At 40.4% G+C, this 144,179-nt stretch overlaps 2 protein-coding genes and 1 long non-coding RNA gene across 24 annotated transcripts; 1 reads left to right on the forward strand and 2 right to left on the reverse strand.

Moving 5' to 3' along the window:
- Positions 1 to 1,332: 1,332 nt before the first annotated feature.
- LOC125961575 (uncharacterized) lies at positions 1,333 to 37,158 on the reverse strand. Its single transcript, XM_049700189.1, has 3 exons — positions 36,643 to 37,158; positions 28,878 to 28,936; positions 1,333 to 12,657 (listed from the first exon to the last, which is right to left on the reverse strand). Exons 1-3 carry the CDS (start codon positions 36,922 to 36,924, stop codon positions 12,357 to 12,359), a joined length of 642 nt encoding a protein of 213 aa, XP_049556146.1. The 5' UTR covers positions 36,925 to 37,158; the 3' UTR covers positions 1,333 to 12,356.
- On the reverse strand, positions 16,169 to 24,543 carry LOC125961576 (uncharacterized). The gene is made up of 2 exons (XR_007472441.1): positions 24,059 to 24,543; positions 16,169 to 22,959 (listed from the first exon to the last, which is right to left on the reverse strand). It is a non-coding gene; the product is annotated as an uncharacterized LOC125961576 (long non-coding RNA).
- On the forward strand, positions 36,899 to 81,152 carry YTHDF3 (YTH N6-methyladenosine RNA binding protein F3). 22 transcript variants are annotated; one of them, XM_049700170.1, is made up of 8 exons: positions 36,912 to 37,083; positions 37,683 to 37,707; positions 39,076 to 39,143; positions 41,003 to 41,148; positions 43,443 to 43,528; positions 45,132 to 45,176; positions 52,017 to 53,606; positions 80,588 to 81,152. In XM_049700170.1, the coding sequence occupies exons 4-8, from the start codon at positions 41,091 to 41,093 to the stop codon at positions 80,708 to 80,710; spliced, it is 1,902 nt and encodes a 633-aa protein (XP_049556127.1). In that variant the 5' UTR covers positions 36,912 to 37,083; positions 37,683 to 37,707; positions 39,076 to 39,143; positions 41,003 to 41,090; the 3' UTR covers positions 80,711 to 81,152. The 22 variants fall into 22 exon arrangements, with proteins under 22 accessions (XP_049556143.1, XP_049556144.1, XP_049556127.1 ...); XM_049700167.1 differs by lacking the exon at positions 39,076 to 39,143 and having other exon boundaries at positions 36,912 to 37,182; XM_049700169.1 differs by lacking the exon at positions 39,076 to 39,143.
- The last annotated feature ends 63,027 nt before the right edge of the window (positions 81,153 to 144,179 follow it).

Raw genomic sequence — 144,179 nt, forward strand, 5'->3', positions numbered from 1 at the left:
TTTCCAGCATTTGTTGTTTCTAGATTTTTTGATAATGGCCATTCTGACTGGTGTGAGGTGATACCTCATCGTAGTTTTGATTTGCAGTTTTCTAATAATTAGTGATGTTGAGCATCTTTTCATGTGCCTCTTGACCATCTGTATGTCTTCTTTGGTGAAATGTCTATTGCAATCTTGAGAAAGAAAAACGGAGCTGGAGGAATCAGGCTCCCTGACTTCAAACTATACCACAAAGCTACAGTAATCAAGACAGTATGGTACTGACACAAAAACAGAAATATAGATCAATGGTACAGGATAGAAAGCCCAGAGATAGACCCACACACATATGGTCACCTAATTTACGACAAAAGAGGCAAGAACATACAATGGAGAAAAGACAGCCTCTTCAATAAGTGGTGCTGGGAAAACTGGACAGCTACATGTAAAAGAATGAAATTAGAACACTATCTAACACCATACACAAAAATAAACTCCGAATGGATTAAAGACCTAAATGTAAGACCAGACACTATAAAACTCTTAGAGGAAAACATAGGCAGAACACTCTATGACATAAATCACAGCAAGATCTTTTTTGACCCACCTCCTAGAGTAATGAAAATAAAAACAAAAATAAACAAATGGGCCTAATTAAACTTAAAACCTTTTGCACAGCAAAGGAAACCATAAACAAGACGAAAAGACAGCCCTCAGAATGGGAGAAAATATTTACAAATGAAACAACAGACAAAGGATTAATCTCCAAAATATACAAACAGCTCATGGAGCTCAATATCAAAAAAACAAACAATCCAATCCAAAAATGGGCAGAAGACCTAAACAGACAGTTTTGCTAAGTAATGTAGACCATCCTTCTGTCTTTCAACAATGTATCTTAGATCTGAAAAAGCATTTTAGAATTCCTGGCATGAGTTTTCTGGAGATGTTACTCACTCTTTGTTTTGAAGTGTCTTCGCTCATATGTTGCTCTGGCAAGCTCACCTGCTTCCTGAACATACATCCAGGCCTCTGATACAAAGATTCCAGAGGGGTTTCTGGAACTAGTGGCATAAGGAAATGAAAACAAAAAATGGAAGGAAAATTAGTTAATATTTGTACAACTAACTTACAGTTTACTCTGAAATTATTTAGCAACTATTTATTAACATGTAATAATTCATAAGTATACCAATTATTTTACTTTCAGCTTCACAAGACATAAATACTATTTATTATCATTAAGAGATAACTTCCAAAAACGTACAATTATGACTCTCATACAGATATAAAAATGAACGTGTGTTAAGGATTTTTTATTTTTATTTAACTTGTATTTTATTTAACTTTTATTTAACTTGTAAGCAGGGAACCAGGCAGATGTTATGAGGCTCAAAGGAGAAATCAAAATAGCACACATTTACATGGAATAAAGGATGTTGAAATGAATGTGCACATGGAGACAAAACTAACTTCTTCCACCGTGAAGGGAGGAGGCCAATTGAAACTCTACCAGGTAGGGCAGAATTTGCATGCTTTTAGGTAGCTGTCATTGCCATCAGTGAGCTATAATTTATGGTGTTGTGAAATAGAATCAGATAATTCAGAGGGAGTGCTCTGGAGTCCATACAGTGCACAGTTTTCCCCTGAAGCACAATTTTATCCTACATCACTTGGAATGATGTAAATTTATTTTAAAAATTATAAAGTAATGTTTATGGCGGAAAATTTTAAACAGAAAGAGACTACTAGTGAACACTAATGAACAGGCTGCTGCAGCAATCAATGAGATTTTGCCAGTCTTGTTTTATCGGTCTCCTCTGCTTTGATTTATTGATTGATTGATATTTTTGGCTGCGTTGGGTCTTTGTTGCTGCACGCGGGCTTTCTCTAGTTGTGGCGAGCAGGGGCTGAGCAGCCTCAGTAGTTGTGGCGCACAGGATTAGTTGCTTCACGGCATGTGGGATCTTCCCGGACCAGGGCTCGAATCCGTGTCCCTTGCATTGGCAGGTGGGTTCTTAATCATTGCACCACCAGGGAAGCCCTCCTCTGCTTTTTTAATAAACTGTAACATTTTAAATATTACCTACATTTTAAAGGATCATTTTCCTGGTAAATACTTAAATGTGCATTTTTTTTCTTTCTATTACATTATCAAAATACCATTTTTCACACCTAAAAAAATTAGCAACAATTCCCCAATATCATCTAATACCTGGTCTATATTCAAATTCCCCTGCTTGTCTCAAAAATATCCCTTTTAATCTATTCAAATTAGGATACACCTAAATGCACACACTTCATTTGGTTGGTTGGCCTAAGTGTAAAAAGTAGCTCTCCTCTTTTTTTTAAAAAAAATTAAATACTTTGTTGGAGTAACCAGGTCAATATTCCTTAGGATTTACCACATTCTAGATGTGGTGGATTGCTTTTTTGTGGTATCATTGAATTGTTCCTCTTTGCCCTGCATTTCTTATGATAAGTGTTAGGTGAGTCCATGCGGGTTGTGAAAGAATTCACAGAAGTATTAACAAGGGAAGAAAAGAAAGTTTTTATTCACTTTCCAAGGGAGGAAAGGGGCCAGACGCACGGAGTGGCGTTGACCCCAAATGGTGGGGCTTTGAGTCTTTTATTGGGTTTCAAAGAGCAAGGTGCAGCAAGGAGGGGTGGTTCACATCTGTTCTGGTCCACAGCTGTATCTGCGCTGGCTGTGCTTCTACAGGATGTGCTGAGAATCTGTAACTTTTTGTCTTCAGTAATTTTCCAGTCCTTAGATGTCTGAAAGAGACTTGATAGTGGCCCTTGACAGGCGCTACTCTATTCTGAACAGTGTTAGATGGGTTTACAATAAGTAGATCTAGATGTTTGATTAGATTTAGGTAGTCTTACTCTGGGAAGTCTATTTCATGAGGTGACTCTTCCTTGGATCTTTGCATCTTCTTTGCATAATATCTGTGTGGTCCATTTGGTTTACGGTACTGATTGATTAGCTGGTTTAGATGCTGTCACCCCAATCCATCCATTTTAAAGTTTTCCGTTTCCCTTTTACCCAGTGGTTTTGCATTTGCTGATGACAATCTGTGCTTAGGTCCATTACTTTATTAGGGATTGCAAAATGGTCATTTTCTATCTTACCATTCTCTCCTAATTTATTAGAAAGAATCTTTCTGTGAATAGGAGCTTGCCGTTATCAACTATTTCGTTAACTTGAAATTTAGTTTTTATGGGAAAGGTAAGATAAATGCTTGACTGTTCTCATTAACTGGTTGGCAATATTTACTAAAGCTGAAAATATTCATGCCTTATGACCAGCACTTTCACTCTATGTATATGCACATATATTCATATGTATAACATGGGTGTAACAAAATGTGTCTATATATGTAGAATACATATATTCAACAAAGAGTACCATATGTTCAACAAAAAAAAATGTGAAAAAATGTTTGTAGGAGCTCTATTTGTTGTATCCCAAGTTGGAAGCAATGAAACTGTGGACTTAAAAAATTATTCACAACCTAAAATTTGAGAGTTATATTTCATTTGGAGGGAATTTTTAGGACATCAAGCCCAGGAGGCAGCATCTCAAGTAACCCGGAGAAAACTCTCCGAGGAGACAAGGCGACTGGGGAGTCAGGTTATACAGAAGTTTTGCAACAAAGGGCAGGTCGTTGGGAACATCAAAAGATTGTTGTAAATTAAAGAAAACCAGATATCCCAAGTTTAGGAATTTAGCGCTTTTCTATGTGTGGGAAGACGCAAGATTCTGGTCTCACTGAAATCCTTCCTTTGATATGCACCTCAGCTATCTGGGGTCAGTATCCTGTATTTTCACATCCTAGGTTTCCTCAGGGCTCACCGTAGGGAGTGGCTGCAGTCTGATGGCTGCTAGATGGCAGGTATTCTTTCCTTCCGGAGTTTCCTCAGAGCTCACAGACTCACGTTGGAGGGCTGCAATTGCTGATGACTGTGAAATCCTTTGCTTATTGATATGGCAGGAAATATTCCATTTCTCGAAACTGTCCATCAACAATAGGGGGGATGAATAAATTTTGGTATATTCAGACACTCAAGCACTCTATATAATGAGAATGAACAAACCAACCACACACAGCGTGGATGCATCTCACAAACATAGGTACAGTTAGAGAAGGCAGGCACTAAAGAGTTCATGCTGGATTGTTCCATCGATAACAAGCATAAAACCTGGCAGAACTACTGTGTATTAGAAACGTGGGTCCCCATGGGGGGCAGATGGTGATTGGACAGGCACAAAGGCGCTCGCATTCTTGCTCATTTCTACTGGAGTGTCTTGGTTTCTAGGTGTCTTTAGTGAACAGAAGCAGAAAGTGCATTGTTTTAAAGCAGAAGATGCTTCATGAGTCCAGACCTATTTTTCCCAAACTGAAACTTGCCATGGTGTTACTGACCTTTGATTTTATATTTGTAACCCTGTTCCCTTTACACTGGATATCTTACCCCTTACTGATATTGACATACTTAGATGTTTTAATCATATAATTTACATGTAAAAGTTTAAAATTAGCAGTATCAATAATACTGTTAAGAAATAAGATCACTGAATGCTGTTAAAGATTTCCTTGTGGTCCTTTTTGTCCTTAGGATATGTCTGTGGGGAAATTAAACTTGCCTGGATTGCTTAGTGTTTCTATGAAAAGACCTAGGCTCACAGAAACATCTTTACATACCATGAGGATTAGATTATGTAGCAGTGTGTCTAGTTAATTGCTCTGACCTGAAAGGATAGGAAGACTTCTCTAATCTCCTGGAGAAAGCCAGATGACCACATCTCAGTCCCTAGGTTAAGTCCCCACAGTGCCAGGAAGACTGGAATGGCTATCCCAGAATGAGGAGACAGCTCTAAATAGTAGAAGCTGAGAATCAAAGGGAGTAGATCTCTTTGGCTCCTGGGGAGATTTTATATACATACCAAAGGTCTGGAGGTCTAAGGAGGAGACCCTTTTAGGAGGGGTGGAGGACAGCCTCCTTTTATGCAAAGATAAATCATTTTTCCTCAACACTCCTTAGTAGGGGTGTTTGGCCAGTCATGTAGGAAAATTATCCTTTAGTATTCATCAAGTTGCCCTGGGGTCAAGGAATGGGACAAGGGGAACCAACCCACTTAATTTACTGTAAATATTTAGTAAGAACTCTGTTTCTGACCCAAAACACCTTGTGTGTACAGGATAAAATGAATAAAGATGAATAATAAAAACCTTTTTTTATTTTTCCAACTATATCTTATTAGGGATATACAGTCAAAATACTTGCGCCTTAAATTCACTTAAGAAATGCTGTTTTCTGTGGGGTTACGCGACCAATTTAATACAGGAGTTTATTTGTCCGCTCCTCCTATTTCCAGATAAGGTCACGGTCTGAGTTCTGGGAAGGACGTGAATTTTGGGTGGACCAGTACCAAACCTGAGGGTGGTAATGACTTTGTTTTCCACCTCTTCACTGTTGTACATAGTCCCTTTGTTAAACTATATCCTAAATTATCCAATTTGAGTGTGCCATCTGTTTCTGGTCAGAACCCTGTCTGACCAACCAGTGTGGCATATTAAGACAATCAAGTTGTCTGGATGGAGTAAGAAAGCAAGAGAGTTTGCACAGCCCCGGGTAAGAGCTGGATCCCAGCTGCCTAAAGGCAACTTGCTTCTGATTATCTTCACTGATAGGGGCCTGGAGAGCCCTTTTTCTTAGGTCAATAGCACAATGTTTATTTGCTCCTGTCAAGAAACCACATCTTGGAACCTCAGCTATAACTGGCATCACCACCTGCTCACGTTTGTAATAATTCACAGTCACCTTCTAAGAACCATTTGGCTTTTGCTAACTGAAGGAGCAAGTTAAATAGCCCCAATTTCTGCAGTTACCTAGGGATGTGGTCCTGCTTCTGGGTTACTACCTTGGAGATAATACGGGAGATTGGCGTTGGGGGTGGGTGGAGAGAGAGAGCAAGGTGGTCCGTTTTGAGGGATTCTTTTTGGCTCTTTCTACTAAAATAGCACGTACTGCATGGGTCATGACCGATATGACCAGATACCAAATATGCTTATTCCCATTATCTATTCTGCGAGTGAGGAAATGACCATAGGATCAGTCTTCTATCCCATCAGATTCACTAAGATAAACTCAGGTCAAGACTTCATCTATCACTTATCTCCATAAGCCTCATTCTGATGGAAACCATAGAGGTATTTTGGGGCTCTGGGGATTAGCTTCATAATATCTGGGAGCGCTTAGAAGCTCACCGTGGTCCTTTTTCTCCACTGCTCTGTTACTCTGATAGATAGCTTCAGGTCCCTCTGGGCTTGATCTGGGGGAAAGATTTGTATTATACACCTGTTGCAGAACAGGGAATGTCCCAGAAGGACCTAGCTTCCCCCTCAATCAAGTATCCCCACGTCTGTGGACTGTGGACTGAGGGTGTAAACTGGGTACTTACTGGTCCATTCCTGTGGTGAGGGAAAAGGACCTGGGCTTTGGAGTCAGAAAGCCAGAGTTGGACCCTGATTCTGTTTGGCAGCAGACGTGACTCTGAGGAAGCGCCTGGCTCCTCTCTGAAAGGGGTTCCTTTGATTACCTCATTGGGATGTTGCAACGGTCAAGTCAAATGAAATAATATAGGTGAAAGTGTGTTGTAGTAACTACAGATGCAGGGTATCAAAAGAGCATCCTTATGTTTGTTCAAGATCTGTTCATTGTCAGGTTCATTACGTGTATCACATATATTTAATATATACTTATGTAGATTATATGTCATTATTATTAAGTTTTTTGCTTCAACGTGCCAAAATGCTCACACACATTCTTTGCTTTGTGACTCTGGCACTGAGTTCTAATTGAACTGATTACTAATTTAAATCAGCTAATTTTGTGTCTGCTACTTTGCTACCCACGTCGCCAAGTGAATTTATCTCAGGATCACATGTAGTCTCTTCTGATTACTGTCCTAGTGACCTTAAATACCGACACCTAATTCTAGCCCAAGTCCCTGACCCTCATTTCATTCCTTCTGAGGCACACATTTTTCCACATTTTTCATCTCTGAATTTGGGATACATGTAAATGGCTTCTTACAATTGCTATTGTCCAGACCACAGTTGTGACACAGTAGATGTTGCCTGCACACCGCAAAAAGGCAAGCATGAAGACTTACAGAGGGAGTGTGCATGACGTGGAAGCAATCTGAAGATAAAATAGTGGTGCAAACTTTTTTGTGTGTGGAAAAATATACATAAGAAAATATGTATCAGTTCAATCATTCATAAGTGTACGATTAGGTGGCATTAAATACACTCACAAGGTATTCACCACTACCTCTTCTTCAAACTTTTTCATTACCCTCAACCAAAACTCTGTACTCAGTAAACAATAACTCTTCTCCCTGCCAGCCCATGTAACATAATGTTTTCAAGGTCCATTCATGTTGTAGCAAATATCAAAATTGCATTTCTTTTTATGGCTGAATAGTGTTTCATTGTATGTATCTACTACATTTTCTTTATCCATTCTTCACTTGATGGGCACTTGGGTTGCTTCTGTCTTTTGGCTATTGTGAATGATGTTGCTATGAGCTTTGCTGTACAAGTATTTGTTTGAGTCTCTACTTTCAAGTCTTCTGGATATATACCTAGGAGTGGACCTTCTGCACTGTATTGTAGTCCTATGATTAATCTTTTGAGAAACCACCAAAATGTTTTCCACAAAGGCTGCAGTTGGTGCAATCTTTTATCCTCTGTCAACCAAAAGATCAGGGGTACAAACGAAAAGGTCATGGTTAGGAGATGGGGGCATTGGTGAATCACATGTAATTATCAACATAATAAAGTAGTTCTACTAAATTGTACACCTGGCTTAGAGTCCGGAACAAACGAGGCTTAGTTCTTTCGAGGACTCTTTTTTTTTTTTTTTTTTTTGCGGTACGCGGGCCTACCACTGCCGTGGCCTCTCCCGTGGTGGAGCACAGGCTCCGGCCGCGCAGGCTCAGCGGCCACGGCTCACGGGCCCAGCCGCTCCGCGGCATGTGGGATCCTCCCGGACCGGGGCACGAACCCGCGTCCCCCGCATCGGCAGGCGGACCCCCAGTCACTGCGCCACCAGGGAAGCCCTCGAGGACTCTTTTAACAAATGTTGCATTTTAATGCCAGAGGGGAATAATAATTGTATAGAAAACCATGGACATGGATGACTGTCAGTTAAAGAGTGATACAAAAGAGATCGTCCCTGGGTGTGAAGATGTTTTAGGAATGCATTAATCGAAGTATTTTGTTCACATCATCTTTCATTGAAGCTACGGTGCCATGTATTGTAAGACTACATTTCTTATATATGTTATAAAAGTAAAGAGACATTGAACTACGATGCTTTGCTGTGGCAACACTGATTACAATATACTCACTGATTTCTGCAATGTAAAAATATTTTTAAAACGTCTTAGACTCACTGAAATGCAGTATTTTGCTTTTTTAAAATTATTTTATTTTATTTTTAGCTGCGTTGAGCGTTTGCGGCTGCACGCAGGCTTTCTCTAGTTGAGGCGAGCGGGGGCTACTCTTCCTTGTGGTGCGCGGGCCTCTCATTGCCGTGGCTTCTCTTGTTGTGGAGCAACGGGCTCTAGGTGTGCGGGCTTCAGTAGTTGTGGCTCACGGGCTTAGCTGCTCTGCGGCATGTGGGATCTTCCCAGACCAGGGATCGAACCCGTGTCCCCCGCGTTGGCAGGCGGATTCTTAACCACTGTGCCACCAGGGAAGTCCCAGTATTCTACTTTTTAATGTATTTACAAGAGTTATTGAGTGGTATATGATAATAATATTTATCTAAGTCTAAAATAGTTCTTTCTATAAATATAAAATATTTGGGTGATAAGAAAGCAGTGTATCATAATGTTTTTCTAAGTAATACACAAAATAATGCTGCCATTTACAATCAATGGCATCTTAGGTTTCATAAATAAAATATCAGCTTTATCTGTGCTTTTGATTCTGTTCACTCCCTTCTTCTAGACTTGAATTATGACTCCTGCTTACCAGGAATATCCATCCCTGTTTTGACCTTTCATTTAAGAGGTACAGGGCTTCCCTGGTGGCGCAGTGGTTGAGAGTCCGCCTGTCCTACAGTTATTATTTAACATCAGATTAAGAATAGGAAAAGAAAAAAAAGCTAATTTGTCTTTTTTCATAGATAAATGTTAATACATAATATTCCTGTTACATGAAAATTATTTATATAGGTGGCCTCATTCTGGAAACAGGAATAAATGTCTGTATGTGAAGTTTTTAGAAGGAACGAGGCAATCAGGCACCCACAGTCAGTTTACTTAATGGTGGCCTTTAGTCCACTACCCAGCATTGTAAATAACCAAAAACCAACTCCAGAGAGTGTTTACCTAGCCTTGCCCTGTGAGTTAGTTCTGGAAATCAGTTATGCAAATTAACCAAGTTCAAATAGTGCTTCAAATAGTATTTACTTCAGTTTGTACTACATGAAATTGGAATTTTCATAATTCAAATGTTTCCAAAATGTATTTCTATAAAACTTGATATTCATGCATCTCTAAGAAGCTTGCGTAAACTGTAATTAAAAAAAAAGATGAAGGGAATTGATTAAAAAGGAAGATGTAATGATTGCTGATAAAAGCATTAGGAAATCAACCTAAGTTTCTGGTGGGAGGGTAAACTGGCACAACCTCTCCAGATCGTTTGGCAATCCACATTCCTGAAAAAAAAATGTCCCAAAAAATGCCCTGGGGAAAAAAAGAAAAAAAAAAAAAGAGGACATGTAGTTCAACCCAGAGACTTATTCTGAGGAAATAATTGCTTAAGAGTACAAAGATCTACATAAAAGAATGTTCATTTGGGGGGTGGTGAACTCCAAGATTTCTCACTAAATATTTAAAAGTTAAAGCCCCAAGGCTCTGCTGTGGGGTCCCTCTAACTGGACGTAACAAATGGGAGAGGAGGCATCCTCCTGGCTCCGGCCCCAGGCGGGCGGGCCGTGCTGTGCTATCCATGAGAGGCTGGGTCCATGGCAACGAGAATGTGCCCAGAGCACACCTGGTGGGGTGGGTACCAGACGCTCAGGCAGAGTGCTTGAAGCAGCGATTGTCTGGTTGAGCCAGTAGAGAGACAGTGAGGGCAGCCGCCCCTGATCTGTGAGTGTGTGCATACCTGCCTGGGCCTCTCTGAAATACCTAGTTGGAGGGAGGACTTTTTGCGGGAAGGGAAGATTCAGGTATTAATACGATATGACCTAATTTTTATCTAAAAACAGGGCAGAGCTGGAGACATGGGAGTTGCATGCTTTAGAGTTTTAAGTATACAACTAGCAATCACAGATTTAACATTTTTGGATTCGACTGTCTCTCATTCAGTAAACAGTTGAGCACATACTATGTGCCGGAAATTCTTCTAGACTCTAGGGCCACAAATGTTGGGGATCTGTCATTCTCCTTTTAGAAACTGACTCTAAATTAATAGTATATTAAACTGCTTTTTGTTGTAGATAGATCACATTACCCAGACATGGAAGTTGAAAAAAACTTTTAAGCTAAAAGAAATAGTAACAGTTTGAAAATTCCAAATCCTGCTATTGACCAATATTATTCTTGAAAAAATATATGTAAATATAATATCATTTATTCAAGTTTTGAATATTTTATTTTTCCTATGGACACAGGTAGTACATGCCTTGAACATTAGAAAATAATCTAAGAATTCAAATTTATTGCCCCCAAAATTGATATTTTTAAAATGAAAATACTTATGATCAGAACTGAGCAGAAGATTTATGAACATATTATCACAGCTTCAAATTATGATTCTTGTATATTCTAATATTTACTATATGATGATCAATGTGATAAATGACGCTTGTGTTTCATTTCAGGACAAACCTTATCTAGGCTGTTGAATATACTTTAAAAACTGCAATTCGGGCTTCCCTGGTGGCGCAGTGGTTGAGAGTCCGCCTGCCAATGCAGGGGACACGGGTTCGTGCCCCGGTCCGGGAAGATCCCACGTGCCGCGGAGCGGCTGGGCCCGTGAGCCATGGCCGCTGAGCCTGCGCGTCCAGAGCTTGTGCTCCGCAATGGGAGAGCCCACAACAGTGAGAGGCCCGCGTACCGCAAAAACAAAACAAAACAAAACAAAACTGCAATCCCATACGTTTCTTTATAGGCCTTAAATTTTTTTCAGTATATTTTTTTTTTGGCCACGCTGCATGGCTTGTGGGATCTCAGTTTCCTGACGAAGGATTGAACTCGGGCCACGGCAGTGAAAGCCCAGAATCCTAACCACTAGGCCACCAGGGAGCTCCCTTTATAGGCCTTCATTTTGAGGAAATTTAGAGCTACACTCAATGTCCAATTCAAAAATAAGCTCATTTCAGGTCTTTTGTTATATATACCTAGATTTTCTTTAGACAATTATACCTCTTTTGGTTTTTTTAAAATGTCCTGTCTAGTTTTTGCATCATAGTTAACTTACTCTGTGCCTCACTAGGCAATGTGGGAAAGACCACTGGTACCAGCTGGTAGCAGGACCACCTTGATCCGTGTTCTCTTTGGACATGGGAGCAGTTAGACCACATCTCCCAGGACACCTCCTCTTGAGTTGGGTGAAACATGACTGAATTCTGGCCAGTGGAATTTAAGCAGGTGTGATGGGTGATGTCAGGGACCAGTTAGGAAAACGGACATTACTCTAGGCATTTCAAATATAGGCAACTTAATGCAGATTATTCCTTGCACGACTGTTGGAAAAACTGAGAAAGTAAGAACAAGAATGAAGTAACATAACGTACAGTATGATGACTATGGTTAACACTGCTGTGTGGTGTATTTGAAAGTTGCCAAGAGAATAGATCCTAAGAGTTCTCATCACAAGGGAAAAAATATTTCCTTTTTTCATTTGTGTCTATATGAGATGTTTAAACCTATTGTGGTAATTGTTACATAACATATGTAAGTCAAGTCATTATGCTGTACACCTTAAACTTATACAGTGCTGTATGTCAATCATATCTCAATAAATCTAGGAAAAAAATTTACGTAGAAAAGAAATCCAGAAATTAGTAACTGAAGGAAGCACCTACCACCCCTAAAACTGGAGGAATAAAGGGACTAGGTGGTGTCACCACAGACACCACAGAACTATGGGGACATGCCACCTCGGCTGTTCTCAGAGGAGGGGTCCTCTCCCTGGTGCTGTATCCACTGAGGAGCTGAGGTGTTGCCACGTCACTGCTGGAATCATAGGGAAGGGGCCCTTCGCAGGTGTTAGGGCCGTGGACTGGGGTTTCAGGGCTGAGGCTAAGACTGAAGAGGAGGCTTTGCCCAGTGGGTGATGGTGCCACTAAAGACACTCTTCCACAGCCGACTGCTGCTGCTGCAGGGATACTGATACGATGGAGAACAAGGGAGTCTCTCTTCCTCTACCCCCATCTGCCTGTTTTTCAGTAGTATCTCTTTGGTAGAAGCCACTAGAAGCCAGCTGCCGAGGGAGTCTAGGAAGTAAAGGTTGCAAGGTCTCCACTGCACAAGTACCTGTCAGAACACGGAAGGAGCAGACGGACTCAGGGCTAAGAGGCTGGTGACAGGCCTGGAATGTCCCACGAAGGAATTTGGACTTTGTTTCTGAGGCAATGAGAAGCTCTCTGAAAAAGAAGAAATAGATTAAAATTTCTGGAAGTCTGTGCAGTGCATTGTAAAAATATTTAAATTAAAAGAGGAAGAGAATGTGAATATGAATCAACTTTGCACATTTTGTTTTCATAGGACATTTTTTTCTATTAAAAACCAATACACGCTTATAGTAGAAAATTTGAGGAAAACAAAAAATTATAAAAAAGAATTCTGCCATCTAGAGATTGTCACAAATAATATTCAATTATAATTCCTTCTACTCTTTTGTCTAGAAATATATATTTTCAATATTAATGTTAATATTATAGGGTAAAAACAGACTTTACAGCCTCTTCTTCAATCACCATTATGTTGTGAGCATTTCTTCAAAGGGCAATATTCTTAATGGTTACTTAATACTGTACTTGATGAAATACACTATAAATTGTTACACTACAAATGGTTACACTATAAATGGTTACTTAATACTGTACCTGATGAAATACACTATAAATTACCATTTGCAACATTGTTAAATGTGGAACAGAGGGATAAAGTGGAAGTTTACTAGATCCTAAGGTACTCAGATGTCAGATACCAAAATGAATTGTAAGACAAACTGCTCTGTCAGAATACGAAAGTCATTGTCTGAAAACTGGCTCCTAACTCCTGAATGCTTTATCCTCATCTAGGGTATAAAAGGGTCAAAAGTGGAGATGACTTTATCCTTAAGCAAGTTCAGTGAGGTCCTCTGAGAGCTAGTATGATTGGCGCCCCTGTGGTTAGGGCAACCTAGTAGACGCGTATCTGATTCTTGACTGGAAAACACAGGGCAGAGACCTGTGGGCAGCTGCCCTCAGGGTAAGAAGAGAGGAGAGTGGCTGGGCATTCCCATTCTGAGTTTGTAGGGTAAAAGATGCCAGCTGCGTCCCAAGGACAAGATCTGGGCTGCACCTGTGAGAAAGAGCTGGCCTGGGACTGCTTTACATTCTGTCCAAGAGGGGCTACCTGGGGACACTGGTCACCAAAGAAGTATGTGTGAAGTAGACCATGTCATGTGCTGAACTGTGTCTAAACAGCCCATTAAGAACAAAAACAGGAGCTGGGAGGCAGAGTTCAGCTGGAGGAGGATGCATCATCTGTATCAGTAGTTTCTCAACCGGGGATGTTTTTGTACCCTGGGGACATTCGGCAATGTCTGAAGATTTTTTGGCGGTAACAGCTGGGAGTGAGTGGTGTGTTACAGGTATTGTGCACAGAGGCCAGGTGTGCTGCTAAGCATCCTATGATGCATGGGACAACAGGTGATGATTTGGCCCAAAGGTTAAATGCTACGTTTGGAAGCCCCTGGTGTACATGATGCAGAAAAAAGGAAAGAGTCAGTATGAAACATCTGCCAAAAAATTGCTAGTGGGGCAGTCGCACAACTCTGTGAATATACTTAACATACTGAAAACTTTCAATAGATGAATTATCTTATATGTAAATTATCTCTCTGTAAAGCTGTTATAAAACATTTTATGTAAATCATCTCTCTATAAAGCTGTTATAAAACAATGGGTGGGAGTTCCCTGTTGGCCTAGTGGTTAGGATTCCAGGCTTTCACTGCTGTGGCCTGGGTTCAGTCCTTGGTGGGGAAACTGAGATCCTGCAAGACAACATTATAGAAATAAATTTATAATAGAAAAAAATTAATATATGTAAACAATGCCTTGAATAAGCAGGGCTCAAGGAAGTTAATCGGAAGGAAACTTTATATCTGTGTCCCACAGTGACTTTACAATATGCCCATTCGAAATTTTTCCTCTGCTCCTGGAAGATTTTTTTGATCATTTCCAGTTAATAAAATTTCTGTGATCACTTAATGTCACCAAAGTAGTCTCGATTTAGAAATTAGAATGTTTAGTCTACACAATCAAAACTTTGAATGGTATTTTACATTAATTGATTTTCTAATGTTAAACCAAGCCTGCGTTCCTTGGATAAGGTCCACTTAGTCACGTGGTATAATCCTTTTTATATTTTGCTACATTTGGTGTGTTAGTATTTTTGTACGATTTTTGCATCTCTATTCATAATGGGATATTGGTCATTAGTTTTCTTGTGATGTCTGTGTGGTTTTCATGTCAGGGTAATATGGGCCTCAAAGAATGAATTGGGGAGTGTTCCCTCCAATTGTATTTTTTAGTAGAGTTTGTGAAGAGTTGGTATTCATTCTTTAAATTTTGGATAGAATTTAACAATGAAACCATTAAGGCCTGAGCTTTTTCTTTGTTGGATGTTTTCTGACTACTAATTCAATCTTTTTACTTGATCTAGACCTATTCAGATTTTCTATGTCTTCTTGATTCAGTTTTGATTCAGTTTGTGTCTTTCTAGGAATTTATCCATTCATCTAGATTATCTAATTTGTTAGCGTACAGTTGTTCACAGTATTCACTTATAATCCTTTTATTTCTGTAAGCTATGTATTAATGTTCCTTCTTTCATTCCTGGTTTTAGTAATGTGAGTCTTCTCTCTTTTATTTCTTAGCCTAGGTAAACTTTTATCAATTTCGCTGATCCTTGCAAAGAAACAACTTTTAGTTTCGTTGATTGTTTCTACTGTATTTCTTTTTTTTTTTTTTAAATAAATTTATTTATTTATTTATGGCTGTTTTGGGTCTTCGTTTCTGTGCGAGGGCTTTCTCTAGTTGCGGCGAGCGGGGGCCACTCTTCATCGCGGTGCGCGGGCCTCTCACTATCACGGCGTCTCTTGTTGCGGAGCACAGGCTCCAGACGCGCAGGCTCAGTAGTTGTGGTTCACGGGCCCAGTTGCTCCGCGGCATGTGGGATATTCCCAGACCAGGCTCGAACCCGTGTCCCCCACATTGGCAGGCAGACTCTCAACCACTGTGCCAACAGGGAAGCCCTACTGTTTTTCTATTTTATTTATCTTCACTCTAATCTTTATAATTTCCTTCCTTCTGCTACCTTTGAGTTTAGTTTGCTGGGTTTTTTTTTCCTAGAACAGCAGTTCCTTAGAATGACAGTTCCTTATGGTGGAAAGTTATTGATTTTAGATCTTTGTGCTTTTCTTAATGTAAGCATTTATAGCTCTAAATTTCCCTCTGAACACTGCTTTCAAGGCATTCCATACATTTTGGAATATTGTGTTTTAGTTTTCATTCATCTCGAAGTATTTTCTAATTCCTTTCATGGTTTCTCCCTTGACCCATTGGTTGTTTAGGAGTGTGTTGTTTAATTGCTACAGATATGTAAAATTTTCAGTTTTCTCTTTGTTATTGATTTCTATTTTGGTTCCATTATGGTTAGAGAAGTTACTTGCTATGATTTCAATATTCTTAATTTATTGATACCTGTTTTGTGGACTAACATGTGGTCTATCCAGGAGAATATTCCATGTGTACTTGAGAAGAATGTATATTCTGCTGTTGTTGGGTGGAGTGTTTTATTGATGTCTATTTGAGCTATAATATATTCAAGTCTTCTACTTCTTGTCAACCTTCTGCCACACTATTTTATTCATTACTGAAAGCAGGGTATTTATTTTGTTTGTTTTTTCTCTTTTATTAATATCTCCTCTAATATTGGTTATATTCTTACAATGCCCACTATTGTATAAAATCTATGTAATTATGGTTATTTTCTCAGATATCTAGCATTATTGGGTCAAAGGGTATGAACATTTAAAAATATCTTGATCCATGTTGCTAAACCTTCTTCCAGAAAAATTGAACTAGTTAATAAATCCATGAGAAGTAGCACGTATTTTTGCAATGTATTACAATGTTTATATTACAATAAAATAGGCAGGTTAGGATTTCAAAATAGATGCAACAATGCTATATTAATAGGGGTAGGTAACTGAGCAAGAATCAGATATACAAGTATCAGTATTTTAATTTCCTATCGCCGTTATAACAAACTGCCACAAACTTAATGGCCTAAAACAATGCAAATTTATTTTCTTACATTTCTGGAGGCCAGAAGTCCAAAATCAGTTTTACTGAGCTAAAGTCAGGGTGTTTGCAGAGCTGCATTATTTTGGAGGTTCTTAAAAGAGAATTCACTTCCTTGCATTTTTCGGCTTCTAGCCTGTATTCTTTGGCTTGTGGCCCCTTCCTTCATCTTCAAAGCACATCACTCCAATCTCTGCTTCCATAGTCACATGGCCTTCTCCCCTGCCATTGACTCCTCCTGTGTCCCTCTTATAAGGACTTGTAATTACATCAAGCCCACCCAGAAAATCCAGGATATTCTCTGCATCTCAAGATCCTTAATTTAATCACAACTGCAAAGTCCCTTTTGCCATATAAAATAACATTCACAGATTCCAGGGATTAGGATGTGGACGTTTGGAGGTCATTATTTAGTTTTACCACATCAACCTTTTACAGACACTATGTGTTAGATTATAGAAAAAAATATATGTATGTCTCTGTCCCGGGTTCCTGGCACAGAGCTCCCCAAACCCTTGTAATTTCTTAAGTGATAAGAATACTAGGAGCACCTATTGTTCTAATATTTGTCTTTGACCCCATCACTGGCGCAAAACTCCTAAAATGTTTGAAACTTCCTAACTGATAAGGGCACTAGAAACACCTTTTGCTCTGTGGAGGTGAGTCCGAGTGGGCTCCCGGTGAGAAGTTCGGAATTTCAGCCTCATCCATCATCCTCCAGAGAGGGGAGAGGGCTGGAAATGGAGTTAATAATTGACCACGCCTATGTGAGGAAGCCTCCATAAAATCCCAATGGGAGGGGCTTCGGAGAGCTTCCAGGTGGAGGAACACATCCACACCGGGAGGGTGATGCACCCCAACTCCATGAAGATAGAAGCTCCTGGGCTTGGGACCCTCCCAGACCTCACCCTGTCTATCTCTTCGTCTGTATCATTTATCATATCCTCTAATAAAATGGTAAATGTAATTAAGTGTTTCCCTGAGTTCTGTGAGCTGCTCTAGCAAATTAATGGAAGCTGATGAGGGGGCTGAACGGATGTCTGATTTATATCCAGTTTGGTCAGGAGCACGGGTGATAACCTGGGCTTGTGACTGCCATCTGAAGTGTGTGACTGTGAGTGTGTGTTGAGGGGAGTCTTATGGGATTGAGCCCTTAACCTGTGGGATCTGACCTACCTCCAGGTCGATAGGATCAGAATTTAGTTAAATCGTAGGACACCCAGCTGGCATCCCAAAGACTTGCTCTTTGTTATTGGGGAAAAGACCCACATTTCGTGACCAAAAGTGTCAGGTGTGAAGTGTTTGATGAGAGTGGGAAAGGAGACACACAGGAGAGGAACACACAGTAGGGAAGAACTGGGTTTTTCCCTACACAGGAAAAAAAAAATTGGAGTTTTTCTTTTTACTACATAAATTTATTTGTAAGTAACGAATTGTGACATATTTTTGCTAAATCTTTCTAATGGCACAGTATTACAACTCATGACATTTATTGACAAAATTACCAGGAAAAAAAGCTAAAGAGCATATATTATTAGAATGAGGAAATTTTGTGATGTCTGAAGCCATGAGCCAGAAAGATCGCTGGGGGACAAATGTGCAGCAAAAGGAGAAATTTACTGAGCCTTATCAATAAAGGCCCTCTGGGCCAGAACACTTCTGGCCTCTGCACGGACTGCTCTAAATGCCATACACAATAGCATGCATTTAATCGTCAGTGTGCCATTATTTTGGATTCCTGTAGCTCAAGATCCGAAACTTGAGAATGACTGGTAATTGCAAAATTAACAATCCAAATTTCTTAACGTACTGTATTGTAAATTAGTGGTTCACAAAACATGGTACAGATACCTCCAGTTATCTCCAAGGACTCATGGTTATCAAGGTTGGATATATGTCTGTTTAATGTTTACAACAGACCATTGCTTATATTATCATTCAGCATAAATCAATGGATTTTCTATCATATTTAATAGATGTCACCTCCTTAATATCACATTAAATCAGCACTAGAGGTGCAGTGAGGTGATCTGTTTTTGTTAATTGGTAATGGCACCATGAAGAGATTGACTGGGGGAAATGAATAGTGCCTGGAATTCCAAAGCAGGATCTAAAGTTTGAGAACTAGTGGATTAAAGAAAAGAAAAGGGGAAAAAAAAAAAAAAAAAGCCATGATTAATTCCACCGTAGCACCACCTAGTGGAACTTTAGAAGAAATCAATTGGTTTTTCTACTTGGAAACAAGGAAAAATGTAAAGTGACGCAGGATTCATTAAAAGTAAGCTCAACACAAATTGCACATCCTCAAGTTATCTGGGAGACTGATATGCTCTCTTTAAAAATAAGAAGCAGCTTTATATTTATAACTAAAAATCCAATTTTTCTAGTTATAAATTCGACATACTCATTTTATGCATATTACAAAACTAAGAAAAAGTATACTAGGATAAGGGTCATTCATAATTCCACCATTCAAGAATGTATATCATTTTAACATTTTTTTCTATGTCTGTATATATATTTATATTTTAAAATAGAGTTTATATATTTGTACTGGTTTCATTTAACGCTTCTTTGGTTACATCAAGCTATTAAATATTTATCTATATAATAATTCTGGTCACCAATTCTATGTGTGGGTTTTTTTCCCTCCACCAAAAAGCAATCTTGGGGCTTCCCTGGTGGCCCAGTGGTTGGGAGTCCGCCTGCCAATGCAGGGCACACGGGTTCGTGCCCCTGTCTGGGAAGATCCCACATGCCGCGGAGCGGTTGGGCCCGTGAGCCATGGCCGCCGAGCCTGCGCGTCCGGAGCCTGTGCTCCGCAACGGGAGAGGCCACAACAGTGAGAGGGCCACGTACCGAAAAAAAAAAAAGAAAAAAAAGCAATGTTGGACACCACGGGCCTAGCCGCTCCGCGGCATGTGGGATCTTCCCAGACCGGGGCACGAACCCATGTCGCCTGAATCGGCAGGCAGACTCTCAACCACTGCGCCACCAGGGAAGCTCGAAAAGTCTTTCTTTAAAACTCATGGCCGCTCCCAAAGAATTGATACAAGGGAAAGCAGAAAAGAATTATTATATGCTATTTAACAAATATTTATTAAATAACTATGTCAGGCAATTGAGACAAAAGTTTGAATAAAATATAATCTCTGCCCTAAAGAAGTTTATAATCTAGTTCTAAGAATGAGATAACATATATTTGTACAATGCTTTTTAGTTTAAAATGTACTGTCACACAGTACAAATTCTCTGCTCTGTTCCCTTTCCATAACCAGAATATAGAGGCCATCAACCAAAAAAGGGCTCTACAGAGATTCAAAGGGAAGCGATTCCTTGCAGTTGCGTGGTAAGGGTGGGCTGGGAAGAGAAGACTTCACGGAGGAGGAAGCAGCTCAGGTGAGCTCTGAAAGGTGGACATACTTCAATAGACAATGATTGGCGGCTTTCATTATAATAATAACTTGTGCCTAGCATAACTTGTGCATAGCATAACTTGCAAAGTCAAGAGGACATTAGCGACAAGTTTAGGGGAAGCACGAGGACCATAATTTGGCTGCAACACAGGAGAAGAGAATAAATCTGGAAATAAACATGTACTTAATTTGTCCAGATTTGGGGCTAGCAAAATTAAATGAATAAACTGTACTTTAATCTGAGGTAGGAAGATAGGTTTAGCTACTTCAAAAGAATTCCTCATTTATTTCAAGCGATCCTTTGTATTCCCACCAAATTAATTTGATTTTCTGTGCTTCCCTCCAAAAGTCCAATCAAGACGACCCTTTTCCTAATCTGTCCCTAATCGACTCATATACGTCTCCCCTCCCCCCATCCTCTCCCACCTAACAGCTGTCTCTAGGACAGTGACATTTTGACTGTTTCTTAATTTATTTCTTTATTTGTGGTTTCCGATTTTCTGTAAAGAGCTGGAAGTGTTTTAATAATACAAACCTATTTTTGTAATAAAATGTTTATTAATACCTTAGAATATATCCTCCAAGATTCTTTTACATAGAGCCTATGTATTTTTTCTACAATCTAATATCATGCGTACTCTTTGCAATTTACCTATTTTTAAACATCTAGGTTGTACCAAATTTTTGAAATGGCTAATAGTGGAGAGCAGTTAAAATTAGATGAAAATAAATTAGTATAAAAAAGTACAATCATGTTCCTGGGGGGGGAAAGCAAAATGGGCAACAATTCTTAAAGATGCATAAAACATTACAAGCCCCCCACCATGACCAAAACGACATGTCGTCCAGCTTGCTTTCCACCAAACTACCGTTGACAAACTATTTTCAGCTGAATAGTAACGTTGCTCTATGTACTGAGTCCTGTGCTAGGCAATGATAACATGAAGATGAAATCCCCGATCCTTATCCTCAAGGAGCTTAATGACTAGTAAGGGACACAGCCTACATAAAGGATGCTCAGGTTGCTATGGGAACACAGAGAAAGGTATCTGATCCTGTCTGAGAGGATCCAGGAAGGTATCCTTGAAGATAGTCAAGCAAATGAGTCCTGAACCATGGGTATGAATTAGGCAAAGAACGGCTGGGGGGAGTGGGAGTGTGAAAGAATTTCCAAGCAGAAGCAACAACCTGTGCAAAGATACAGTCAAGAGTGACTATGGGAATTCCCTGGCGGTTCAGTGGTTAGGACTCCCCGTTTCCATTGCAGGGGCACGGGTTCAATCCCTGGTGGGGGAACTAAAATGCTGATGCTGCACCACCAAAAAAAAAAAAAAAAAGAGTGACTGTGGTAGGTGAGAGAATTCTAAGCGATACACTGTAGCTCAAAGGTACAGTATATGTGAGTCTGTGGGAGTTCAAGGGAGTATAGGAAAAACTGTAACTTTTATGTATTTGCAGTTCAGTTTATATTTAAAATTGTTCTTCTTGTGATGCAATTTATATTAGACCTAATATTAATATAATAAACACGTTATAAAAAATAAATTTGGCCGTATTGGGTTTGCATGCTCCTCATTGTTTTTCCAGTTAAGGGTATGAGTTCACTGAGATTTGGAGACAGCTGCTTTGGGTGAAGGGAAACAGTGATGGGTTTTAAGGAGGAAAGATTGGCAACAAGATGGAAAACTTTGGCAGCAGGATGGAGGGTTGTTGATGGGAGAGAGCATGCAGGCAATTTGGAGGCATTAGTCAAAGTGAGAAAGGCTAAGAGCCTGAACCAGGAAGCAGCACGGGAATTGTGGGAAAGGGACATTCAGAAGGTAATGTTGACAGGGCTTGGTAGACTGACATTGTGTGCACTGCAGAGGAAAAAAGGATAGAAATAACAGAAACAAAAAGAAGGGGATGGATGCTTTGTAAGGTAACCACAAGTGGGCCAAATCAAAAGTCAAATGCAGAATAAATTAATTCAGCAATACTACAGGATGCATATCCTCGTTGAAGCCACCGTTCATGATAGTAGTTTAATGCAAGAATGCATTTTAAGTTGTAAATTTCCAGCCCACACAGATGTAACACAAGAAATGTGTTGTTGGAGACTGCCAACCCAGAAGTGAAATAAATGATCAGATTCTGATCAAAAGAACATGTGAAATGTACTGAGTTCCAATGGAAGTGGTATAAAGTTCTGAATTCAGTTACGCTTGTAAACACCATAACATGTTGGGAAGATAGTGACATAGTTACAAGAGCATACAGTCTTTACGACCTTAAGAGAACCCCCATCTGGACACAGTTATGAAACTACAGATAATGTCTAGAAATAGGCATAGGGTGTAGGAGTGAAAATATTTTTACTCTAGAACTATCAGTCATTTCAAGTGAATTTGGGGCATTATGATAGAATGCTACTTTAAATAATGGCTAGACTTTCCCCCTGGTTTTAGACCTAAATATGCTGCATTATCTGATTTTCCAGCCAACTTACCTAGCAAAGAAATAATATCCTAAAAATCTAAGAACTTTTTTGAGCCGAAGCACTAATATCCTTCCCTCTGCCCTCTATGCCCCAACCGTGCCGCCTGTCACTCGCAGTTCTGAAACTGCCTCTCCCTTTTTCCCCTCTACCACTCTTCTCCTGATCACATTTCACCTTGGGCATATTCCTTCTAATTTCTCATGTTTCAGCTTAAGCATAATTTTCTCAAGGAGGCATTTACCATACCGCTATATAGTCTAAATTCTTCTGCTATGTGATTCCATGAACTTCCCTTTTGGTAACATTTATTTGACTTGCAATTACTTTTTAGTACCCACCACCCCAACTGGACAGTAAACATCATGTGGGCTAGAACACTGCCTGCCGCATGGCAGGCACTCAATAAACATTGATTGGATTAAAATGAGCTTTACAGTTCAAACTGATAAATCAGGTATATTAGGCCAGGATCTCCATCTACAAACTCATATGTGCATGAAATATACACATAGAAATTGTAGAATTACTACAATTCAACTTCTATTCCAAGGCATCGTTTTACCAGGCTGGCAAAAATTTTGTCTTGGTCAATTCAGTATCTTCCCCTCTTTTCCCCTAATATTTGCATAAAGGCAAGATATTGAGATGAAGCTCATTTCCATGTCATCTGGACCCTCGATCACTTGAGATATCAATTCCCCACCTGGACCTTTTGGATTAGGCCAAGCAGGTTGCCCTGGAGACTGTCTTTTTCCTATCCCACGACTCCTTTGAGTTAGGATTGCTCTTCTCTGCCTCTGTCCTTGGGTCTCATTCCCAAGGATGAGTGGGACTCATTCCGCTGCTTGGTGCTCCAGGCAGCTGCTCCCTCTGGGTCCCGCTAACGCCCAGGGGTCTCCCCCAGAGCTGAAGCTTGGAGCTGCTGGCTCTGGGACCTCCACCCTACCTGGGATGCGCTATCTCTTCACTCGGCAGGGAGCGTGCTCTTCTCTGGGACCCTCCCAGGCTCCTCTCATTTGGACACTCAGGACCCCTCTGAGCCTTGGGGATTCTTGTTTGAGGCTGTCGAGAGACTGTGGAAGAAGGAGGGGAAGCTGTAATCGTTTTGATGCTCCCTCCTCAGCCTTTTGTCTATTAATCCATTAGTTTTTATCCTTAAAACTCAAAGGCCAGCACGCCCCGCCCCACCCCTCACCCCCCCACCCCCCACCCCGCCCCATAGCTACATTCCTTCCCTGAGTACAAACAGAAGTGCCTAGGTGCTGCTTTAAAATGGATAAAGGACCAAGAAGACAAAAGGAAATGTTGAGACTGGACAATTTATAACAAGGGTCTACTTGGGAGTATTAACCTTTCTGAAATCATGACATCTGATTCCAGATGTTAAAGCCTTCTTGAAGTACTTCTTGAATTCTGCTTCTTTACCCCTACAATGGCTTCTCTCAAATGAAGACACAGTTGTTTTTAATTGTTCAAATAAAGGCCTCAATGCTATTTTAGGCTGTATGTGTTCTAGTTGTACCCTAAATATATGTGTATTTGTTACATATATTCATGTGAATGTGTAAATATATACACATATACATATCACAATACCATGTCATATAGTCCCATATTATTGTTCAAATAAGTTGCATATTGTACAATATAAATGACCTGCTTCTATCAGATGTGTAACCTGTTTCCAGTTTTTTAATTACAAATGAAGATGTGATTAAATTCCTTTTACTTGAAAAAGAAAAAAAAGGAAATGTTGAGAAAGAGGAGAGAGGCTTGGATGAATACGGACAGACACTGTAAAATCAGTGTTCTGCTTCATATTCACAAGTAAAAATTTGACTCCTGAATGGAATATTTGTGATGAGTTACTAAAGGGGAATGTAGGGATTATTTACATATTCTTAATCTGAGACTGTGGTAAATTACAATCACCAGGCTGTTGGACGGAACATCCCCTGGCATCCACTCAGAATTACCATGTGCCAGCGTCCCTGCTTGGTCCCAGGTGCTGGAAAAACGCTTCTCAACAACCCTGGGACATAGGCATGATGATTCTTTTTTTTTTTTGCGGTACGCGGGCCTCTCACTGTTGTGGCCTCTCCCGTTGCGGAGCACAGGCTCTGGACGCGCAGGCTCAGCGGCCATGGCTCACGGGCCCAGCCGCTCCGCGGCATGTGGGATCTTCCTGGACCGGGGCACGAACCCGTATCCCCTGCATCGGCAGGCGGACTCTCAACCACTGCGCCACCAGGGAAGCCCGATGATTCCATTTTTTAAATGAGGAAACTGAGCACGTTTTAACTCAAGTTCACACAGCTATTAGGTGGCTTGGCAAGAATTTGAAGCCAGGCACATGTGACTGAAGAACCCATGTGTTCTTAGTATTTTTCGTTGCCTCTCATAGATTTTTGGACTCATGAATAGTATTGGTCTAAGATAGTATTTTATTCTTTTCCACTTTATGGTTCTTTAATTCTCCAAAATAACTCTTATTTTTTTAAAATTAAGATTATCGAACATTCTTGAAAGAGATTCATAAGGTATTATATTGGCTTCCTAGGCCTGCTGTAACAAAGTACCACAATCTGGGCGGCTTAAAACAACAGAATTCTTTTGTCTCACAGTTCTGGAGGCTGGAAGTCCAAAAATGAGGTGTCCGTGGGGCTGTGCTCCTTCTGAAACCCATAAGGGAGAATCCCTCCTGCCTCTCCCTAGTTTCTGGCGGTCTACTGGCAATCCTTACCAGGCCTTGGGTTGAAGCTGCATCACTTCTGCCTCTGCCCCCTGCATCACGCACGGGGCCTTCTCTCCAGGTCTCCTCTTATAAGAGACACCAATTGTATTGGATTGTGGGCCCACTCTACTCCTACCTCATCCTAACTAATTATATCTACAATGGCCCTACTTCCAAGTAAGGTCACATTCTGAGGTACTAGCAGTTAGGACTTATCTTTCAGGGGACATAATTCAACCTACAATAAGAATGTTCTAAGTACTTTAAACAGCAGAGACACTATTTTGTATACAGTGAACTAACAACTGGTCATCAACATCTCATAAAGTGAGAAGAACAAAGATACTAGTAAATATCTCATATTTTTCATCATTAGCCACATACATTTGGATTTAGTAACGTTTTTAAACCTCAGTGTGCAAGCAGTGTATAAAATGCTGCAAAATATTTAAAGATTAGCTCATAATAAATACTATTGATACAACATATTTGTGAAGCACTTGATAGTTTCACCAAGTATTCTTGGGTGTGATTTCTCACTTAGCTCTCAAAAGAACCCTAATATATTTTTCTCATTTTGAAAATTAAGAAATTAGAATGGAGAATGTTAAATACTTGTTTAAGACAGCCTTTCTAAAGAGACAGACTTGGGACATGAATCCAGATGTTCTTAGTAAAATTCTGGAGCTCTTGCCACACATCTTGGTACCTTTTAACATTTAATAATAATGATGATGATGATAATGATAACTGCTAATGTTTATTGAATGTTTACTATCTGCCAGGGACAGTGCCAAGCACTCCACAGAATTATCTCTCATTTAATTTTTCCAAGAACCCTAAGAGGCAAGCACAACACCAAAGCACAGAGCCAGTGAGGAGTTAGCCACAGGCCACAGAGCTAGTAAATGCAAAAGCCGAGATGCACACTCAGGGGGGCCTCCTCCAGAGCCTGCCCTCTTAACTACTTGTATATTCCTAGCTGACCTTAGGAAGCCTTCCTGGGCAGTCTCTATTCCAGAGTCCTCGTCACCCGAGTTCTTGTTGCACCATTATTAACCAGCGTGACGGTGTTTATTGGCATCTTACAAACCAATATATGATTAGCCAATTACTTTAAGCAAGTGACTTAATATTTCCACTGCCAGCTGTCTCATGTGCCACATGGAGATATACTGCAGTGAGGGCTAAGTTATATAACACATGTAAATGACCCAGCACACATCAGCCAGGTAATGGGCACTCAATTAATTGTACTTATGAGTCAGGCTGATAATGATAATTTATTGTTTAAAAAGTACTCTGGGGGTTGGAGGAGGGGACAATTAATCTTGACGGGTGGGACTGGAGATGTTATGGGGAAAAGTAACTGTAGGGCCTTGAAGAATAGAAAAATGTTAACAGGTGAAGGGCATGCTGTGGTCTGAATGTTTGGGTCCCCCCAAAGTTCGTATGTTGAATTCCTAATGCCTGATGTGGTGGTATTAGGAAGTGTGGGCCTTTGAGAGGAGACTAGTGTTCTGATAAAAGAGACCCCACATAGATCCCTGCCCCTATTGCCACGTGGAGACACGGCGAAGCTGCAGGCCATGCACCAGAAAGAGGGCCCTGGCTGGAATGCAACTGTGCCAGCACTTCCAGCCTCCAGAACTGTGAGAAATACATTTCGCTCCTGTACACGTGTATAGGCTACCAGTCTGTGGTACTTTGTTACAGCGGCCCAAACAAACAGGGCATTGTACGCAGAGAATCCTGCACAAATGAAATGACGGTTCCAACAAGTGCGCCCTGCCTGTAAGAACAGTAGGGCTCACAATACTGAGCACCCCCTACGGAATTAGGAACTGAGACCCCCAACTGCCTGTGCTGTGGGTACTTAAGGAAACCATCCCCTCTGCAGCCATCGAGTCTGTAATTCTCTATTCACGTGTGTGGACCACTGCCATCACCCACGTGTCACCGCGCCCTTTACCGACGGAGGGCCACTCTTGCAGTGGCAGGAAGAGCTGGTTTCTGCACTGGCCCTCTGGCCTCCACATCCTGCGTCTGAGGCACCTGATCCTCTTCTTCCCTAAGGACTGTCCCGCCTGCCACCTGAGACAGTGGCCACCACATCTACAATAGAGAAGAGCGCTCCCTCGGGTTTGGAGTTGGTGGGGAGGGCAGTTACTTATTTCCACATCCACCCTGGGCTGAAGCCCGCGGCAACTCATCTCTCACCAGCCATGATCCAGGGACCCCGGGACAGCACTCTCTGGTCTAGTCCCGTTGCACTATTGGGAGTGGGGAAGGGAGAGGGTGAGAGTAAGTGGAGTTTTCCATCAGAGTCCTAAGGTGGCCTGGGAATCAGCCCTTCTTCACAAGTCAGCACATCCAGGATTCTCGCCCCTCCTCCCCCATCACCTGATGCCACCGCCGAGTTCCGGCTTCCACGCTCTGCTCACTGCTTTCCCGCTACCTAGACTTTTCCTCACTGCCCGTGTAAACGCCATCCACTCTGCAACCTCTGTTGATCTCGTAAAACTCCTATGGCACTTGGCACATGAATTTTACTCTTTTGGAAAAAGCAGAGACCTTCCTAAAAAAATTGTCTAAAACTTGATTAGAAGACTGGCCTAACCACCTGAAAGGTCTATGTTCTAATTCCAGCTCTATCATTACGTACTGTTACAACCTAAGTCTAACTTTCTTCTCTTATGAATGGATTACATCCTAACTGTCCTGCCTCAGAGGATTGAGACGTGCTCATTTAACAACAGATGTAAACCATTCCTGAAAATTGTAAACCACTATCCAGCTGAGGTGATAAGGGCAGGTTTTATCTTCAAAACTAGGAAAGTTCTTTAGAGGATAAGGGCAATGTCTGATTTGCATCCCCCCAAAATGCCTCAGAAAGTGCATCAATTACAGAAGGCATTCAGTATTTGTTGATTAATGGGAAACAATATTTTTACCAAAAAAGAGGTCTTTTAGTGTAAAGTTTCAGCTTTATACACTTAGTTTTAGTAAACAAGATCTAATGAACATACTTAGCATTTTAAAGATCCAGTGATTTTTCTGACTTCTGAATGACATTTACAAGCATTGTCTTTTCGTATTCTTTTACAACCTAAATCTAATTTCATTATGCTAGATTTATCAGAAACATCAATATTTTCCATTTGAAGATCCTGATTAAAAAAATCACTTTGGAAAAACCAGAATAAAACTGGAATTCTTCAACATTTTCACGTTAAAGTGAATAGTTTTCCTTTTAAAGTATTTTACTTGATGCATTTGTGAAATTCAGGGAAGCACAAATCTCATTTAATAGCATGTAGTGAGTCTTCCAGCTTGTGGTGGGTTTAGTATTGACAAAAATGTTGTAACTTTATTTATTTTGGCCGCACTTCATGGCTTGTGGGATCTCAGTTCCCTGACAAGGGATTGAACCCAGACCACGGCAGTGAAAGGGCCGAATCCTAACCACTAGACCACCAGGGAACTCCCCAAAATGTTGTAATTTTCAAACGTTTAAGTTAAATCTAATTTTCTCATGGGCTGGGAGGTTATGTCCAACTTTCTATAACCCCACCACCACTTATAACCAACTACAGATGACATTTGTTTCATCTGCACATTACTTTCTAATGTATTTAACTCACTAACGTAACTCACTTACATGAGAACCACAGAACTCATATCAAATTTTATTGAATAATTCAGCATCTTCGTCTGTACCTACAAAAAGAGAAAGGAACACTTAATTATCACTTATATTGCGTCAATCATTATACTTGTCACTTTAACTTGTTGACGCTTATTATTCCTGAATTCTGTATTTGTAGATATGCCTACTTAAAATGTATCTGTGGGGGGAAAGCGGCGGGGGTTGGAGGTGGTGGGATCAATCGGGCAATTGGGATTGACATGTATACACTGATGTGTATAAAATGGATGACTAATAAGAACCTGCTGTATAAATAAATAAATAAAATAAAATTTAAAAAAATTTGTAACCCTCAGATCAATATTCCAGCAGTTTTGAGATGGTGGACATACACATGGGCAGATTGGGGGAATCTGATTTGCTAAGGGAAGCACACGCTCCCCGCTGAGGTCTGACACGGCTACACACTCTCTTCTTGTTTCAGCTCGCATACTGTATACATACATCATTTTTGTAGTCTATTAAGTGCTGATTATCACATTTTTGTGCTTTTTGTTGCTGATCTTGCTGTTTAAAATGGCCCCCACCTGTAGCGCTCAATGCTATCTAGTGTCCCTAAGTGCAAGAAGGCTGTGATGTGCCCTAAGGAGAAAATACGCACATAAGATAACTCTGTTCAGGCATGAGTTCAGTGCTGTTGGCCCTGAGTTCAATGTTAATGAATCAACAGTATATATGAAACATAAATAAAACAAGGTTAGGGACTTCCCTGGTGTCACAGGGGTTAAGAATCCTCCTGCCAATGCAGGGGACACGGGTTCGAGCCCTGGTCCGGGAAGATCCCACATGCCGCAGAGCAACTAAGCCTGTGCACTGCAACTACTGAGCCTGTGCTCTAGAGCCCGCGAGCCACAACTACTGAGCCCACGTGCCACAACTACTGAGCCTGCGCGCCTAGAGCCCGTGCTCCACAGCAAGAGAAGCCTCCTCAATGAGAAGCCCGCGCACCGCAAGGAAGAGTAGCCCCTGCTCGCCGCAACCAGAGAAAGCCCGCGCGCAGCAACGAAGACCCAACGCAGCCAAAAATAAATAAATATATTTTTAATAAATAAATAAAAATAAAACAAGGTTATGTTCTGATTGGCTGACAAAAATGTCATGATTAGAGGCTTGCAGGAACCTAACCCTGTGATTCCCTGGGAGCAACGGCTCATTGTTTGCTAATTCAGTTTCCCCGAGACTTTATAGAACCTAACTACCAAGAATAATGAGAATCGACTGTACATTTGCTTGTTTTTAATGAACAACAACAACAAAAATAAGGTAACTCTTCTTTTAAAATTTTATTACGGAAAACTAAAAGAGGGAGAATAGTAAACAGACCCCCAGGTACCTAGGACCCAGACTCAACAACAGCCAGTGTCGTTTCCTCCTCCTCTCTCTCTAGCTGGATTATCTGGACACAAATCCCAGACATATACCATTTCATCCATAACTATCTTATAGGTAAATTCTTGTTAACTCTTTAAAACTGTAAGAGTAAAAAATCTGGAAAACGAAGTTACAAAGAAGGAACTGACCACATAAATTGACAGAGTTAACATTTTGATTTCTTCTCAGTCTTTTTACACATAAACAGAAAGATTGGAACCATATTGATTAGCTCCTCCCTTTTCATTTAACATTAAGCCAGTTTTCCATATCTTCAGTCTTCAAAAATAAAATGTAATAATCCTTTGTACATCATCTCATTTAATAAGAGGCATGTCATTTTTTCCTGTCTGCTTCATTTTTATCTTGAGATAATTGTACACTCACATACGCTGTAAGAAATCATCCAGAAGACACAGTATACTCTCTACCCCACAATGGGAACATCTTGCAGACCTATAGAGCAATGTCACAACCAGGAGAACGATGTCCATACAGTCAGGATAGAACTTTCCATCACCAGGAGGATCCCTCCCGTTGCCTTTTTACAACCATACCCACTTCTCTTTTGCCCCCAAATCTTCCTTAACCCCCTGGGAACCACTAATCTGTCCTTCTTCTATAATTTTGTCATTTCAAGAATGTTATATAAATGGAATCACATAGTATGTAAAGTTTCAGGACTGGCTTTCTTCACTCAGTGTGAGACTCAAGTTGTTTCGTCTGTCAGCAGTTCCTTCCCTTTTATTACTGACTAGTATTACAGGTGTGGACATAGCACAGAATGTTTAACCATTCACCCACTGAAGGACACCTAGGTTGTTTCCAGTTTTGGGCTATTATGAATAAAGCTGCTATAAAAATGTGCGTACAGGTTTTTGTGCCACAAAAGTGCATTACTTTCCTATTGTGGCTATAATATATTACCACACACCTAATTTAAAAACCTCAAATTTACTATCTTGCTGTTGTGGAGATCAGAAGCCTGAGTTCCAGGCTTCCCTGGTGGTCTAGTGGTTAAGACTTGGAGCTTCCAATGCAGGGGGCAAGTGTTTGATCCCTGGTCAAGGAAGTTCCTCATGCCATGGGGTATGGCCAAAAAAAAAAAAAAAGTCTGAGTTCCTTCTGGAAATTCTAGGGGCGAATCTGATCCCTGCCTTTTCTTTCCAGAGTTGGCTGGCGTTCCTTGGCTCATGGCGGCATACCAAGTGTTGCTTAAAACATCACAAGATCTTCTGACTTTGGCCCTTCTGCCTCCCTCTTATAAAGGCCCTTCTGATTATATTGGGCCCACTTGAACCATCCAAAATAATCTCTCCATGTCAAGATCGTTAACTTAATCACAACTGCAAAGACCCTTTTGCCATATAAGGTACCATACTCACAAATTCTACGGATTAGGATGTGGGCCTCACGGCAAAGCCATTACGTAGCCAACCACAAGTTTTCGTTTCTTTGGGGTAAGTGCTCAAGAATCGAACTATCATTGGTGGTTGCATGCTTACTTTTATAGGAAACAAACTGTTTTCCATAAGTCCCACCAGTGGTGTAAGGGTGATGCAGTTTCTCTACAACCTTGCAAGCATTCTGTCACTTCATTTTAGTCATTCTGATAGGTGTGTAGTGATGCGTCACTGTGATTTTAATTTGCGTTTCTCTAATGGCAAAAGACATCGAACATCTTTTCACATGCTCATTTGCCATCTGTATATCCTCTTTGGTGAAATATCTGTCCATACCTTGTCTGCTTTATTTTTAATGCAAATAACCAGAAGTTTTTCAGAAACTCTTTCACCAAGGCTAGTAACAGAATTTATGGGTTCTTTGAGTAGGTTTTTGACCTGGATCTTTGGGGAAACTTAGGTGCAGTGGTTCTAAAACTTTAGTGTGCCTCAGAATCACCTGTTGAGCTTGATAAAATATAGCTTGCTGGGACCCAAGCCCAGAGTTTCTGATTTTGTAACTATGGGGTGGAGCCCTGGGGAATTTGCATTTCTAACAAACTCCCAGGTAGCAATGATGCTGTTATCCCAGGACCATACTTTGAGATGCTTTAGGGAGACCTTAGGGCTACTTGATGTTTTCTGTTGCCTTTTCCTTGTCATTGTAAATGTCCCTGTAGTAAACATTAGAATGAATCAAATAGTTGTTGTGCTCCAAAGTGAAGTGCTTGGGGGAAAAAAAAAAAGAACAGGGGTATGGCAAAAATCAATCTGATCTCCCAGTGGCCAAAGCTTGGAACAATCTGAGCAACTAAATAAATTACGACAGTACTGGATTATAACCCAAAGAATAAATATCCATGAGTCCATAGTGATAAAAATAAATATGGAAGAAAGGACAAACCTTCCCTGCACAAGAATTCTAAATACTCCAGGAGGTGGAGCTTTAATCCCCTTCTCCTTGCGTGTGGGCTGGATTTCCTGACTCACCTCCCAAGACTATAATATGGAAAGTGGAAAACCTGGCAGACATCCCTTTAACCAAATGACCAAGATTAACATGATCGGTGGTAAGTCATATCGATGTCACATGCCCCCTGTTATGATGTGATAAGAAAGGCATCTCACCTTTGGTATTGTTCCCCTAAATCCACGAGCCCCACCTAGTTGTGAGGAAGGAAACATCAGAAAAACTCAATTTGAGGTTCATTCTATCTGCCCAGTACTCTTCAAAAGTGTCAAGGCCATGAGACAAGAAAAGACGAAGAAACTCAAAAACTGGGGGAGACAAAGAAAAAGAACGTTAGTGAAAAAACTGGAAATCCCGATAGTCTGTATGTAATAGTACTGCCACAATGTCAATTTCTTAGTTTTGCTAAATATACCTGGTTAAGTAATTTGTGAACGTTAGGGAAAGCTGGGTGAAGGATACAAAGGAATTCTCTGTACTATCTTTGCAACATTTCTGTTAATCTACAATGATTTCAAAATAAAGAAGTTCCCCACCCAGTTTCTGATTTGGTAAATACAGTGGGTCCTGAGCATTTGCATTTGTATTAAGTTCCCCAGAGATGCTGTTACTAGGGAAACGCTCTGGAAAACACCGGTTTACGGAAACCTTAGGGCTACTTGATGTTTTCTGTTTCTTCCTGTCATTGTAAATTTCTCTGTAGTATACACAAGAATGAAAAAAAGTTGTTGACTTTTCTCTTTCAAAGCAGGTTTACTTTTCTTTTTGGTGGGAGGAGGGGTTTATTCACTGTTCTGCTCAGCTCTTAGTTTTACCTTAAGCATGATATTTAAGGATTCCTTCCTTCTAAAAATGCATCAATCAACCCTCACATTGAATTTTCCGTGCTTGGTTCAGTTATACTATGTTACTTAATGATAACAAAAAGCCTTAGAAATTGTCTTAAATATTGGCAAAAATTCAAAGAGAAGTTTAAATGCTGCTAGGTAAGGAAGTGAACCTGGGTAATTACTATGTACACAGTTTATTATAATTTGTCTCTCACTATCCACTGTCACCTTCTTCCTTAATAGTAAACTTTGATTTTTAACTGAGCACATGGCCAACCAGAATACATCAAAATATATCCTCCAAGTTTCCTTAAGTTGGTATTTTCGTAAGACTGTGCCCTAGTTAGGAGACAGGCAGAAGTGCAATTTCTACAAAATGTCCTTAAAGGGGAGAAAGGTGCCTTTCTTCACCTTGCTTTCTGCTGGTAGGAATGACCATGATGGCTGGAAGTTGAACAGTCATCTTGGACCCCAGGTGGAAGTGTTATCACGAGGATGGTGGCAAAACAGGCTGTAAGAAGCCCAATACCTGACTCTGACAGCAGCCCAAACCCTGGACTACCTCCAGACCAATTTTTAAAAAAAAATTATTTTATTTATTTTTGGCTGCGTTGGGTCTTCGTTGCTGCACGCTGGGTTTCTCTAGTTGTGGTGAGCGGGGGCTACTCTTTGTTGCGGTGCACAGGCTTCTCATTGCAGTGGCTTCTCTTGTTGTGGAGCATGGGCTCTAGACGTGCGGGCTTCGGTAGTTGCAGCACGCGGGATCAGTAGTTGTGGCTCGTGGGCTCTAGAGCGCAGGCTCAGTAGTTGTGGCACACGAGCTTAGTCGCTCCGTGGCATGTGGGATCTTCCCAGACCAGGGATTGAACCCATGTCCCCTGCATTGGCAGGCGGATTCTTAACCACTGCGCCACCAGGGAAGCCCCTCCAAACCTCTTTTGTATGAAAGAAAAACTGACCTGTCTTAAGTTCCCGTTATCTTGGACTTGCTATCACCTGCAGCTGAACCTAACTGGAATGGATACAAAGAGTCATGCAGAAGTGCAGGGCCCACGATTGCCACTGTGCAGAGTGGAAGCTCACCGGATAAAGGCAGCAAGGTGGCTGAGGAGTGAAAGGGGGCTGAACTCCAGCCTGCCCTCTCCTTTCCAAGCTGTGACCAGGGCGGGTATTCACTAGGAGGCTGAGATGCCTGCGGCCCTGTGCAAGAGTGAAGCACTGTCTAGAATCTAGACTCTACAGCTAGAGTCTGCACACTTCTGGAGGCAGTGGGGAGGATCTGAGATAGTTCCCACAGGTACTTAAAGCATATTTAATATTAAATGGGCCACATCTCACGGTAGGTAGTGCTGCATTCTGCAACTTCAGACCTCCAGGCTAGTTAGGATAATATGGAAGGAAGGAGTTTGTTGGGGGACAGAAAGAGAACAGAAACTCACCAGAACATGTCATTAGGCAGCATTATATGGTGGCTACAGTACAAGCTCTGGAGCCAAACTGCCTGTGTTCCAATCCTGGCTCTCACAGTGATCAGCTGTGTTATTTCAGGCACTTTTCTTAACCTCATTGTGTGTCAGTTTTTGTCAACAGCACTTAATGCCCAACGATGCACTGAGGATTTTAGTGATTATTACAGTGCCTGACACGTAGTGATGAATAAATGTAAGCTATTACCACCATTCTGGGAATTCTTTAGCAAAGGAACCAGAAATTAGCCCTGTATAGCCACTGCTTCTTGAGGGCTTAAGCTCTGCCAGGAATTATCCATATCTGACCTTATTTTACTCATGGGGAAACTAAGGCTTAGAAAGGTTGTGACTTTCCCAAGGTTATACAACTAATGTATCTAGCCCAGCTGTAATTCAAACTCAGATTGGTTTGGATCCCAAAGCCATGCTTTTTAACTAAGATAATTAAGGTTGGAAGGCAAAGCCTGTAAGATTTCACATGCTTCCTCTTGTATACCCTCCGTTTGTTTCCCCACTCATAACAAGTACTGTAGTAGCAAACTCTTTCAGGCTAAGGTCTGTAAGGAGGGAGGATGGACAGACTGGAGAGATTAAGAGCAGCAATTGGAAGGGTGGGGTAGGGTGGAGCAGGGCGGTCTTGGGAAATTGCAAAAGCATTCAGCCTGAGCTGAGAATCAGGCAGAGTCCCACTTGGGACTTGTGGCAAAATGGGAGAGACTGGGGAGCTAAGCAGACCTGCAAAATGCCTCTTGGTGATGTATATGAAACACTGGACTCTCGAGATAAGATTCACTTCTCTTCATTGCTTCTAAAATATTGTTGCATTGTTAAACACAAAGTCAATCCTATAACTTAGCAATTTTATATTTTATAAACTATCACTTATCCGATGGCTTTTAAGTAAAGTAAGGATTTGGCCATTTAAGTAATTTCTTTACATTGAGTCTAAGAAATCTTTGCCTTTATTGCAAAGACGTTGTTTCAACCAACCATTCAAAATGTTGTAAATCAGCTCCTTTGGTTTTGCCAATTTGCAGAAAAGTAACTTTACCAGTTTCTCTTGAACCTTTAAACTTCTGTCCTTTTAGGACTGAAAAAACGTCCTGCAACTGTGCTTACCTTTCCCAAGGTAACTTTATTCATTCATCAAAATCCACGTCAGGGGAGGGTAAAGTCTGACTTCAGAGGTGACGGTTAATGTGAGTTATTCCTACCATGCTCCTGGGGTTTGGAGAGAACAAACACTTGCCGGGGCACCTCCTATGTGCTTCTAAGTGTCGGCGCCCAGAGCCGCAACCCAGCCACTTTCGCTGCACGTGCTGGCTCGCGGTTCGCCCAGCAACTCCGTACCGAGGGCCTCCGACTCATCCCGCCGCCCACGTGGCCTTGGACGGCCTCGGGCGGCCGCGGTGGAGGCCGCCCCGGCTCGTTCACCTAGGGGCGGCCGCGGCGACTGCCGCGGAGTTCCTACCCACCAACGTTCACTCCGCCACCGGGAGGGCGCCGGGAGGGCGCCGCCGGCCGGGCTCTACAATCCCGGGCAGCGCCCGTCTGCCGCCCACGCCCACTTCCCGCCCAGAATGAGACAAGACTCCGGCTCCTGCCCGGCTCCCCGCTGCTGCCGCCGCCGCCTACCGACGCGCGCCCTGCCACCTCCGAGCGCGACAGAAGAAAGGCACCGAGTCGTCTCAGAGAGCCGGCGCTCGCAGCCGCACAACCGCCCTCCGTACGCGGCGCATGCGCCGAGGGGTCGGCCGCGCGGGCCCATCTCAGATCACGTGAGGGTGCGGAGGCGGAGCCAAGGCCTGTGGCGGGAGGGTGGGGGAGGAAGAGCGAGGTGAGCGCGGACGTCAGAGTGGAGAGCGGAAGGTCAGGGAGGCTCAGAGCGGAAGTGAGACTAGGGAGCCTGTCCGCCATTGTGGACCCGAGAAGCGGAGAGAGAGAGGGGAGGAGAGTGTGCAAGCGGAAGAGACGGGCGCCTTCCACCGACTCCCGAGCGCGAGGCCCTCTTTCTGGCTTCTTAGCGAGCGGCGGCGGCTGGAAGAGTCTCTCGGCCGAGGGCGGCAGCCAACTGCTGTGAGTGCACGGGGAGAGGCCCAGGCGGCGGCGGCGGCGGCGGTAGCAGCAGCAGCTCTCGGGTTGCGGTGAAGAATGTCAGCCACTAGCGTGGATCAGGTGAGGGAGCAGAGGCCGCAGGCTCAGCGAAGGCCCGAGCCCCGGAGCTCCACCCTCGCGTGGGGCTCCGGCTCCTCCCCGTCGCCGCCGCCGCCGGGCTCGTAACGGTGCCCCGGGCACGACTGGTTGCGGTCCCGCCGCCCGAGCCGGGGCGTGCGCCCGGGCCGCGGAGCCTGCGGTCCAGGCGGGCGGCCGCGGGGGCCGCGGAGGGTGGAGGCAGGACTGCGCTCCGGGGCCTTCGGACGCGTCCTGAGGGCGGCAGAAGTGGGGCTGACCCCGGGCGAGCGCTGGGAGACGGCTCCCGAGTGGCGGGTCGGAGGGCTAAGCCCCGGCATGGGTGGGCGGTCGGTGGCGATGGAGGATGTGGTGGGTTTCACTCCTACGCGGATTGTTTAAAATAACTTGTCTCGGATAACGTCTCTGATTAACACGCTTTTCCTCTCTTCCTTTTTTTTTTTTTAATTTTTCCTTATTACCACATCTTTCATCTTGCTACACAGAGACCTAAAGGGCAAGGAAATAAAGGTGAGTTCGGATATTTTTTTACCTTTATTTCTCATTGTTGGTTTGATGTTACTTTTAAACTATGTGAAGGCCTTTTTGGTTTTGATATTTTGTTTTTGTTTTGTTTTGTTTTTGTTTTTTTGAAATGTAGGATTAGAGAAACAGTTCGTCTCGGCTAAGGCAGCCAAATGCTGTCCGAAAGTTTGGTAGGTCCTTGGTAGGTCTTTATAGAAACCAAAGTGATACGAGAAACCGTTTTATTAGCTTGTATTTCACTTAAGGAGGTATTGTTATGAATGTAGTGACATTTCTTTAATTTTACAGTCTGTATTATGTGACTTCTGCCACAGATTCTCCCAGTGTATGTAGATAAGTGGACATTTTCTTCCTGTCTGGTTTACGTTGGAACGCGCAGCCCACATAGAATTTTGTGTTCCAGTAGTGGAAATTGTACCGTTAGTCACTGGTTCCGTTGAAGTCGGTCCCATTGAGGCAGTAGCCAGTTAGAGATCAGGACGGAACAGGCATGTCATCTTGCTCTGTAGTCTTGCAAGGTTTGACTCAATATGGTACTTCAGAAAGGATTGGGAAGGAAATAATTTGTGAGGTTCCTTCCAGGATTATATGATTTACTCTTTAGCTAAAAGAAAAAAGTACTGCTGAAAGTCAAGCATTTTTAAAAAATTAGTGTGAATTGTGTTTATTAATATGGAACCATACAGTCAGCTGACTGAAACATGACATTAATCATGTGACATTAGTAAGGGTAGAACAATAACTGCTTTCTTGGGATGGTGCCAATTAAATAACATTACAGTGAACTATGTATTTATTACATTTTGTAATAGGGCTTGAAATTAGACTAAATAGAATTATGCTTCGTGTTTCTTATTTCTGTAGTGAAGTATTAACCTACAAAGTAAGATCTACAGTCGCCTTTTAGATGTAAAGTTTAATGTCTTTTATTGGTGCTCCTTACGTTCTTAGGGTTTTTATTAGCTATTGCACATTTGAAAGGAATGGGTTCTGTATGCACAGCTTAATTTTCTTTTGAGTTGTACAATATTTTTGAGAATTTTTACATACTAGTTATATGGCACTGTATTAGGTAACAAATTCATTGCTTTATTTTGATTAAAGATGTATATAAACGGCAATTTTAAATTTTAGAATTTAATTTTAGAATTATCTTTCGTGGTGTAAGCACAAAGCTCAGAATTTGATATTGTTGATTTATTTAAAGTGAGTTTTAAAAAATTTATTTGTAAATCTAAAAAGAATGATCCATTAATTTCTTTTTTTGTTAGTCTGCCCATTAGGAAGTATATAGACTTGGACATATGTGCAATCTGTGGTCATTATTGCCTAGCATAAATTATTTTATCCTAGATCTGTGGGGAGGTGGCACTTTGCAAGGCTATTTGAAATGCTAAGTGTTTTGTGTTACCTGCTTTAAGGTAAGTGCAAGTTCTATGAAGTACTTAACTTGTTTGACAAAACAAAATAGAGCATCCACAGCATTGTAAGCCATTACTGTATTACTGTAAGTTTGATTTATGACAGTTATTTCACTTAGGTATGTCCTCATGACATCTTTGATATCAGAGATATAAATTTTCTATAAACAAAATTGTGTATCAACTACAAATAAATATTTATTGGTTAGTAAAATTGTTTTAATCCGTTTGTATCACCTCTGTTAGATGTATTTAGACACACATACAAAGTATTTATTTGGATAGTTGTTTATTCCAAGAAATTTTTCTTGCTTTCCCCCATACTCTTCAGTTCATAATTTCATCCATGGATAGAACAATGGACTAGGATTCCTAGGAGACCTGTGTTCTCATACTGCTGACTTGCCAAGTGAGCTTGAACACATTGTACCTTTCCCTCAGAATTTCCCCTCTCTCTGTAAAATAAAAGTAACAATTCTAGCCATAAATCCTATTGTATGTTACGAGGGTTGTAGTTAAAATAGTCCATTGCTCCAGTAGACATGATAATTGCTGCCTCACCTCATCTATTTATTGTTAAGGTGCAGGAAGACTATTGCCTAAGACCTGGCAGGAGGGAAAAATTCTATTGGCCTAAAAGTATTGGTAATCATTTAAGCTGCTTTAAATTGGTAGATACTACAAGTGTACAAATACACATACACATTACTTGTATTTTTATGCCTCTGAGAATTACAAGGAAAAGGCAGCAGTTCCAGTGAACTGATACAAGTAGCTATATGTGTGTTTAAGAAAAACTACTCTGCCTTAGTTGACTTGGTTTTCAAGCTAGTAAAATTGTTTTATAATTTTTCTGTTTACTTTTATGAAGCAGAAAGCAAAGTTATTTTTCTTGAACTACAGTCCCGGTGTTCTAAGAATATGAGTATTAAACTTGAATTCAGAACTTACCAACCTCATGAAAAATGCATGTCCCTGAGGAATTACCAGAATTCTGAAAGCATAATCCTTTTTAGTTGACTTAATATGATTTCAGGGACTGTGTATTTCCTTTCTTAATAGTCTTCAGTTGACAGCATTAGCCCAACACCTGGTTTCAGTGTCTTTGATTTTCTACTAAGTATTTTTCTGTATGTCCTTAAATACACTAAAGGAGCAAAAATTTAAAAGGAATTCTATATCAATCTCTTTGTAAGGCAAAAATGCTTTTGTAGTATAAGTATACTTCTAGGTTTACTTGTTTATAAGTTTGAATTCTTTTTAATAGATTGTCCCTATGTTAAATATTAGAACTCTTTTATCCTTGGCCAGGGTAGTACTGAAGGATAGTAGAAATTTAAGGATAGTTATGTACCTATTGGCCCATAATTTAAAACTGACTTCATATCACTTTTACTTATTTAACAAGTGGAATTTTTGCTTGCTGGAATAAAAGTACCATTCCTTTCCCTGCAGGCACCACAGATAAAAGTGTCAGATCCCATGCTTCTAGTAGCCTCAGGCCTTGCTGCTTGCTTCCTCCTATCCCTTAAGTTTATAAATAGGCAAATATATGGAAAGGAATTATCTTTTTCCTCCTCTCCTCACCTGCCCCTCCCAACAGAGGGACATAGTCATTGTTTGGTACTACAATTTAAAAGAATTAGGCTGAATTTGGCTATCTTTTAGTGTTTCGGAAAAGTAGTGGAAAATGCCTTGTATTTTGGCAATATCTTTTGTATCCTCTCTCCACCCTACCCCTAACCCCTCGGGAAATGACTGCAAAGCACTTTACTGTTATTTTAGGCTTCATTTTATTAATCCTCAAAACATTCCTATAAGGAGATAGAGGGTATATGGTATTGTCGCTGTTTTTGTAGGTGGGAAAACATGATGCACAGATCTGTTGACTTTCCTAACTTGATGTAGTCAGGACCAGAGCAAAGAATCACCTGGCTCCTAAGGCCCATGTTCTATCTTGATTTGACTCTGCTTCATAGAGCAGAGGAAACAGGCGAAGAATCATGTAAGTCATCTGTTCTTTTTTCCCTGAAGAACTTGTACAGACTATGGGACTAGCTTGGATTTCATTACTATTTAATGGCTTTCAGTCTCCAAGACATTAGATTGTCATTAAGTAATGTTCAAAACCTGAAGTCTTTAAGACAATTGAATTTCTTTAAGAAAGGTATGCTTCTGAAACTCTAGGGCTAGCTTCTTATTCAGATTCTAATTTGATGCAAATTGCTTATCAGTATGCGTGAAATACTTAAAACAAAATAAAATACTTTTTCCTTAGATTGCCATAGTCCTTGAATGATCTTTTAGGACTTAGACATTTTAATGCATCATTATAAATGACTATAGACTATTTACTTAGTGTATGAGATTATTTTCTTAGTCTCAGCCTCTTAGAATTAGAAGAAAAGATAGAGCAGATGAGTAAGAAGATCAGTATAATATATATTTGGATAAATTTTAAGTAGGTACTTTTTTACTGTTTTAGCAGTGTGGACTAAACTTATGATAATCTAATGAATACAAGAGATAATAGTTGTAATTTTGAGATGGGTAGCTGTTTCAGATACTGTTAAACACGAACGTAACAGTGACAAATATGTACCAGTCCAGGCACGTAGTGAAGAATTCTTTTTCAGGAGGTAATAGACCAGGCATAACTATCCTTGATAGAGGAGTGGTAAAGGAGAACAGATATGTTAGAATCTCTTGGGCTGAAATGATTAGCCCACCTGAAATAACCTAAGGTACCCTCCGCTTTAATTTTGTTTCTAGTGGCTGTTACATATTTAAATTCTGGGGAGCACATTTAGCTCAACTCTGGCATTGATGCATTCCTTATCAAATGCAGTTAAGCCACCTCAGTGGAGCCAGGATCACGGTGACCTTGAGGTTTCTTTTGTAGTCTCTGAGGGGCAGTGTAGAATCATGAGAGGTCTACTTTGAAGACTTCACAGAGTAGTATTTTTTTGAGTGATCATTGCTACTCAGTGGGTGGCAAAGAACTAAGGGATTTTACCTATTTTTGCTCCCATGACTCTGTCAACTTGTATATTTCATTTATGTCTCTGAACTCATTGGAATGATTAGGGAAAATAAAGATGTTATGATATTATAGAAGAACACACAACGTAAATCCATTGCTCCTAACCTTAATTTATAATATTTTATATTTAAGTATTGTATTTAAAAATACTGTATTTTTAAGCAACAAATCTTCAGGTATTGAGGGGCTTTTTTTTGTTTCCAAGAGATTAGTCGATTAGTCATAAGCTTGTTTATGTGGTCCTAAAGTAATTTTTAGTCCTGTTTGGATCTTGTAATATTTTATGTGATAATAATATCCAAGATTATTAAATACTGTCATTGAATACTCAGATGAGATGAGGTAGGTACTATTAATAACCTCCGTGAATAGAGAAGTAGTCAGAGTTAGACAGGCTAAGTTACTAACTAGAGATTCCCCCAACTTCTCCGTGTTGGACTTGGGATTCAAACCCAGGATCTTTTTACCTTGAGTCTGTGCTCAGAGGCACTGAGACAGTGTCCAGAACAACAGCTTGATATAGAGCATTTATGGAAGTGATCTCTGAACAAATATGGCATTATAAATCACTCTGACTGGTTTTCTCGTATGTTGCAAGAGTAATCATGGTTATCTTTAGTGTCTTAGTTTTATTTATACTTTCTTGTGAAAGTCTTCATGGTTTTTTGTTTAGAGTAAAGGCCCTTTTTATTTAGATTTTTTTATGATAATATTTATTTATTGTGATATTGCTTCAAGTGAATTTTAGCCACTTTCTTTGACTGGAGACACTTAAGGTATTTATTTTAACGTCGGTTACCAAACAAGGTTATTTATTTACCTTTATTGGACTGAGTAGTAAAGTGATTTAACAAAGGTAGAGAACGTTCAGAAATCTATCTTGTCAGTAACACTGCTTAAAGTGGTTATTTTAGATTCAAACATAGCATTAGCAAACCCTTCCAACATTTTAATTTAACTGCTTACTACAGTGTTGAAATTGGGATATTTACGTTATGCTTTTAGTAATGAGAAGTGTATATATACTTTGTATTTATGTAATCTTGGGCCTATATATACAAGATTTGTAAGTTTTTGGTGGCACATAAATATTTATATCCAAAATTAAGTTAATCCTAAAGGGGGTTTTTATATGAAAAGAACAAAGAACGCAGGATAAGTTTCCGATTTGATTTGAAAAATATTGAAAATATTAGGTTATTTTGTGAGTTTCATAAAGATAATTACAGTACATCTAATACAAACATATTTTTTAGTTTCAGTACAAAACGGTTCGATTCATCAAAAAGATGCTGTAAATGATGATGATTTTGAGCCATACTTGAGTAGCCAGACAAATCAGGTAAGTGTGACAGTCACATATTTAGGAAATTAAACTTACGTTAGTATTAATTGATTTTTTAAAGTAGGTATTTTAGTTGAATGAGGCGAACCCTAACATGAATTAACCCAGTGTGCCTACATAATAGTGAATAGCAGCTGCAGGCTTTTGGCACAAGAGGGTTCTTTGGAAATTGGAGATGGCTGAAACTAGATTATGAAATACAGGGATATGAAGATGAACATTTGTATGTATTGTAGTTAGATTTTTTTTTTGACTGTTGAATTTAATCTTCTAATGCTGCCGCCATATCTTCATAGCTAAAGCACATTATAAGGTTTAATTAGCTAGAAGTTTGTGGGAGAAGACTAGTTTGTGCCTGAAATTTTTGGTTAGTATAATTAAAGTTTTAATATAACCTGGTATGTAACCTGGTAGCATAGGAAATAGAATTAAAGATATTATAAACACACTTGCTTATATATTGTAGGCATGGAGAATTTCATCAAATCAAATAACTGGTCGCTTTTGAGGTTCTTCTGTGTTTGAATTTTTCACAAATAATCTTGTGATTTTTGTATATAGGAATAATTTATATTTAAACATTGACCAAAAGAATGGTATTTCTTAGTCTCTGTATACCAATTCTGCATCTCTTTCTGTTTGTTAATAAAAATGTCACTACTAGAAATAAATTTAAAAAAAAAACTTTCATTATTAACCAGTTTCTTCAGAGAGAACATTCTGGAATGAAACTGCTTTGTTGTTTTGCTTATAAAAAGACATATGAAAAATGTACCTTGAAATCTTAACCTAGATTTTTTTAGCTTATAAAAGAATAAGGAACCAAATATTGTTACAGAACTTTGCAGTTGCAGAGAAAATTTGAAAAAAAAGTAGTTTCTAATTTGTGGAATGTACACTTATTTTTAGGACTTTGGAGAGCCATGGTTATGTTCAACCTGATCTACATTTATTTCTCTTTAACCATCCCCTTCTATCTGTTGATCTACATCCCTAGCGTATGTTGGGAGGGAATAAATAAATAAGAAAAAATAAAAATGGATGATAAAAATCTATGAAAGTTTGGCTACTTTAAAAAAAAAGAAAAAGTTCATTGCATTCTTATGTAATCTACCTTTATGATCTCAATAACAAATTTACTTTCCACCTAAAGGTTGTGAAAGAATATATCACTGGAAAATAGGGCAAGATCATTTGTTGTGAAGTGTAGTGCAAGTTTTAAAAGAAATATATTCTGTTCTATTTGGTCCCATACAGTAATCTCAGTTAACATCCTTATGGCAGTGTTTCCAACTTTTTTGAGAAATTCTGATATAATGAGGTGTAGTAGATATTCTCCTAAAAAGATCTCCATGATCAGATAAGTTTGGGAAATTTATTTGGTTTACATAATTGTTTTTTGCTACTTGATTTTATACTTTTTGTATTTTAATGTAAAATGATTTTTTAAGACGAGGGTATGGTATGAATATTCTCTGACTGACTTGTTCAAACTCTATTTTCAAGAAATTTTAATGGATTTAAATGTTTGAGAATTGCTACCTGTGAGAATCTTCTCGTTTTATTTGGTAACAGATGTTTCATAATTTATTTGTCACAGGGGCTTAGAAGATTGGTTTTTTGGCATTCCACAGAGATGCTTCAGGTCTGCCTAGGGGAGACCTGGGGAGGGTAACCTGGATCCTACCCGTGCAGCAGCCAGAGCTGTGCTTTGCTTTTCATGTGTTTTTATATGTTGGAATTCTGCATAAGATTTCACATAAAGTGTTGGAAAGTCATTATTTTTTAAGACTATAAGGGCATTTACCTTAGTGAACCCAGTTTTTAAATTGAATCATAAAAGTTTCCTTATGTTGGGGCAAAAACATCTATAAAAGGTTTGTTTTAATGTGATGTTTAAATGGAAGGTCTTATACTTTATATTAATTAAATCACTTACTGATGTTAGAATCAATGTAATGTGTTCTTTAAAGAGAAGTCTTAAAGTTTAATACCAGTACGGCTATATTTTACCTCCCTCTCCTTGCCAGTGCTGATGAATAGGTTTTCAGCAATTATCTTTCTGTAATAACTAAAAATAATTGTCTAACCAGGATACATATTTACCTTTTAAAGAATACTAACACTATAGAATATTGAAAACTGGGTTTATTGGAGAGCAGAATTGAAAATTATCTGAAATCTTAAAGGTAAGCTGTACAGAATTTAAATTTATCGTAGTTACTTAGCTAAAATAGAAAAGTTTTTACAAATTGACCTTTTAAAGTACACTATTGAAAAGTGGATTTATTGATGAAATATCTAAAGTAATTATTTTCAGATGTAAAGTTACGCAAGTATTTGTTGTACTGACCTAGCTGAAATAATTGGCTAATTAAAAAATTTTTCAACTAAATATACAGGATGTCTTTAAAATTAAATCCCTTCTTCTGATTTTAATATTACAAATAATAAAAATGATATTCTTTAGTCTAGAAAAGTTTTTAATGTTTGTTTTATATGCTTAGATCTAAATCAAATCAAACCCAGGGATGCTTTAAAAACAGGTTGTTGGCCTTTTACTTCTGTGGCAGCTTATTCTATTTTCTCATGCTCAAGTTCTCAGGGAATAATTCTCATAGTAATTTTAAAAGTAAACGTATGTCCTTCAGGATTTAAAATTAGTTCTCTGTAGTTCCTCGGAATAATCTGACGATTAAGTTGATTAAAAATTCAGGTTTAATTGGTACTGTTCAAGATGCTGTGTAGTTTGTGCATATACATTTGAAGAATAAATTGAAAAAAATGAAGTTTGAATTGGTCTGCCTGTATATATGGGGAAATAAATTCCTAGCCATGCTTATCAGAGAAGAGGTATAGAGAACTAAGACAGTAACAGATTTTTTCTGTCCGTGTTATTACTGCCCTTAGGTAAGGTTTTCATTATCTCTGCTGTTGGAATGATTTCTTAACTGGTAATTCCATATTGCCACTCAGCAGTCCTCTTAAAGTCCAAGTCTGTTGCCGTCATCATGTTAAAGACTTACCAAAGCTTCACCACAGTGGATATATTCACTATATGAGAGCCCTTAAAAGGGCTCCACTTCCCTCCCTGCCTCATCTTTGATCAACTTTATCCATGTAACTTATTTAGGGAATAGGACTTCTTATTTTCTGAAAATATAAGTATTTTCTGAATATTTTCTTTCATGATCTCAAGCTTTCCATTTATATATATGATGTACACACACAGACTCTCATGTTTGTCACTTCATGAAGTCTTCTGATTTTCCAGTTACTTGCCCCCTCCTCTTTGTACTAGAGTTTTTGTTTTGCTTTCTTCTTATTTCTGTAACAATACCTATCAAATTGCAGGGTAAATATGTCTTCCCTACTAGACCTGTGAAGCGTTCCAGGTCAGAGACCATGTCCTTTATCTTATTTTCTAGGTTATCCAATGTACTCAAGGATTCTAGGTTGATTCTAGGTAGACTGGCACTGTATCTGGCATGTAGTAGGCATTCATTAAGCATTTATTGAATAAGTAGATTAGGTTAACTGCTAGAATTAGGGAATGAAGAAGTATGCTTGATGAAATATTCAGATTAATTGAGTGTAATGTATGATACATTTTTTCTTATGACGTCTATGTGATTAAATATGCATCTTTTTTACTTTTTGAGAAGTACAATAATATTTTTAAAATAACAGAAGAAAATGTACATAAACATTAAAAGTATATTAAATTTCACTTAACTTTTTGTTAATCTAGTAGTTAGTTCTGGGGTTTGAAGTACCTCAGGTTCTTAATGGAAAACAGTTTCCGTTTTTCTATGCAGATGTGCTGTTTTTGGTGAATAATACCTCAACTGTTTTTTATTGAACTTCTAGGACATTGTACAATGTTCTTTCTTGGAAGTTTGGATATTTATGAAGTAAAAATAGGTATTAAGTTACTATAACTGAAAGACTCAGTTATAATTGAGTTGTATTAAAGTGTCCTCAGGTCAGAACAGTAATCATGAATTTTTTCTTAGTATTGTTCAAGTTTTCTTTGAGATAATAAAAAAACAATTGACCTGACTCACAAGGCTAAGAAATGATAATTATAAATGATTTTGAAATTCAAAGGAAGAGTTTTTCATCTTTTCTATATTTTAGTTTTCAAATTAAAACAAGATTAACTCCTATACTTCAGTATAGCACTTTGCAGTTAACAACTAGATTTTTAAAGATACGTAATTGATTAGAGCATTTTACCGACGAAGAAGCAGGGTTAGAGAAATTAAATGATCTGATGATCACTGACATAGAAACTGCAAAAGTAGGGAATAACTACTGTTGATTGAATATTTAGTGTGTCCTAGGTACATTATCTTTATTTCTTTTTAATATTCGAGAAAACTCAAGTTTTAAGTAACTTGATATTGGCTTCACACAGCTGATAAGTACTGGGTTGGGATTAGAATTTAGTTACCTCGTGGCTTCACATCCACCTTCAGGTTGCGTTTCTAAGTTTATGCTCTAGGTAAAGGGTTTGTGGATCTGTTACTTTACAAGTATGTTTCATTATATCCATTGATTATTATATATCATTTTTTATGTGTACATATTGTTATTTTCCCCTTTTCAGTTAGTCTTTTGAGTAAGAGGGAAGTGCCAAACATTTCATATCACTTTCTTAAAGGTTATATATCTTTAAACAACAAAGTAAAATTTCACTATTACTGACCAATTTCAGAATTATGAATAAACTATTTTAAAGTGATTATTTGGACATAAACTGTTAAATTGATTGTACCTCGTTGTACCAGGTTTGAAGTAAAAGGTGAAAGAAAGTTTTGAGTTTCTGTTTTCCATCATCAGTAGGTGGAAATTTTGTTCCCCTTCATTCCACTTAGCAATTAAAAATCTATCTTACATTTAGCAAAACGTTTAAAAATATTTCCAATTATAATTGAAGCTCTGCTAATACAAAATGTTGACCATATCTTACTTTTAAACGTTAGTAGTTTCCTACAGCTTTGTTCTTACTAGAACCCAAACCAAAACCCTTGCCTTTTGGAAGGAGACTGCTTAAGTTACTTTCGTAAAGCTGAGGAAAAAACATCTCATTCAGCTAAAACTACTGAAAGAATTAGGAAATAAATAGCATTGTTTGATAAACAGGAGAAAGCAGGCCATTTATCCAATGTACTCAAGGATTCTAGGTTATCCACTGTACTCAAGGATTCTAGGTTGGTAGCATAGAAGCACTGTGGATAGCTCTGTAGTCAGGCAGGGACAGCAGTTGCATCTCTGCTCATTAGCTTGAGCTGACTGTTTGACAAGGCCCTTGTGATTAATGGAGCACATTTTAAAGTAATTTAAACTTACCGTTTTGACAAAATTAGTAGTTTAGGGGTGAAGTAGTAAAACCCATGATTTAAAAAATAATTGAAAAGATATTTAATAAAAGGCCCCACAACAAAAGGGTGTGGACCTGCTCCAGCCCCAGAAGTGGCAGAATTGGTGAAAATTTGTTACCCATTTAATCTAATAATATAGCTTGGGGGGGCTTTTTTTTTTAAATAGGAATCAGTATATATTAGATAATGTGTTAAAACCGGGTTGACAGACTGACCCAGGGACCAAAACTTGTTTTCTTTGAGGAAACCCTTGAGCTAGCAGCTTTCTAAAGGGTTGTTAAAAGAAGATGAATATGGGACTGCAACCAGATGCCGTATTGGGCTTTTACAGAGCTTAAAATATTTGCCTTTTGGCTCTTTAGTTTGCTGATTCCTGAGTCATGTGATGGATATAGACAAATTAGGAACCTGATGTGTAACTGTTGCGCAAAATTCAGCATTTGTGAGGGTGAAGTAAGAATATTCAACATAAGTTACGAGTATAATTTTGCAAACACTTTATCATGATGAATGAACTTAAAAATTTTCCACCTTGTCTGTTTTTCCACTCCCACATCCAGGTAAAGACTTACTAAGTCCAGATTTCAACGCCAACATTCTAAATTAAAAGTTTGAAACTGATTACCTCCATATTCAACTCAGCTTCCTTATTCTTCCCTCATGTGGAATATATTCACTTCCCTGTGCAATGTGTCTTTAACTGTAGGTTTTCTTTTAGAATGAATATTTTATATCAGTATTTTTCACAATGTACGCATTCAGTAAGTGTTTGGTTAAAAAAGTAATAAAGGGAAACCTTTAATAACTCCAAAGAAACTTAAAAGTTAAAAAAATCTTGATTGTGTATGTTCATTAATATTGGCTAAATTTTGGGGCTTTCTCAACAGTGACTTCAGTATGAAGTACTATGAATACTTTTACTTTCAATAAATAATTTGGTGATTGAATTATAAACAGGTGTGTGTGTGTATATCCATGGCTACTGAAGCTTACTCATTATTAATTTCTTCAAGAATGTTTTTTTTTTTCTTCGAAAACCACTGTTGGTGACTTTGAGCTTCCCTCAGGCTTCATTTCCTTCATACTAATATTGTGAGCATTCTTTGAATATATTTTCAAATATGGTTAACAATTATCCAATATAGTAAAAGAATATGTTCAACTAAATTAGTAAATGGTTGACACATATATTTCTAGTTTTGAATACAGTGGAATATACTTAATATCAAATGTGTTTAAAGTCTTTTTTTTTCTTTCAATAATGCTGACATAGTTTTTTGTTTTTAAGTTCAGGTTTTACTGAAAACACTCAGTAAATCTGTGTCTTAATTATTAACTTAAATGCAGCCTTTATTTGATTCTCTTGTCATTTTTATTTAATTATATGAGAGTCATTTGAAAAGGCAAAATATGAAATTAGCTTTCTTATGGACAGTGGACAGTTTTAATAGTTGTAAGGTATGTCACAAGTAACTTAATAGTAATAGTAAAGCATTTTAGTTTTCAATAATAGGCCTTTAAAAAATAAAATGAATTCCAGGTAGTATCTATGATGTAATTGTCACATATGTATATTGATATACTTTCTTGAGTGGGAAAGCAGTGGCAGAATAATCCCAAGAGAGTAACAGCCAAAAAAAACCAGAATGGATTTGCTCCATTTTGCACTTTGCTCCATTGCATTCTCCACTTTGCTCCAGGGAACTTAGAATGTCTGTGTAAATAAAGTGAATAATCAGCCTTCAAAATGGTATTGACCCTTGGGAGGGGAATACAAATTGTCTTGACTAGATATTAGCTTAGTTTTTTCATCTTGCTTAATTTTACAAATTCTGAAGCTCTGTCCAAGGCTTTAAAAATCACACCTAAATCATAGAGTGAAAATCTATTACACTTGTCCCTTGGTGTCCCTAGGGGATTGGTTTCAGGACCCCAGCTGATACCAAAATCCACAGATGCTCAAGTCCCGTATATAAAATGGCGTAGTATTTGCATATAACATGCACATCCCCCTGTATACTTCAGATCACCTCTAGATTACTTATAATACCAAGTACAATGTAAGTGCTATGTAAGTAGTTGCCCGTGTGGCATATTCAAGTTTTGCTTTTTGGAACTTTATGGAAATTTTTTTCCTGAATATTTTCGCTCCATGGATGCAGAACCTGTGGATTGGAGGGCTGGCTGTATCAGACATATTTTTGGCATAAGAAACGTACTTTCAAAAGAAATCTGTAGAATATTTTATTTTTTACATTGGCTAGTAACAAATTTGACTGAGTTTTTTCTTTAATAAGCTTTGATTTTTGGCAAATCACTAAATGGATGATTAATTTTATTCAAAATAAAGGTCAATTTAATTACAGTAATTCTGGAAAAAATGATAGGAACTTAACTATTTCTAAATTAAAATTCTGATTAGGAAGGTGATAAATTTGTTACGTAAAATTTAGAAAATAGGCACCTGTAACCAACCATTAAGAAACCATTAGGATTTTGTTTTCTTTTTCAAAATGAGCAAGGCAAAACAAAACAAATATGGATCATGCTCTAAGTATGATCTTGAATCTTTTTTTGTTTTTCCTCTGAGTGTGAACATTTCTCTATTCTAGTTTTTCTTTATGAAAGTACAAAATTTAATTGCTGAACTGGATTCCATCATAGAGATAAACTGTAATTCCTCTATTATTGGGCATAGTTTCCATGTTTGTTTAATCCTTGCACATAAATTTTTTGTTCATCAGTTGCTAAAAATAAAGCTAACAATCAGTGTCTCTGCAAACTTTATAAATCAGTTTTGTAGAAATTAGAGTATTTTTAAATCGTGCACAGAGGATCTGGCTCTTAAACAAAAATAATCCCTACCATATCCCCCCACCCACCTACCCCCGCAAAAAAATACCCTGTAATTTCATTACAGATAAAATAAAAAGTCATCAGTAAAGTTTTTCCTTGATAAAACGATTTGAAATTTTAACTTTATCTGGAACAAGTGCATCTGTTTTCCATTTATTTAAAACTATTTGATTTTACTCTTTCAGATGTTTCTCTGCCCCCTAATCTTATTTCTGTCCTGATTGTGGTCTTTTGTTTTCCAGAATAACAGCTATCCACCAATGTCAGATCCATACATGCCTAGTTACTATGCTCCATCCATTGGATTTCCATATTCTCTTGGGGAAGCAGCATGGTCCACAGCTGGAGACCAACCTATGCCATATCTGACAACCTATGGACAAATGAGTAATGGAGAACATCATTATATACCAGATGGTGTGTTTAGTCAACCTGGGGCATTAGGAAATACCCCTCCATTTCTTGGTCAACATGGATTTAACTTTTTTCCTGGTAATGCTGATTTCTCTACATGGGGGACAAGTGGATCTCAGGGACAATCAACACAAAGTTCTGCTTATAGTAGCAGTTACGGCTATCCACCTAGTTCTCTTGGGAGAGCTATTACTGATGGACAGGCTGGATTTGGCAATGATACTTTGAGTAAGGTGCCTGGCATTAGCAGTATTGAGCAAGGCATGACTGGACTGAAAATTGGTGGTGACCTGACAGCCGCAGTGACAAAAACTGTAGGAACAGCTTTGAGCAGCAGTGGTATGACTAGCATTGCAGCCAATAGTGTGCCGCCCGTTAGCAGTGCAGCGCCTAAGCCAACCTCCTGGGCTGCCATTGCCAGAAAACCTGCCAAACCTCAACCGAAACTCAAACCCAAGGGCAGCGTGGGGATCGGGGGCTCCGCCGTGCCACCACCTCCTATAAAACACAACATGAATATTGGAACTTGGGATGAAAAGGGGTCAGTGGTAAAGGCTCCAGCAGCCCAACCAGTTCTGCCTCCTCAGACTCTAGTCCAGCAGCCTCAGCCGTTAATTCAGCCGCCACCATTGGTGCAAGGCCAGCTGCCCCCGCCGCAGCCGCAGCCACAGCCGGGAGCGCAGCCGCAGGCCCAGCCTCACCAAGCACAGCCGCAGCCGCAGCCGCAGCCGCTGCAGAATCGCTGGCTCGCTCCTCGGAACAGGGGGGCGGGCTTCCACCAGAACAGTGGAGGGGGAGGTGAAAACTTTGGTTTAGGTGTTGTTCCTGCCAGTGCTTCACCTTCAAGTGTAGAAGTGCATCCAGTGCTGGAAAAGCTAAAGGCCATAAACAACTACAATCCCAAAGACTTTGACTGGAACCTGAAGAACGGACGGGTGTTTATAATTAAAAGCTATTCTGAGGATGACATTCACCGTTCCATTAAGTACTCTATCTGGTGTAGTACTGAGCATGGTAATAAGCGTTTGGATGCCGCTTACCGTTCCCTGAATGGGAAGGGCCCACTCTATTTGCTCTTCAGCGTGAATGGCAGTGGACATTTTTGTGGAGTGGCTGAGATGAAGTCTGTTGTGGACTATAACGCGTATGCCGGTGTCTGGTCTCAGGATAAGTGGAAGGGCAAATTTGAAGTTAAATGGATCTTTGTCAAAGATGTTCCCAATAACCAGTTACGGCATATTCGCTTAGAAAATAATGACAACAAACCAGTTACCAATTCAAGGGACACCCAAGAGGTACCCCTAGAAAAAGCTAAGCAAGTGCTTAAAATAATTGCTACTTTCAAGCACACCACCTCAATCTTTGATGACTTTGCACATTATGAAAAGCGTCAAGAAGAGGAGGAAGCCATGCGTAGGGTAAGAGTACAGTGATTTTTGTGTGTAGGGTCTTTTTATTGGGGTGGTGTGTATGGATTGTAATCTTTAATGCCTTTTAATATTACATTCTGAGTTTAAGAACTTTACTCTGAAGGCAACCAACCACTTAGCTTAAGAAACAGAACTCTGCAGACCCCCGTGAAGGCCTCGGATGCCTTTCCAAGGGTAACCCTTACTCTGAATTTGCTTCCTGCGTGTTCATACTCCTCAGGTGATAAAGGTCTTTATTCTTAATCAGAGCCCTGAGTTGTGCATTTGTAATTAAGCAGACTTAAGAACTGGCTAGGGATTCTAGTCGCTAATCTTAAACTTTAATTTTACGGGAAAATGTATTTGGAGTTTGAGACAAACAGCTTTTAAAGTACTATATATTTTGTATTTATGATAAATAGATATTTTCCCCCAAGATTCCTGAGGCTTGTTCATAACTTGTACACTTAAAGCACTTGTACAAAATATAGTAAGGATTTGACTTTATAGGAAGGCAGCTTAGAATTGAGAAGTGGACTTAAACTCTGCAGAATTTGATTTCTGATTCTGTTATTTGCCCACTGTGAGACTCTTAAGGAAGATGTATCCTGAAGTTACACACTGTTTATTACTTGCGTCAGGTTGGCCGGGATTTGATCACAGAGCCCATAGAGCGGGACAGGCTGAGGAATATTTTCTGTTCCAAGCTACAAAAGTAAATTGCAGAGTCCTATTTATAGGAGGGAAAGAGAATGGATGGAATAGGCAACTAGCAGATTTTTCCATAGACAATACATTTAAATTTCAAATGAAGCAGGGCTTAAGTTAGAATCTTCTCCAGTAAATTATGTTGGTTACTATGGAAAGCTTCTATGTAGAAATTAAGATAAAGCACGAACTTCAACTTTATCTGTATGTAAAACATCAGTGATTCGTTTCTGTTGTTTCTGTTTGTGTGCGCCTGAGTATCCTGTGGCTTTTTAGTCTGTACAGAAGAGGGAATTGTTCAAATAACAATCCTCACCGCTGAATAATGTTGAAATAATGATCCTGCCAAACCTTATGGCATATAAATATCAATTAGGGTGCTCCCTGAAAATGCAGCTTCTTGAGACCCACTCAAGGAAAATCTGATATATTTGATAAGGGACCTGGTATTGTTACAGGCACCTCAGGTGATTCTGGTGCTAGTGACTGCTGTACTGAACTGTTAGAAATTTTGCTTTGGAATAATACGTATGACTCTTAAAGGCCCTGCTCAACCTTTCCAGTGAATTGCTGAATATAATTGAGTTTTCTCCAGGTTAAATGTGGGAAGTGAGGGAAAAAGGAGGATCAAGAGTAGCTTCTGAGTTTTTGAGCTCAGCAGTTGAGTAGATTGTCCCACTGTAAGTGCCTTTACAAATAGTGAATCAGGAGAAATGATTCAACTTTTCTTTTCTTCCATCACCCAGGACAGGTCACCTTGTATGTCTTCCCACACTTCTCCTCTACCCAGTCTGAAAATTTATCTTAGTTTTATTTTTTTATTATATAATTGTCTCAGGAATTATTTATGTTTTATAATCATATATACAACAATGATTTAAACTTTATTTTTTTATTTTTTTTTGTGGTACGCGGGCCTCTCGTTGCGGAGCACAGGCTCCGGATGTGCAGGCTCAGCGGCCATGGCTCACGGGCCCAGCTGCTCTGCAGCATGTGGGATCTTCCCGGACCAGGACACGAACCCGTGTCGGCAGGAGGACTCTCAACCACTGCGCCACCAGGGAAGCCCTAAACTTTATATTTTTAAACTTAAAAATTTTACATTTAAATTGTTTCATGGCTTACTGCCAGTCTTTTTATAATGTGTCTGAACCCACCTTTGACATTTTAATTTGGAGCCTAGCTTGTTTTATTACCATCATCTTTTTTTTTTTTTTTTTTAGGAAGAGTAATTTGATGTAATATATTTATTAAGCGCTTCTAAATCCCGAAAATGCCTTTCTTTGGCCATGATATGTGAACAACAGTTTTATTGGATATAGAAATCTTGGGTCACAGTCTTTTCATTCAGGCTTTGTTTTATAGTTTTCTATTTATAGTCTATTATTTATAGTTTTATATTATGGAGAAGTCTGGGGCCAGCCTAAATTTTCTTTCTTTGGAAATAACTATTTCTGTCTGTGTGCACAAAATTTATTCTTGCTATGTGACCATGTATATGGAATGTGCACAGTATGGGTCTCTTACAGTTTTCCTTATTCCTTCATCTGTAGGCCAAATTTGTTTCTTTTTCTTTTTCCTAGTAATGTCAAAAAATATATTGAATCTTTGTCCTTGAATGCCATTGGTTCTTATCTTCATTATTTTTCTTTGCGTTTGGAGAGTTTCTCAAAATTGAATTTCCATGTCATTGATTTGATTTACTTTGTGTTGGTTCAGTGATTTGTGAGGTTTTGTATTTTTCAATGACTGTTAGTTTGCTTACATTACCACATCTAGTTCTCCCTTCACACCTGTTGTTTTCTTACCTGAATCCCTTGTTCCAGAGTCCACTTTGATTTTTTTTTTCCCCCCTTCTTGGCCATTCTTATCTTGATTTTATTGAGCACAAAGATGACTGTTGAAAGCTTATTTCTGCTTCCTGTAATTATCATTTTTAAATTCCTTCGTCTTACATATCTTTAATTTTTTTTAATTAACACACAGTAAAACTGTAAATTACCTTTTGCTGCCTCTTTCTAGTCAAGTGCTCCCCTCCACTAGTAAGTAATTCACTGATCTGTTCTCTCTCTCTATAAGGCGTTTTCCATAATTTCACATGAATGAAATTACAATGTGTAATCTTTTAACACTGGAGTCTTGTACTCAGCACGATGTCCTTGCAGTTTATGTTGCTTTGTGTATCAGTTCTTTGTTCCTTTTAATTCTGTCTTTCCATTGTATGGATTTACCAGTTTGTTAACCATTCATTCTTTGAAGGACATCTGGTTGCTTTCAGATTTGAAGAATGTAAATAAAGCTCCTATATATATTTGTGTATATATCCTTAAAAAATTTTTTTTAAATCATACGGTGAAAGTCACTTTTTTGGGCTGTACAGTTTTATGAATTGTAACACATTTGTAGATTTGTGTAACCACCACTATCAGGGTACAGTATTCCCCCCAAACTATCTTTTCTTTCCCCTTTGTATTTTATCTTTCCCCGGTGTCTATCTGAACTCATTATAGTTTTGTTAGTATCCTTTTTTTCTGAAAAAATATTTTAAGACTCTTTGCTTTTTTTTCTGTCATCATTAAACCAGGCAGAGAATCATCCGGATCAGGTATTTGCCCCCAGATAGGTTTGTTTTTGTGTGTGTGTGCTTTAATGCTTGGTGTTAGTTGCATATTCTCTTTCCATTGCAAACGTGGAGATGGGAGAGCCATGATGTATGTTGACTTTACCAGTTAAGTGATTCATCAACCTGTGAAGAGTAAGAAGGGAGAGCCAGTGCAATGGACATGCTAGTAGTTGAAATTTGACTTTCCTTTGAGTTTGAAACCACCATGTCAGGAAACCTTTTCCCTTGCTTATTAACTGTTTGGCATGTGGGATATCAAGTGTTCTTGCCGTTTTCTTTCTGGAGCTGTTAAAGTCCTTGTCCAGGCAGAAATTGTAGATACTCATTTGTAGATTTCCTCTTAGGTACGCTTGTGTTTGCACTTTGGCTTTCCAGCAAAACTACTTTCAAATACTCTTGGCATCCCAGTGATGAAGGATGTGCCTCCTGTCTATTCTAGGTCCTCCTTGGCTCCATCAAAAAGGACAAATTAGTGGTGTTTTGCTAGGATTTCCTTCACTGGTTATGCCTTTTTTCTTTTTTAAGTAAAAGGAGTTGCAAGTTATTATTTATGTTCTCTTTTAATGTGACCCCATCTGTCTTGTGTTCAGCTGAAATTCCTCAAAGCTTCTGATATGTCGAGGTCACATTTTCCCAGGTGCACATCCTTCAGAGACCTTGGGTAAAGTAGGTGTTCTTAAGCAAGACAGAAAATGGCACTACTTATAAAAGAAAAGATTGATAAAAATTTGCCTAGATTAAAATCTGTTCATCAAAAGATGCTTTAAAGAAAGTAAAAAGACATGTTAGGAACTGGGAGGAATTTGAACATAACTGACTGGAGACAGTTGTCGAGAGCATTTAAAGAACTCCTGTGAATCAGTTTAAGAAAAAAATAATCCACTACAAAGATGGGCAAAAGATATGGATAATCCTTTCATGAGAGAGGAAATAAATGTGGGTAATAAGTGTAAAAAGATATTCAGTCTTAATAATAATTCAGGAAATGCAGATCAAGACTATAATGAGAAAATATTTTATATCCACTCATTTGGCAAAATTAAGAAATTTGATAATAGCAAGTATTGGAGAGACTGTATAACAACAAAAGGTCTTATACAGTTGCAGGTGGGAGCATTGAATTGATATAGCCATGTGGGTGGGTAGTTCTGCATTTTCTTACAAAGCTGAATGTTTCAGTACCTTGTAATTCAGCAGTTGTCCTCCAGGATATATATCTATACTTAAGAGAAACTTCGCGCATACCCCAGAATACATATAAGAATGTTCTTAGGTGTACAGTTGATACTAGTAAATAACAGGGAACAACTCAAATGCAATCAGCAGGAAAAATGCTTGCTTTATGGTTTTTTTGAGCAATTTGAGAGTACGTTTCATACGTCATGGCTCTTTACCCCAAAAAAGTATCGTATATATTTCCTAAGAATAAGGATATTCTCTCATGTAACCGTGATATTCTGTCAGTTGGTCCAGAGTGTCCTTTAAGCCTTTTTTTTTTTAATCTTTTTTTGTAGTATAAGATCCAGGCTAAGATTAGAATAACCAAAACAGTTTTGAATAAGAACTATTTTAGAAGGCTTATACTAACCTGACTTCAAATCTTTGCCTTCCCCAAGTGTGGAAAAATTTTTTTGTATATTTTTTAATAGAAGTTTTGTAGTTTAAAATTTTACATTTAGTTTTGTGGTTACTGTAGCTTTCTTTCATTTCTCTTCTTACTGTTTCATTTTTCTCTTTAAGTTCTTCAGCCTATTTGTGATAGCAGAAAAGAAGTTTAAAAAAAAACGAATTCCATCTTGTCATTGCTGGGTCTTTTTCATTGACCGTTTTCTTGTCCCTTTTCTGGTTATTTTAGCAGAGGAGGAATTCCCCAGCTTGCTTTGCCAGTACAGCAGCCTATGGAGGAGCTGACCAGACATACCCTGTCTGTTCATATAAAACTTGGAAAGTCAGATTCTCTATCTTAGACTGAGGGGTAGTCGTGAAACTTAAAACTGCAGGAAAAATCCATGCCAGTTATTGCAGTGTTTGTATAGTTCTTCATTCTTAGATTTGAACACATAACTTTGATATATTTGATTAAAATCAAGCTTGATGAAAAAACCAAGACAAATCCTCTAAAAGAAATAAGTATTCGGAGAGCAGAAGGTAATTTATACAACAAGATTTGATTTGTTAGGGTTCACATGGAAAAAGAAAAGAAAACCAGAAAATGTTCTTGGAAATGAGAAACAGGATTGTCAGCAGTTTTTAAAAATGTTTCTTTTTAAGCAAGTGGATTAATAAAATGTTAATGTTTTGGATCCAGTTAATCATCTGGAATTTCAAATCAGAAATTTCCAAATGTGGAATAATAGAGATGAAAAATATAAGGTGTGAAAGATGTGGTGGAAAGGAGGTCCAGTATATCTAAAGGAGTCTTTAAAAAGAGTACAGGAAGAAACAGTTGGAGGGAAGAACGACTAAAGAAAAATTTCCAGAGCCAAAAGATACATGTTTTCAGAATGATGGGCTCACTGAGTAACCAGCAGGATTATTTAAAATTGTAAAAGATAAAAAAGATAAAGAGAAAAGCTTTCGGAGCAGAAGGCCTGTAAGAAAGCTACACAGGAAGGAGAGTCAGACTGTTACCAGAATTCTGTCATCTACAACTCTGGACACATATAAAATCATATTTTGTAGTATAGGGGAATGGGGCATAGAATTATGTTCTTAAAGATGAGTGTCGAATAATATCTGTGAGGGAGGAGTACAAAATAAAGATTTCAGGTGTACAAGAGCTTAGCTACATACCCTTCATAAGAAACTTGAAGAGGTATTTCAGCAGAATGAAAAAGGAATTCAAGAAGGATAACACCTGGTAGCTGGTTATACTAGAACCATCAATAGGGACTCCGTATGCATTTTGAGTCAGAAGGTTCTCATTGTATACAGTGGACCTCAGGGCTGTAAGCCTCCGTCTGTTAAATGGCATTGTGGTCTTAGACAAACGACAGGAGCCCTCAGTTGGGAAGCACTGACCTTGGAGATGCTCTTTGAGAGCAGGACTTGCTTTGTTCTTTGCTGAATCCTTAGCACCTAATGCTTGGCGCATAGTGGGTGAAGTCATAAGGACAGTCACCAGAACTAAAGATAGAGTGAGTTCTATTGTAGGGACGGGGAAGAGGAGAATATAACGTTCACTGTGATAAATTGCTCGTCATATACAATGGGAATTGATAGTGTCCGAATTGACAAGTCAAGAAATGTATATATTAGCATGCCACTTAAAGTCAGTAGTGGTAACCTATCAGAGGAAGTTGAAATAGAAAAGACTAGAGGGGGATAGGGGAGCTTTACTTTTTTACTTTAACTTGCAATTGTATGTATTACTTCTAACGATAAAGCTAGTTTGATTGGAAAATAAAGAAAACAAAAAACTGCTAATGTCTTGAGTATATTATGTCCAGTATAAATTCGAGTAGTCTACATAGCCATAGAGTCTACTTTTGACTATTTAGATAACCTTTTACTGAAATTTTACCTTCGTTATACTGAATGTGCATCATTTAGCTTCTACTATATTCTTTCATTCTTATAAATCCTTATTGATCAGTAAACAGTCTGAGGTGAGATTTTTAGTTTAATAGCTTTTAAAATTCCATATAGGAAAAATTAGTGTTTTCAGGTACCTGTAACTTTGAGATGAACTTAAGGCATAACTGTAATAAAATCCTTATTAGTTTTAATTTCCAGAACCGTCTGTGTATTTTAATCATTTATGCTATTTTGTGTCGTTGAGCCTTTCCAAAGAGTAAAGTTTAGTCCCTGATATAATTTTTTTCACAATTGGAATAATTTTGATTCTGAGATGAGATGATGTTTAGGTCTGTCTCAAAGTAATCAAGTTTGTGCTAATATACAAGAAATTACTTCAGTTGTAGTTATTTTAGTAGTAGTTACTGTTGTTAGCAGTAAGTATTTTCCTGACAGTTCTGTACTTCTTTTTTCTCAAGTGGAACATTTAGTTTAATGCTTTCCCATTAATCCGATTGCAGTTCTTAGGATCAAGAATGGTTGAAGTCTCTATCTGATGACCTTTCAGTAAACTCTTCTACAATTGTAGTTGTCTATTTGTGAGTTGATTATGATGAACAGAAACAAATTCAGTGTATAAAATCTTGCTTTTCCTTTCATCTTCACTGTAAAATTTAAAGAATATTTCTCTGGAAAACAGTTTTTGGCCCAGGATGTATCACACGTGACAGAATAAACTTACGTATTTAAGTGAGTAATTCTATGATAAGACATTGAGTGATATTTGAATAATCAAGATGATTCTGTTTTTATTGTAGTAATACTCTGTTCTGAGCTTAGTAATAATTCTTTATAAGCCAGAATTGGGAAAAGAGGTACTTCAATTAGCATTTTATAACACTGATTTTTTTTCCCCCTCAGATTTATCTTGGCACCCCATAGGAGAGTTAATAGTGGCTATGTTAAGTTCCAATGTTGATAAAGAAATTTATGAGTTTTTAGGAGTTGGATTATTGGGTTAATCATAGATCTTTGGGAGAGATTTGTTTCACATGGATTATGGTGTGAACAGTCATCCTTAAATTGAGTGGTATCTCAGTTGTCTATTTTTCTTTAGCAACAAATGCATGATTACAGTCAGCCCTCCATATCCACAGATGTGAACCTGCAGATAACGGAACCCGTGGATACAGGGGGCCAGCTGTAAGGGCCTTGAGCATCCTCGGATTTTGATATCCATGGGGGCCCTGGAACCAGTTCCCTGCAGGATATATAGTATATGTGTGTGTGTGTGTGTGTGTGTGTGTGTATATATATGTAGTATATATATATATATATATACCTAGGATGTAAAAAAGCTACAAGTGGACAGTTCCACTTGTGAACAACAATCTGGAGTATAATAATTTTATTACTTTCATTTTATCATAAAGAGTCCAAAATCTCACTCCAAAATACGGTTGCATATTGATTCCTTCGCTCGGCTTTAAGACCTTGTTACTGGGTTCCAGAGAAGTAGTGTCATCCCGCTCCTCCCACACTCCACGGACAATTCTATCCTATGTCTTGTGTTCTAGTCAACCTTTATCACCATATATTTAGAGCCTGCGTGTTCTTTTTTTAACTGTTCCCTTATTCATTCAACAGATAAATATTAAAGGTTACCAGTAAGCCACTTAAGATAAATAGCTCTTATTCTTTTTAAAATTTATTTATTTAATTTATTTTTGGCTGCGTTGGGTCTTCGTTGCTGCGCGCAGGCTTTCTCTAGTTGTGGCGAATGGGGGCTACTCTTCGTTACGGTGCGTGGGCTTCTTATTGCGGTGGCTTCTCGTGGAGCACGGGCTCTAGGCGCATGGGCTTCAGTAGTTGTGGCGCAAGGCCTCAGTAGTTGTGGCGCACGGGCTTAGTTGCTCCGTGGCACGTGGGAATCTTCCCAGACCAGGGCTCGAACCCATGTCCCCTGCATTGGCAGGCGGATTCTTAACCTCTGTACCACCAGGGAAGCCCCAATAACCCTTTCTTTGTAGAACTCAGAGGTCTTGGAGAGACAGACATAATTTCTCAGTAAAATTTTGTAGTTTTCACTGTTGAAAACCACATGGCTCTTACTGAATTTGTTTCTAAGTATTTTATATAATTTTTACTGCTATTGTGAATGTAATTTGTATTTTCAGTCTTCCCAGTTGTTTGCTACAATTTTATATCAATAGAAATGTCCTATATTGTGTGACCTTGCTAAATTCACTTAATAGTTCTAGTAGTTCTAATAGAATATCCTTAGGATTTTCTGCCTAACAGATCATATCATCTGCAAATAGAGACCGTTTTATTTCTTTTTGATCTTTATGCTTTTTTTCTTGTAATTTTATTACTTGTATTACTTAAACATAAAATTAAGTGAAAACTCTAAAACCAAAATAAAACTGCACATAAACAAAAAATTTAGTGTGATGAGTGATGTTATTTTGCCAAAACTAAATCACAGCTCAAAGCATGAATTAGTCTTAAGTTTTAGAACCCTGTTTTTACTCTCATTTGGACCACCTAAACTAACACATGTTATGACTGTCCTCCACCATTTTCACTATTTGACCTTCTTCCTAACTCTTCCATTTTATAGTACACTTTGAGGTTATTTGATCTTTGGTACAGATGAATAGTTTTTATATTATTAGACTGCATCTGTTCTTTTCTTAAACTTGACACACAATAAGGCATCAAATGCAAATGTGGGCACTGGAATCTTTGTAAAGTAGTTCTTTACTATAGTGTGGTCATGCAGAAGGATCAAGAATGTTAGAGTCTTCCTTCTCCCTCTTTGTAGAGGGCACCACTGTCCGCCCTTCCAGTTCAGGCCAACAATACTGGACTAATTCGCAATATTCCTCTTTCACACTCCATATCTAACCAATCTATCAGTAAGTCTTGTTGGCTCTGCTTTCAGAATAGATCCAGAATCTAAACACTTTCCACTAGCTCTCCATCCTCCATTATTATTATTATTGTACTGGATGATGATTGTGCTAGCCTCCTTACTGGCCTTCCTGCTTCTACTTTTGCTCCTCTATACACTCCGTTACCATCAGAACAGCCCTTAAGAGGTCCTTCTGACAAGTGAGACTGGACTCAGTTTTCTCCTGCTTTTCTGAAGGTAGTATCAAAGTGTTGCCAACCTCAAGATACATCAGGAAATACTCCTTTTTCTAGTCTCTGGAACAGTTGGTATAAGTACAGAATTCTTGTGAAACCACATGAGCCTGGGAGTTTTTCTTTGGGGTAGATTTTTAATTGTTGGTTAAAGTTCTTTAGTTATTATAAGTCTTCAAGTTTTCTTTGTATTCTTGAATTTGTTTTGGTAAATTTTATTTTTAGGAAGTTGTTTTGTTTTAAGCTTGTTTTCGTATTGGCATTAATATTATTTTAATTTTTTTTAGCTGTGTGAGTCTTCACGATATTATTTATGCTTCATTTCTTTTTTTTTAAATCAGTCTTTCCAGAGATTTTTCTATTGTCAGCCTCTTTTACCCGCCAAACACCAGTTTTTATTTTTGTTCTCCTAGGCTCTCTCTCTCTTTGTTTTCTGTTTCATTATTTTCTCCTGCTGTCCTATTTGATTCATTTTACTTTGGGGGACTCAATGCTACTTACTTCCTAACATATTAAGTTGGATGATGAGCTCATTATTTTTCAGTTTTAAAAAAATGTTTTTTTAAATTCTATACATTAAATTTCTAATTTTATTTTTCAGGGCTTATTAGATTTAGTATATTTATATTGTACTGGTGTAAAAAATTTTGAATTTTTGTTATGATTTTTTGGGAGACTTTTAGAAATGTGTTTTAGATTTTCCAAATGTGGTAAGATTTTGTTTGTTGTTACCTGTTTTGCTGTTAAAATTGATGTCAGAAAATATGCTATGTATGATACTGACTCTTTGGTATTTAGATTGGTTTTCTGGTCTGGCATATAGTTCCTTTCTGTGGTTGTTCATTGTGGACCCTGTAATGATTTGGCTCTGTTTTCTGTATTCTGTATATTCAGTCTTTATTTTCATTAACTTGTCTGCTTTATCAATTACTAAGAGAAATGTGTTAAATTCTCCTGCTATAATTAGGAACCTGTCAGGTTTTCTTTGTAATTCTGAAAAGTTTTAATATATGTAAAGTTGTATTTTTAGTTTAATACTGTTACAGCTTTTTATAAAAAATGTTTCTTACTCAGTATGTAGTGGTTTTTGCCTCAGTGGTTTTTGCCTTAGAATCCACTTTATCTGATATTAATATAGTTGACTAAGTCTTCATTTGGCTTGTTTTATGTTTAGGGTAAATTTCTTGTAAATCATGTGTAACTAGATTTCTTTTTTTAATTTTGAGCTCTTTTGTGTTTTCGTTAATGAACCTCCATTTTTTGATTGCTTGATAAAAATGTATAAATAATATAAATGTGTATTTCTGCCATTTTATGTTTTGTGCTTTCTAATTCACCTAGATCTTTCAAGCTCCCCTCTCCCTCCTTTCCTGTCCTAGCACAGGAAAGGAGTTTTTAAAATTTTTCTCTTTTCCTGTCCACTGAGTTAGAAGTTATGCATTATGTACATAGATTTAATTTGTATATTTTATTGATTCAGTTAAAGGTGCCATAATTGATTACAGTTCAAAATGAAACAGCATCTCTAACTTCTATTTAAATAAAACATGGTCCTCATTCATATACCTAATCATCTCCCTCAGGTTAAACCTCTCTTTGTCTAGCTTATCCTTAAGTAGTATTGCCCTTTTTTTCTGTAGTTTTGGGGTTTTTCATGGAGTTGATGAATTTCTCTAGTTTTGATCAGTCATTTCATGGGGAGGAATAAGCAGTGAGCTGTTACCACTTTTTGCTTCATCTGTAATACAGTGTTTTATATCCAGCTAATTAAAGCAGGCTTCAACATTTCTCATACAAATCTGTTTCCTTCAGCTGAGAAATAAATTTCCTTTATGTTTAGGCTGGTTTTTTAAAAGCTTTAGGGCCTTTGTAAAATTAGACTACAGATTCCTGGTTCCAAATTCTTTTTTTGTCTTTTTTTTCCTTTGTTTATGTTGTTGGATTTTTGGTTTTGTTTATCCTTTGGAAACATGATTAATTAGCTGGCTCTGTGTCTGTTTTCATTTTTGTTTTTTTCTTTAGGAATATCTCACTGATGCTTATGGGTGTATGAAATAATTCATTTGTAGTTATCTTATAGTAGGGCATTTATTTGTTAGCTTTCTGTATTAAATACTGTTATTCTAGTCTAGGAATATATAAAGATGAAAAAGAAAGGACTTTAGTAACAAAGAACTTAAAGTTCTCTTTGGAATTTATTTTTATAAATTGATTGATAGATTGATTGCTGTGTTGGGTCTTTGTTGCTGCGCCCGGGCTTTCTGTAGTTGCAGCGAGCGGGGGATACTCTTCATTGTGGTGGCTTCTCTTGTGTGGAGCACGGGCTCTAGGCGCGCAGGCTTCAGTAGTTGTGGCTCGAGAGCTCTACAGCGCAAGCTCAGTAGTTGTGGTGCACGGGCTTAGTTGCTCCACGGCATGTGGGATCTTCCTGGACCAGGGCTTGAACCCATGTCCCCTGCATTAGCAGGCGGGTTCTTAACAACTGTGCCACCAGGGAAGTGCCCTCTTTGGAATTTAAAATACAGTTTTCTGATGGTGTCACAGGGGATGGGACATTAATTTGACCATTGGCAAAGTATATACATATTTATTATGGAGCATGTGTTACTTATAGAAAAGTGGGAGTAGTGAAACCACAAATAGAGAGTCTTATAATGTGTTAGACACAGTGGCTTTCAGTGTGGTCCTTGGACCAGCAGTATTAGGATCACCTTGAACTCGTTAGAACTGCAGGCTCACAAGTTCAGCTTCAGACCTTTGCGGCCCAATAGTGAGTGTTTCCACAGCCATCCAGGTGATTCTGATGCTTGCTAAAGTATGAGAACCAGTGATGACACATTAAAGCAGATGGTGGCACAAACAAACTATGTAATGCATCCACTTGACAGGCATGCAGAGTGCTAGTCATCCTTTTTTTCAAGGATAAGTATTACATGTGGATAATTTGGTTAATAAACATCATGAAAACATCACTCAACTTATGTTCAAGGGGTTTCTCCTTTCTTAAAAGAAATTATAATAATAAGTATTATTAATATTTCTTCATGTGAAAAATTATGCTGAATCTGAGAGTAGGATATGGAGGAAGCTTGTGATTCAGTGTTTTTTTTTGTTGTTTTTTTTTTAAGTTAATACTGAAAGCTTAATTAAATGCAGTTTAATGCAACTCTTTTCCTTTCCTCCTAACCCTACCTCAGCCAGTAGTTTTCAAATTGCTTCAGAGGACTTCTGGTCTATTTTGATACCTCACCATCAAAAACTCACTGAAAGGGCTAGAAAGACATTATTGTAATAGTCTCACCTAAACAAAATTCTGTGGGAAAACAGAGCTGTGGTGAGGACCTATAATCTCCTGAACTAGGTCTTTGTGTTTGGACTTCTTTATTTTAAAATGGTTTGTGGTAACCACACTGAGGTGTGTATAGGTAATAGTAAATCGTTTTTAGCTAATTACTTGAAAATTAGTATTTGAAGAACTTCTTATGGAGATGGTTTACATTATAAATGCATATAGTTTAAATCATTAAATAATGATGGTGTTTTGTTAAAGGTCTTTGTGCTTTTCTTTCAGGAGAGAAATAGAAACAAACAATAACCATATGAAGATGTCCTGTTAGAATTATACAACACTAATGATGTAGACTCTGGAAATGCCTAATAAGTCAAAGAAGACGTTATTAAAGCTTTTTTCTGCTTAAGGTGACATCTTTGAACTCTTAACACAGAACTGACTCTCCTTGTAATGGTTTTCATCAGCGCGTCTGCCCTTATACTCTCACCAAACACACTTGAGAACTGTAACTTCGTCAAGCACTTTCTGTCCTGAAGCTTTTACCAGTATCTGCTGTCTTTTGTAATTATGCATCCTAGCTAAGGCACAGAAGACTGAATGAATGCAAGGATTCATTAACTCTTTGAATTTGTTAAATACTAACAGTTAACCATTAGAAGTGGTTCAATGATGTAAGAGTCACACTGCTTCAACTTTTTCTTTGTTGTAGTTTTTAAATTGTCAATTTTTAGCTATTTGACAGATTAAAAGCAAAATAATCATGCCATATTTAGTCCTGGAGTTCAAGTCTAAATGTTTATGTGAAAATTATTGTAGTAAACTTTTAATATGGCAAAGCAACCTTATGCTCTATTTTAGCCAAATGAAACATAATCTGAGATTATATTAGAACATTTCCCTTGTCTTCAAACTGTTTGGTGTAACAGAATATTGATATGCAGCTTGGTGGATTTCACCAGTTAATGCACATTCTTCTCCCCTCCTTCCCCCAATAATATGTATACTGAAAAATGTGCATTTGTCTGAGGAATTATTTTGTTTGCTACCACTTAATGAATCTCAAAATTTTGAGTAATGTACCTCAGTCTAATCAGACTTTTTATGACCTTTATAACTACATTTAAAACCCTTAATTCCTATTTCTGGGTGTTTGCGAGCCTGATTGCTATCATGAAGTAAAAAATTTATTACTCTAGGTATTCACTAGCTAAATAAACATAGTTCTTGTTTAGCAAGCATATATTGTTCCTCAACTCCTTTCTCCAGCTTTTGCAGTGTCCTGGCATCCTTAAAATATTTGAAAATATGGCCTTGATCCATGGATTAAATCAGTATCTAAGTGAATGTGTTGATGTTTTATTGATCAGATCTATATAAATGGGAATACAGCATATATCTGGGTATTCTTATAGTTATCTTTTTAACATCTTATTTTTTTCGTTAATTACATATCAACATTAATTTTGTATCTTGAAACAAATTGATTTTGTATAATTATGTGTCAGACATCTGTATTAACTGATCTGATGGCACATGGTTATGAAATAATGTACTGCCCCTTATATTACTGTTCCAAAAGGAGAAAGCTATGTAGAAAGATATGTTAAGGATGAAAATAGCAATACAGTAGATTTGAGTACCTTGATGTTTTGCATTTACTCCACTTATGTTTACATCATGTTTAGAAATGTTTTCATTTACTATGGTCTTTGGTCACTTCGATTCAAAATTTAGTGACAGATATTTCTTTGAGGCTTTCATTTGTGTGATTTTTTTTTTTGTACAATGTTTTCTTAAAATGTACAAATACTGTATTCAAGCGAAAACCAATACAGTATTTGTAGCTAAATTGTAGCTACTTCACAGTGCTTTGGTAGTCCCAGGATAGTTACCAGTGTTTACTGAAGGGAACATCAAAATGTTAATAGTATATTACAAAATAAAGACTTTCTTAAAGGAAAATTGCACCTATTTTACCTTTTTTAAGAGTAAGCCATGAAATCTTGTAGTAACATGTCTCGTAACTATTTGTAATGAAAATTGGCATTTGGGTATAGTCACCACAGCAGCGTTCTGCATCCCTAGGATTATACAGGTAGGACATGTCAGAGAGGGGACACTGTCACTCGGGAGGTCCTGTTAGAGAAAACTGTACAGGGGTGACCTTGTGGAAAGGATCTGAGTCTTCTCTCTGAGGTTCTCTTCTTCTTGGTGCTTTATTAGCAACTCTGAATATTTTTATAAAACTAGTTACATTATACACGGATTGAAACTTGTTTAATTTACATTAGGTTTCTGTGTAAGAGATGTCACGGAAACACTCAGCAAGCAGGCTGATTGCAATAGCAGACTCAGAAATGTCAAATGTAACTCAGCAGTCTACTCATGGTGAGGAGCACATCCCAGTGCCTTTAACCTGGATTTCTAATATTAAGTGAAATGGGTGCAGCATTCCTTTGGGGAAAAAACCAAGACAAAACAAAACTTTTCAATTGGTCAGTTTTTTTCCTCATTTAAATTTCCTTCCGAGTGCCTCTTCTCTCTCCCTCCTTGGTCTGTCAGTGTATAGCAAAATGTTTTTCCTCTAAGTGAGATGATCAGAAGTTGTCTCAGTAGCACAACTAATGGAAGGTTTCTTAGCTGTGGGGACCAAGAGGGAGAGAAACTGGGCTCTAGAGCAGGAGACTGATCCAGTGTTCTGAGTAATCACAAATTAAGACATTATTGGCCCAGTAACTTTCTTGCTTAATGTTTTTCCAAGATCTGGTTTGAATGTTTCTTAATTAAAGTTATCTTACGTGGGTGTTTTATTTTGAAAGGTATTATATAGTTTGTATATTTAACAGTAAGGGGGAAAATGTAACCAAAATTAGTATTCTTTCTCTATACATATTGGTACTTGAAGATTCCTTTCAGAAGAAACCCCAGCCTTTTCCTAAGTTCAATCCTCGTTTTAACTTAAGTGATCTTTCTAATTCAAAAGCTGTGTTCTTTTTGAATACCATGCATGGGGGTTAAGCTGATGTTAAAACAGTTTGCAATAAAAGAAGAATCAGCTTAAGTCATTTAATCATTTCAAGTGCATTCTGCATCCTATAAAAATAAGTTTGAGAACTTTAAGAGAATTGTGTTTCATTAAGTTTTGCATATCTTTTGTTATGCCATGTAAATTCCCTTCTTTTTCATATGATTAAAGAAAGGTTATGATAAAATGATTAGTTCATTTACATTCACTTGTAGCAGTTACATGAGAATTTAAATTTTGTCGTGTTTGGGTTTGTTCATTCCTGTGAATGATGGTACAGTTAGGTGAGATTTTCTGTTATGGTACCCAAACTCACCATTTGGTCCTCTTTAATCTTTGAGGGTTTCAATAAAAATTGTTCACTCATATCTGTGTTCTTTCCATTTTATCTTTATAAATACAGATTGCCTTCCAGAAAACGTAACATTCTTGTCAGCTCTGTTACGAATTTCCTGATTGACATACCTTTCAAGTACAAATAGATTATGTCATTCGATTTAGTTGGCCATTTGAAATGAAGTGGGGAAATTAAAGAGAGGAAGGATCACAGTTTATCCTAATCTTTATCCACTCCAGTGAGCTTACTGAATTACATGCTCTTAACGCTAAACTTAGAGCAAAAGAGAAAGAGGCTTACTTAATAGGAGGAAGTCTTGGCACCAGCTGTCTCATAACCCTAATCCCCCATTCTTGGTACCAAGGAATGCTTTTTAATAGTGTGGACGTTGTCCTTTGGGCTGGATAGAGCTTGTGGAGATGGGATCGTGGTGACTCTGAATGGTGCGTTGATAATCATTGCTGGGCTCTCTAAGGCACTCGTTCAGATGGGGGAAACCAGAGTTTTAGTTTTGTGCTGCATACCACACTGTTAGCCTGCGATCAGGGCACAGTTTTACAGGCACCCCAGGTGTCCCACATTGCAGCATCATCTCCTAAAGAGGGTTTGCATCTCTTCAGCGTACTTATATTTGAGGCTACTCATTTTTAGTTGGGACCCTAATTCTTACTGGCTTTGCTTTATCTTGCTTAGTGACATTAGATTTAGTAATTGTAGTCTAGGAACTAAAATATTCTTGCAGTTAGAAGTTAACTGAGCAATTCAAGGTCATTTGCTTTCTAATCACAGAACAGTTGATCCGTGAACAACACAGGTTTGCACTACATGGGTCCACTTGTACACAGACTTTTTCCAGTTGTAAATACAGTACTGCACAATCTGAGGCTGACTGAATCTGTGGATGCAGAGGAACCTCGGATATGGAGGGACCGTGTGTGAGTAGGGCCGACTTTAAGTTGTATGTCGTGGAGGGTCAGCACCCCTAAACCCGTGTGTTTTTCAAGGTCAGTTCTACTTGTCATTGCGTAATCGTGATGTGTATTCTTTCCTCATTTCTCTTGGTGCAGTGATAGTGAGGGGCAGAACTCCCCTGTAGATCACCCACAGGTAGTAGCGGCAGTTTAAATACAGTTTGTTTATAAATTGTGCACTAAGTTCAGAATTTTTCTACTCCATATTTTGAGTTACTTGTATGTATAACATTGGAGCTAAATGTAAATGAAAACTGTCTTTATAAAAGTCAGTGTACAAGGAAGATGTGAGTGCAGAGTTCGAAACACTGGGGGGAGTTCCGCATCCCTTCCTGCCACCCTGGGCCGCTTCAAAGAATACCCCTTACACAGAACACACTTAGAGCTTTAAGTATCTGAACGTCATTTGAAAACATCATTGGCTGTTTCTGACACATCTGTAACCAGAATGGAATTACTGTATAGGGGAAGATCTTAGAATTGGGAGTTGGAAAGACCAGACTTACATAGTTACTTCTAACTGGTAGATTGACACTGAACAAATCACTTCCTTTGTTGTTAGTGCACTTGGTAAATTCAGGAGATTGGCATAGAATGCATCTTAGGTTCTCTGCAGTTCTGAATTTTTATAATTTTATGATTTATATAGCTTTGTAGGATTATTCTAGCAATAATGAACTTTTAAAAATAAGTTTGGAAACCAGTGAAATTTGTGATAGTCATTCTTTGTTTATTTCAGAATATAAGTACTGAATACCTCCAATTGTATTTTATTCATTGACTCTGATAAAATATAACCATTACTTCCCTTTAGTGAGTTTTGAAGTCTAGTGGTTCAAAATCTTAATCTTTTCCACAGTGTTGGTAAAAAGTATCAAGAGAATGTGTGTCCCAAAGAAATCCAGTCCAAGTTTGTTTGTTTTTTAATTCTACTGCCGTTTTACATTATCCTTTTTTTTTTTTTCCAAAGAGACTATATTTTAGAACAGTTGTAGAGAAAAATCGGGAAGACAGTACAGAGAGTCCCCATATAGCTTGCATCCAGCTTCTTCTCTTCTAACATCTCACATTAGTCTGGTACATATGTTGTAATTAATGGACCAATATTGATCCCTTATTTTTTTTTCAGATTTTTTTTTTTTTTTTAACCAAATTGTCCTTATTCTGGTTCAGGACGCCATCAAGGGTAGATTCACGTTACTTTTAGTTGTCGTGTCTCCTGAGGTTCCTCTTGGCTGCGATGGTTTCTCAGACTTGGTTTTGGTGACCTTGACAGTATTGATATTTTGTAGAGTACTCCTCCTTTGGAATTTATCTTATATCTTTCTTATGATTAGATGGGGTTATGAGTTTTTGGGAGGAAGACCACAAAGGTAAAGTTGCCATTTCCATCACATCATGTCAAGGATGCATACCACCAACATATGCCTGTTGATGTTGACTGACCACTTGGCTCTGGTAGTGTCACGTTTCTCCATTATGAAGTTATCCTTTTTCCCTCCTTTCCACACTGTACTTTGGAAGGAAGTCACAGTATACACTTGAGTAGGCAATTATGCTCTCCCTTATCCTTGTATTTGTAAAGAGGGATACAGGAATCTGTTTTACTAGAACATAGTCTCATCCTGGCAGGCTTGTGTGTCCTTTTTGCTTTTATCTCTTTAGAACTTCCCTCCCCTCCCACTGTCTTTCCTCATTTCTCAATGGAATAGATGGATTTTGGAGGAATTCTAATAGAGACTCATACCCTCTCCCTGAATGGATTCTCATTGTGTTTGGAGATTTTAGTAAAGGGATTGAAGTTATATCAGTAGAGAAAACTTAGATGATGGCCAAATATCCTGATCTTACGAGTATAGGTAAGAAGAGATAGTCATTCAAATTTGACTGGATTGAAAAACCAAAGGTAGGAGTTAAACAGTATATTATGGTTAGAATGATGCATTCCTTTAAAAGGTGACTTAAGTAGCTCTGCCTCTGTTTTTTGATGGAATGCTTTTGAAATACTTCGGAGGCTGCTGCATAATATTCTGGCCGGGAGCATGGACTTTGGAGGCTGATAAACCTGTAATGGAATCTGGGTCCACTAGGCTCCAAGCCTAGATTTCTTCATCAGTTAAAAAAGATGAATGAGAATGGAGCCTGTAAGGATTAAATGAAGTAATAGGAAGTGGTGAGCACAAACCCTGAGCCTGTGGCAAGCCTTCCGATTGTTAACTGTTGCTCTCCTCTTCTGTTTCTTATGGAAAGTTTAGAATTTATTGTTTACCGTTGAATATTTCTTACGGTAATCTTTACTGCTTAGATGCAGTTTAGAGGTTGTAGAAAGTTGATTACTTTCAGTTCATATTGTTACATGATTGAGATCCTGAGAAAAGGGACTACCTGAATAAAGCTTTGTTAAATTATCATTTATCTTCGTTTTTTGCAACTTTTGATTTCCGGGGTTTTCAGTGACTGTCAGCCATGCTTTTTCAAAGTACGTAAAATCAAATGAGGGGCTTCCCTGGTGGCGCAGTGGTTAAGAATCCGCCTGCCAATGCAGGGGACATGGGTTCGAGCCCTGGTCTGGGAAGGTCCCACATGCCACGGAGCAACTAAGCCCGTGCGCCACAACTACAGAGCCTGCACTCTAGAGCCCGCGAGCCACAACTACTGAAGCCTGGGTGCCTAGAGCCTGTGCTCTGCAACAAGAGAAGCCACCGCAATGAGAAGCCTGGACACCGTGACCAAGAGTAGCCCCAGCTCACCGCAACTAGAGAAAGCCCGCTCGCAGCAACGAAGACCCAATGCCGCCAAAAATAAAATAAATACACTTATTAAAAAAAAAAATCAAACGACATAGTTTACCCTGCTAGAGCTGAGCAGATGGCAAAACCAAAGGCAAATTAGACCAAAAGGAAAGCAACTAGGAAGAATAACAAGAAAATCTATGAAAACTAGAAGAAAATTAAGCCAAAGATGAAAATCAGATCAAGAAATTTTTTGCTTTGCTTGTTACAAATGCCTCGATATTAATGCCACTTAAGTGTATTAGTAAATTATAAGAGCACACTGTGAATATTTAGTAACAATTCAAAATGGAAACACTGTATGGATGTGTTACCTCCGTATTTCAACTTTACAAGGAAGAGGTATTTGACAGTAGTTCCAACTATTCGTGATATCGTACAACTTTAGAAGGAAAAAGTATTTGACAGATAGTAGTTCCAACTAGTATATATTCAAGATTATATTTCGAGGTAAAAAGTTTACAAATAAAGCTTCAACATATGTTTGCGTGCTGATATTAAAGCTCCAGTATGTTAAGCTTGTTCTGCTTGGCTTTTGCGGCAGTCACTGACTCTGTTTCCTCTGTAAAGCACCCAGTGCTTACAGCACAGTTAAGTACTTGCATCTCAGAGCTGTTTTCTAGTTTGCCCATGTATGTATGCTTACCAGTGTCATCTGTGGTTCCTTCTAAGCTTGTTTATTCCAGTTGTACTTATTTCTTTTATTATGAGATTTAAATATGTAAACTGATAAAATGTGATTGATAGTTGTTGCTATGAAAACTAAATTGACTTCTTTGGAAATACCTGACAAAAGTGAGTTGTCTAATTAGGTATAGATCAGAAAACAGTAAAAACTTGGCAGGAAAATCATTAAAATGTAGAAGTTTGCGTGCAGTTTGCAAGTGTATTTTCATTTCTTACTCCAGTGGGAAATGTTAGATGGTGCCTTAGAGGTGAGGTATGGTTCACAGAAGAAAGACATGATTCTTATTCAGAGAAGTCTTGGACCTAAATCAAATCCTTGTGGGATACTAATTCCCCAACCAGGATCGAACCCCGGGCCGTCGGCAGTGAAAGCGCAGAGTCCTGACCACTGGACCTCCAGGGAATTCCTGAAGTATTTGTGTTTTAAATTAAAATGTGCAAAGTTTGTTTGTATCACTTATGAATCTACTCGTTAACTGACATCTTTCATTATTTAACACTTTATTTTAAAGTTTTAACCTAAATTATTCTTTTTAAAGTCCCAAAACATTTTTCCTTCTGCATTAAACAGCTTAACATGACTGCATGTGTCCATGTGTAATAAGCTGCTAGGATATCTTTGCAAATAAATGTAATAAAGAGAAAGAAGTATTCATACCACTTGGAAACTACAATGTGCCAGCACTTACATATTTATTTCAAGTATCTAAACTATGAGCAATGTTTTCTGTATGAAATGTACCCACTAATAATTTCTTGTATCTAAATTTAAAGCCAACTGAAACCATGTCAAGTCTTGAGTGAAACCATTCCTCTTTTGGAAAGGCACAGAGCTTATGTAAATTGATGGTCCTCCCCACGACCCCTGCCATTACTCCTTTAATAAGGGGAAAAAAAGGCCTGAGAAAGAGGAACTTAGATATTCAGTACCTGTCTTAGAGTTATGTAGCCTTGGCATGTTTCTTTGTTTTTGTCCTTTTTTTTTAAATTTTTTTTTTTCAAATTTCTTCAGCTTTCCAGGCAATAGTTGAAAGGTCATGTGTTAAAACCAAATGGAAAGCCAAAGGAATGAATATCAGTAGCATATGTGTGTATGTGAATGTGTGTGTGTGTAGAAATAAACTAGGTATTTGCATCTGTATTTATTTTCAACCAGATTAAAAAGATTTCACAGAAGACATTTTAAACAGCTTTCTGACAAAGGTTCAGATATAAAAAAAGACATTAATGCTGAGTTTCTTTCACATATAGACACAGCCTCTTCTTCCCCTTCAGTTCCTGTGTTTAGTTTGGTGAGGAAACATCCATCCACAATGAAAGCTCAACTTTCACTGTTTTAAAGGAAAGCCTCCAGTGTTTCATCATTGTAGATCTATTTTTACATCATTCAGGAGTGTTGCACAGGCCCAATGCTAGACAGATTACTGCCTCACAGTGGTTCCTGGATGGTTTTGATGCTTGGATCTATTGTCCTGGTATCTAGTCTTAATGTAACTCCCCTAATTTATTAATAATAAAATTATCACCAATCAATATCATACTTGTAACATTTCCATCATGTTTATAATACAATAATATATAATATTAATAATCTCAAATTTATTAACAGCTTGGGCAGCAGTTCCCATACTTTTTAGTCTCAGGACCCTGTTACTCTGAAATGATTGAGTAACCAAAGAGCTTTTGTTCATGTGGGTTTTATCGATATTTACCATACTGGAAACTAAAACTGAAAAAGTTTGAAGCGCTTATTGTTTGATTTAATAGCAGCTGGATTTTCATCTTTCTTGTGTATGTAATCCTCTGGAGAACTGGACTGTACACTCAGGAGAGAATGAGTGAAAAGTCCTGGTATGAATCTGAGTATAAACTTGTCACTGCAGACGCCCTCTGGGAACCACGGCTCTGGGGACACTGTTGGTGTGCTGCGTGGTGTTTGCGGTCCCCTATGTGAATGGCTGTCCTAAGATCTTTTGGGTCCCGTTGGGAAACTCTCCACCATTCACGGGTACACAGCCCCCCACCTTCCTACAGACACACACCAATCTTTTTCCTTCATGATCTACTAACAGGAAGTCCAACACGCATCTCGGTTAACATCTTCATTACAAGGGATCTATTGATTCATAGCTTTTAGTTAACACTGAACTTTTTTCCTGTAACTTCATATCATTTCCTTACCCTATCCGCTGCTTTATTGCCTACAGAAATAAGAACATGAGTGGTTTAACGCTCAAATTAGTTTTGATTTGTATTTGTAAGGGATTTGTGTGGGGATATCTGCAGGGGAATGTTTGCTTTTATCCTTGGTCCTCCTTGCCTGACCTGACCCGGCTCAGCATCCTCTGGCTTCCTTTTTCCTCTGCTCTTCTTTCTGTACCGCTGCTCTAACTTACCAAGCTGCAAGTAGAGGCGGTGGTAACAAACGCAGGGACAACGGCAAGCGAGCAGGGGTTCCCCTGCCCCACTTTGCTCAGCTGTGTTTCTCTCCCGTCCAGGTCGGCCGTCCTGCTCATGTCCTTAACCAGCCCGGACTGCCCTCCGGCCTCAGATCCCAGCTCCTTCTTTCTGCCCTGGCCCCGTCCTCCAGCCACACTGGCTTGCTTTCTTCCCACAAACTTCAGTTTCATTCCCACTTCCGAGTTCTTCCGTCCTCTGCCCGGATCAGATATTTGCTCTCTTCTACGGGGCTCCGCTAGGTTTACTTCCTCAGAGAGGACGTCCCTGGTCACCACAGCTGAATCAGTTACTCTGCCACTCCATTCTCTTACCCTCTACCTTCTTCCTAGCATTCATCCAGAAGTGTTCGTGTATCGCTTTTTTCTTTTTGAAATTAAAAAAGATTTTTTTAAAGGCAATAGTTTATTTATTTATTTTTGGCTGTGTTGGGTCTTCGTTGCTGCGCGTGGGTTTTCTCTAGTTGCGGTGAGCGGGGGCTACTCTTCGTTGCGGTGCGCGGGCTTCTCATTGCAGTGGCTTCTCTTGTTGCGGAGCACGGGCTCTAGGTGCACGGGCTTCAGTAGTTGTGGCACGTGGGCTCAGTAGTTGTGGCTCGTGGGCTCTAGAGCGCAGGCTCAATAGTTGTGGCACACGGACTTAGTTGCTTCGCGGCATGTGGGATCTTCCCGGACCAGGGCTTGAACCCGTGTCCCCTGCATTGACAGGCGGATTCTTAACCACTGCGCCACCAGGGAAGCCCCTTACATATGACTTTGTAAACTGTGAGATTCGGAGGGAAGGGACTTTGTCTGGCACGGAAGCTGCTCCATAGCTACCGGCTGAATGAGTCATTGATGCCTCCCATCTGCTCCTGGATTGGGATGCATGGAGCCTTTGCTATCGATCTGCGATGGTGGCCTTCGTTGCTTGAGATCCAGAAGTCAGTCTATGAACTGGTGATGCAAAGAGCAGGGAAAAGTTGCTGCTGCTAATTATTGTTTGAGAAAAAGCCATGTGACTTTCATTTTCCTTACCAAGGACCTGCTGACTGCCTGACCATATCTCCATTCCATCTCAAGTATTCTATTTGGCTGCTCTTTTGAAATCCGCCAGCTTCCCTCCCTCCCTCCCTCCCTCCTTTCTTTCTTTTTTTCCAAAATTGCCTTTGATTGTCATTTACACTGGATTTTGTCTGGGTCAGATAAAGTGGGGGAGTAGAGTGTGACTGGCCCTGCGATGGTTAAGAGTGCTGGGAAGCACCGGGGAGGCCATTGACTCACATCTTTCAGTTTATAGAGGAAGAAACAGGCTGGGATGCTATGACTTTCCCAGGGTCCCAGTTAATGACAGGAGGACTTCCAAGCCCAGATTTTCTAGCTCCCACTTCAAAGCCAAATGCTTCTAAGTCTGTGCCCAAACCTTCTCCATAGCTGTTGACCAACCAAACAATTAAACGCCTCTGTTTTCTTGTTTGTAAAGTGAGAAAAATCCTCGCTCAGACTCGTTTGGAGCCTTCAGTGAGAATGCGCGCTGCGGGGCCTGCGGAAGCCTCCGGGGTGTGTCAGCACTGGCTCCCTGCTCTCCGCTCTCCTGCAGTGCTGGCTCCTCGAGTAGAAGAACCTGTTTTTTCCCTAATTGGCCTGGTGTTTGTCTCCTTCTCCGCATTCAAACTGTAGATCTTCCACACCCTTTTCAAAGCCATGGGTGGGCTTTTCAGCTTTCACAGGGCCAACGCTGTCTAGACAAGTGAATTGTTAAAAGTTTTGTTTTAAAAAATGAGTCTGATCTTTAGAGATTGATGTTTCCTTATTATCGAAACATATATATCACTTTTCACTCCAGAAATGTAGCTACGTCTTTAAGTTACCCTAATACCTCTACCATATAGAAAAATGTTCCACCATAAGAGAATCCGTATTTGTGATACAGGGGTGACGCTTCCAATTTCAGATAAAGGAGTAAGGATCTTATCAACTGGCTTCTGTACTGCCCAGCTTAATGTGGTTCGTAACTGAGCAATTACAAAATAAAACAAAAAATTTTTTTAATTACATAAAACGACAGAAGAGGGAGCTATTGAGGTTTGATTACATTTTCCATTGCCCTGGTTGAGGTTTTTCTTTAAACTATAATATTTTGACTTAGATTTTCTCAATTGTCAACAGACAGGAAACGTTTGATTATACTGGAGGATGCATATTCACTTTGGAGGATTACAAAAAATGAGTTTATTTTTTTCTATCATCTGGCCCCCTTCCATTCTTTATCATTCCCCAAACTCCTGTAAAGGTAATTGGTATAAGAAGAGTCACGGTGATTTTGCAGTGGTAATTTTAGAAATGAATCTACTCCTGTAAAGGTAATTGGTATAAGAAAAGTCACGGTGATCTTACAGTGGTAATTTTAGAAATGAATCTACTCCATTAGTGTAAATCCGGGTCATCGGGATCAGCTGTTCTACGAGCCGCTGTCCTAACTTGTGCTTTTGTCTGGCTTCCCGGAAACTTCTACTGGGCCTCAAAGTCTTACAGGGATTTTTGCTTGTATGATATGAGACCTGAAAGTCTTGAAATTCACAGGCACGGTTGACCTAGACAAGACACGCCGTGTGCATGCGCGGGTGGCCTGTGCAGTGTGTGGATGGATGGGTGACGGGGAGGGAGGTGGAAAAAGTTTGTTTCGGGCCTTTCTCCACAATCGTCTTTAGGTCACGCCCATGTGTGTGATTTACTCCTGCTCTCCAGGCCCTGCGACCTGCTGGCCCTGTGCCCCCTAACTGCACCCTCAGCTTCGGAGCTCTCCCCACTCCTAGCCCACCCTCCCCACTTCAGCCATCGTCTTCATTTTTTTCAACACAAGTTGGAATTCCTCCTCTAGGAATTTCTCCTTTTGTGCATAAGTGCCTAAAAAAGGGTGTGGGGATGTGGGGATACTCCTTGCAGTGCTGTTTGTAATAGCAAATTAAACCATAGAAACAAGTCTGCTGGTCTAAAGAGTAAATGGTGTAAAGAGTAAATTCCTAACAGTGAAACACTGGGTAGCCATTAATGCCGATGTGAGAAGATGGTGATGAATTTTCTTAAATTAAAAAAACTCACGGCACATATGATTTGTACCATGAGTTTTAATTCAAATAAAAGATTCACATATAATTTTAATACATAATTTAAGCAATTTTAAAAGGATTTTATAGCTGAAGTTCTTTGAAATATACCTAGGACATTCATAACAATGGCTACTTCTGAAGCATGGTGCTAGCCTTTCTGGGTGTGGAGGAGGAAAGAGGAGAGGCTTTGCTTTTTGTCTTATAACTTTCTTTGGTTTGAACTATCTACCGAGAGCTTATACTTGTAATTAAGAACATAATTTAAATGCAGATGAAAGGGGAAGGGTGGGGTGAGGGATTGGGATTTTGGGATTGACATGTACACACCGCTATATTTAAAACAGGCTTCCCTGGTGGTGCAGTGGTTAAGAATCCGCCTGCCAATGCAGGGGACACGGGTTCCAGCCCTGGTCCGGGAAGATCCCACATGCCGTGGAGCAACTAAGCCTGTGCACCACAACTACTGAGCCTGCGCTCTAGAGCCCGTGAGCCACAACTACTGAGCCCGCATGCTACAACTACTGAAGCCCACGCACCTAGAGCCCGTGCTCTGCAACAAGAGAAGCCACCGCAATGAGAAGCCGGCACACCGCAATGAAGGGTAGCCCCCGCTCGCCGCAGCTAGAGAAAGCCTGCATGCAGCAACGAAGACCCAACGCAGCCAAAATAAATTTAGTAAAGAAAAAAGAGCATTAAAATAGATAACCAACAAGGACCTACCGTATAGCACAGGGCACTATACTCAATATTCTGTAACAACCTAAATGGGAAAAGAATTTGAAAAAGAATAGATACATGTATATGTATAACTGAATCACTTTGATGTATACCTGAAACTAACACAACATTGTTAATCAACTCTACTCCAAGATAAAATAAAAATTAGAAAACAAACAAATGAATAAATCTACTGACCTTCCCAGATTGAATCACAGCATCAGTGTCTCCCTGAAGCCTTTCATGTACCCCTGGGTCTGCTTTAGATGGTGTTCCTCTGTGGTCACCCAGCTGGAATCCTTCTCTCTGCTTGGGGTAGCTTGTATGCTAGAACCAGAAGGGTTCTGATGTCAGGCAGAACTGGGTAAAATCATGACTCAACCTTTACCTGATGTGAACAACATATTTAACCTCCTTTAGCCTGAGTTCCTTCACCATAAACGTGGGAATATTGATGCCATTTTGCAAGATTATTGTGAGGGGCAGAGTGAATTTATGCGAAAGCTCATCTGATGACAGGCAGATATAGGTGTTCAATAAGAGGTAACGGAATTTTTAGAGAATGGAGATTGCTTTCTCCATTCTCATAGCCTTGCTACTTTGTCAAATAAAAGTAGTAATGCTTTTTACACAGGTTTTTCTTCTGTGGCATGACATCATCCTCTAGACTTCTGTATCGAATTTTACCTGTGCTGTCTCTCAGCTAGCTATCTGGATGGACAATCTTGATTGTGGCTTAATACCAAAGCCTGCTGCCATGTGTCCAGTGGTCCTTTAGTGGCTTATCTCCAAGGTGAATCCAGTGGTGACATCCAGGCACTCTGTTAGGAAGAGCACAGTTATAGGAAACTCAGCCTGAAAATCTGGCATTCTCCAATCAACTGTATAGGTAGTTTCTACTACCAATGGTGTGAGTTTTGTGTGGCCGGCATGGAGCAGAGAAGAGCAGGTAAGCTGAGCTGCTGCATCAGAGACAGTGGGTGGTTTCACAATTTTAACAGTGTCACCCCCTCTTATGAGTGACCCCTCTTTAAAGGCACTTCGCCCATACTGCTTTTTATGATGCCTTCTTTTGAAATTGTAAGTAGCTTTTGTCCTGTGGCAGTGTCTCGTCAATGCAAATTTTTGAATGAATGAATGAATCCATGATTTTTGCCCAAGTTTGATAATCTTCCCAAGCATCTAATTTTATGTCATTTTGTTTAATGAGGTATAATCAAACATTTTCTTTTGCTTCTTGGGAAACATTTAGATGGCAAGAACCACAGATCAACTTGATTGTTCCATAAAGATATAAATGCTACTGGCAGAGTTCACTTATTTAGAAGATGTTTCTGGAACATGGTACTGCATGAATGTGATAAGGTGATGTATCCAGGTGAGTGAAATACATGTCAGAAATATCTCCTACAAAAATTCAGTGCTGTCCGTCTCCTTTAGTTCCTTTCAGCAACAAGCTGGAAGTGTGCTTGGTTTCAGCTTTGCTTCTTTTGACACTTTGCTTTTTATCAGCAACAAGAGATGTGTTGTTTTATCTTCTGTTTTGAATCTGTTTTAAACCGACCTCCCCACCCCCGATGCCAAGAACAAATTAAAGGGCTCTTTTTCTTGATAGCTAAGATTGTTATCCCAGGAAATGAGTCAGTGAAAATGTGTCTGCATAAAATAGCAGTAGCAAAATCTGTTCTTAATGAAATGCATTGCTCTGGCAAGAGCCCGGAGCTCAGCAAAGAGGTCAGATGATTCTCCCAGATCACCACGGCCAAAACTTTTGCCAGTCAAGTCAAGATGCCAAGTTATATACCTGGGAGGAGATACTTCCGAAAGTACCTCTTCAATAAGCCTATTTGGGATGAAAAAAAATGGCCACAGTTCCTTTGTTATGCCCCTGATTGGGAGTTAGTTTATCTTCCCCTGGAATCTGTCCTGTCCTGTGACTGCTTCACCAACAGAAGGCAGCTCAAGTGACACTTGCCTATGTGGATCTAAGCATTAAGGTCTGGAAGCTTCATTCTGGGGAGCCCTAAGTTGCCATATAAAAAATCTGGCCACCCTGGAGAGACCACATGACACTACACGGAGAGAAAGTCCAATCCATCCCAATGTCCAAGGGAAACCTCTAAATAATTTCAGTCTCATTCCCCTCCTGATTACAGTCTATCACAAAAACTTATGACCTATGGATTTGGCTTTGGGACGGGTAGAATCTGGAAGAGACTCAAGGGGATTGTTAGTGAGACCTGGAAGGACAGAGAGAAAATTGTCATTGGAGGTTGGAGAAGAGGTGACCCAAGTTACCTGTGGCTGAAAACTTGGCAGAAAGTTGATAGTGTCGACTGAAAAAAAAATGTACGACCTAAAAGTTGAAAATTACGTTTTATTCAGCAGACTTTCTGGAAGACATCCTCTCAGATGGCTCTGAGGGACTCCTCCAAAGAGGTCAGGGAGGAGCCAGGATATGCAGGAGTTTTGGCAGAAAAAACTAGGCAATCGGAACATCAAAAGATGACTGTTTATTAAAGAAACCCAGGCATCTCAAGTTAATGAGTTAGCGCTTTTCTCTGTATGGGAAGATGCAAGAGTCTGGGCTCACTGAAATCATTCCTTTGATATGCACCTTAACCATCTAGGGCCAATATCCTCTTTCTACCCATCCTGAATCCCTTCAGGGTGCACAGTCAGGGGAGCTACAATGGCTGATGGCTTGATGGCCGCAACATCCTTTGTTTACTGATCTAGCAGGCCGCATTCTTCATCTGCAAAAGTATGGAAAATAGGGGACTTCCCTGGCGGTCCAGTGGTTAGGACTCTGCACTTCCATTGTAGGGGGGCCCAGGTTTGATCCCTGGTCAGGGAACTAAGATCCCGCAAGCCGTGTGACCAAAAAAAATATATAGAAAATAGAAAATACACCTAATGAACTTGTGGTTAGAGCTTAATGCATACATTCACTATACCTCTCTCAACATCTTTGCAAGGATGGCGTCAATATCCTTATTACCGAGGTGAGGAAGTTCAAACTACAAGAGATGAAATATCTTTGCCCCATATCCCACAGCTGGTAAGTGGCAGAGTCATGCTTACAATGCATTTTGGGTAAGGGGATTGCCAGGCGGAATAAAAAGTTCCAGTGGGTTTCTTTTAGCTGTAAATGAAAGGGTATCAATGGTGAAAGAGGAACTAAGAAATAAATTATTGAGTTTTTGAGAGAAGTTAAAGGAGATATTTCTTAGCAGGAAACTCTTAGAAACTCAGCCGGTGTGTCTGACAAGAGAAAAGGAAAGGTTCTATTGTAAGAGGGTGACTGGCAGTAACTAGGCTGTCTCACACGTGGCCAGTGCCTTGAGCCATTATGCAAATGATTTAGTTGGAGCAGAATCGTGCTCCACAGAAAGGCTTTGGATTTCTGTTTCAGTGACTACATCATGGCCAACACAGGGAGACCTCCTCCAGGCTGATAAATCCGTGGAAATGCCATGGAGTAAGCTCTTCAAAGCACGAGACCTACAGGTTTCCCTGACTAGCTGTACAACGGACAAAAAAGGCACCTCGAATAACGAGCCCCGTTCCTACAGAATGGCTGATGAGTTCTCAAACTCGGCCCCTCGGTGTGGAGAACTCCACTGGTTTTGTTGCTGGTATTGGAGTCCCCATGCTGGAGGCTGTGATCTCTGCCCAGGACAACGACTGACCTTCCCACCCTCCAAACGAAGCACTGGCTCTGTAATCTGAATCAAAACCCAAGAATGGGACTAAAACCAACCCCCCTTCAAAGGAACCCAGCAATAAGGCAATATGCTGATGGATTAACAGGAGCTTCCCAAGGAGAGATGGAGGGGGTGAGCTTTGGAGAAATTTGGCCCATATAGCAACGGGGGGAAGTGGGTTCCAGGAGGCAGCTGTCCACCTAACTGAAACAGAAAGTGCCTCTTTAGAGCCAGATTCCTCCGTGGTACTTGACCTCCAGCTACTGGAGAGAACTGATCAGGGAGCTGCCTGACCCTGCATTCCTGTGTCCTGCTTTAACAGCCTATAAGGAAAAGGTAGGCTAAGGGTGAGACCAAGAAGGAACCGACCGTAGAAGGAACTCTCTGACCCTAGAAGGAACTGAAGACCTTATACTCCATTGAGGGTACAATGGGATAGAATGCAAGGGCTGGGGCTACAAACTTTGATGGCTCTGTTGTCTATCTTCTCAGGTTCTTTTGTGGGGTGAGTGCCCCTCATTCAATTGGCTGGATTTGACAATAGGAGTGAAATGTGGAAGGGAAGTGACTGTCATTTAATAACACTGTCACTAACTGGATGGGGCTGTCTCGCCCCTGTGAGGCACCGTTGTTGCTCTCATTGCTGATAATGCTTATAAAGCATAAGAGGGTTCTCCCAACGGAGGGGAATTGCTTGTAGAAGGATAACAGTGGGATGGAGGCACTAACCAGGCTTCCAGTTCCATCCATGTTATGCAACAAAAGCGATATAGAAGTACTATCTAGAAATAAACATCTTCAAAGCCATGATTAAGGACTTTAAGACAACAGAGGTATTGAGAGATGTAATTCTTTGTAACAGTTCAGTGTGGCCATTGAAAAGGCTAATGGAGGCTGGACACTTCAGGTGGATTATTGCCACTGAATTCAGTTGTTATAGCCCTGGCTATCCCAGATGTTGTGTATCAAAACTGGTGGCACCTGAAATGTCATCTAGGATATTGCTGATTCCTTTTTTCTTTTTTTTTATAAATTCGTTTTATTTACTTATTTAGCTGCGTTGGGTCTTCGTTTCTGTGCGAGGGCTTTCTCTGGTTGCGGCGAGCAGGGGCCACCCTTCGTCACGGTGCGTGGGCCTCTCACTGTTGCGGCCTCTCCTGCTGTGGAGCACAGGCTCCAGATGCGCAGGCTCAGTAGTTGTGGCTCATGGGCCCAGTTGCTCCGCGGCATGTGGCATCTTCCCAGACCAGGGCTCGAACCCATGTCCCCTGCATTAGCATGCAGGTTATCAACCACTGCGCCACCAGGGAAGCCCCCTGATTCCTTTTTTGAAATGCCTTTGGCCTAAGGAGATCAAGATCAATGCCTTTACCTGGCTGGGGCTTCAATAGACATTTATGGTACCACAAGAGGAGTATGTGAGTTCTCAAGTTATTTGCCACCAGTAGGTGACCTGAGACGTGAAGGAAATCTCTCTCCCTTCAGGGGACTGAGTGTCACTGCAATGATGGCATTATGCAGACAGGCCCTACATTAGTTATCTATTTCTGGGTAACAAATTACTACAAACTTGGTAGCTTAAAATAATACATATTTATTATTCATAGTTTCTGGCATGGCTCAGCTGGGTCTTCTGCTTCAGGGTCTCTCATGAAACAGCGGTCAAGGTGTGGGTCAGGGCTGGGTTCTCATCTGGAGGGTCAGCTAGGAAAGAATCTGCTTCCAAGCAGATACCCTTTGCCACAGAGGGTCTTTGTACTTACACTTTTTTCTGCCAGAAACACTTTTCTCCAGCTCTTTGGAAGTCTAATTCATTCTCATTCTTTACATCTTTGGTTAAAGATCACCTTCTCAAAAAGGCCTTTCTTGACCACTCTATATAAGCTAACCTCTGTCGGTTATTACATAACCATGTTGATTTCCCTTGTTTATATATTTATCATTTAACTTTCCCATTTCAGAGGAAGTCCTATCAGTGCAGGATGTCTTGGTCCTGCAAGGGTGCTGTGAATATCTAAGAAAGGGTAATATAAGATTCTGTTACCGCTGCCATAGTTATGTTTAGTCACATCAGGGTCAAATCTTCTAGAATGTAAACTGTTAGAATGTAAGACCCTTACATGTGTATATGGACACTGGTGGGCAAAACTGAATGCTTAACAAATACTCTTTCACTATGATAATTGTGCTTCGTAGTCAGTTATTTGGGGGTAGCTATGAATACAGTAAATATAAAATTAGAATGTCGAATTAAACTTTTGAGAAAGAATTTACAAGTGTGTATGACTGCACAATGTATTAATTTAGGGATTAATCTTGAAACATTTCAAAATTGGTTTCAAATGGCTGAACTTGTCTAAATTGAGGGAGATTTTGTGATTGGTAGCCAGCGCATCAATCATAAAGCGTTTTCTTTTTAATTTTGTGTTCATTTCCTGCATTACCAAAGATCTTTTAAATATGTTATCCCACCAGAGTAACGCAGTTAGATTTCTAATAGGGATTTTAAACAATATAATTTCATGTATTAATTTTACATTCTTAAGGGAAAACAGTGAGAGATGAAAAGCAAAGGGCAATGTGGCAGACAACTTCTGACAGAGCTTGCAATTACCCCACCTCCTGGTATTCCTGTCCTTGTGGGAGCTCCTCCCTTTAGGTGTGAACTGGACTTGATACTTGCTCCTAAGGAGCAGAAAATGGCAAAGGTGGGGAACATCACTTCCAAAATGAGGTTATAATAGATGTGACTTCTGTCTTGCTTGCACTCTCTTTGGCTCCTCTCATGGGCTTGCTCTGATGAAACAAGCTGGAGAGACCCATGTGGGGAGCAGCTGAGGGTAGCCTCAAGCCCATCACCTTTAAAAAGCTGAGGCCCTCAGTCCAACAGTTGTTGAGGAACAAGTCCTGCCAACAACAACCACAGTGAGTTTGGAAGCAAACCTTCCCCAGTTGAGCCTTCAGACGAGACCGCAGCCCAAGATGACACCTCGATTGAAGCCTTGTGAGAGACTCTGACACAGAGGACCATATCAGGCTGGGCCCAGATTCCTGATGCACAGAAACTATGAGCAAATAAGTACATGTTGTTTTAAGCTGCTAATTTTTGGCATAGTTTGAAACACAGCAATAGATAACTCGTATAGCAAACTTTTATAATAATATTAAGGGAATTAGGTAAAAATATTAGTTGAAAGTATATTTTGTGCTACACCTTTATCTGTATTATCTCATTATTCCTCAGCTCCAACCTGTTGTTCACTTTTGACTGGCAATTTCATGGACTTCAAAAAATTAGCATAAGCAGTTATTGCACTCTGAAATTTCCATTTAGGCTTTGTGCCAGTTATCAATTTATTGCCTGTCAGCTCCAAATTCATCTTTCAATATCTACTCTGTCATAAAGGACAGGCCAACTTTAAACATTTTTCCTTTATAGTGAGCATATTAAGCTTTCTCATAGAGGGCACCGGAAGGAGTTTGCAGAAGGAATGGGCTTTTGTGTTGGTTCTGGTGCCTACCCTGTCTGTCAGCAGTGTGGGTGTGAGAACGTCACTGGTGCTCTGCCCCGGCCATGAGTCAGGAACGCATGGTTCTCTGACGATCCTGCATCCCTGGCCTGGACTGATGATCACAGACACTGCACCCTAGGCCCTCTGCCCACACTGGCACCCCACCTCCCTCTGCGTGCCTGCTCCCTCCGTCTCTGGTTTGTCTCCTGAAGCTCTCCTGATGTAAACTTTAGGTACTCCAGACCTCTCACCTGCACTGGTGCCCCTCCCCCCTTGCACACCTGTGGGCGTGCCCACCAGCCACAGCTTGCTTGTGTCACAGAGGCTGCATCCTGTTTGCCCTGTGATTGTGGGCCCACAAATCTGTCTGCCAACTAGTGGCCTGAAACTCTTCCTTCTCCACTGAGATCTGGACCCCAGCCTGGGGGAGGGGACCACCTCCTATGTTTGTCTTCCCTCGGGTACTCTCTCTTATATAGTTTCACCCTTAAGTCATAGTGTAGTTATGTTAAACTTCATGTTAAACTTCCTCTGCTTAAATTGCTGTGGAGATTCTGTCTCCCGATTGGACCCAGACTGATGTAGGCCTGTTGAGGAGCACTGGCTGATCTGTGGTACCTTGACACTAGCATGTTGTGGCCCCTTTCCCCAGTGATGCAGAGAAGCAGCATGGTAGAGGGACAAGCACAAGCAGCAGGATCAGGGGACCAGGGATCTCTGGTTCTATGACCAACTGACTCTAAAAGTTCATGTAGGCCATTCACTTCAGCATCCGTGTACGGAGAATCGATTCTGTCCCTGCCATTGCACTAAATGTTGGCGCTTCTGCTATGAATAAGACACCATCCCCATTTGCCTTCAAGGAACTCAGTGTCTAGTGGAGATGGGGGAAGACAGATATGGGACAAAGTATTATAATATTTCTATAATTGATGTATGCACAAAGAGAGCTCAGAGGAGGAGAAGGAAACCAGTTACTGTTCTGGTAAAAAAAGAAAGGCTTTACAGAGGAGGTGATATTTTGAGGCCTGAAGAATAAGCTGGGGAAGGGCATTTCAAGCAGACAGGGCAGCATGTACAAAGATGTAGTGGTGAGATAAGGAAATAAGAATACTAATAACTTACAGAGAAGTTACTATATAGCACTCACCAGGCTGAGAATTGTACATGGAATTTAAGCCTCGTTAATCAATTCTAATGAAGTAATCCTCATATAAACCCTGTGAGGTTGGCTAGAAAGTTCTTAGTATTGTTGAATCTCAGTAAGGATGTGTTGAAGGACCAAAAGGTGAGCTATCCCTGTTTTGAAAACGAGGAAATGGAGGAAGAGAAACATGCAGTCTGTCCATTGCACTTAGCTGCTCTGTTCTAACTGGCATGTGACAGATAGCAGAGGGGCATGGGCTAGGGTTGGAAAGGTAGGCAGGGCTGCGTCACTGAGGAGCTTTTGTAATGTCACCTCTTTGAGCCCAGTTTCCTCAGCTGCAAAGTGAGCATGTTGGCCTGGAGACCTCTGGCTCATAGAGTCTCTGAGTACTCCACAATCCACGATGTTCTCTGGGATAAGATTCTGTAACCTTATTTTAATTACCCATTAGCCTTTAATATTCTTCTTCCCATGAAATTTTCTGAGCTTAGGAGGAGGAAATGTGTATTGTTTTTCCCCAAGAAAAGATAATATGGAGTTGGGTCATGACTAATTCCCTGAGGTCACTTGCCTATAAGTCCTGGGAGTCTGAGATATTGATAGTGGCTGGTGGGGAAAGGGTGGGGTGCCATTCACTGACTGGGGCAGATGGACCAAGTGTCCTCCTACTAGATGAGTGTCTAAGGAAGATGAACTGATGGGGTGGGCAGTTACGTCTTCAGATCCATCCCACAGATGTTAACAACCACAATGGCCTTGTACGAATAATACCGGGTCAGTGACTCCAAGCCAGATTATGGCTGTGAATATGGTGGGTTCTCTGTGTTAGGCTGTCTCCAGGACAACCTTGACTTAACAAGAGAGACATGACAGTGGAGCAGAAAAAGCACGGGTTTTGAAGCTGGCCATGGCTGTGAATCCCTGCTGTGGCATTTACTAGCTGTTTGACCTTGATCATATTCTCTGTACCTCTACGAGCGTCAGTCCCCTCATCTTAACATGGTGAAATAAATACCTATTTCACAAACTTGCAATTATGCTTAACTGAGATATGATATGAAGTGTGATTCTATTAGAAGAGGGGCTCAACAAAAAGAAGCTGGGGTTAGTATTAGTCGAGTCCTCTACTCTTGCTAAAGCAGAGAAAAGATGAGGAAGGCAGCTTGAATGAATGATGAGATGAGGGCTGAATATAAAATTTTAATGGACATAGATTATTTGAATGATACTAACCTGAATTCAAGTTAATTTTAGTCTGCAGACTCGATGTCTGTGTTAAAACCTCCTTCCCTGGTATTCGTGTTCCTCAACCATTGTTCTCTAAACCTTTAATACTGTCATCATTCTTAATTCCTCGGTGACGCCTTATGCTAACCCAAAGCCTCAAAGTACATCCACTGTAATTACTTTCCCAAGATATTTGGTGACAAGTTTGATCTCATTATAAATTGTTGAATAGTTGCTGGAACCAATTTTATTGACCTTGATCTTCTGAGAAACTGATATCCTTCTTTGTTTTCTGCTTGACTTGGTGGTGTGCTAACAATTACTGAGATTTATTAAGGTGTTTCAGAAACTGTTTCTTCTGTGTTGGAAACATAGCCTCTTGTCTTTTATAACTCAGAAGACATGCAAGCTTTTGTTGTTGTTTTGCAGAAGCAAGCTTTTCTTGGAACTGGGTAGTTTTGCTTTTAGGAGAAGCCTCTCATCAACAGATTATCTGAGATTTCATACATACTACAAAAAGCTTAGAAAATCAGTCTGTAGGCACATCAGCTTAAAAGATTTCAATGTAGTCAGGTAAGATTCTGAGCCATGTAGGCCATGTTCAACACTGGCAATGGGTTGTTCTTTTTTTTAAAAAAGGAAGAAGTGGAGGAGGGAAGGATAAAGAAAAGAAAAATTACAAAAACTAAAAATGCACTCCCATTTGGGACCAAGTTGTTTAAATATCTGATATTGTTGAAGGCTGTCAAGGTTGAGTCTTGAGTCACTAGTAAGTGAAGTAGTTGATGTGATGTAAGTCTGAAAAGGCTGATCACTGAAGCCAATTTCTTCTCTCTCCCCATCTCTCCCTCTCCTTCTCCCTACCTCCACCCCTCCCATCTTCTCCTCTCTTCCTCGTTCCCTTTCTCACTTTTTAATTTTTTAAATTAAATGTTTTTCTTTATATGTACGCACACATATATATACACGTGTATATATATAATTGAATGTAACTGCTTAAATGGAATCATATCGTAATCTGGGGAGGCTGTAACATGTTTTTCTCCTTTGTTTGCCTCTTCTTGCTTCTCTCCTTTGCTCCTCCCTAAATCAGGCAGACCTTACCCCTTATGAATGTGTTTTACTCCTGCTCTATAATTATAAACAAGCTACATATAGATACACTTCTGTATGCACACGAATACACACAGAAGGCCATTTTTCAGTTCCTTTTAAAAATGGCATTACATTATTCCTACTTTTATGTGTTTTCTTTTTCTCAAGAAAACTTCAAGGAACTCTCTTCAAGTATGTAGTATCATTCTAACCATTGTTTTAAGTGATGCAAATTATTTCATGGTGTAATTTTATCTTAATATATTCAAGCATCCCCCAGATTGATAGACAGCCGCTTTGCTTGTAGTTTGTGACCATATCGACAGTACTGCAAAAAACATAGCTGTAGATATTTTTAGGTGCCTTTATTTTTATGTGATAGATTACCGGTAGAATTGCTCCCATCCAAGGGGGTAAGTCTGTTAAATTTTATTAGGTGTTGCTAGATTGTTTTCCAGAAGGACTATAAAATTGACCTTTCACCTAGTAGTATGAGTCTCCCTTCCCCCTACATTCTTGTCAGTAGTAGGCATTTATTGCACTTTAACTTTTGCTGGATGTGATACCTCATTGTTACATTTTAGTTTTGTATTTTTTTGCATTTACTTGACTACTAGTGAATCTGAAATCTTTTTGTGTGTGTGCTGGTCACTCAGATTTGCTTTTCTGTGAACTATTTTTATATCTTTTCCCATGTTATTGAAGATGATAACACTTTGTCAATCTTCACATTACAGATGATAACACTTTGTCAATCTTCAAAGTTGTGACTTCCCCCCCCCCCCCAAAGCACTGCTTGCCTGTGCTATTTTTTTTTTTTTTTTTTTTTTGCGGTACGCGGGCCTCTCACTGCCGTGGCCTCTACCGTTGCGGAGCACAGGCTCCGGACGCGCAGGCTCAGCGGCCATGGCTCACAGGCCCAGCCTCTCCGCGGCATGTGGGACCTTCGCGGACCGGGGCACGAACCTGCGTCCCCTGCATCGGCAGGCGGACTCTCAACCACCGCGCCACCAGGGAAGCCCTGTGCTACCTATTGATTTTGTTTACGACCCTTTCACCCTAATGAAAAAAACTGCATTGTCAAATCTTCTGTTCCTCCCTTCCTCATTCCCTGTCTAGTTTTTTTGTTTCTTTCTTTCAGATTTCAGTTTTTCTCACTTGGTTAATAAATTTTCTCCATACCTAGATTACATATGCAGTCTCTTACATTTTCTTCAAACATTTTCATTTATCTTATTTATTTATACAGATAACTCCGGTATGCACCTGGAGATGACTTTGTATATAGCGTAAATAAAGGCCCGCCCGCTTTTACATTCTCCTCGTGGAGCCCTGGCTATGCCATTATGCTTTTGAAATGAATCAGTTCATTACTCGTGAAATTAATGTATCCCCTTGTGACATATACACTGGGATCTATTTCTGGATTGTCTATATTATTCCACTGATTTATTATTTTTAATATATTCTCATGTCAATACCATAATGATTTTATTACAGTGGCTTTACAGTACATCTCCCATTGTCATTAGATTTTTAAATAGTTTTCTTGGCTATTCCAGATATTTATTCTTCCCTATGAAATTCAAGATGATCCTAATGAAATAAAAGATTCTTTTGGGATACTTAGAATTACATTGATTTACATTATTACTTTTGGGAGAACTGACATTTTTATTATTGTCTTCCTATGCAACTATGTTATATCTTTGCATTTGTTCCAATTTTGTTTTATGTCTTTTAGTAATATTTGTACTGTTCTTCACATCTCTGCTGTTCTTGTATTGTTACTGCTTTGTAGTTTTTGTCACTTCTGTGAATGGAATATTTTCTCAATTTGTATTTGTAAGTGTTATTATTTCTGCAGAGAAAAGCTACTGAGTTAGTATTTATCTTGAACCCATCAGACAGATTATTTCTGTCAGTTTATTGATCATATTTACCATCCATTCAACAGCTATGTATTGAGCACTTTTCTAAGCACTAGGGATAGAGCAGTTGATAAAACATACAAGACCTCTGCCCTAATGGAACTCACATTCTAATGCTTATAGTAACCAGAGTGGGGCATATGGTCTCAACCCTTGAGAGTGAGTGGCATGACAGGCTGAAGGAACAAACTCAGGGTATTTATATGACTTAGTGGTGGCCTGCAGGATATGGCAAAGTGACAGTCAACTAGGATAGCGAGTCTCCCCCACAGTCTGACTTTTCTGAATTCTCTGTGCTGTGTTCAGAGCTTTCCACACTTTTCCCCCTCAGTGCACCTCTCTTTCCCCACGACATCTTTTCTATGTCACATGCTTCCAGAGTGTAGGTGCTCTGAGACAAACCTTTTAGCTTATGAAGTCGGGATGCACCCAAAATCCTTGTGTGGCCATTTGGAACTCAAGAAGAAAGGTAACAAGAAACAGTACTGTTATTTATCTAAGCCCTTCTAGAAACCAATTTGTTAATTACTATGTCATCTTTAGTTCCTTTATCCATATATTTGTAGACCTTTCATGGATTTTCATCATGAGTGCTATGTTAAGGTGTAAATAGATTATTATTACTCTGGTACTCCTATGTACTCATTCAATTATGTCAAAAGACATGATGTGGTCTGATGTAGCTCAGGCTCTTATAAATATGTGCTGATAACCTGGCTACATATCCTTCTTTCCAAGATAGACAAAATTAATTTCCTTGTTGTGTTTTCAAATAATTTTTAGATACCAAGAAACAAGTCATGTTAGTGGTTCACCGTTGACTCTGTCTCTTCTGGAGTTTGACTTACATCATTTCCTACAGCTCTGAAATAATTCCTTTGATGACTATAATAAATCAAAGATATCTTTTCCCATAATTTGCTGCCTCATAATCCTGATAAGATTGTTAATCTTTATTATTGCCTGTCTAGACTCTCACATCTAGGGGTTGATTATGACAAATCTGAATTGTGCATTAATCCCTCTCTAGTTTGTTTTCAAGCTTATTAACTGAAATTTATAAGCCAATTTCTGTTTACACGCCTCTGGAACAAGAATATGATGCTGGATTGTTTCAGAGGCTCCATGTACATAGTAACTGTTGATCAAGAAAGATTCTTTTTTTAAATTTTTTTTCCTACTTACTTAATTAATTTCTTTTTGGCTGTGTTGGGTCTTCGTTGCTGCGTGTGGGCTTTCTCTAGTTGCGGCGAGTGAGGGCTACTCTTCGTTGTGGTGCGTGGGCTTCTCACTGCGGTGGCTTCCCTTGTTGAGCAGCACGGGCTCTAGGCGCACGGGCTTCAGTAGTTGTGGCACGCGAGTTCAGTAGTTGTGGCTCGCAGGCTTAGTTGCTCCAAGGCATGTGGGATCTTCCCAGACCAGGGATCAAATCCATGTGCCTTGCATTGGCAGGCAGATTCTTAACCACTGCGTCACCAGGGAAGCCCAAGAAAAGATTCTTTAAGTGATTTAGCTATTTAACTTTTTGGGGGGCCAAGTAGACTACGGGATGAACTACATGGCAGACGGAAGGGTGCTGAGGCCTAATAATCACGCTTACTGTGAGTGAGAGACACTCAAAGATGAGAATCATGTCAGTGTGCTCTGATCTCTTCCTTCTCCTTGTTGCAAAGAACCATGCACTCTCTGCATTATATTAAGGCAATTTTTAAATATTTCCCTTATTACTACTGGTTTCTCCAAGGTGGACACGATGTTTCTTGAAAATAAAAATTATGTCTTTACTTACTGATTTCTGACCAATCTTTATCACCCAGCCCATGAGCCACACAAGCATACATATGACACTTAATGAAAGTTGATGTGTGGGCTTGGAGGGCTGAGCCAGGCCAGGTGGTCCTGGGTGAGGTTATGCAGTTGCTGGTTGTGCTACATCAATACGATTAAACCTCTCATGCAGTTTTCCTGCTACCAAAGCATCTTAACACAGAGATAACAACCTAAGGCTAAACGTTTGAGTCAAGTCCTTTCGGAAACCAGATGTGATGAGTCAATGTTTGCTCTGGGAGAACAGGGAGGCCTGGTGGGGGGAAGGGGGCAGCAAATTACCTCTCTGAGGGCATAGCAGGGGGGTAACAGCTGGATGTCCAGATGGTGCCCTCTTCTGCTTCAGGATGCTCAGACAGGTGGCGAATTACCAGAATCAGAACGTCCCTCTACACTGGTCACTGGGAGCAGTACCTTCGGCTGAGAACTCTGCCCTTTAAGGAAGTAGTTTAAAAGGGTAGGTTGAATTCAGTGGCTGTTTCCCATTTTCCCCATGTTTGAGTGTGGATTCCTTATAGTCTTGGCTATTTAAGAATACCAAGAAATATTTGCCTTTCAAGAGGCCGGAGTCACGGTACAAGGAGCAGTTACGAAGAAACTCCTTCTAAGTGTTTACACGGGAAGGGTAGAAAGTTGGCGATCGGTTTGCACTTTAGGTAGAAACTGACTGAAAATTTAGGGTTAGAGTCCAAACAAGAAGTCTGCTTTCTCCTTGAGTCTCGTCTGTGTTGCCATTTAGGACAGAAATGCTAGTAGTTGCTACCATTAATTATATGCTTATAATATCCATAGCGAATCCGCACAACAAAACTGAAAGATAAATGCAATTGTCCCCATTTTGCAGATGAGAAAATGAGGTACAGAGCATATAGAGCAACTATGTTATTTACCAAAAGTCACTTAGCTAATAAGTAGCAGTACCTGGTACAGCTTGAATCTATGGCAATAGAACTCAAAACCCCATGAACTGTTAAAAACTCTATATTATGCTAAAAAAAGAACATGAAGCGGCTTTTACAGAGACTATTCCTCATTGTTTTGGGGTTGTATTCATAGGCAGGGACCTTGCTCTGTACAGTGATTAATAATCCACAACAGAACATGTTTGAAGCATTTCTTTGGGCATATCAAAAATATAAATGGGCATTTTTACAGGTAATTATCTAAATCCCTACTTGCACTTGCTTTATGGCAAGATATTTACATCTGCAACAGCATACCCATATTGGTAGAGTTCAAATTGTTATGTTTCTATACAGGTAGTTTTAATTTTAAAATTATTGTAGAGAACCACTTTGGCCACCAGATGGCAGCAATGCAGGATTTTGAAAGCCTTTCAAATAAAATCTCAGAGAATATATATTTAAATTTTACTAATTCAGCTTGTGCTCTACTGAAATATACCTTTACATTATCTTGAGAGAAAGGTATATTTCATTTTGGCATAGGGAAAATAAGATTAAACTCTGAATTACTGGAAGCCTGGATTAATGAGGTTTTAATATATAGACATGTTTACAATAATTAGCAGGATAGATTCTTTTTTAAAGAATCTATCACATTCATTATAGCATATAAATGTGTAATTGCAAGTACCAATGGTTCTTATCTTGAAGCAGAACAGACAGAACTGTATTTGGTTGCACTTGTTAGCAGGAGCTTTAAGTTAGACTGCAGACTTTACGATAATAACACTACATTTTAATAACACAGTGTATGATTTAGGCTGTTCTCTCACAGTTAGTCTGAATTAGTGTTTATTTCATTATACGTTTCAATACCAAATTCAAATATGGTAATGGTAGAAGTAGCAATAATAATGACAATAATAATATATCACATCAAAGGAGTTCTGAATAGTCGACCAAGCATTTTCCTGTAACCTATCTCATTTTGTGATTGATAGAGCTGGTAGACTGATTTATGTGTAAGTTCAGATATTACAGAAAGATATTACAGTATTTGTTCAGGAAATACATCTCCTTTCTTGCTTTCCTAGATGACGATTTGGCCCTCCTGACCAGCATAAACAGCTCAGTTTGAAAAACATGGAGGAAAATAGATGCATAATTTTGCGGAGGATCACCTCTATCTCAAACTCTTAGAAGATTGATTCCTAAGGGAATCCCTTTGGTAGGAGTTACTGTGTCCCTCCTGTGTAACCATTAGTGAGGTTCTGTGAAATGACAGACAGCATTCTTGGATTATATTCAATTTCAAATTACAATTAAAAAAATTAAAAATCACTTAACTCCACATCTACTGTCAAACCTGTGACTTAACAGGTTTCCAACACATCTGAGAATTCATTAGTGTTCCTCTTCCTTTGTTCTTTGACTTGTCTTGACTCTATGTGCAGTGTACTGATTCTTCCTCAGCCATGCAAGAAGACCTAAAAGTATCTGTCTACAATACTTATTTTTTAATGCAGAACAATTCCTCTCCCAAGGCTAGTGCTAATTATACTGTCAGGATGCAGTGGTGGAGTTAGCTCAGTTAAAAAGAAAGACAGGGAAGAAAAGCTATTGATAACTTGAAGCAAAGGTCTGAGTGTGAGAACACAGCAGAAACACTTGGTGGGCGGGGAATTAAATTTCCCTGTGACTCTATGTGGACGTGCGTAGATGACTTAGTCAGTTAAGGATGATAATTCCTTTTTTGCTTGGCTCCATATCTAAGGCCCTCCAACTGATTTCTCAGAAGAATGTCCCTGTCTGTCCTTAGAGGATAGACGGGGCAGACTTTCTGCTCCCCGCTCTTTGTTTGGGGGTCGTATATACTGTGTCCTGGGACCTAGCCATCAGTTCCACTGTCTCTAAAATCCAGCTGCTCATCAGGGATGTCCCTCTTGTCCCCACTACCGGGCGAACTCCACGCGGCTGGGCCACCCCCTGCTGGGTTGTCTTGAGCACCCTCCTTAGGCTCTCTGAACCTGTTTCATCATCAGTAATGTCGGGGTGTGAACACCTACATGTTATCATGTATGCAAATGTATGCAAAGAGCCCTCGTATATTGTCTGGGGTGTTTCTAACCCCCTTGCTCCTTTCTGTTCTTTTTAATCTTTCCTCAAATTCTTCTTCCAAGAGGGATAGCAGTCAACGTTTTGCAGACTGACAGTCCCCAGTGCTTCCTTCTTTCTCTGCATATTGTCTTTTTCTTTTAATGAGGTATAACTGACATAAAATTATTAGTTTCAGCTGTGCATATTGTTTAACTATAATGATTCCAAGAGTTTTGGATTTAGTGGGCTTGTAAAATGTAAAGAAAGTTTTGAAGGCTGATATAAGGTTGCAGACATTTTATTTAGCCAAGTACTTAAAAAAAAACCCCACTACCACCTACTGTTACCGTCATTTAATAGAAGATATATTTTAACAACCAAAAGGTAAAGAGGATGTAAGTTTGAAATAAAGGACAGCTTTAAATGTAGTCCATCTAGTATGACAGGAATGTAAGCAAAGCTGCTGCTGAGAGTCTGTGAGGAAGGAAGGACCCTGTGTCACAAGCAGTAAGAGGCCAGGACCTCCTGTCCCAGGCCTGGGGGTGACAGGTAAGGTGTCTCTCCCCCCCAAACACATACACACACGCACAGACTGGGGAAGCGTGAGAGGCGGCAGCGAGGTATATTTGAGAGGTTAGGGAGCCACCGGCAGGGAAAAGAAAGGCACAGAGAGGGTGAAGGAACAGGAGAGAGAAGGAAGTGCCCTGAGCTCAAGAGGCAGGAGCTGGAGGAGAGGCAAGAGGCCGGGGGTACAAAGGTGAGGAAATGGGCGGAGAGGACTTCGAAAAGTTTTGATATTCTTCCCCCCAGAAACTAAGGTAAAAAAGTAAATTATTGGGGGAGGGATAAATTAGGAGTATGGGATTAACAGATACACACTACTATGTATAAAATAGATAAACAATAAGGGTTTACTGTATGGCACAGGGAACTATATTCAATATCTTGTAATAACCTATAATGGAAAAGAATCTGAAGCTATATACCTGAAGCTAGCACAATACTGTAAATCAACTATAGTTGTAAATCAACTAAATTAAAAAAAAGAAGAAAAAGTAAATTATTTTTCAGCGATTTAGGATAATGGATTGTTTTTTTTTTTCCTAAGAACCTTTCTGTAGAAGCAAGTTGCCTCAGTTTTGCGCAATTCACATTCACTTTGAGGAAGTATCAGTATATACATTGTGCTTCTCCTCATTGGCCATAGGTGGAACGGGGTCCCTGTGTGCAGGAAAGTCACCTTAGGCCTCCTGCCCAGGGGTGGACGCTGATGTCACCAATGTCTGCCACACTCTCTCAAGCCCCAGCCCTCACCTGCTCTCCTCAGGGTCCCAGGCCGGCCCCCGGGTGGCACTCTTGTTCTCAGTGACAGGTAAGTGACTCTACTGTTGTCTCCAGGGCCACTCTCGACTCGAGAGACTTGTGGCTCCAACCAGGGCCAGTTGGGAGCAGACCCTCTGCTTCACTTTACAGATTTTTAATAATTGAGGTGTAATTGACATATAACATTGTATCCGTTTCAGAGGTACAACATAATGATTCGATATCTGTATACACTGCAAAATGAACCACAGGTCTAGTTAACATCCAGCACCACACATGATTACATATTTTTTGTGTGTGTGATAAGAACTTTTAAGATCCACTCTTCTAGCAACTTTCAAATACACATTACAGTATTATTAACTATAGTTGCCATGCTGTGCATTACATCCCCAGGACTCAGAACTGGAAGTTTGTCCATTATGACCCCTTTCACTCACACAAATTTGGTACTAGGTCCTCCAAAAGGGTGCTGGACTTTTCAGGTTTTAAGTCTCCTGAGAGTGGGCCAAGGTGCACTTGAAAAATACCACTCAGAAGTTCCTCTTGTGTGCCCTAAATGTCTGGGATCACATTAGACAATAACTCACTCCTAACGCCTGTCTGTCTGCATTTCCTTCTCATCAGCAATATACTTTTTTTTTTTTATTTTAAAAATTATTTATTTATTTATTTTTGGCTGCGTTGGGTCTTCATTGTTATGCGCAGGCTTTCTCTAGTTGTGGTGCCCGGGCTTCTCATTGCGGTGCCTTCTCTTGTTGCGAAGCACGGGCTCGAGGCACGTGGGCTTCAGTAGTTGTGGCACGCAGGCTCAGTAGTTGTGGCGTACGGGCTTTGTTGCTCTGCGGCATGTGGGATCTTCCCGGACCAAGGCTCGAACCCGTGTCCCCTGCATTGGCAGGTGGATTCTTAACCACTGCGCCACCAGGGAAGCCCAGCAATATACTTTCTAAATATTGGTAACTTAGCTGGGGTTTCCTAGGAAACAGGCTCTGGATGGAGATTTGGATGCAGGAGGTTCTCCAGGGTGGACCCTCGGGATCAATCCCTGTGTGGCGGGAGGCGGGGAGGTTGGTGAAGGCAGCAGAGCCGGGCTCTGAGGTAGGGACGGCCTTCTGGCCTTTATAACCAGCAGCCAGTTATCGGATGCAACCTGTGCGGTGAAGTGTGACCTTGGCCATGTGGCTGTCCTTAACTAGGGGCAGTTCCTGGGTGGGCATGGAACTGAGTGCCGCCTGCCACCAAAGCTCTCAGCACGGAGATGTGCTTCAGTCCTAAGGAGGGTATCCGGGCGCACACACCACAGTATCCCCTAAGGGGGAATTCACCCTTCCTTTCCTTCAGGGGCTGAGGGCATCTGCAATGTAGGATCAATGAAGTTTCCAGAACCGACCACAGATCCCAAAGTCCTTGTCACCATTTTTTTTTGGCCGTGCCACACAGCATGCGGGATCTTAGTTCCCCGACCAGGGATGAAACCCACGCATGGAGTCTTAACCACTGGACCGCCAGGGAAGTCCCACCATTTTTTCTTTTTTTTTTTAAAGGAAGCCTAGTTGGACTTATGCAAAAGGATTTTAGGAAGTCTCAGTGGAAGTTCTGAGAGGTCCCTGAGTGGGTGGGTTTACTGTCCTGGTCAGTCCATCTGAATAATCATCAAGACCTCTGCAAAAGGTGTGGCGTGCCTGGAGCTCACAATCACAGTCTATCTTTCGTGTTTTTATAGATAAGGAGGCCGAAGCTCAGTAAAGTTAAGCAACCTGCCCAAAGCTGCATGACTAGTCGTAGAATCAGAATTAACTCTAGAACCATCTTGCTCCCGTTACTCTCCTCAGCTTCTTCCCCATCTGTCTCCGTCACTTCACTCCTGATGAGGGCAACATTGATTATATGTCTCTGAAATTGCTTTTACTCAAGTGCTTGGCAGTCTTTTTTTTTTTTCCTCAAGAAAAATCAGAAGGTTTATTAAAACATACTCAGCTCAGACATATTGACTTAATGAAGAGGTCAGTTTCCCCCCAAACACTAACCTTTTTCATTTTCTCTAAAGGTTAAAGGCTTATGGGTTGTTTTATAGAAAACAGCAATACAGTGCTTAGAGTACATACCAAAGGACCTACCCTCATTTATCCATTCCACGAGGTCAGGTTAAAACTCTTTGCTTTGAATCGTTGCCAGCTATTATGCTGGCCAAACGGTGCAGAGAACGTGGGGTTTTTAATGGCTGGGATGTTCCAGATGCCAAATAAAGGAATGACTTGCTTATAAGACAGACGGAAACCATGACAGATACAATGGGCTTTGAAGAGAACCATTTTCATGGAACTTGCAGAAAACCAAGACAGAAATGTCTCCCACACTTTCCCAAAGCAGCAAGAAACCCTTGTGTTCTCCACCCCAGCCTGGACCTCTCACTACATCTGCAGAGAAGACCCAAGAACTCACTGCTTGCTAGGGAGCAGGTGTCACCTCTCCACCCTGGGGCACCCCTGCCACCTGACAGTATTGTGGAAAATCTGCCGTGGCATCTGCCTCCCGGCCAAGCCAGGATGCTTCGAGCTGGTGGCCCCATTTGCCCTCCTCAGTGAAACGGTCACATCTCCAAGAGGCCACCTGGGGTCTGGTCACTTTCTCTTCTCCTTTCTAGTTCATCTTTCTTTGTCCATTAAATAGTTCTGTTTCCTGAAGTTTGGTTTTTATGTCCTCTTATCTTTTCACTCTAGATCTTCTTTCCAGAAGATCTTTTCTGCTCTCATGAAGTTAGTTACCTTTTATAGGCTAATGACTCTTGAACCGATATTTCTATCCTAGATTCTATTTTTGAACCTTGCACCCAGCCAGCTGCCTGCTGAATATACCGACTTGGACGCCCTGCTGGGCCCACTTGTCACTTACATTGTCCGGCACTCTTGGGTTGCAAATTCATATTGAACAGAAATCACATTTGAACTTGCTTAGGCCAAAATGGGGAATTCATAGGATTAGGTGACCAAGTCCTGGACACCTGGAGTCAGGGACTCCAGTGCATTGGACTTTGCCTCAATCACTTGTCCTGATTTCTCTTGGTATGTTGGCTTTATTCCAGCCAAGTGTTTCCTGGCCTTTTCAGTATGACTGCTGGCAGCTCTTAGGTTCCTATTTCAGAGCTCATATTAGGAGAGGACAAAAGCTCTTTTCTTCAGCTCCGTTTCCACAGCACCTGGGAAGGACCCTGCTGGCCCATCCTCACACCTAATCCTACTGTGACACCTACCACATGCTAGTGCAGAGCCCAGTTCAACTGACTGCAAGCTCCTTGGGACTTGTACCCTTCATACGCCTTTCCCAGCGCCTGGCATGACACAGGCTCACATAAATAGGGACTGAATGTGTGACAGAGCTGTGACTTACCTTCTAGGAAGCTGAACCTGACACCGTGGGTAGGAGCAGGGTACCATCAGAGGAAGGGATCGTTGCATGGACCGCATCACCCTGGCGAGCCTCCAGCTTCCATGTGTCCATGGGAGCAAAGACGAGTGTTTATGGTATGGGTCTCCCAGTCCATACTGTGTCTCAGGTCTCTAACAGGAACCCTTCAGAAACTGGATGAAGATAAAAGATAATGTTGCAAGGGTTTATTTTAAAAAATGGCTGTGGAGTCCTTGCTCGCTGATTGTGGTCAAGGCCTTTTTATAGCCTCTGCCTTTGGTTCTTCAAAGGAGGACATTTCAAGAACCCCACGCCATCCTCCTACCCCCCCATCACCATCAATAACTCCACATCACAAATCTGCGTTATTTCTCCTTCACTGAAACTAAGCCAGTCTAAAGGCATCCATTTCATGGAGAATGATTACATATTATGCTGATGCAGAGCACATTTAATGGCAAGAGATAAAAAGGATTGACTTTACTGCAGGCGTGTCACCTCTGATAGTCTAGAGAGTTTTATCTCCCTGTTGTGTGGAGAATACGGTGTCATGTCTGATGTGGGAGCCACCACACTCATCACACGCCCAATTCTTCCATCCATTCGCTTCTGCAGTTGATTTTTTTTTTTTTTTTGCAGTACGCAGGCCTCTCACTGTCGTGGCCTCTCCCGTTGCGGAGCACAAGCTCTGGACGCGCAGGCTCAGTGGCCATGGCTCACGGGCCCAGCCGCTCCGCGGCATGTGGGATCCTCCCAGACCGGGGCACGAACCCGTGTCCCCTGCATCGGCAGGCGGACTCTCAACCACTGCGCCACCAGGGAAGCCCTGCAGTTGACTTTTGAGGGCACATCCAGGTATAGAAAAGGTTTCCCCCTCCCCCTCCAAAGAAAGAAACAGAAAAACCCCACACTGATTTACTTTTACTCTGGTAATGGAAACCACAAAGCCTCTAACTGGAATAGATAACAAGGAAAATTCTCTGGCAGGAACAGGAAGCATATGTTGGGTGTTCATGCTTCCTTATCTCAGTGCCATCCGATTGAAGGGAGGTGAGACGTTGCCACTCTGCTCGTGGTTCCTGGAGCCCGAGGGAGCTGAGCGGGAAGCGGAGGAAGGGCTTTTATCTTTCACGACAACAGTCACTTCTGTCTTGTTCACGGAGCCGCGCTCGCTAAGATTATCACTGGTAATCGCGTGTCTGGTAAACTTTGCTCACCACAGTCAGAAGTGTTGGCCCAGATTCTAGTAACAAAGGACAGGAAGCTCTAGCTGGTGGCGCTGCCTTTGGCTGGGCCCGTGTACCTTCAGCCACAGCGTGAGAATTCTTGGGCTACTGCCTGAGGGGCAGTGTGGTAGAACGGACAGATTCCAGGCTCCACAGCCCCCACACCAGTTCCTGGCTGTGTAACAGTTACTAGAAATTCCTAAGTCTCAGTTTCATCACTTGTAAAATAGGCTCCATAATTTCTACCTTGACACTTTATTGTGAGGAATCAATAATAAGAAAAATAACTAATGAAAACATACTGAGATCTTGCTCTAAAACAGCTCCATGCTGTGTCTTTTATAAACACATGTGATTTAAACAAATGATGGCATTTCATCCTGATGAGCAATAGGGTGGTTTCTTGTTATTCCCATTTACAAGTGGAGAGCAGGTTTACTGGGGTTGAGGAACTTCCGTTACATCAAACAGCTAGTGAGAGCCAGAGCCTGGGGGAAACCAGGCTGGTGTGCCCCAAAGGTGTGGTCCTAACATTGACACAAGTCTTTCTCAAGCTTGATAACAGCACTAACCCTTTTAATGCATGGGAGGCTGGGGGAGAAGATTCTCGGATCCTTATTATGGATGTGAATTGTTTTTCTTCAATGTTGTAAATTTCCACAAGCTGAAGATTAAGTATATGTTAGATAGTATAGGAGACATATTGTTGCTTTACTCTTTCCCGTGTGAATACGGTGCTGATGACTAAAGGTGTAAAAGCTTTTGTGATCAGCACAACTCTCCTATCACAAGCCCTGTGATAGTTAAATTCTGCCACTTTTCTCCCTGTGAATTGCTGTAAAGCCTTTTGTCTTGCAGCTCTTGATGTCATTTGGCTAAAAAGCAGGATTTCCAGATTAAGTTCACTTCTGTTGATTTTACATTAGGCTTTGATGCAAAGCAACTCGGTACTGACACATTCATAAAAACAAATGCTAAGGTAGGTACTTTACCAATGTTCTCAAATTTTTGTAATGGACAGATCCTTCTAAAGGAAAAATAGGGTTTCTTGCTCCTATTAGGTTATAAGGTTGTTATCCATAATGTGGAAAACATGCTTTTATTACTTTTTGAAAGACTATTAACTTAACAGAGGCACAAAATTTATATGTTCTGTTAGGAATCCTCATGCTATTAAGAATACAGCTGAGTGAGGATGTGGAAAAAAAGGGAAGCTACGTGCACTGTTGGTGGGAATGTAAACTGGTTCAGCTACTATGGAAAACAGTATGGAGGTTTGTCAAAAAACTTAAAATAGAGCTGTCCAGCAACCCCATTTCTGGGCATATATCCAAAGGAAAGGAAATCACTGTTTTTGTTTTTGTTTTTTTAAGATGTTGGGGGTAGTTTATTAATTTATTTTTGGCTGTGTTGGGTCTTCGTTTCTGTGCAAGGGCTTTCTCTAGTTGCGGCGAGTGGGGGCCACTCTTCCTCGCGGTGCGCGGGCCTCTCACTATCGCGGCCTCTCTTGTTGTGGAGCACAGGCTCCAGACGCGCAGGCTCAGTAGTTGTGGCTCACGGGCCTAGTTGCTCCGCGGCATGTGGGATCCTCCCAGACCAGGGCTCGAACCCGTGTCCCCTTGCATTAGCAGGCAGATTCTCAACCACTGCGCCACCAGGGAAGCCCGAGATCACTGTTTTGAAGAGGTATTTGCAATCCCATGTTCATTGCAGCATTATTCAAAATAGTCAAAGTATGGAAACAACCTAAGTACCTATGGATAAAGAAAATCTGATATATACACTGTAATAATGCAGTAGAATATTATTCAGCCTTAAAAAGAAGGAAATCCTGTCATTTGTGACAACACGGATGAAACTTGAGGGCATTATGTTAAATGAAATAAGTCAGACAGAGAACAACAAATACTGTATGGTCTTACCTATATGTGGAATCCAAAAAAAAAAACAAAAACAAAACTCGTCAAAACAGAGAATAGATTGGTGTTGCCAGGGGCCGGGGAGTAGGGAAAATGGGAGATGTTGGTCAAATACAGTTATAAGATGAATAAGTTCTGGACATATAATGAATGTACAGCATGGTGACTATAGTTAACAATACTGTATTATATACTTGAAAGTTGCTGAGTAGACTTTTTTTTTTAACATCTTTATTGGAGTATAATTGCTTTACAATGGTGTGTTCGTTTCTGCTATATCACAAAGTGAATCAGCTATACGTATACATATATCCCCATATGCCCTCCCTCTTGCGTCTCCCTCCCTCCCACCCTCCCTATCCCACCCCTCTAGGTGATCACAAAGCACCGAGCTGATCTCCCTGTGCTATGTGGCTGCTTCCCACTAGCTATCTGTTTTACATTTGGTTGTGTATATATGTCCATGCCACTCTCTCACTGCGTCCCAGCTTACCCTTCCCCCTCCTTCCCCCTCCCCGTGTCCTCAAGTCCATTCTCTACATCTGCGTCTTTATTCCTGTCCTGCCCCTAGGTTCTTCAGAACCATTTTTTTTTTTTTTTAGATTCCATACATGTGTTAGCATACAGTATTTGTTTCTCTTTTTGACTTACTTCACTCTGTATGACAGTCTCTAGGTCCATCCACCTCACTACAAATAACTCAATTTCGTTTCTTTCTACGGATGAGTAATATTCCATTGTATATATGTGCCACATCTTCTTTATCTATTCATCTGTTGATGGACACTTTGGTTGCTTCCATGTCCTGGCTATTGTAAATACAGCTGCAATGAACATTGTGGTACATGACTCTTTTTGAATTATGGTTTTCTCAGGGTATATGCCCAGTAGTGGGATTGCTGGGTCGTATGGTAGTTCTATTTTTAGTTTTTTAAGGAACCTCCATACTGTTCTCCATAGTGGCTGTATCAATTAACTTTCCCACCAACAGTGCAAGAGGGTTCCCTTTTCTCCATACCCTCTCCAGCATTTATTGTTTCTAGGTTTTTTGATGATGGCCATTCTGACCGGTGTGAGATGATATCTCATTGTAGTTTTGATTTGCATTTCTCTAATGATTAATGATGTTGAGCGTTCTTTCATGTGTTTGTTGGCAGTCTGTATATCTTCTTTGGAGAAATGTCTATTTAGGTCTTCTGCCCATTTTTGGATTGGGTTGTTTGTTTCTTTGATATTGAGCTGCATGAGCTGCGTGTATATTCTGGAGATTAACCCTTTGTCAGTTGCTTCATTTGCAAATATTTTCTCCCATTCTGAGGGTTGTCTTTGCGTCTTGTTTATGGTTTCCTTTGCTGTGCAAAAGCTTTTAAGTTTCATTAGGTCCCATTTGTTTATTTTTGTTTTTATTTCCATTTCTCTACGAGGTGGGTCAAAACGATCCTGCTGTGATTTATGTCATAGAGTGTTCCGCCTGTTTTCCTCTAAGAGTTTTATAGTGCCTGGCCTTACATTTAGGTCTTTAATCCACTTTGAGTTTATTTTTGTGTATGGTGTTAGGAAGTGTTCTAATTTCATTCTTTTACATGTAGCTATCCTGTTTTCCCAGCACCACTTATTGAAGAGGCTGTCTTTTCTCCATTGTATATTCTTGCCTCCTTTATCAAAGATAAGGTGACCATAGGGACTTCCCTGGTGGTGCAGTGGTTAAGAATCCACCTGCCAATGCAAGGGACAGGGGTTCGAGCCCTGGTCCGGGAAGATCCCACATGCTGCGGAGCAGCTAAGCCCATGCGCCACAACTACTGAGCCTGCGCTATAAAGCTTGCAAGCCACAACTACTGAGCTTGCATGCCACAACCACTGAAGCCTGCGTGCCTAGAACCCGTGCTCCACAACAGGAGAATCCACTGCAATGAGAAGCTCCCGCACTGCAATGAAGAATAGCCCCCGCTCACCACAAGTAGAGAAAGCCTGTGCGCAACAACGAAGACCCAACGCAGCCAAAGATAAATAAATATTAAAAAAAAAAAAAAGATAAGGTGACCATATGTGCCTGGGTTTATCTCTGGGCTTTCTATCCTGTTCCATACATCTATATTTCTGTGTTTGTGCCAGTACCATACTGTCTTGATTACTGTAGCTTTGTAGTAGAGTCTGAGGTCCAGGAGCCTGATTCCTCCAGCTCTGTTTTTCTTTCTCAAGATTGCTTTGGCTATTCGGGGTCTTTTATGTTTCCATACAAATTGTGAAATTTTTTGTTCTAGTTCCATGAAAAATGCCATTGGTAGTTTGATAGGGATTGCCTTGAATCTGTAGATTGCTTTGGGTACTATAGTCATTTTCACAATGTTGATTATTCCAATCCAAGAACGTGGTATATCTCTCCATCTGTTTGTATCATCTTTAATTTCTTTCATCAGTGTCTTATAGTTTTATGCATACAGGTCTTTTGTCTCCTTAGGTAGGTTATTCCTAGGTATTTTGTTCTTTTTGTTGCAATGGTAAATGGGAGTGTTTCCTTAATTTCTCTTTCAGATTTTTCATCATTAGTGTATAGGAATGCAAGAGATTCTAAGCAGTAATTTTGTATCCTGCTACTTTAAAGCTGGCTTGGTGGTGAGGAATTCTCTTAGCTTTTGCTTGTCTGTAAAGTTTTCAATTTCTCCATCAAATCTGAATGATATCCTTGCTGGGTAGAGTAATCTTGGTTGTAGGTTTTCCCCTTTCATCACTTTAAATATGTTCTGTCACACCCTTCTGGCTTGCAGAATTTCTGCTGAAAGATCAGCTGTTAACCTTATGGGGATCCGTTGTATGTTATTTGTTGTTTTTCCCTTGCTGCTTTTAATATTTTTTCTTTGTATTTAATTTTTCATAGTTTGATAAATATGTGTCTAGGCATGTTTCTCTTTGGATTTATCCTGTATAGGACTCTCTGTGCTTCCTGGACTTGATTATTTCCTTTCCCATATTAGGGAAGTTTTCAACTATAATCTCTTTAAATAGTTTCTCAGACCCTTTCTTTTTCTCTTCTTCTTCTGGGACCCCTATAAGTCGAATATTGGTGCATTTAATGTTGTCCCAGAGGGCTCTGAGACCACCTCAGTTCTTTTTATTCTTTTTTCTTTATTCTGCTCTGAGGTAGTTATTTCCACTATTTTATCTTCCAGGTCACTTATCCGTTCTTCTGCCTCAGTTATTCTGCTATTGATTCCTTCTAGAGAATATTTAATTTCATTTATGGTGTTGTTCATCATTGTTTGTTTGCTCTTTAGTTCTTCTAGGTCCTTGTTAAACGTTTCTTGTATTTTCTCCATTCTATTTCCAAGATTTTGGATCACCTTTACTATCATTACTCTGAATTCTTTTTCAGATAGACTGCCTATTTCCTCTTCATTTGTTTGGTCTGGTGGGTTTTTACCTTGCTCCTTCATCTGCTGTGTATTTCTCTGTCTTCTCATTTTGCTTAACTTACTGTGTTTGGGGTCTCCTTTTTGCATAGAAAAGTGTTTGGCGGGGATCCCTCATTGTCCAGTGGTTAGGACTCGGCAGTTTCACTTCCAGGGCCCAGGTTCAAGCCCTGGTCGGGGACCTCTGCAAGCTGTGATGCTCTGGCAAGGGTGCAGCAAGTGTTGTGGAACAATTAAATATTTATTTCAGCACATTATATTTTTAATTTTTGGTTGTGTCGTGTGGCATGCAGTATATTAGTTCCCCAACGAGGGATCAAACCTGGGCCCACTGCAGTGGAAGCGCAGAGTTTTAACCACTGGACTCCTGGGGAAGTCCCTATTTCATCACATTTTAAACTAAACAGTTTTGAATAGGCAACTTACAGTCCAAAATTTTAAAAGGGTAAAAAGGAGATATGGTGTTTAAATGAACAGATTTATACACTATGCAGGAATTGGTTAATATTTTTATTACTTTTCATTTTTTCTCTGCCAATCAAAAATGTGAATGATCTCAGAATGGTGTGTAGAACACATGAATGAGAGCCTTTTTTGCATTTCTTGTCACAGTTAACTTCAAACGCCAGTGAGGCCAATTTTTAGAAGGATGGATAAATACATTCAGTGTAATATACACCTATGTATACCTACATGGACCCTCCCTTGATGACAGAAACGGAGTTTTGGATAGAAGAGTCCCAATATTGATGAGGGAACACATGATGTGTTGGAATGAGTGGACCTTCAGTAAGTCATGGGCACACTGCTTGCTGCACAGCATAACATTTCAAGATATTGCATCCAGGAATCAGATTTGTGTCACTGGGAAGGCTTCTGAGATTACAGAAGTGAAATGCTAAGCCAAATGAGTGTGTGAGTCTTTCACATCTGTCCCTTATTTTCTGTAGTTTTGCTCCATTATCTGCATTGTTGGATTGCTGTATCTGTCATATGCCAACAGATGGCAATATTATAAGATCATTTTTTTAAGATGGTTAAAATGAACGATATTCTCTGCTGCTCCCAGATTAGTCAGATGGAAGAAACAAGATCTTTATTGGTTGTCTCTTTGGTATTTACAAAATCTTGTCTTTCTAAATTTTTCATAAAATATTAGCAATATTATTTTCACTTCACTGCTGCCTCTTCTCGACTAGTTAACTTTTTTCCTTTGCTTAACTTTTAACTCCATATCTAAATCCACCTTTGTGGTATTCTATGTGCAAATCTTGATATATCTGCTAGTAATGAAAGCAAAGTGTACAACCATTGGTAGAACTATTATTAATTAAGTAGTACTAGGCATGTAACATATTTAATTCAAATGAAATTTCTTTTTTTTTTTTGAGAACAAGGTATATAAACAAACCACACTCATATTGTACGTTTTTTTTTTTAAAACCAACTTTTAGACTGGAAGAAGTGTTTTTATTTTAGAACCAGTGTTTACAATTTATAAACACCTCAAAAGAGTAAATGTTGTATTTTGAATACTAGGCTTCTCTTCTCACTAGGTTAAGAATCCTGTAAAATCTTGTCCCTTTGGAGAACCTTGAAAGACACTTAAGGAGCTCTGAGTTCTGGTTGTTGGGGAGAGTTTTGAGTAGAGGCTTAAGAAAGGAGAGAAATGGGGTTGAAGGCACTGGACCTGTACTGTTGCCGGGAGGAGCCGCATTCTCCTGCTGCATCAGTCTCATCCAGACGGAAGCCCTATTATCCCACAGCTCCTCCTTATTTGTCACTTTCCTGTCCCTTTTCCCTCTGCCCCACTGCCCCCTGGGTCCTGGGAGCATCTCACCTGATATCTCTTCTTGGGGGATGTAATCCATGTCTACCCACAGAGTTCCAGGCCTCAACCATATATCAGAGTTCAAAATATATTCCCAGGCCTAAAGGCTCTTGGAGCACCATTCCTGCATTTCAGCTGCCTCCTGGACTCTTGGTACCTGCAGGATTCACCGGCATCTCAAATGCAGTATGCCCGGGAGATCATTTCCCTCACGAACCAGTTCCAATGTCACACAATCCACTTCCCACATATACAGGTTAGAGGGTGGGTCCACAGTGAGTTCCTTAATATCTGAGTCCTGAGAGCTACTCCACAAGAAGAGATTGGAGAAAGTCTGGCTATTTATCACAGCTTTGGAGATTCACAATACTTACTGTTGTAGTAAAAGCTCAGAGAAGATCTGCAGAAGAAAATGCTTTTAACTCGATTTCCCTGCTTATCTGAACAGGGAATCCCTTTTCTAAGGGGTTCTGGTGGAAATCTTGAGAAACGCTGCCTAGGTGTCATCTGTGCTTTTTCCTTTCTTCCTCCTCCCTTGCTTTAAAAATTGAGATATAACTTGTGAACGCTGCAGCACACAAATATTAAATGTACAGTGTGATTTTATGTACATGCGCACCTGTGTAACTACCACCAGATCCAATTATAGCGCTTACTCTGTGATTCCACTCATATGAAATTTAAGAATAGGCAAAACTAACCTGTGATGATGAAAGTTAGAATAACGGTTACCTCTGGGGGTGGGCATGGGAGTGGGGATGCAACATTCAGACTGGGGAAAGGGCCTGCAAGAAAGTTACGGGGTTCTGGAAATCTTCCCCACCGGTGTGTGCACGAACAGAATCTCTGTGCTCCTGTGGTTTGAATGGCCCTTACTGCCTTCTTGCTGTGTGTGTCCAGGGAGCATCATTTCTCGCCTCTGGGATAGCAGCCCTTTTGTTCCTGGGCTATGCTCTTCCCTTTTCCTAGACCACCCCCCTACACTGCTGATACTTCTCATATTTTTGCCATCACGATAGATGTCACTTGCAATTAAAGTTGAGCTCAGAATCCTTTTTATGCACCCACCACATTCTGGGTTTTCTCCATCTATTGTACTCATTACCCTGAGCTGCAGTCGCTTGCTTATGCATTTGCCTTCCCACTGGACTGTCATTTCCCTGAGGGCAAATATCTTGATCACAGTTGTAGCTCAAGCACACGGATGACATGTTTTTAAAAGCCAATCCAAAGCATTCTAATAAATTGTCCTCCTTCCTGTCTCATTCTCAACTTCTTGTCCACATGGAAATACAAGTCCTTTCTAAAATTCAGGTTTCATGATGTTTATCATTCTTCCTATCAGTAATCTCTGGAGGGTCCTCTGAATTTTCAGGATGGAGGCCAGCACTCTCCACCGGTCATTCAAGAATCAGGCGAGCTGGCTCCACTCTAACGTTTCCCATCATTTTCTTTCAATCATCCACTGTCCAGGGAGCAGAGCCCCACCCCATCCTCAAACACGTGAGGAACTCTTATGCCTCCAGGCCCGTGTCCATGGCTTTTCTTCTGCTTTACATGCCTCCACTTATGTTCTTCAAGGCCCAGTTCAAACATTCATTCATCCTTCAAATATATCTTACTTTCTACCGGTTTCCAGGGACAGTTATATGTACCCAGAAACAGAAGTGCGCAGGACATGTAAGATCCCTACTCTCATGGAGCCGATATTTTAATACAATGGAAACAAGAGTGATAATTAAATAAGCAAGGTAATGATTTCTGAAAAATGTTCTGAAGCAAATTATTTTATATGTTAAAGACTAACTTTGTAGAATGTTCATTAAAATAGTGCGGTCATTGGCAGTTGTTTTAACTGAAAGAATTTTATTGGCTTTACTGAGCTTTTAATTTAAATTCTGCCACCTCCCACGTCAGTATCCCTGTGTCTTTTACATGTTGATTCTTTCAATGGTTTAAAGAATATCCCACACACTTGCTCTTAATAAGACATTTACAAACTTTTAAACAGGAGAGCACAAATAAACCAGACTTCGGGTAAGAAAGGTTAGCTATACTTAATATTGCTATACAGCATTTTAGGATTTTTAATCATCCACGTTGCAGTAGGAAATCGAAGGAATGTGATGTAGCAGAAAGAGCAGTAGGTCAGGAATCTTTGCTCTCATTCTGACTCCTAAGTCCTCTATTAGTTAACCATGTGACCTTGAATAATTCACTTAGCTCACTGTGCTCATCGATGCAAGAGACATTTGAAGTTGAAAGTCGCTAAATTCTTTTTCAGTGTTAGAATTTTATGATCAACTGCGGCAGCAGGAATAGATAGAGCTATATCTGACTTAAAGGAAACCCCATCTGTGAAATTTTGGCTATCTTTATAAAAGAAGTTAAGTTTTTAAATATGTTTTTTGCCCTATCCTTTTTATAGTATCACTGTATTTTCTCAGCATTCAACTCCAGCGACACATTCTCAGCCCTCATCTCACTTGACTCATCAATAGCATTTACTGGTTGATCACTTCCCCCTCTTCACTGACCCCTTTGTCTTCCCGTCTCTTCATTCCCCTTCTGCTTCCCTGAGTGTCCTCCAACCCTTTGCACCTTCCTGACTTCTGAACAGTGGTGAGCCCAGGGCCAAACCCCAGTTCTCTCTTATGTGTACATTCATTCTAATGATCTTGTATTTGTTATTTATTGCTGCATAACAAATTATCCCCAAATCAGCAGCTTAAAACAATACACATGTATTATCTTACAGTTTCTGTGGGTCAGGAATATGGGCACAGCATAGCTGGGTCCTGTAATTTTAGGATTTTTCATGAGGCTACAATAAAGATGTCAGCAGAGACCAGGGTCTCATCTGAAGGCTTGACTGGTGAAGGATGTGTGTCCTGCACAGGCTTGTTGGCAGGATTCAGTTCCTTTGAACTGTTGGAATCAGGGCCTCAGTTCCTAGCTGGCTGTTGGCTGGAGGTCACCCTCAGTTTCTTGCCATGTGAGCCTCACTCACGTGGGAAATTACTTTATCATTCTTTACATAAGATATACTTGTACCTATTGCTGCTCGCTGCGAGTTAATCATAAAATTAATTATGTTTAAACATAATTAGACATCTCAAATTTAACATGAATTCCTAATTTGTGACCCACGTCCCCACCCCAAATACGCTCCTCCTGCAGTTTTTTACCTTTTAAGTAAATGGCAATCACATTTTTATAGTTTCACATGCCCCAAACCTTGCAGGCATCCATGACTTTTCTCTCTCTCTTTCAAACCCACATCAATCCATCAGCAAATTCTACTGACTTAACCTTCAAAAGAATTTATATCCAGAGTTCAACTATTTTTTGCTATCTCCCCTACGACCATCCTGGTCCAGGGCACCAACACCTCTTGCCTAGTTTACTGTAAAAAATCCCCAAGTTATTTCCCTGCTTTTGCCATTGCTACCATTTAGTCTATTATCAACATAGCAGCCAGACTGATCATGTTGAAATTTAAGTCAAATCATGTCATTCTTCTGTTTCAAATCTCTCACTGGCTCTTTATTTCACCTGGCAGAAGAGCCAACATTCTTATAACTGTATCTAAGGCTCTACATGACTTACTCCTTTGTTTCCTTCTCCCATTTTCTATCCTCATCCTAATCCCCTTACTTTCTTTGCTCCAGCCACACTGGCCTTCTTGCTGCTCCTTGAACACACTAGGCATGTGTTTTAAAAGTCCTTAGATTTGTTTTAATCTGGCATGGCAAGACATGCAGACATGGAGATGACTGTCAGACTGTCATGAAGGAAGAAGTTTTTACTCACAGTTCCCTAGAAGCATCACAGGCCATGCAGGGCCACACAAGGAAGCACCGGGGCCATCAGGAGGCAGAGGAGTGCGGGCAAAGCAGGGGTAAAAGCGTTTACTGAGGTTTCTGCAGGGAAAAGCATGGCAAGGCAGGGCAAGCATGCTTAGGACTGGCCAGTTTTAGTAATTTTAGTGGTCTCTGGGGTACAGGGGCTGTCTTTAGTTGTCAGATACCTGCTCTTGGCATGACTAGCAAAGGGGAACGTTGGCCCTGAGTAAAAGCCCATTCAAGGAGGTGGCTGGGGTGTCAGCTTTGGATTGGTTGGTTTGCATATGAAATGCATGTTCCAGGAGTGAGTGGTTTGCTATCTCTAGGAATTAGCTAACCCCACAGGGCGGGGGTGGGTGGTGGTGGGGTGTCAGTCTTTCCAGGATCAGCAGGCTCTGGATGCCAGAGCTTCAAGAATACAGAAAATAAGAAAATACAGTTAATGCGGCATATGCTCCCCACATATGTACAGCAGCACTCACATGCTCCCTGTGTGAAGATGGTCATTTCCACAGGGGTTTGCATGGATTGCTCACCCATACAGTCTTTACTCAATATTACCCTATCGCTCAGGCCTTCCCTGACCTCCACCCCATGCAGTCTGGTTCCTTCACCTCAGCCCCATCGTCACCCTTCTGGTATCCTGCTTTCCCCTTTTCTGTTCTCTTCAGCACTTACACTTTTGACATATAGTTACTTATTTATTTTTCTGTCTTCCTAATTAGAATGTAAACTTCATGAGTATAGAGACTTTAGCTGCTATATATGTGCCAATGGGCAGCCTCCTCTACTCTGAAGGTGAGGAACCAGTCTGCAGAAGGACTAACCCCCGTCAGAGCTGGAGACCTGGTTGGCCCAGGTTTTCTGTTGGGATAATGCCCCGAGGCTCCTGCTACATTTTCTAGAGAGGCCCTTGGCAGAAATTCAGCTCAGTCAATAATGGTCAGAGAGGGACCAATAACATCATCTCTGCCATCGCACACATCTGTCTCCAGAGGATGACTGTGTGTGATCTGAGAGTATCCTGCCCTCCAACCAGGGACAGGATAATAGAGGAGGTGAAAGGTCATGCCTTTTCATTTTTGTTTACTGCACATGAAATAGCCCTCTTTTTTATTAATAAGAGGTATAGTTAAGAACATTCAGTTTGGTGAGTACAAGGAGTTGGGTGATAGGTGATTAAAGTGGTGTATTTTTAGTTACTCTGGCTCATCCAGATGTCACTGTATAATACAATGTGCGCAGCTTTAGGCCATAAATCTGTCCCTTAGCAACTGTGTGAAAGTGTCAGATTCCAAATGCGCTAAAAATTAAATGAAGAAATACTTAACATTTTAATAGTGCTTTACATCCTAGAAATTTTCCAAGCATTCTTACATGCTTGACTTCATTCATTTATTCTACACAAATTTATTAAAGACACACCATATGCTAGGCTCTGTGCTAGGCATCACGAATAAAATGAAGAACAAGAAAGACAAATATGAGGCTTATGATCTAGGGAGGGAGATGATAAGAGACGACCACGAACAGAAAGGAGTCAGATGACCTAGGAATGCAGTGGAGGAGAGGAAGGGCATGGGAGAAGGCTGGAGAGAGCCCAGGGCAGAGTCTTGAAGGTCACAGTGGAGCCTGAATCTCAGTACAGATCTTCTCTTACTTACAATGAGGTTACATCCCCATTAATCCATCCTAAGTTGAAAATATCATAAGTTGAACAGTCATTTAATATACCTAGTGTACCAAATATCATAGACTTAGCCTAGCCTACCTTAAACGTGCTCAGGACACTTACATGAGCCTACGGTTGGGCAAAATCCTCTAACACAAAGCTTATTTTATAATAAAGTGTTGACTATCTCATGTAACTGACTGAATACTGTACTGAAAGGGAAAATCAGAATGGTTGTCTGGGTCCAGGATGGTTGGAGGGGTACCGGTTGTTTACCTTCATGATTGCGTGGCTCACTGCCACTGCCCAGCATCATGAGAGAGGATCGGAGGTGGTTGCTAGCCCTGGAAAAGATCAAAATCCAAAATTTGAAGGCAGTTTTTACTGAATGCTTATTGCTTTTGCACCATCGTAAAGTCAAAAAATCATTAAGTCGAACCATTGCAAGTCAAGGACCATCACTGAAATGTGTTAAGTAAGAAAGTGACATGATCCAGCTTGTGACTCTTAATTCTCCTTCCAGGCAAACATTCTTTTTTTTTTTTTTTTTGCGGTACGCGGGCCTCTCACTGTTGTGGCCTCTCCCGTTGCGGAGCACAGGCTCCGGACGCACAGGCTCAGCGGCCATGGCTCACGGGCCCAGCCGCTCCGCGGCATGTGGGATCTTCCCGGACTGGGGCACGAATCCGTGTCCCCTGCATCGGCAGGCGGACTCCCAACCACTGCACCACCAGGGAAGCCCCAGGCAAACATTCTTTAAAACATCTCCCACATAATACGTTTGTTTTAAAATTTCTTTTCTTGTTATTTAGCTGGACCATGGCTACCACAGCAAAAAGCAGTTGTTAGATTTAAGGAAAGTACATATTCACTCATCTGTACCTTTTACTCTCAAGCATAATAGCAAAAGGATCATTGAGTAAGAGATAAATAGGAGTTTGAAGCTTAACTCTACCAACTAATTATTTGTGAAAATTTAAAAAATCATGTACCTTCTCTTTCTGTTTCCTTGTCTGTAAAATAAAGAGTTGAAAGATTGAGAAGATGTAAAGGAGCTGTTCCATTCTAGTACATGATCAAGCTTCATGAGATCAATAGAATTGGCTGTCAGCCAAGTCTTATAATTAATTGGCTTGTTGGTCATTAGGAGGAATACAACAACTTGTATTATTAAATGGTGTCATGTTAGGTTTCACGGCTGTGAGAGCAGGGCTACCTCTGAGATCATAGCAAAGGTCTGACTTGAGTGAGCCTCATCTCCCACTGTGTTGAGCTTGCCTTGGCCTTGAGGAAGAGCATCCCCTCCTTTCTCTTGGGTGCGATGCTCTCCGCGTAGTTTAGTTTGTGACATTCTGTTTGCTTTTCCTGATTCTCTCTCCCCAAATAGACGACGTGGGCCAATTTGGCTTGGTCATAAACGCATTTTCCTTTAAAAAAATTTTGCAAAGGGTGCTTAGGCATGGCTAAAGCTGAAAATTGGCACTTGGGCACAGCAGGGGACACATTCGCTGTTTTGAATTTAGGTTTTCATTTTATCAAGTAACACACTCTCCCCTCTCCTCCAAAGCAGCTTGGAGGATGTTCCCTAGAGTCTGTATTTATTGCAAAAATATAGAGCCACAGGCCAGACTTTAATTCTATTAACTTTCCTGTGCGATAGATGTTCAGAAGAGAAATGTTGATTAAATTTATATATAAAGGCTAGCAATTTGGAGGCAAATATTTTCTAAGATATAACAGGTTCTCTAGTGTCCTTTCTCTAGGGCTTTAACTATTAATTTACATCCGAGGCCCACTTTGTATCTTCCACTTGCCCATGTGGTTTGTTTATAAACAGTTTGTTTATGGAAGCTAAATGTCTTGGTTTTAAATCAGAGTGTGATATTATTACTGCTCATGGCAATCTCCAGCCTAATTTAATAATTCGCCTGGTACAGTTTCTCTAATTGAATCGTGTTAGTTATAGACAATACTAGGGACTCAAATCTACCTGTTGACCCAGAGCTCTGCTCCCTCCCTCTAAGCAGGAGGCTGAAGTTTACAGAGGGATCGCTAGGTAAACAAGAATTTAAAGAAACACATGCTGAGACCAGTGGGGACTGTTAAAAGCTCGGATAATGTAATATAATGTCACCCAGAGCTCTGGGTGTACAAACTGCAGATTTATGCAAGTAATTAATAGTGTCTTGCCAAGACAGTCAGTAGGCTTTTCAAAAGGAATCTTTCTTTGTGTCTTTTGATATTTAAAGAGCTGTAATTACAATGGCAGAGCTTTGAATTCTCTCCCCCCCAATACACATTAATTTATGGACCAATCCAGTATTACAGACAAGCTAATGAAAGAACCACATACTCCCTTTATAATTTTTTTTTTACAGTTTCACTTGTGAGGATGAATGTAAAGTAGTTAATGCTATAAATAAGTATAATGATGTATCTCTTCTCTCAATTGCCAGTTGTTGATGCTGCAGCCTCACACAATAGAAGAAAAGAATTGAATTTAAATCTCTACCCATCTTGTTTTCTTCTCCTAGCTTGTGCACCAGTTAAGAAATTCAAATGTTTCTGCCATTATGAGGTACTTCAGAAAAAGACTCAAATTGGATTTTCCCCTCTCCTCTTTAAGAGTTATGGAAGACTCAGGAAAAAAATTACATAACTTATGCAGTCAGCTTAGGCCTTGCCAGGTTCAAGGTTTAGCATCTTGGCTTCTCAATAATAATCTCTCTCCCCCCTCAACAACTTTATTGAGGTATAACTGAAAAGTAAAAATTGTATATCTTTAAGGTGTACAAGGTGATGGTTTGATATGTGTATACATTGTGAAATGATTACCACCAAGTTAATTAACGCACCCCTCACCTCACGTAGCTACCATTTTTTTCTGTGTATGTGTGGTGAGAACGCTTGCTCTCTTAGCAAATTGCAAGTATATCATCCTGTATTATTAACTATAGTCACCATGCTGTACATTAAATCTCCAGAACTTATTCATCTCTTAGTTGAAAGTTTGTACCCTTTGACCAACGTCTCACCATTTCCCTCACCCCCCCGAGTCCCTGGGAACCACCATTCTACTCTTTGGTTCTATGAGTTTGACTCTGTTAGATTCCATATGTACGTGAGATCACACAGCATTTGTCTTTTTGTGCCAGGCTTATTTCACTCATCATAATAGTCTCTTTCACTCTGGCCAGGGCTGGGAAGAAGCCTTCAGAATGCCGTGCCACGTGGTACTCTGACAATGAAACTTCAAATGCTCACAAAAATTGTCCAGCTTCTTATGGGAGTGCCTTGACCAGAAAGCATCACTGTATTCTCTGAAATTTTTGAATTTTCCTTTTAAAAGTTTGAAATGATGTTTGCTTTTCTTTCAAACAAGCCATTTTTGTATGCAACTGAACTAAAGGCATAAAGCTTGTCAGACATTTTTACCTAAATAGCCTTTGAGTACAAGGCTAAGGCCAGGACTCAAGAATTCAAATACCTGGGGACCAAAATATGAGCCAGGATCATATTATATTTATAGAAGCACTAGAGTCAAGACGCTTCACATCCTTTCTCCGTGCAGTGAGTCATAGGAATCTGCCAAATGAAATGCATGTTGTGCTGCACTCAGTTCTTGACTTAATGACATGTCTCATAGTACCAACATCAGGGATGCCAATTCTCTCCATCCATTTATCGTATGTATTTCCTCCATGAACTTAGACTTTGAGAGGGCCTCTGCATCATCTAATCCAAATTTCATTTATTTCATGAATGATAAAACTGAGATCCTGAAAAAGGAAGTGGTGCACTAGGGGCCAACAGAGAGTTACGGCAGAGCCAGGATTTAGGTCTATGTGAGCCAGGACAGTACGTCCTTCTGTAGACTAATGATTTGTTTTAATGACATCCATCAGCTCAGTGGGGTCAGAGTGGGAATAGTCACCTTGTTGATTTTTCTGTTTGTTGACTCTTTTAGACTGTAATTTCCTTAAGGACAAAGTCCTCGTGTGTTTACTTTGCTCCGAACGCTGCCTGGGAAGACTTTATAAAAACAATGAGAGTGGGGACTTCCCTGGTGGCATGGTGGTTAAGAATCCGCCTGCCAATGCAGGGGACACGGGTTCGAGCCCTGGTCCGGGAAGATCCCACATGCCAGAGAGCAACTAAGCCCGTGCGCCACAACTACTGAGCCTGAGCTCTAGAGCCCATGAGGCACAACTACTGAGCCCATGCACCACAACTACTGAAGCCCTTGCGTCTAGAACCTGTGCTCCGCAACAAGGGAAGCCACTGCAATGAGAAGCCGGCGCAACGCAATGAAGAGTAGCCCCCACTCGCCGCAACTAGAGAAAGCCCGCGCACAGCAACGAAGACCCAATGCAGACAAAAATAAATAAATAAATAAATAAATTTTATTAAAACAAAAAAACAATGAGTGTAGACTGTGCACTGCACTCCAGCAGCAAGACAGCATTACTTTTTAAAACCAACTTTGGGTACCGTAATCTTGATGCTGCAAATGTGGCGAATCATCTGGTTTCAGCTTAACAATTCCAGAAGGGGGTCATTACATTTGAGCCATATTAACGACGATGAGAAGACATCTTGAGAAAACTAGAACCCACACGACAGATACAAATTAATAAATATTTAAGCATAATTTTGTAGACAGCAAATTACAAGTAACGTATAGTGGAGAGGCCAGGAGCATCAGCTTTGTGTTGGTTCTGTCAAGACCACACGTTTGGTTTTCTTCTGTGAAGTTGTTTACTGATCTGTCATGCTATTTCAAACCTGTGTTAATTGGCTTTGGAAAGTTCTTCCCTTATATCAAAACTTCTGTACTAATTGCAAGGAATTGCCAGATATTTTGTCTATGTTTGTTTAAGGTTCACACTGTAAGGACTGGGTGATTATTAACTATATTACCATAGTAATACTCACTGCTATTTCTAATTTGCGGCCACACAGATCAACCCGGGGAGGAAAAAGACAGCTGTGATCTAGTTCTTTCCCTTTATGGGGAGCTGAGGGTGGATGCTGTTGAAGAAGAAAAATTATTCATGACACTCGTTAAAGGCGGTACGGACGACTCTACTCAAGGGTGACCTACTACAACGGGGTTTTGTAGCAAGGTACAGAGATCAGGCTCAATCCCAGTGACAACAAGGAAAAATGGGAATTTACAACCAAGGAGCAGGGTGGAGGTCGGCGGGCGGAAAATTACTAAGAGGAAATAAATATCTGGAATAAGCGGATTCTGGCTAAACTGACCTAGCAGGATTCTTGCTGAAAGCAGGCCAGTGTGATCACATGTCACCTGGGGGATGGTAAAGGATAAGGAATTTGAACAGATATCAAAGGCGATCAAATATGGAGGATGGAAGGGGGAGGTTTTCTGGTTAAACTGACTTGGCAGGATTCTTGCTAAAATAGGACAATTCAGAGACAAACACAGAAGTCCAAAAGTCAAGGTCTAGTTGAGAAAGAGCTCAGAAGAGGCTGACTAGAGTTTGGTCACGGAGACAATCTTTGCTAATGCCCAAGAAAGAGAAGACAGGTGATGAGGTGTATCTTCTGGTAAGAATGCTAAAAGCCAACTTAATAATTCATGGTGTTTTTCAGGAGGAGAGTCCTTCACTGTGGAATATTTTAGCAAGATGTCTGATTTAGAATGCTTATGGTAAACAAATCTGGAATCTAAAAATTTATGTGACACGGCTTCTTAGAAAATGTCAGGGGTCTAACTTTCTGGATATTATTCAGAGATATTTCATAACCTGGAATGCTCCCTGCCAAGAGAGAAAGCCATACTTTACCTGGAGAACTCGCTCACTGCGCTGAGCCAGGGGATGCAACTGATCCAAAAAGTAAAGACCTGGAGGGCTGTACGTGGGATTCAGACCTCGCCTTGCTGTGTCTTGTGCATCTTAGCTACTTGTATTCTTGCAAGTATTAGCAAAGCTTGACACTGGGTAAGATCTTTGATTCACGTGAATGCCTTGGCCACCTGATCCTTTGCGTTAGCTCAGCTACGATACAGGAAAATAAGCTCTGCTTTCCTTCCACATTCTTTCTCAGTGATGCTCACTTGTAGAAGTGACGTCATTTTTTTTTTTTCCTGAGGATCATTCCTCTCTACGTCCTGTGGTGGAGAAGGCTAGACTATGCAAATCTCTTCTCTTTTTTTAGGAGTAGAAGAAACCAACTTCTAGACTGAACATTACCTGAAAAATTCCCTTCACCCCCAAAGAACACATCCATTCTTTGAGATTTCCACTTTGGAATTCTCCAAAAATTCTCCTCTTACTGCAGCCACCCAGATTTTTCTTGTCTTACAATTTTATGACCACTGTGTTTGTGAGCTATGAGTGGATGGCAAGTAGTGGGAGCAGTGCTGACATCGTTTATTCTTTATATTGTTCTTGAAAGAACAGTGCTTTGCCTAGTCATCGGCTGAGCACTAGACTGAAAGTCAGATAACGGTCCCATTCTGCTTCTAATTACCTTTCTGCATTTGAATGTGTAATTCATTTCCCTGTCTTTACTCTCTTCAAAAATGGAATTAAATGTTTTCCTTTTGTAGTAAAAGTTCTCAAAATATTTGTGTCTGTGCCTGTGTGTACACACGTGTGTATGTGAGACAGACAGTAAAATCTTGTTGCCCTTGGTTCCATAATACCTGGCAGTCAATGTAATATGCAAATACTTTGTCAATCGATTTTTAGATAATTGCACAACACAGTTGATTTAAGCTCAAATATTCAATATACACTCTATAAAATCACAATAATTCTATTAAACTGATTGGCAGAGAGATTTCTGGAACAAGTAAGTAAACCAAATCCACATTAACTGTATCAATCTTCATGACTGTCTTTTATTAAATAAAACCTTTAGAGAAAGTGACTTTATATTTCCATATATTTTTGTTCAATAGGAACTAAACTTTTTATAGGTGGAAAAGGCTTGTAATTGATATATAAAATTCTGTCCAAGGTCAGAAAAAACCAATTCATTGATCTCTGTAGAGGTACAAAATTGAACCAAAGGAAATTAAAAAAAAGGTATTCATCTTGTTAAGGTCTAGTCTTTATCTTATATCTATCTTTTCTACATAGTGTGTAGCTGAAAGTCTTTAGAATATGCATAAGTAACAAAAATCAAGGATTAAATTGTAAAAGCATCTAATTTTAAGAAAACAAAATTGCCCGAAGGTTATCTAATACCATGTTAGCTGTTTAAAGTCTATATCTGAATCCACTACCACAATCATTTATTGAGCACTGCTAGGTATTGTGACTGTTACTAAAGATATCCAGTGAACAAAACAGATAATCCCTGCCGTCATGAAGCTTGCATTCTAGTGGGCAAGAGAGAAAATAATAAACTCAGTATGTAACATAAAATATATTTGAAACTGATAAGTGATAAGGAGGAAAAGAGAAAGCAGCAAGGAAGAAGGCTAGGGAGTTCTGGGAGCTGGAGGCTACTGCAACTTTCAATCGAGGGATCAGTAAAGACTCACGCTGTGAAATGAGCAAAGCATGTAAGAGTGTGGGTCTTGTCAATATGTGGGAAGAGCAGAAGGAACAGCCAGTGAAAGACTCCTGTAACAGGAGCATTTCTTGAATATTTGAGACTCAGCCAAGAGGCCAGTGTAGATAAGAGCAGAGAAGTAATGCTGTGCGTGCGTGCGTGCGTGCGTGCGTGCGTGCGTGCGTGTGTGTGTGTGTGTGTGTGCTTGCACCCAGGTACAGGCAGATCGTGTGGGGCCTTAAGGACCATTGTGAGGCATGGCTTACTCTGAGTGAGTGAGCTGGGCAGTCCCTGGAGGGCTTTAAGCAGAGGTGTAATATAACCTGACTTAAGTAATTTTGAAGTATTCACTCTTGGAGCAGGATAGGAACTTCACAGGTAGACACCTGAGACACAGATTAGCAAGACTAGATAAGATGAAAAGGATAATTTTGGTTGCAGTGTTGAGAATAGGTAGAAGCAGAGAGACCAGTTTTGAAGCTATTGCAATAATCCAGGCAGAGTTGATGGTGGCTTGGACCAGGGTGGGAGTGATGGATATGATGAGATGGGGTTGGATTCTATTTTTATTGAGAAGGTAAACAGAATTTGCTGACAGACTGGATATGAAGTATTAGAGAAAGAGAGTGTTAGAGACAATTCCAAGGTCTTTACTTTGCATGTGGAAGGATGGAATTGCCCACAACTGAGATGAGGATGATTCTAGAGGAAGGAGGTTTTGAGGCTCCATGCTGCGTATGTTAGATTTGAGATGTTTATTAGATATCTGAATGGAGATATCAAGTTGGTAGTTAGCTATATGAGTCTGAAGTTCGGGGTAGTGTTTTGGTTTGGAGGTTTAAGTGCCCCAGTGAAGATGGCATTTAAAGTCATGAGCCTGGATCGGATCAATGAGGGAACAAGTGGAAAAGAGAAGAAGTCCAGGAAAGAGTCCTGAGGAGTTTCAAAGTTAAGGAGTTGAGAGATGAGGAAGGATTGGTAACAGGTGTGAGAAGGGGCACCCCGAGGGGAGCCGGAACCAGGTGAGTGTGGTGTCGGAGGGCAAGTGAAGACTGTTTCAGAAGGAGAGTGATCAACTGTTTGCAAACTGCTGATGTTTGGAATATCATCTCTTGGGATTCTGTCTTGAACATTTAGAGATTGTTCTGTATTTGACATTTAAAATATCAATATTAAAAAGGTGAAGATTGCTATAACAAAAATATTATTTGAAACCAAGCATTTTTTTTCTCTACAAAGGGGGTAGGAAGTAAGATATTCTTTTCTTCTTCTTTATTCTTTGGGAAAATATCAGTGGACTCACATTAGTTTGTACCTTTCACATGATGGCCTATATAGTTTAGCTTGGTACAATTTGGTACTTATGTAATAAATACTGACTTATTTGACTAGGGTCACAATGCGGTGTTTTAAGTTAAATAATTGACTATGAACATATCCTTTGAACTCTGACCAAAACACAAGCGATTTCCCTCCACACACTAGATGTAGAAGATGCTTGCTATTTATGCATATCCAACCATGTACTTCTGGTTCTCTGTGGCTCTTTTTTATACCTTGTTGTACACTTCGAAAAAGAATCATTCATTTGCAAGTGTGTGAAATTCATGAAGCAAATGGAACCTTGTATTAGATGATCTCTAAAGCCTCATCCAGTTCAAAGCTTCTAAGAATAATGCTTATACCAGTGGTCTGTGTTAAGCCAAGCTGCATGGGGGCTGGGAGTTAGTAGCCCTTCAAATAATCTAGACTAACCCCACTGCCATTTCTCTCAGGGAAAAAGCAGCTCAGCTTTTTAAAGCATATAGGTCATCAGTAAAAGTTAGATTATAAAAGTCTTCAAGTCACAATCATTCCATAGAGTAATAGAATTGAATGTGATTTAGTCTTAAGAGTGAGGGAAATGAATTTTTAGTTAAGAGCCATGAAAATCAGCACTATTTCATATAGTTTAAATAGACTGCTCTTTTCGGTTCCATACAGGTGTTCATTCAGTTCAGTATCCTTGAGTTCAGAGGTAATAAAAAGATACACATTTTTCTTCAAATTCAATCAATTTTGAAAGGGCCTATAATTTTTAAAGCTATTTTTTTACTTTAAATTGCATAACTACTAATTTTTCACCACCAATTTCAAAGAGGGATACTACAACCCAAATTCTTCCGTGTCTGTTTTAAGACTCCACAGAGGAAGCATGGAGATGACACGATGCCAGAGAGGTCTTTCCACTCGTCAATTCTTTTCTAATGCTTCAAAGAGATTTTAAAATTGGGCAGAACCTCTCAGAATTTTAGATCAGAAGTTTCCTCCTCAACAACGACTCCTTTATCATTAGTATATTGTAAACTATGACTTTTGGGAACGTTCCAGAAGGAATTTCCTTCACAGTGGAAACCAGTGGTGGATTAAGTTTATCAAAATTGTCTGAGAATAAAAGCTGATTTTATGGTTAAAATGGTGTAAAGTAAATGTGAAGTAATCACTGTTGGACTTGGATGGGAACTTCCCAAGGAGACACTTGAGACACAGATGAGTATGACCAGTTCAGTTACCATCTGAATTTCCAGAAGAGAATCCACAGGCTTATCTTCCTGCTTAGTTCTTGGAAGCAATGTGTCTGCTCTGCATGTGACCAGATGAACATAAGATGAGACAGTGGAAGAAAGGAAAAATAGTTGTATTTTTTTTTTAACTGGAGTAGAGTTGCTTTACAATGTAGTGTTACTTTCGGCTGTACGGCAAAGTGAATCATCTATACATATACATATGTCCCCTCTTTTTTAGATTTCCTTCCTATTTAGGTCACTGCAGAGCACTGAGTAGAGTTCCCTGTGCTATACAGTAGGTTCTCATTAGTTATTGTCTATTTTTTTCATTAGTTATTATCTATTTTATAAAAAAGTTGTATATTTTATGATGCTTAGGAGTCCTTTTTTCTGCTCTTTGAAGGAGGGGCCCCATGTTTTCATTTTGCACTTGGCCCTGCAAATGACGTAGCTGCTTTGATTACGACCACCATGAATTCACGGTTCCCGACCACAGCTGGTTTGTCGGCATAGCTAGGCAGCCAGGCCTGAGTGTTTCTCCAGCCAGCTGTCTCCCACTGTTCACATGGCTAAACACTGTCTACTCTTCCCAAATGCATGCTCCTTCTGTCTCCACCTTCATCTCAGCAGACAGCGGTATCTCTTACTTTAGAGAAAAAGAAACAGAAGTTACCAGATGAACTGTTTCTCCCGTCCCTTCTGTGCCTCTTGTTAATAGGACAAGGTGTTCTCCTTGTCTAATGTTTATCCCTCGCCTGCACCCTGGCTTCCACTCTTCCTGCCCTCCCAGAACTGAACCTGACTACCCCCTCCTCTCAAGAGGCAGCACCAACCTGTGAGAGGAGCGTGGGCCCTGGAGACATTGCCCGGGACTGGATCCCAGTTTTGGCACTTAGTACTTGTGTGACTTTGGTAAGCCTCTTAACTGCCCCAGGCCTCAGTTTCCCTCTCTGAAAACTGGGGTAATAATAGCACTACTTATTTCACTGTCTTGCCATGAAGATTACATAAGTTAATATTGGTAAAGTGATAAGTATGTGCTATACAAATGTTTATTTAATAAAATCAAAGAATAAAAGTCCTCTTCTTCATCTTCAAACTTTTCTCCCCTTGATGCCTTTTAACATACTCAGTTCTCTCCTATCTTAAAAGTGACCCTTCCTGGACCTCCAAATTTCTTCCAGCTGTGGCTCCATTTCTTCCCTCCTTCCAGAGCTAAATCCCCTGGAGGTTATCTGCACACACGGTCTCCACTTCCTCACGGCCCACCCACTCCTCAACTCACAAGAAAAGGATGCCTGCCCACCATCAGCTGAAACTGATCTTACCCTGAAAATCCATGCTTCAGGTCACGGAACTCAATATACACATTAAAAAAAAGAATCTTATTTGTTTGTTCCTCTGTACTTGAGATTTTTGGCCACTTCTTGAAAATCTCTTTTCCCTTGTTTTCCAGGATGATGCTTTCCCTTACTTCCTCCTCTCCTCTAGAAGCTCCTTCTCAGTCTCCTTTGCAGAGTCCTTTCTCTCTGACCATCACTATAATTAGGTTTTCTTCAAGGTCCTCTCCCACCTTATTCTACCTGACACACTCCCTGAATGATTCCACCTACCCCCATGGCTTCTGTTACCATCTATGGGCTGATGATGTCCACGTATGTATTGACAACCCAGATTTCTCTCCCAAGTCCCAGATTAATGTATCCAACATTAATATCTGGGGATATTGCCACTTGGATGTCCCAGAGACATCTCCAAGTCAGCACGTCTACAACTGAACTTATTTCCTCTCCACCTACTCCAACTGGCTCAACATCTTGGGTCCTGTTCAATTACGTCTCTTGCGTGCAGGATAAAATCCTTTCTCTTTTATATCTTCCATGGTCACACTCTTGGCTGCCTTTCCAATATTTGATCTTGACAGGCCCCATCTTGACCTTTGTACTACAGCCAAAATGACCTGACTGCACTGATCTAAATACATAAAGCTCATGCTTCCATGTCCTGTCCTCAGAACCACTTCCCTTCCTGGCTTCAAAGTGAATACTTAGTTATTTTTAGATCCTCTGTGAAATTTTCGTAATGGTCCACAAACTCAGATGAGTGAGTGTGGTCACTTAAATATTTTTCTACACCTCAAGCGTATTTCTGTCTCTATGTCCCTCTTCTATTGACACCATGCTCGTGGAAAACCTAATCACAGTCCCTGGAGCTCCCTTCCTTCTCTAGAGTTGAGTCACCATTTGGGGTGACCTAGTTACTGCAGGTCGCTGACAAGCATCTGTGTTCCTTTCCTTTTAGCCCCAGCATCTCCAGCAGCTTTATGTTACTTCTACACCATCCTTGGGATGTAGAGGCTTTGGTTAAGTTCTCAGTGCTTCCTGACTGTAGACGCACAACCGACCATTCCTCTCCGGGGGCTTCTCCTCGTTAGTGGTATATGGCCATGAAGTTGGGCTGCATCCCTGCTGCTCTCTGATCTGCAGATTGTTCTTCACTTCTCCTCTCAGCCAGGCAACACCTCCTTCTAGGATGAGGTGGGAATGGGGAGAAAATCCCTAATCTTGCTCATGTTTGTCTACACTCTAGAATCTTCTTTTCCCATTTACCTCCTTTGAAAATCCTCTCAGTTATTCTAAGGCATCATTTGTAAATCTGAATGCTTGCAGGGTAAGGTAAGTAATGTAAATGAGTGGAGCAGGTGTGTGTAAGAGATAAGGCAGTTGGGGAAACAGGGACGGTTTAAAGGGGCAGCAGCTACTACTCAGCTCCAGTTCATATATGACTGACTTGTCCCGGATTTTTAGGGAGGCAAGTAAATCCAAAAGGGCATTGGTAGATCAAGGGAATAAGAAAACGTAAAGTGGCCTGAGCAGGTTTCTCCTGTCATTCAAGTTCGTGTCTTTCTTCCCCAGATACTCAGTAACTATTTAATGAAGGAAGGAATGAATCTGATCTTACTAGAGGTAAACAGATAGAAAGCTGGAGGGGAGAGGTATAAAATTTAAGATCTTACATCGAATGCTAGACCTTTGCTTTCTCTCATTTGCATACTAAATGCAGGGCTGCAGATGGCTTCCTGTTATTACAGTTGCTGAATCGACTTACATTGGCTGCAGAATTCTATTGCCCTTGCTGCAGAAAATGACCTTGAAGTATTGAAGAACTCTCTGGGCTTGTTTCAGAAGACAACAGCAAAAGCAGGATTAATTCAAATGATGGGTTATATATTTTAAGGTCCTTCAGGTAATTCCAAGGGCAACCAGAAATCTTTTATGAAGTCTGAATTTAGATTTAAAAGCTCGATAGAGCCCTTATTCTCACTCTCATGTTGTCATTTTATTATTTAGGCATTCATTACCAGCTTCTTTTCTATTTTTGATTAGGTTGCTTAACATTTTGTGGTCTCTCTTCTTTCCTCCTCTGCTTTCCACACTTGCATTTTTAATAAAGAAAGATGAAAGAAAGAGTGCCTTTTCTACCTATTAAAATGATTTTACCTTTGCATCAGCATGTTTCTCACTTTTCATCACTTGTGAAAATGTAACTATTATAACAGACGTGCACAACAGCATGTCGTGAGATTACAGAATCCCTCTTCACATTTAGGAGATCCTGAAAGACCAGTGAAGAGCGCTGAATGAATCAATGAGAGCCCGTGAGGAAAGGTTAAATGGATAGGGATTACTCATCATGTATAATAAGGGAATTTGCTAAAAATAATATTAATTTGTTTCAGATAATGTGATCTGTTAAAAAGAGAAACTTATAACATCTTCAAAAAAATTTCCTTCTCTGTAAAACTTAGAGACATATCTGTCTTTAGCTGAGCTGAGGGAAGTTCTCTTGGAGGTGTCTGATTTCAGGGCTATATCAGGGTCCCAGCAGAAGAGGGAAACCACATGGAAATTTGAACAAGGAAATCTTAATGTAAAGAATTATTAATTATAATTATATAAATATAGTTATTTATAATTATATATAATTATTATTTATAATTATATAAATAACAGTGAATTGGAGTTACAAAAGATTGGCTGGTAAGAAGTAAAGAGAATGTCACAGGACACAGAAATAGTGGTTGTTAAGCCACAGTCACTGCTCCTGAGGCTGAGTGCGGGTACCCAAGGAGGAGGACCTCACCCTGACCCCCAGCTGGAGATCCAGTCCTTGTTGGAGAAGGAATGGCTATATAGTTCAGTGATTGGCAGAGAAGTCACTGAGGTGTGACTTCTGGTAGAAGTGGCTGGAAACACCCCCTCTGGAACTTATTGGACAGCAGGGAATCTGTTGATTGGGAGGTACCTCACTGGAGGTACTCTACAGCAGCAGGTTACAAAAGCTGCTGGAGAGGGACGCCACGGGAGCTGCTGGCTGCTGGTACTGCCCGGGCTGGCAGTGCTGCATGAACTGTGTCCTGAAGAGGCTGCAGGTATCTCGGGAGCTGAGTGCAAGAGACGCCACCTAAAGACGGCATCTTTAGGAGAGTTCTAGAAAGCACACCTGAATGGGCAAGAAAGCCCCTCCCTCCTGTAATATGTCTCCAGTGCCGTCTACTGGCAAAGCTTAATATCATGACGCTTGGCCGAGAAAAACTAAAGGATCCAGAACAATTTTTGCTGAGCAGGCAATGAAGGGTGATCTTGCAGATGAAGCAGGCAATAAATTGATAAATGGCACAGGGATATTTTTGAGATAGTGAAAGTTAATTTGTAAGGTGAGCTAAGGGAAGAATTCTGGCTTTGGTGCTGTGTGACCTCTCAGGATGCCTCTCAGGTGCCTCTCAGCACCTCTCAGGTGCAGCTGGGCTGTATAACAGATCCCATGCAATTCCTAACAGTCTATTTCTGTTTTGTTCTGTTATTCTTTATTGAGCTTACATTGCCTTTGATATTGTGTTGGTATTCAACAAATTGTGTTGTGTGTAGCCTGTTGGTCGAGATATTCTTTTTAATTTGGGGCGAGGGGGTTGAAAAGTCTATTACTGTTATTGTTGACAGTCTGAGAAAAAATGTTTCTTATTGTAGGTTAACATAGATTTTGTGATTAAGCCACTTCTGAATCTTTTCTTGGTACTCATTATGTAATAAAAGCAGCCTTGCCCTTTGTTCTGTTGAGGTAGGTTTTTGGTTATTTGGGGGGACCATTCTAACCTCTGGAATTTGAGTACTTAATTTAAAAATATTGTTTACATAGTATGACACAGCTGGGGAACAAAACATTTCTTTTCCCCCCAAGCTTGTTTGTGTCAAAAACATTATTTCCATTATCTTCATAAGTGAAAGAGTAATAAGCATGGTAAAGTCACTCAATAAGTCTTGTAAATACTTTTTGGTGTAAGTCCCAGAAATTGAGAATAAGGATGATTGGGTAAAGAATCCTACTGCAAGTCAGATGGCTTTTAATTCTTTGCTTTCTACAGAATTAAAGGGGACTTTCAGTGGCTTTTTAGTTGACGGATCGTTTAAAAAAAAAAGATTTCTGAAGATATATTACTTCGTGATATTTTTGGAGGATAATTTAGGAGGGGTTTAAAGACATCTGACATCTCTGTAACAAAACTTCTGTTCCCACTTGCTTATTTATGTGGACAAAATTTCTCAACACTTGCGTATCTGAAAATGAAACATAGAAATATGATTTATGTTGAACATATCTCATCCTATCTCATCCTGTGAGTAATATCCATCCACAAACACATGATTTCTTTGAAAAAATAAAATGGCCTCATGTATCTCACTAGATGTTTTTTTGATGAGAAGTCACTGTGATAGGCAGCATTCTTGAGATGTCCCCCCAAGGTCCCTGACCCCTGGTTAATCAACAAGCACGAATCCAGGTATTGCTCTGAAGAGACTTTGCAGAATTAAATTTACTAATAAGTTGACCTTGAAATAGGGAGATTGTCCTGGATTACCTGGTAGACCCAATAATCACATAAACCCTTAGAAGCAGCAGCAGAAGGCAGAAGCCTCAGTCAGAGAGACGCAGCAGAAGAAGGGAAGCAGAAGAGACGTGGAGGGTGAGGACGACACATTGCACAGTGGCTAGTTCGAGATGTAGGGGGCTCCCTGCAAGGACCAGAGAGAAGCCTGTAGGAGCTAAGAGTGATTCCCAGCTGACAGCCAGCAAGGAAATAGGAGTTCAGCTCTACAGCTGCCTGGACCCGAATTCTGCCAACCACCTGAATGACCCTGGAAACGGATTCTCCGCTAGAGCCTCCAGAAGGGAACACAGCCCTGCCAAGTCCTTGAGAGTCTGAACAGAGGAACTGGCCCAGCCCCACTATACCTGGACTCCTGACCCACAGTGAGAAAACAGATGTGATGCTTTAAGCTGCTACAGTTATGGTCATTCGTTATGGCAGCAACAGGAAACGGATAGGAGCTTGTAATATTTAATGACATTTAATCCACCTATTTAATGTATTTTATGTTGTTTTGATCAATTGTAATCAATGGTGATATTTACATTGATAACATTCTGAAAGAAAAATATCTTTAACACTTAGAACTATGTAGTCACAGAAAATGATAAAGTTTAATTTCAGTATACATACAGTTTTTTAGTAGAATACTATGATAAAATAATAAAAAATCATTACAGATAAAATATATTACATTAGGATAGAATTCTGTAAATGCAGTGGAATGGCAATAAGTATATGAGGAGGAAAGGAATACTATAAGAAATTTCACTGTTAAAGAAGAGCTTGTTAGTGTCCATTTTGCAGATGGATAAGGAAGGGTATCCAAATCATACAGTATTACGTTCCACTGGCTATATTTGAAAGGGAGATCTCATAGTTTTATTTTAAAAAATCATTATTTACACTACGCTGGAAACTATACATTTTGCAACTACTTAAACTGATAATGAAAAAATTTTGATATCAACTTAAAAAATATGCAAGGGGCATATAAACTTTCAAAATTCCTGCAAGGAATAGGCAAACAAGGAAGTTCAAAGACCACTGGCTGGTAGGACTCCATTTTCTGGTTCCCACACAGCACGACCTTCCGGTTGGGGTGAATCTGGGGAAGCACATGAAACTTAGAAGGTTTAATCACGTACTAACTAGTTTATTAAAGACCAACTGAACCTCTATAGAGGACTCACATCATATGTTTAACTTATGTGAGTCCAACCATTCTCACTCAGCAAATTAAAATGGGGAGAAACAGGGGAGGGAAATAACAACTTGAGTTGACTAGACAGGTCTGTCTGGTTTCAACTCAACAGAGGTGTGTCCTGAGGGGGAGTGACACGCATCTCACGTCCCGGTAGCTCTTGGAGGGTGAGCGCTTTTTCACGCTGACTTTTAGTTTAGTGTTTAAACATACACATGGTTCTCATGTCATGGCCCTAAACACAAGCCAACTAGCTCATGGGATGCTCAAATGAAGAAAAAGCACCTATTTGAGAACCTAACTCCCACCCATGCTGCGGGGGTCCAGGCACCGTGCCCAGGTACGAGGGGACGGGAGCCCTGCTGAGGAAATGGTGCGGAGTCAGGCTGTTTGCGCACAAGCACGGGAAGATGACTGTCTACCCGGGGTTTGATCTTTCATCCTATAGGACTCAGCCGTCTGCTATCTGCCCTCTAAGCGCTTTACGTTTGTTGATAAATTTCTTCATTTTCTGCCACACCTCTAACACTTTGTCTTCCTTCTGGCGGTCTGGTCTGGAGGTCTGTTCGTGGCTGGTCCATCTGCTCGGTCGCCTCGCTGGACACACAGGCTCCCGCCTCCTCTCTCTCCAGCCCACTCAGACTACAGTCAAATGCTGTCAGGTCTGCCCCCCAGCCTGGGCTGGAAGTTGCATCCCATCTTGCTGTTTGTCTGCAAGCCCAGCCGCAATGCAGATGTTCACCGTGGACTGGGTCCTGGTCTTCCTTATGCCTCTGTTGTCTCCTCTGATTCAACCCTTGCAGCTCGATGCAACATTTAAAAATGCAAATCTGCCTGTGTCTTTCTTCCACTTAAAACTCTTTGTTCACAGCATCCCAGTCTTTCCCGCCCCCTCTCCTTCAGCCATGCTGCTCAAGCACATCCGTTCCATGCCTTCCCAGGCCATACCTTCTGTAAGAACGGCCTCTCTCCCACCTTCCTCTTGTCCGTCTGGGCAACTCATCTTATGCGTGAAGAATCACTGCATTCACGGTGGAAATGCCGACACTATCCACAGCCTCACCTGGTACCCCCTACATCCAGCACACTGTGCGCCAGGGAGTACGCAAGGCACTTTCCATACACAGACTTTGTTTAAATTATACAACAAGCCGATGAGATAGTTATTATCACTTCCCATTTCCAAATTAGAAAGCTAAACTCAGAGACAGTAAATACCTTGCCTCAGCTGGGATGAGGGTGGGCCAGGATTCAGAGCTGCGGGGCTCCGCCCCCAGAGCGCATTCACCATCAGTTCAGCCGCAGCCCTGCTCTGCGGCTGTGATGCACAGGGACTGGGCAGTTACGCAACCTCTCCACAGTGTCTCTCCTGTAAAACGAGAATAATAGTACCTATTAGTAGGATTCTTGGGAAAATTAGCAAAAATATTGAAAGCAAACTGCCGAGTCCTCAATAAAAAAAGGCCCAGCTCCTCCAAACTCGCCTTGGAGGTAGAAGAACCTTAACCTGGGGGAAGGGTGCCTGGATCCTGAAACTCCGACTCTCGTCTCCTGCATCCCTTCCCTGGGGGACCCTTGCTGGCCTCCAGCAGGGGCACCACCCGTCCGGTTTTACACTAGGGCTCAAGCATAAGCGAGTGATTTTCCTGTAAATACGGCCTAATACAGTTAATGTAAGGCTGGGAACCTTCACTGAAAGCTAGGAAACAATGAAAATAAAACTAACATGAAGGGTAACACAAAACTAGGTAATTTGGGCTGGGAAATGTAGATTGCTTGGCATTTCACAGACATGTCCCAGGACTACTAACTAGTATGTGAACCTGGCTGACTTCTGAGGTTTGGTCAGTAAGTCTACTCATCTGCGGACCTAGAGACAATGACGTCTATTTGGTAGAACTATTGTGAGAAATGGATTTATTCATGTATATTTACTGAGCCCCAAGGGAGGCATTCAATGATAACTCAAACCTTAACAGTTTCCGCTAAGTGGCACGTGATCTTCCAGTGATGATTACATTAGTTCACTTAAATCCTCACAGCAAAGGGGGCTACTTTTACTTCCAGTTTACAAACGGCAAGAGTAAAGCCCAAAGAGTTTAAGAAACTTGTGGAGTGCACACAGCTGGTGATGAACATGTCCAGGACAGAACCCAGGCAGCCTGGTCTCAGGGCCCGTGCGTGGGCTTAGCTTCTCTGCTGCATTGCCTTGTGGTGTGAGTGGAGCTAACAATTTAGTGTAGTACACGTGCAAGGAAACAAAGAAATGCATATATAAAACTAAAGTAAGTGCTATGAAGGAAATGAATAGGGTGTGTGGCAGAGAACAAGGGGAAAGGGGTGTTGGAGATCCTTCAGAGAGGGTGGTGAGGGGTGTTTTCCTTGAGAAAAGTGACATTTAAGCTCATATTAAATGAGATAACGTGTTTGTCAAAGGGAAGTCTGAGCATCGTGCCAATAAACGTTCCCCTTCCTTTTCTTTTACGCATTGAAATAAAATTTTGCAAACATTTTCTGGACCCTGCGTCACCTCCCACTGCTTCTGGCCACCCCAAGAGGTAGACTCCCAGGGTGTGTGCCCAGACCTCATCTTGCTGTTTAGTCGAAAGCTATGGAAAGTCACGAGGACTCCAGGGCTTGAACAATTGGCAAAAAGATGCTTAAACATGACTTTGTTTGCACATAAGCTCTTTTATTAGATAATTGAGAAAATCTAGCTATTTACAGGTGTCTTCACTTTTGTGCCTTTAACAATTCGTTAGATTTCAAAAGCATCAACTTAGTTCTGTTGTTCACAATGGCTTTGAAAAGGTGTTAAGACTTCTGGAAATTCATTGAGAGTGGGCAGTACCTTTGCCTATGCTTTTTATTCTGAAATAATAGCTGCTTTCTTTGGCAAACCCATCATTTCTAATTTAATGGGCAGTACTTCAGTAACTGAACTAGCTTTTTGAAAGCTACTATGGCAGCCAAGGAGATCATAATAGAGGACAGAAATAGGATAAATGGAGAAAGAGACACATTACCTCTTTTTGCTCCTTTGGTTGTTATTATTGTTAATAATAATAATAATAAAATTCAAGAAATTGATATAACTGTCTTTTTAAAAATATCCTTGGGGATGTCATATAAAATAGCATTTGTGGCAGTGCACCCTAAATTACAGTACACTAAAAAAAAAATTGGCAGTGGTGGGTTCTGCCTGACAACTGCTGCCTGATATTTTGAAAGCAAAATAGTCACTTAAACATTTTTAGGCCATTTCATGAAAAAAAAAAAAGAATCATACTTTCAGCCCCCGGTTATGATTTATTTATATGGAGCGAATGATGGTTTGGTGCGGCAGGCAGACAGGTGGCCCCAGTGATCTCCGCCTTCCGGTGTTCATGCCCCGTGTAATCCTCTCCTCCTGAGTGTGGGCTAGATTTAGTGATGCACTTCTAACAAACAGGGTGAGGCAGGAATAGTGGGATGCCACTTCTGAGACTGGACGGTAAAGGACTGTGACTTTCATTCTGCGTGCTCTTTCTTGCTCTCTCTTCGATCCCTCAGCTGCGGGTGACCAGCTGCCATGCTGTGGGCAGCCCTGTGGAAGGTCCCACAGGAGGAGGGACTGAGGCTTGCAGACATCGACACGAATGAACCTGGAAGCACATTTCTCTCCACCAGCTGGGCTTCCAGATGAGACCACAGCCCTGGCTGGTAGCTTGATTGTCCCCTCATGAGCAACCTTGAGCCAGAGGCACTCAGCCACGTGACACTCAGATTTCTGACTCACAGAAACTACAAGATAATAAATGTTTGTTGATTTAAACTGTGCAACTCTGGGGTTATTTGTTATGTAGCACTAGGTAACTAATACAGATGGGGAGTACAATGGGAATGATGGATTCTAGACCAGGCCCCAGGTCTCTGAAAACAGGGCGCATAATGACATGACCCGTAGGCTCCACTGTGTGGGGTTCTGAGAGCACACGTCAGGGGTTATCCAACCTCTTGAGCTTGAGATTTTTCATTTCCCTACGCTGAGGCTAACCCTCTGTCTTCAAGGTTCTACACTGAAAGCAATGGAAATGGAATCTAGCCAACTAAAGCAAAAGGAAATTTACTGGAAAGGTATTAGGATATGGTAGGTATGGAGAAGGATGCTGTCGAATCAACAGAAGGCTTCGAGGCCAGGTTTGGGGACAGGGAGGGGCACACAGAGTCCCAGGATTTAGGAAAAAGTATGGCAACATTCTCCTAGCAGTAACTTGGGTCAGCACACAGCCACTACAATATATGGCCCCCAATTAACTTTCTATCCTTGCCTCACTAACTCAAGATTCAAAACCCTGAGAGAGATCATTCAATTGGCCATTCTTAGTTATGTGCCCAACTCCTGGCTGCTTTGATGCTGGTAAATGAAGAATGGGGCCCTTTGAATTTCTTAATGGAGGGTAGGAACCGGGGATTTTCCTTTTGTGGCAGAGACTGTAACTGTTTCCCCATTGTCTGCTTTCCTCTTCTTTTTTAGTAATAAAATTTTAGCCGGGCTAAAGACTGCATTTTTCCCAGCCTCTCTCATACAAAAGTATGTATCCTAATTCTAGTCAATGAGATCATATGAGCAGAAATGGTTTGTGCAACTTCTGGGCTGTACCCTTAAAAGGAAAGGAAGGTACTCATGTTCCCTTTTTCTCATTCCTTCTTTTTATAGCTGAATGTAAAGATTGTGGAAAGTCATCTTTGACCTTGTGGACAAGGGCCATACCCTTGGGATGGCAAAGCCAAAACATGGAAGGAGCTTGTGTGCTCAAAACCATTGAGCCACCACTCAGGCCTGGACCCACCATCTCGAATGTTATAAGTGAAAAATAACTTATGTGTTATATAAGAAATAACTTCTATGTCATATAACTTCCATGTTATACAAGAAATAATTTAAATGTTATAAGACAGAAATAAGCCTCCTTCAACCTTAAACAAGTTCTCGTTGAAGCAGCCTAGTCTGTGTCCTGAGGCTACAGCCACTGGGGGAAAGGTAAGGCCTTAAAAAGAAATCAGGTGCCACCAGGATGGGGAACTACCTGCTTGCACCTGGCGGCCTAATGGCAAATGTCCTCTACCGCTAGTGGCATTGCACTGCTTATGAGGTACAGACCATTTTGTGAATTATTCTGATGATAGCACTTATATATCGGCAAATTACAACAGAATTCCTATGTTGGACCTGTACCCTGGTAGGGAACTTCATGGTTATCAATTTCCCATCAGTCCATGTGCTCTGCACTAGTCTTCTAATCCTTTATCCTTTCCCCATCCATGGACACCTTTTTATGCAAAAGAGCTCTCTGGATCATGGAATTTTTGAGCTGTAGGGGACTTTAGTGAACAAACGGCTAGTCCAAGGGATCCCAAACCAGTCCGAGTGGCACAATCTCCAGGGAAGCTTGTTGAAAATAGGGACGCCAGCCCTTCCCCCAGCCCCACCCCTACCCACTCACTAAACGCCAGGGGAGGTTCAGGATGAGTTGCTCTCGTGGGCACTCTCCAGTTCTGCAGGAGGGTAAAGAAGCCCTCAATGCTCCAAAAGGCCTTGGGAAGGAGTCTCTTGGAGAACATGCCATTTTCTCCACAGCCCAGGGCACTGCCTTTAGGTATTGATCATTGATCACTCTGTCTTCACGTGGATGGATATGGCTTGCCATCCCACTTGCCTGGGCCCATCTGGTTCCTCTAGTACGAGCAGCTTCTGAGGAGGGCACCAACCCCAGACACTGCCAAGGTTTGTCAGTTCCTGAGGCTTAGTACTGAGTCCTTCCCTGATCCCCTCAGGAGGTTCTGGTATTTTGGATGCGCTCCCCCAAAGCTGTCTGGGTCTCATGGCCCCGTGGAAGCTGCAGTCTCCAGGCTCCAGTGTTCTGCACCTAAAGACCGCCCAGGGTGGGTTGCCACGCCTTCCTGTCTGACCCCTAGTGCACAAATGTTTCTATACCCTCCAGTCTGAGGAGATCCATGTTGCTTCCCTTCAAAGCCTAAACCACAGAAGCTGGTAACTTACTGCTGGAGGTAAGGAGATCAGAAAGTGCAAAATGAAATGCCCTCAGGGGCCAGTTAGGTGGGAACATGGAGGTGAGCAGAGAGTGGGGAGTTTCTGTGGTGAACTGCAAGCACGTTTTCAGCCTAAAGGGGCAGCTGCTACTCCTGTGTTCCTGATCTTGTTTGGAAATAAATGTTCAGTGTTGCATAATCTTCTGATTTTTCAAGAGAGGATGAAAATTTGGATTTTTTAAAAAAAGTGAAACATCCCTATTTTAAAATATTGGCAACTAACATATTTAAAAAAAATCACACTGTGGGTTTTACATTTGAAAGCCAGATTTGCACCGTGGGTCACTGGTTTATAACCTCTGGGTAGGATTTGGCAACACAGGTCCTGCTAACTCTTCTGATGGAAAAAGGGTGAAAAAAACCCTTTAGATTTTGTTCCAAGGAGTATATAACAAGGTAAGGAAACAAATAACAAGACACCCACGACTTTCTCAATAAGTCACCCTCTTACATCAATTATCATGTTGCAGGGACTAAGTGGTAAGTTGAATAATGATAATAAGCAACGTGCAGTATCTGGCACATGTGCAGTGATTAAACAATGTTTAGCTTTTAGCTTATATCTTTGAGTCTATTTCTGTGCTTTCTGTTCTGTTCTGCTTACCTGTTTCTGCACTAGCAGCAAACTCTTTACTATTGTGGCTTTATAAGATATTTCATAAGACAAATCTTAGAAATGGCACAGGATAATTTTGAAGTAAGTGACTGTAATTTACTCACATACATACACATGTGTAGACAGATGAAATCAGAATCATCCAGTGTTTTCACTGGAAAAAATCTTAGAGTTTATCTAGCTCTTCACAAATGAGGAAACTGAGGCCTGGAAAGATTAAGTGGCTTGCTTAAAGTTTTCCAGCTAGTTGATGGTTGTGTCAGATTAGAAGTGATGTATTTGGACCTCCTGTTTAGGTCTGTTGTCTCCACTGAGCTTCGGCGACTCCCTGCATTCTTTTGGTGCACTTGACATTTCCACCCTCATGATTAAGGCACTAGGCACAGGGGACCCTGCATGCATGTCACCTTGGCAGAGTGTTCTAACACCTTAGCCCATATTAGATTCCTCAAGTTACACCGGGGTGTGGGGAATGGGTACCAGGGTGCTGGGAGATGTGCTATTGGGAGGACCTGAAGACAAACTTCACTAATTTCTTGAGTCTGATCTGCTTTGCCAGCATAGTAAAAAGCAGGTAGACAAGGAGAAAAGGATGGATGTTAGAGGCAACCTGCTGGATGCTTAAACTAAGGCAGCAACATGAACATAGTTAAATATCAGTAGTAAGCAGAGACGGATTTCTAGTTAAATAAATCCAAGACACATTCAAACTTGATTTAAAACGAAGTATTGTTCTCCCTTCCATCAAGTCAGGAAAAATTCTAAGTGTTTGTGCAGTTTAGTCTTCCAGGGTGAGTTTAATTTACCTTTCTTCATTGGAGTTAGAAACTCATGGCCACATCTGGGACTAGATGTAATAATGTAACCTATTAGGTGTTTTAAAGAGGAGTTGGGTTACTGTAAATACTGCGTAGATTTTCAAGTCCACTCTCCCTGGGTACTTTTGGGGGAAGATATATTATACATAATCTATATAACATATATGATATATATACACAACAATAATAATATTATCATAATATAACAGTTCACAAACTTAGGTGAGGAATAAATGTCAACTCATTTTTCTATAGATAAAACTAAATTTTAATTTTGTGTGCTAATCTGTTGGGGTTTGTTAAAACCTAATTTCAACCGATTTGGACTTCTCCTTTTCCCTCTGGTTCCATCACATCTCTGGGGGATTTAAATGATGCCACGGAACTGGACAGAGGGGAGACATCTGGCAGCTGTCATCTGTCCACATTTGTTTCCAATGTGGCAACTGCTGACCTACCTGCTCCTGGCAGATGGTCTATGAAGGTCACTGCTGAGCCATCCTTTGTTCCTGCCCCACAGGCCTCTTCAGGTCCAAGACTGTTGCTGCTGCACCACCGTTGAGGGCACACAACCATCAACTTCCAAGACAGTCCGGGGCCTATGCCACCCGGACAGACCCCACAAAATCATATGGGGTTCAGGCACCTCCTTACCTGGAACAGGCACAGGAAAAGCGATGTGCAGTCATGGGTATGATGTTGACTTCTCTCTGCCTTCTTCAACTCTGCTAAGTTTTTCATTTCTACCATGTGAGATGCTCCCGGGAGAACTAGGAAGTGACACGTGAGGGGGGCCAGAATGTTGTCCCAGCACTGAGGCTAATCAAGTCAACCTTACACGGCACATAACACCCTTTGCCCCGGATTCGAGTCACTTTTATTAGCTGGGATTCAAAGCCCAAAGCCGCAGACTACCCCGGAAAGCCGGCGCGGGAACACTCCCGCAACCTCCGCCTTCTCCCTGACGCGACGACGGGAGGCGGGCACGGCGCACGCACGGTCCACGCATGCTCAGTCTTTCCGGGCGTCTCGCGAGCTTTGCCGGGCTGTAGACGTGAGAACTGTCTCCACTTCCGGTATCCCGCCAAGTGCGAGGCAGCTCCGCGGATGGAAGGGGCGCCGGAGCTCGACCGTATGTTTCCCATGTCCGTCTCCCGCGAAATCCACACAGAAAGCGCCACGTGTCGTGGTCCCGGGACCCTCCCCAACGCGGTGGCCCGTGTCCAGGCGTCCCAGGCCCGGTGAGTCTGTGGCGGAGCGACCCACTCTCCAAACTTCTGCTCTAGAGCCCTTCTGGACCCAAGCCATTTACTTTTTTTTTTTTAAACCTCCCATCCTTTTTATTTTTAACCCACATTACAAATTAAAGAATTATATGTATGTGTTATACACTCTTTTTGCAAAAACTTATTTTCTGAAAAGAATTCATATGAAGACTGCAATCATCAGAGTTTTACAATTTGTGATGACAGCCAGGATATCCACGTTTACCCTCAGTAATTCTTTTTTTTTTTTTTTTACATTTATTTATTTTTGGCCGCGTTGGGCTTGTTGCGGCAAGCGGGGGCTACTCTTCGTTGCGGTGCGTGGGCTTCTCATTGCGGTGGCTTCTCTTGTTGCAGAGCACAGGCTCTAGGCGCCTGGGCTTCAGTAGTTGCAGCACGTGGGCTCTAGAGCGCAGGCTCAGTAGTTGTGGTGCACGGGCTTAGTTGCCCCGTGGCATGTGGGATCTTCCCGGACCAGGGCTTGGACCCGTGTCCCTTGCATTGGCAGGCGGATTCTTAACCACTGTGCCACCAGGGAAGTCCCTTTTTTTTTTTTTAAACATCTTTATTGGAGTATAATTGCTTTACAATGGTGTGTTAGTTTCTGCTTTATAACAAAGTGAATCAGTTATACATATACATATGTCCCCATATCTCTTCCCTCTTGCGTCTCCCTCCCTCCCACCCTCCCTATCCCACCCCTCTAGGTGGACACAAAGCAACGAGCTGATCTTTCTGTGCTATGCAGCTGCTTCCCACTAGCCATCTATTTTACATTTGGTAGTGTATATATGTCCATGCCACTCTCTCACTTTGTCCCAGCTTACCCTTCTCCCTCCCCGTATCCTCAAGTCCATTCTCTAGTAGGTCTGTGTCTTTATTCCCATCTTACCCCTAAGTTCTTCATGACCTTTTTTTTTTTTTAAGATTCCATATATATGTGTTAGCATACGTATTTGTTTTTCTCTTTCTGACTTCACTCTGTATGACAGACTCTACGTCCATCCACCTCACTACAAATAACTCAATTTCATTTCTTTTTATGGTTGAGTAATATTCCAGTGTATATATGTGCCACATCTTCTTTATCCATGCGTCTGTCGATGGACACTTAGGTTGCTTCCGTGTCCTGGCTATTG

Source organism: Orcinus orca, chromosome 17 (assembly GCF_937001465.1).
Source record: "Orcinus orca chromosome 17, mOrcOrc1.1, whole genome shotgun sequence".
NCBI classification, from domain to species: domain Eukaryota; kingdom Metazoa; phylum Chordata; class Mammalia; order Artiodactyla; family Delphinidae; genus Orcinus; species Orcinus orca.

What these genes read in the sequence shown, in the direction of transcription:
- YTHDF3 (XM_049700167.1), top strand. Translation starts at nt 41,091, where the DNA reads ATGTTCTATCTTGATTTGACTCTGCTTCATAGAGCAGAGGAAACAGGC. An exon ending in GGAAACAGGCGAAGAATCAT is followed by an intron (nt 41,149 to 43,442) that starts GTAAGTCATCTG and finishes CATATTTTTTAG; the next exon opens with TTTCAGTACAAAACGGTTCG. An exon ending in ATTCCACAGAGATGCTTCAG is followed by an intron (nt 45,177 to 52,016) that starts GTCTGCCTAGGG and finishes TTTGTTTTCCAG; the next exon opens with AATAACAGCTATCCACCAAT.
- LOC125961575 (XM_049700189.1), bottom strand. Translation starts at nt 36,924, where the DNA reads ATGGCGGACAGGCTCCCTAGTCTCACTTCCGCTCTGAGCCTCCCTGAC. An exon ending in AGGTGGCAGGGCGCGCGTCG is followed by an intron (nt 28,937 to 36,642) that starts GTAGGCGGCGGC and finishes CTCTTTTTGTAG; the next exon opens with GTACAGACGAAGATGCTGAA. An exon ending in ATGAGTTCTGTGGTTCTCAT is followed by an intron (nt 12,658 to 28,877) that starts GTAAGTGAGTTA and finishes CTTCTTTTTCAG; the next exon opens with AGAGCTTCTCATTGCCTCAG.